This window comes from Caretta caretta, chromosome 3, assembly GCF_965140235.1.
Source record: "Caretta caretta isolate rCarCar2 chromosome 3, rCarCar1.hap1, whole genome shotgun sequence".
In the NCBI taxonomy this organism is placed as follows: domain Eukaryota; kingdom Metazoa; phylum Chordata; order Testudines; family Cheloniidae; genus Caretta; species Caretta caretta.
In genome coordinates, this window is record NC_134208.1 from 66023807 (window position 1) to 66148091 (window position 124285).

The 124285-nt window shown below is 41.4% G+C and overlaps 2 protein-coding genes across 3 annotated transcripts; both read left to right on the forward strand.

Moving 5' to 3' along the window:
• Positions 1 to 8655: 8655 nt before the first annotated feature.
• Positions 8656 to 12265, forward strand: RIPPLY2 (ripply transcriptional repressor 2). The gene is made up of 4 exons (XM_048845126.2): positions 8656 to 9142; positions 9330 to 9405; positions 9767 to 9831; positions 11969 to 12265. Exons 1-4 carry the CDS (start codon positions 9066 to 9068, stop codon positions 12132 to 12134), a joined length of 384 nt encoding a protein of 127 aa, XP_048701083.1. The 5' UTR covers positions 8656 to 9065; the 3' UTR covers positions 12135 to 12265.
• A 2395-nt stretch (positions 12266 to 14660) lies between these two features.
• CYB5R4 (cytochrome b5 reductase 4) lies at positions 14661 to 101525 on the forward strand. Of its 2 annotated transcripts, XM_048845117.2 has the most exons (16): positions 14661 to 14803; positions 21153 to 21306; positions 27806 to 27906; positions 29784 to 29868; positions 35614 to 35655; positions 39946 to 40000; positions 41467 to 41524; positions 41772 to 41865; positions 48742 to 48774; positions 49887 to 50009; positions 69252 to 69392; positions 83299 to 83451; positions 84093 to 84243; positions 89453 to 89539; positions 99641 to 99805; positions 100873 to 101525. In XM_048845117.2, exons 1-16 carry the CDS (start codon positions 14726 to 14728, stop codon positions 100925 to 100927), a joined length of 1575 nt encoding a protein of 524 aa, XP_048701074.2. In that variant the 5' UTR covers positions 14661 to 14725; the 3' UTR covers positions 100928 to 101525. The 2 variants fall into 2 exon arrangements, with proteins under 2 accessions (XP_048701074.2, XP_074982662.1); XM_075126561.1 differs by lacking the exon at positions 35614 to 35655.
• Positions 101526 to 124285: the final 22760 nt, after the last annotated feature.

Sequence of the window (124285 nt, forward strand, 5' to 3'; positions counted from 1 at the left end):
AATCGCTCTGTAGCTATTACTTCGTATTTATTGATGGCGTAGACCTAGAGCCTTAGCACCTCTGTTGTGCAGAATGGGGCTAGTGAATCCATGCAGTATTCGATCTTCAAGTCTACCGATCCTGTGTAATTGCACTCAAGGATCCCCATGGAACTAGGCTCTATGGCATGAAGAGGGTGCAAGGATATGTGGGTTCCTGAAAAATTGCCCCTCTCCTCCACGCAGCAGGGCTACACCAGTTTTGTTTTTTCTGGGACCCTTCACACCAGCCAAGTAGATGGGAGAACATATTTTACCCTTTGAGCAAAAAAAGACAGACTTCAAATAATATTACAGTCTAATTCAAAATCCAGATGGGGCCTTTTACATTGTCTAAGGACTATAACATAGGATTGAGGGGATGCAGGATCAGGCCCTTTGCTATCAAAATACTGTGGTGACAATTTTAAACCAACAGACATCCTATGTAGTAAGAAAACAGCATATCAGGGCCATAATAGTAACACAGTATCTTGTACAAAATGTAAATTTTGTTCATATTTTGCTAAATCTTTTTAAAACTTTGCACTAAGAAGTTGAATTTTAAACCTGTTCATACCCTGTTCTAACTTAAGATAATAATACTTTGTTATTCCTGCCAGTTTACAACTCATAATCTAATCCTATGCTTATGCACTGCCCAGTTTTCAGAAACTATAAATTGTGTTGTGTTTATTGGATTTTTTTGTTTAATTAATGGCCCACCCTTGCTCATACACTAGTAGTCCCAATGGCCTGATACAAAGCCCAGATCAAAAGGCTTTGGTTCAGGCCCTAAATGGGAATCAAAGTATGGCTTACGTCCCATGAACTCCCAATTGATTTTAATAGTGTAGAATCTAGTCCATTGTATTCAGAATTATGTCTTCAAATTTTGTGCCACTCTGTTACTGGGTACTTATAGATGCCAATTGACATAGTAAATAAGCACCTTATAATCTTTGTTTCATTTCTCCTCATAACACCCCTGTGAAGTAGGGAAGTGCTGTTATCCAAATTTTACCCATAAGGAACTGAGGCACAGAGAGACTGAGTGGCTTGCCCAAGCTTACAAAGGAAGTCTGTGGTGGAAGAAGGAATCAAACTAATATTTCCCAAATCCCCGGTTACTGCCCTCACCACTAGACCTTCCTTCCTCTCAAGCACATTAGAAATATACTTTAAAACTGTTAATTTTTTTTTAAAATAAGCATCTTTACCAATGGAAAATCAAAGTAAGGGGACATTCTTGTGCTAGCAGATAATGGAGAAGCACTAGGCTTTCTCAGATGGTCTGTGTTAAAGAAAATGTGTGACGAGGTTTTCTCTAACACTCTGAGGGATAGACTGTGCAACCCTTACACACACACACTTTTGAGTACTGACTCAGACAAATAGTCCCATTAACTTCAGTAGGATTACTTATGTGAGTAAGTGCTTGCAAACATGAGTCAGGTTTCAGAATCTAGCCATGAGAATAAGACTTTTTATTAGATCTCTTTATGAATTACTGCGGGACAAATTGCAAGAGATACTGAGCACTTGCAACTTCCACTGATGTCAATGGGTGTTGACACCACTCACCATTCTACAGAAGGCATACAACTGGCTAATTCATTTAAGTTATTTTATTACGTGTATTGGTCATATTGATGCTGCATAACTAAAGGGTATGTCTTCATTGCAATAAGGGTGTATTCTTAAGTTGCGATAGCTAATGCAGCTTAAAATAACAGTGAAAACACAGCAGCTCAAGGTTTTACTTAGGTTAGCAGCTTGCATTCAAGTCTAGAGGGTTTATCTGGATGATTGCAAAGCATAATGAGATAAAATGAACTCTGACTTATCCTCTGGACTTGAAAAATATCACTAGTTATTTCAAATACATAAAAGTGCATTTCTATTGTTTGTATCAAACAATATGGAAACTATAATGGATTCCTGATGTATCAATATATTCCAACTAACAGTAGCAGGAGTATGGAAACAAGAGGTCTTGACTGATAGAGTTTATGCTACATTAAGTCAAAGGGCATAAACAGATATCTTGAATCAGGAACAAGTGTTGACTTATTGAGGGCACTGTCAAAGTCATAAATTAGTAGGAGAAAATATGACAACAGCAAGAGGGCAAGTAAGCTCCTTACAAGAGGGAAAGCACCAATTTACAGCCATAAGTAACTTGAGTGGATTGATTTGTTGATTGAGTCTTATTCTTTTTTCAAAACCAAAATTACCTTTTAGTTTCATTTATGTATTTAGGCCCAAAACATGATTTCATTGTACTAAGTGATAAAACTTCCACATCATAGGAAATGCTGAGCACTGCCTAGACCTTAGCCCTGTTTTGGATACTTTAATAATATTCTGGAAACTTTTCATCAATACAAAATGCTTGTCAGGGTGGCAGGGTTGGTAACACATTGTGTGCTGTTCTTTGTAAATTCATATCTTGTTTTCAAAGTATATAGGAAAACTGCATTTCTTTCCATATCTGAAAATAAAAAAAAATCTGATGCTATGTTCTTGAAAGACAGTTAGTACCAGATTTTCAGTCAGGCATGTGTAATTGTAATTGCATTTATATGCACCTCATTTGTACATACAAATCCCAGATACGCAAATGAATCAAGAACTTACACGCAGTCATGAGTCATGACCAACCACCTAACTGGCCGAATGTGTAAATAAATGCCTTATTTGTGTACACACATTGGATAGCTGCATGCATAAATTAGGCAGACACCTAACTTTCAAAATATGTCTGTAAAATTTTATCAAAACTGGCAACATGAAGATGGAAGTGGGCTATAAACTACCAATTACTAAGAAAGTGTTTTCCCCTGATATCAGGATTTCCCCAGCTGACACAGTCTCAGCCAATAGAAAACTGACGAGCTAATTATACTGGACCTGATCCTGCATTTCTAAATTTATATAGCACTCTTTCCATAGGTGCTGGAACTAGTGGTGCTGCCGCATACCCTGACTTGAAGTAGTAATAACAACCCAAATACATGGTTTCTACCTTCAGCAACCCCACTATAAAGATTGTCCCAGTACCACTGACTTTGACTACATAAATAAGATCTGTAGCATCAGGCCCATACGTTTCACATGTAAGCTAGTACAGAAGACTTTACATAATGTATTATGTTTTATTAATAACCAAGAGGTATCCATTGCTGTTCACAGAGAGGCTTCTATGAAGCCAGCTGAATGTTTTCAGCCCAGCTATTCCCATGTCCAAGTGTGATTAGCACTGTGTTGTCAGATCTTGCTCTGAGCCATTTGGGAACACGTTCCTTGTTTGTAATAGCAACCTCATCTGCCCAGACCTCTGTGTTTACTCTTCTATGTGTCCTATTAAAAGTATATTACATTACCAGGTATTGAACTGCTAAAAGGTATACAAGTACTCCAAATCAATTTCAGTGAATGAATTACCCTTTGCTCCTGATAAATATTTGCTTGATATGTAGAGCTAAATTGTGTTCTCAGTTGTATTGGTGTGAATCCAGAGTAACTCTGTTTGAGTGACTTGTACTGCCCTTGACATTTTTTAAAATTTAATTTTAATAGTATTTTTTTACAAAAATTGCACTGTGGCTGAATAAGATTGAATCCTGTAAGTTTACATGTGCAACTGCTCTGAATGGGATAGCTATTAATAATAAATAAATCCTTAATGCTGACATATTCTGTATATTAGAGACTTTTGGAAGATGTGACATTTAATATAATCCCTGAGTATGTTTTGTTGTTATTTATGAAAAAAGCAGAAAAGCCTCATTTGTTAGTTTCTGTTCCTTTCTGTTTTTAAAGCAGAATGTATTAGAGCATGACAATTAGAATTACTCTATTAGACTTACCCTGGAGTTACATAAGTGTAATTGAGAGCAACATCTGGTCCAATATTCATATTGTGTATTTTTAAAAAGCTGAGCTACAAATATCTGATGCAGAACTAGTATCTGAGGCATACAAAGAGAAAAACTGTGTTAATTTGATTAAGCAAGAATTAATGAGTGACTCAGCCTCAATCACAAAGATTCTCTTCATATTGCACTCAGAACTATACTAGCATCCACAAAATTTAAAAAATGTTATTTATTAATTGTTTTGTTAATCATACTTGACCACTATTTCTTAAATGGTTGTAGCATGGTTTTAATGTGGATTAGTGTCTAGCATAGACAAGACATTGTCCTATGTATGCATTGCAAGCTAACATTCCTTTGCTGCCTTCTGTGCTAACCAAAGGAGGGAAGCAAAGGGGTCTATGACAGGAAATAAAGCTATTCTTCTATACTGTGTTTAACAATGCCAGTCATACTCAACCTTCTTGCCACTAGGTCAGCCATGGTAAAGTATTGCAAAAATAACTTTATCTTAATAAATGAGACTTCACTACAAAACTGCAAGGCTATGAGTAGTCATGTAGCATGTAAGCACACAGTGGCAACAACAGCTGCTAGTCATTATTTTCTCCTCATCTCTTCAACACCTCTGTGTTTCAGTTTGCTTTATAAGTGGTAAGTCACTCTTTTCTCAAGAGATTTTCTCATACAGGGTAGGTATTAAAAGGAACTCTAAACTCTGGGGTAACTAAGGGTCACCAGCAAAGGAACTCAACTTTGTTTTTTTTCTTTATTTGAACTGTGCATCCTCTCTTCAACCTCTCTGTAGATAAGGTGGCTCACCTTAGTAAATTACAAAATAAATAATGCTGTGGCAATTCATCTTTGCTGTTTTGACAGAGACTCTTTTCTATTTTTTTTCTACAGGCAACCTGGTGTCCACCTCTTTCTTCTGTTCCAAGGCTTGTGTTGATGATTTTCTCAGAACTTAAGTGTGAGCTACAAAAACTGGTTCTCACTTCAGTAATGAAAAAATGTATTCTACCTTCAGACCGTCTTTAGGCATCTGATTTTATGCACTAACTGTAGGTTGTTCCATGCTGACAATTTGGTAACAGAGGAAAAAGAGAGAGAACCTGGCTTATGATCACACACTCAGATAACTGCATAGACTGCTTTATGCCCTCATCTTATCCAATCTCCTGCTTGAGGATACCAGATAGGTATCTACTACAATGTAGTAGGAGCATTTTGTCTAGTTTAGTTTTAAGAACATAAGAATGGCCATAGTGGGTCAGACCAAAGGTCCATCTAGGCCAGTATCCTGTCTTCCAACAGTAGCCCATGCCAGGTGCTTCTGAGGGAATGAACAGAACGGGTAATCATCAAGCGATTCATCCCCTGTCACCCATTCCCAGCTTCTGGCAAACAGAGGCTAGGGACACCATCCATGCCCATTCTGGTTAATAGCTATTGATGAACCTATCCTCCATGAATTTATCTAGTCCTTTTTTGAATCCTATTATAGTCTTGGCCTTCACAACATCCTCTAGCAAAGAGTTCCACAGGTTGATAGTGCATTTTGTGAAATACTTCATTTTGTTTGTTTGTTTGTTTTTGTTTTAAACAAACAAACTTGCTGCCTATTAATTTCATTTGGTGACCCCAAGTTCTTGTGTTATGAGAAGAAGTAAATAACACTTCCTTATTTACTTTCTCCACACCAGTCATGGTTTTATAGACCTCTATCATATCCCACCTCAGTCGTCTCTTTTCCAAGCTGAAAAATCCAAGTTTTACTAATCTCTCCTCATATGGAAGCTGTTCCTTACCCCTAATAATTTTTGTTGCTCTTTTCTGTACCTTTTCCAATTCGAATACATGTTTTTTGAGCTGGGGCGACCAGATCTGCATGCAGTATTCAAGATGTGGGTGTACCATGGATTTATATAGAGGCAATATTATATTTTCTGTCTAATTGTCTAGTCCTTTCCTAATGATTCCCAATATTCTGTTCACTTGACTGACACTGCACATTGGTTGGATGTTTTCAGAGAAACATCCAAAATGATTCCAAGATCTCTTTTTTGAGTGCTAACAGCTAATTTAGATCCCCTCATTTTATATACATTGCTGGGATTATGTTTTCCAATGTGCATTACTTTGCATTTATCAACACTGAATTTCATCTGCCATTTTGTTGCTCAGTCACGCAGTTTTGTGAAATCCCTTTGTAGCTCTTCGCAGTCTGCTTTGGATTTAACTATCTTGAGTAATTTTGTATCATCTGCAAATTTTGCCACCTCACGGTTTATCCCTTTTTCCAGATCATTTATGAATATGTTGAACAGTAATGGTCCAATTATAGACTCCTGGGGAATTTATCTCTTTCCATTCTGAAAACTGACCATTTATTCCTACTCTTTGTTTCCTATCTTGTAACCAGTTACTGATCCTTGAGAGAACCTTCCCTCTTATCCCAGGACAGCTTACTTTGCTTTAGAGCCTTTAATGATGGACCTTGTCAAAGGCTTTCTGAAAATCTAAGTACACTATATCCACTGGATCCCCGTTGTCCGCATGCTTGTTGACTCCCTCAAAGAATTCTAGTAGATTGGTGAGGCATGATTTCCCTTTACAGAAATCACGTTGAATCTTCCCCAATAAATCATGTTAATCTATGTATCTGATAATTCTGTTCTTTACTATAGTTTCAACTAGTTTGCCCAATACTGACGTTAGGCTTACTGGCCTGTAATTGCCTGGATTGCCTTTGGAGTCTTTTTTAAAAATTGGTTATGTCACATTAACTATCCTCCAGTCATCTGGTAGAGAAATGGATTTAAATGATAGGTTACATACCACAGTTAGTAGTTCTGCAATTTCACATTTGAGTTCCTTTAGAACTCTTGGGTGAATACCATCTATTTTAACCACTTCAACTTCATCCACTATAGGAGGGGGAAAAATTTCAAATAACTAATTATGTTGCAGTGTAGCAGAGTTAGTAAGGGAATCTTACACTTTAAATGTTTGATTTCTTATCCTTAATGAAATTGGAAAATTATATAGCCAGTGTTATTCAGAAGGTCAGATTAGATGATCACAGTGGTCCTTTCTGGCTTGGAATCTATGAATGATTCATTGTGCCATTTTTTACACTGAGAGCAACCTTTGCTTCAAAATTTGCTTCCCTCATACCCCTCTTAGAAGCCAATGAACAGCTCCAATCTACAGATGGTGTACACCTAGAGATCCAATACATGAAGGTGATCTGGGCAGAGCACATCACAAATGTGCAGAAGGTTAAATGCATAGATTAGATAATTATTTCTTTTTCACTGTAAGAGCTTTGCCTTCTTCTCTCACTGATTAAATAGCAGAAAGCTGTTAAGTCTGTATCCACATTTCTGACTTGGAGCTCTGGGGGAGGGGGGGAAAGTTATAGACCTAACAAACTGACTACACTTACCTCAGCTAACAATATGGCCATTTTACACATGCTGCTGTGAATTAAATAGTATGAACTGCATTGTGCCCAAACACAAAAGGAAAATGCACAAGAAAATTTCTGCCCATATCTGCTTTTGGGCAGAACTTTGCTTGTAACTAGTACCAGAAAGCCAATAGTCTCCCCCAAACAGTGCAAACATGCCTCCTGGTTGTGTCACTGGGCATATTCCATCATTTTGGGGGCTGTGTGTGCTCTAGTTAGCTGGGCTGACCCAATAGGGAAAGGAATGCATGCTACACCCCTTAAAAGGGAGGCAGAGCTGCTGTTGAAGCATGCACTCCCAGACCCATGAGTTCCTGCTGTTTGAATCCCCCAAAAGTGTTGTTATTTACTGGCTCTTCTGTTATGCTCATTGTTGCAGCATCTGAACATGTAACACACAGTATTGAATACAGCCTCACAATACCCTGTGAAGCAGGGAAATTATGTGGATTGTAGTTTAAAGTCTTGCCATTTAGTACCACATGCTGTTATTGCACAGGGTACATTTTCAAAGTTATTTGTAGTTGTGCATTAGAATAAAGCATCATTGCCATGTGAAAGAGAATGAATCAATGGTCTGGATACATGCAGTGCCTTGGGGATGGTGGTTGGGCAGGATATATCCTATAATTTAAGAAACTCCCATAAATTAACAGAATTGTTGATATCCGATATGGGAATATATAAAGTGCAAAATATTTTCTTTCCCTCGGTTAAGAAGGTAAATATTCACTAATAATAGGTGAAGTGAAGTAGGATTGTACCACAATGCAAAGCCATTCCCACTGGACATGTCACTTTCTCCACTGTCACCATGTGAAGTTCCTTTGTCTGCCTCTCAGCACTGGGGGTGTACTGCCCTAGAAATGGTCAAATGCAATTTTAAAAAGTACATTTTTTTGCAAAGCTACACTGTGGCTAGATAAGATTGCATGCTGGAAGTTTGCATGTGAGAGCTGCTTTGAAAGGGATAACTGTTAATAAAAATAAATTAATAGATAAAGTAAATCAAGTCATGAGGGTTGAAATATTTTCTATATCAGAGACTTGTAGAAGAGATAGCATTTGATATAATTTCTAAGTATGTTTTGTTATTAAGTGAATAAATAAATACAATTTTAAAGGCCTCATTTTTCATTTTATGTTCCTTTATTTCTGCTGAAGCAGAATGGTTTAGATCCTGGGCAGTAAGTAAAGCTCCTAGTCAAGCAGACAAGTATTTTTGCCCCAGAAGTGGTGAGTATTTTATTCCCTTCAGTGGTAGCAGCTAGGATAGTGCTTCAGTCCCTGCCAGCATCAACCCGTATTGCAAAAAGTACACGAAACTGGGAGAGTCACTTTAGTCTTTCCCACACTTGCCATTTCACAGCCCAGAATCGTGGGCTTTTTTTCATGACAGCAGCCGTGTCTGTTCAAGTGTGATTAACACTGACTTGCCAAATCTCTCCCTGGGCCATTTGGGGCTTGCACGCGTCCACGCTCCTTGTTTACACTGATGCGCCTTCACGCGTAGCCTTTTTGTTTATCTGACTAGCAAAGGAAAGGGAGGGGTGGACTCCTAAATAGTCATTAGCCGGGGACTATAAAAGCCCCACAGCCTCGGGCTAGCGGGAGAACTGATCTACTTCAGGATCATCATCGGCAAAGCAGCACCACTCCCTCGTCCGAATCCCGTGCTGCAGCGGCGGAGCATGGAGAGCGCACACATCTGCTGCTGCCCTCCACTTCACGGGTTTAGCTCCCGGGGATGTTCCAAAGGACAACACGGGTATCCGCACTTCCTCCAGCCCAGCGCACGCACCGCGCCTTCCTTCCGACAGATCAATTGCACTTGTGATCACACGCCTGGTTTCCCCATGTCTCTTTCACCCATCGGGCTGTGGAAACTGAGCAGCCAGTCTAGGGTTAGGTGAGTGTTCCTCTCTATTTAACAGGCTGTTTCCTTGATTCCGCAGGGCCGGGGAATTCTGGAGGCCTTGGATCCCCGCCCAAAGCGATGCAGAGAGACGGCTGAGAAGAAATCAAAGCGTGGTAAGTGTCTCAAATCTGCCAATAATACTGCCCTGGCAGGGAGATGGAGAAGACCAAGCAGGTTTTCTTCCATCTGACACGTTCAGGATACCGTGCAGGTCTGTGACTAAACAATAATAATAATTAATAATTAATAAAAAAATTAAAGCCCAAAAGCAACAAACTATCAATCTCCCAAACAAGATCTATTTGGAAAATAATCTGTGCAGCAGTAGTGAAGGGCATTTCTGAGGTTAAATGGCAATGTGTAGTTTAATAAACCAAGAATACTGAATACTGCTGTAAATTAACCTGTACTGTTTGCCATGTTATATTTAACAGAGGAGGAGTAAATTTTGTCTCCTCTTTTTTTTAATCCTAGCTGTATAGTCCATATGGGATGTCAGAAGCCTCAGGAAAACTTACCCAATATACACATCCAGTTAGGTAAGTTCCTATTCAAGGAGTAACAGGCTCTTTAGTGACCCTGGTGATAATTAATTTTACAGCTGTCATGCTTCTGAGGCAGACTTTATGGCCTTTAGTCTCCACCCATAGCACCAAATGTATTTGTGGTTGTATGTACATTAGATGGTCTGAAACCAGTTGAGCAAAGAGGACAGCAACCTTTTCCAGAAATGTGCTGTGCGTTATAGCCCCTGTCTAGCAAAGCACTTAAGTACCTGCTTACTTTTAAACAGTGTTAGTAGTCCTATTGATATCCGTGAAAGTACTCATATGTTTAAAGGTATGCAGGTGCTTAAGTGCTTTGCTGGATTGTGGCCTACCAAAATAAATGTTAAAAACTATCATATCAATGATACCTTGCATTTATAAAGCTGCTATTATTCCAGAGGATCCAAAGGCATTTTACACTTTTCAAACAGAACTCTCCTCACCTATCCCCGAGGTGAAACTTGACAGCTGTTTGATAGCACACACTACTAACCGCTCAGGTCAGGAAGTAAAGAAGATTACTATAGCTGAAACTGTAGAGGATCTATCTGTTGCATGTAATGAGAGCTAGTCATTATGGTATCCAGGTAATTTAAGAAGGCAGAATGTAATTACACAAATTAGTATTTGAGGTAGGACATAAAGTGCTCACAAATTTAGGCCCCGATTCTGTACACACTTGAGTAATTGTATTGACTTAAGTGGGACTACTTACATGCAAACGTGTGAGAGAGTCTCTTCAGAATTGTGGCTTTACACACTAAAAGTGAACAGGAAATGTGATACGGACTACTTGAGTGAAAAAGATATGATGTTCAGAAGATGTAGCCTACTATAATTTGTTATTTACAACTGACTTAGAAAGTATTTTTGAATAAGTAAATAAACCTCCTCTTATATTAATTTGTTTCTGTTATGGATGATATGTAACCAGTGTTTATGAATCATTGCACAGGGAAATATATTAAATGGTGCTGGTGACAAAGTGGTTAGTGTCCATTTATCTTTAGAAACTTACGTTTCATTTTTTTGCTTTTTAAATTCACCTCCCATTTTTGCTTGCAATTTGTTGTGATTAGTTGATAGTGTAAATTATATTAGTTGGCTGTCCCTGCCAATAAGGTAGGAAAAAAGTCTAATTGTCGTCACTGGTGTTTATAATCAGTGGGCACAATATGGGAGATCAGTTTGAAAAACTAAACCCACCGGACAAGAGTTGCATGTAGTCCACAAGTGGGAAGAAAATATAGGTTTTAGTTTCATCCTGAGAAGTTACTCTTGCTCTGAATGCTTTCTTTCAACACCGTTTTACTGTAAATGTGTATAAACCTTGTTATATTGTTAAAAACGAAAAACAGTCCACATACTGTACATACATAATAATGCACTGTAAACAATATAGCATACACAAAGCAAACCAGTATAGCTCTCAACTGACATTTGGATTATATTATTCCCTTTTCTCCATCTTTGAAAACACGTTATATACTCTGGTGTAGATCAGGATCTCTGTAGTCAGTGAAGTCACACAAGCGTAAACCTGGTATGAGAGGCAAATCAGACCTCGTGATTTTTTTTTTCTTTTAGATTAAAACTATTGAGTTCTGTGGTAAAACCCATGGGCCTGATTCTCTTCTTACATCAGATTTACACCTTTGTAACACCCTAACTTCAGTAAAGTTGATCCTGATTTACACGGGTGTGAGAGGAGGATATGGCCCTTAGTAACAAAGCAATGCACATAATTTATGTTAATCTTAAATAGTCTTTGGACCATATTGTAGAACTTCAGTTAATTGGGTAGCATGGAGGCTGAGTTACAGAAGTGGATCTCAGGATTCAGGTTAGTTTTTGATTCTACATTTTGTGTGGTAGTAGATTTGAGGCTTCTATTAGATCTGTATTTTTGACAAATTTTAAATTTCAAAATATCTATCAGATATTCAGATAAAAGAGAAACTTTTATAGTGCTGACTTAGCAAGTGATAGTTGTGTAGGTTGGGGGGGAAGAGTTGGTGTCTGTTAGAAACACAGAAGACTTTTCTGTCCTCGGAGGCTGACAGACAAGAAACACAAAGGATAATATCTAACAATAATAAATACACAAAACATTGTATATTTATTTCAGACTATTTTGGCCCAAGTCAAGGTGCTATGATTACTTATATCAAGAAGCTGAAGCACTTCTGAAAAACTTCCCAGTTCAAGCCACAATTTCCTTTTATGAAGACTCAGATAGTGAAGATGACAATGTTGAACTGGAACAAGATTCAGCAATAGAATCTGATTGCTAACTATATGGAGTGCTAATGCCACCTCTAAAACTTTCTTATTTAAACTTGATGTAAAAATGTATCATAGTATTTTAAAGATAATTTATTTGAATGTAAGTTATTGGTAATAAAAAATTGAAATATTTTGTAAATGTTATAGTATTTTTGTCTTTATCTTTTCTAGTCTAAGGATTGTTTTTGCTTTTAAGGGAGAAAAGGTACAAATCTGAACTTCTTAAAACAGCCGAATAATGTATTATATATTATACGTTGTAGTCCATAACTGACACATTCCCAAATTGCAATTTTAAAATAAGTTGCCTGATTATTCCTTCCTTTACACTAATTTTATGATGATGTGACTCTATTGACTTTACCAGTGTAAAAATGGTGCAACAGTATGGAAAAACAGGCCCAGTACAGTGGCTACACAATGAAAGTTTTCTTTATAGTTTTGGTGGAGCATATCAAGTAATTAATCTGGAACAAATATTCTTAGATCATACACTCACTGATTAAATGAAGTTGCATACATGTGCATGGAAACAAGCAGTTTAGAAAAAGGACAAACAACATGACTTTTTCAGTGTAAACATTAAGAACCAAATTCTGCTGTCAGTCACACCTATGAAACTGGGGACAGAATTTAGGCTTGAGAACTGAATCATGCTCTCAGCTACATGGGCTCATATTGCTGGATATAAAAGGGGTGGCCAACCTGAGCCCGAGAAAGAGCCAGAAGTTACCAATGTACATTGCCAAAGAGCCACAGTAATACATCAGCAGCCCCCCATCAGCTCTTCCCCTCCCAGCGCCTCCTGCCCATCGGCAGCCCAGCTGATCAGCGCCTCCTCCTCCCAATCAGCTGTTTCATGGCATGCAGGAGGCTCTGGGGAGGAGCATGGGCATGACAGGCTCAGGGGAGGGGGCGGGAAGGGGTGGAGAGGGGAAAGGTCCTATGGCAGAGCCAGGGGTTGAGCAGTGAGCACCCCCTGGCACTTTGGAAAGTTGGCACCTATAGCTCCAGCCCCGGAGTCGGTGCCTATACAAGGAGCTGCATTTTAACTTCTGAAGAGCCACATGTGGTTCCGGAGCCACAGGTTGGCCACCCCTAGGATATAGTATAAAAATAGTTACTGATGATGCATGTAAACCAGATGACAGCAAGAACTAAGGAGAAAAATTGTGCTCTAATGGGGTTCCATTGCTACAGCTACAAGTAGAATTTGGCCTGACATACAGTAATAAATGCCTGCAAATGTGGAGACAGCTGTAAATTAATATAATTTATAGCCAAATAATCATTTGGGGTCCAAGTCTGCTACCCACACTCATGAGTAGTAGTACTGTGCTCAGTCAGTGTTCCCCCTGAAATTACTCAGAGTAAGGTACAACACAATGCAATGACAGCAGAATCAGACACTTGATTAAAATGTTTTTTTTACAACCAGTCCATTCTCTCCATTTCAAAACCTTCAACATGTGACCTGGCTGTGACTACCTGAATTTGCAAGAGAGCTTGAAACAATAAATATGAGATCTGAACTACCCTGTTGAGTTCAGTGTGTGCTAATTCAGATGTCAATGATGATACTTTATACCTCAACATTAACAGCTGTACTGTTCATCTAAGCATGAAAGAAAGGAGTATTCTATAAGAGAAGATTGCATAGATCTTCCTGACTGACTGCTCATGTTGGTGCTGAAGTTGGGTGTGATTGGTTTAATTTTCTTTCTTTCAAGAGTTTGGGAAACTGTCCAGCCTATTAGCAGGCACACTGTCCTTTCTATGTTTTATACTGTACCTCAAGGTCACTTGAAAAGTTACAATGCTTAATTGTGGACCTTAAATTTGATTCGGGGCAGAATGTCTTTGCGTCATGCTCAGGTTTTCTCTCTCTTCCAGATCAATGCAAATAGCTCTTTTCTTCTACCTCTTCAAGGGCATATAAGCTTAACTTTCTTGTGACATCTCACTCGTGATATTTTAATAATAATAACAACAATATTTTACACTTATAGGGCACTTCCAATCTGAGAATTTCAAGCACTTTACAGACAGTAACGCATTAAACCTCAAAATACTCTGTGGAGACCATATCCCTGGCCCACTCCAGTGAGGGGTGGCAGGCATGCCAGTCAGACGTCCAAGCGAGGTCTTGGCCACTTTTAGCCGATTCCCGCGGCTGTGTTACGAGAGCCGGGGCCACCTGACTCAGTGGTGTCCCGACAAAAAAAGTAACCCGCGGAAAGGCCCAATGCCAGGGTGAAAGGCGCATCAAGGCACAATCCAATGGGGGGGTGGCGGGGGGCAACGCAGCAACCGCAGCAGGGTGGGACGTGGAAGTTGTTTTGCCCCACGTCACAGCCCGGCGGCGGCGCGGGAGGGGAAGGTCTCGCGGGGTGGGGGCGGGACGCAGCACGTCAGCACCGGCCCCTCTCTGCGGCCGGTTGGCGGCTTTGTTTTGCGCGGCTCCGGAAGGAGGCGGAGTCGCTCCCCCGGCTGCTGGGCGGGCTCCGCCCCCCGCGCCTGCGCAGTCCCGTCGCGGCCCGGCCGAGCGCGGAAGCGGCGCGGGGGGTGAGGGCGGCCGGGGGCCGCGGAGCGGAGCGGGATGCTGAACGTCCCAGCGCAGGCCTTCCCCGCGTCCGGCTCCCAGCAGCGGGCAGCGGCGGCGGGGGGGCGCAGCAAGGTACGGGGCCGGGCTGGCAGGGGGGCTGGCCTCGTCTTTCCCGGCGGTGGCGGGGCGCTGCCTACAGGGGGCGTTGCGCAGACCGGGCTGTGGAGCCTGGGCAGCGCCGCCGGAGGCGTGTGTCGCTCGGCTCTGCCCGGGGCCGGTGAAGCGCCGCGGAGGCCTCACAGCAGCCGGGCAGGGAGCAGCCAAGCGGCGCCGGGGCGCTGTGTGTGCCCTCGAGCCGGGCCCGGAGTAGTGGGCAGGCGGGGGCTGCCCCCGCTCTCCCCGGGGGCCTGGGCTGCCGCCCTGCCTCGTGTTTGGAACCAGCTGTGTCCTCCCATCGGGGCCCTGGGGATCGGGCACCTCTCGCCTGGTCACCCGCTTCACTTCTGTAGAGTGGGGGAAGCCTGCGGGGTGCGGATCAGTTCCTCTAAATGCGAAACGCCAGAGCTGTCGTGCAGCGTTACTGTCAGGGGCTGGCAAGAACAGCTCACGGATTTCCAAAAGGAAAGTAGAAAGAAAAGGAGGACTTGTGGCACCTTAGAGACTAACCAATTTATTTGAGCAGAAGCTCTCGTGAGCTACAGCTCACTTCATCGGATGCATTCAGTGGAAAATACAGTGGGAATGCATCCGATGAAGTGAGCTGTAGCTCACCAGAGCTTCTGCTCAAATAAATTGGTTAGTCTCTAAGGTGCCACAAGTACTCCTTTTCTTTTTGCGAATACAGACTAACACGGCTGCTACTCTGAAACCTGACAAAAGGAAAGTGGCAGTTATGGATGTGCAGCAGGGAAAACCTTTGCTTAATGAAATGTGGTATAATTGGTCTATGGGACTCATTGCCACAAGATATCAATTCCATGAGTATAGCAGGATTTGGCATCTTATACATAATGAAGATAAGGAGTACTTGTGGCACCTTAGAGACTAACCAATTTATTTGAGCATGAGCTTTCGTGAGCTACAGCTCACTTCATCAGATGTTTACCGTGGAAACTGCAGCAGACTTTATATACACACAGAGAATATGAAACAATACCTCCTCCCACCCCACTGTCCTGCTGGTAATAGCTTATCTAAAATGATCAACAGGTGGGCCATTTCCAGCACAAATCCAGGTTTTCTCACCCTCCACCCCCCCACACAAATTCACTCTCCTGCTGGTGCTAGCCCATCCAAAGTGACAACTCTTTACATAATCAAGTCGGGCTATTTCCTGCATAGATCAAGGTTTTCTCACATTCCCCCCACCCCCATACACACACAAACTCACTCTCCTGCTGGTAATAGCTCATCTAAACTGACCACTCTCCAAGTTTAAATCCAAGTTAAACCAGAACATCTGGGGGGGGGGGTAGGAAAAAACCAGAGGAAACAGGCTACCTTGCATAATGACTTAGCCACTCCCAGTCTCTATTTAAGCCTAAATTAATAGTATCCAATTTGCAAATGAATTCCAATTCAGCAGTTTCTCGCTGGAGTCTGGATTTGAAGTTTTTTTGTTTTAAGATAGCGACCTTCATGTCTGTGATTGCGTGACCAGAGAGATTGAAGTGTTCTCCGACTGGTTTATGAATGTTATAATTCTTGACATCTGATTTGTGTCCATTTATTCTTTTACGTAGAGACTGTCCAGTTTGACCAATGTACATGGCAGAGGGGCATTGCTGGCACATGATGGCATATATCACATTGGTGGATGTGCAGGTGAACGAGCCTCTGATAGTGTGGCTGATGTTATTAGGCCCTGTGATGGTGTCCCCTGAATAGATATGTGGGCACAATTGGCAACGGGCTTTGTTGCAAGGAAAAGTTCCTGGGTTAGTGGTTCTGTTGTGTGGTATGTGGTTGTTGGTGAGTATTTGCTTCAGGTTGCGGGGCTGTCTGTAGGCAAGGACTGGCCTGTCTCCCAAGACTTGTGAGAGTGTTGGGTCATCCTTTAGGATAGGTTGTAGATCCTTAATAATGTGTTGGAGGGGTTTTAGTTGGGGGCTGAAGGTGACCGCTAGTGGCGTTCTGTTATTTTCTTTGTTAGGCCTGTCCTGTAGTAGGTAACTTCTGGGAACTCTTCTGGCTCTATCAATCTGTCTCTTTACTTCTGCAGGTGGGTATTGTAGTTGTAAGAAAGCTTGACATAGATCTTGTAGGTGTTTGTCTCTGTCTGAGGGGTTGGAGCAAATGCGGTTGTATCGCAGAGCTTGGCTGTAGACGATGGATCGTGTGGTGTGGTCAGGGTGAAAGCTGGAGGCATGCAGGTAGGAATAGCGGTCAGTAGGTTTCCGGTATAGGGTGGTGTTTATGTGGCCATTGTTTATTAGCACTGTAGTGTCCAGGAAGTGGATCTCTTGTGTGGACTGGACCAGGCTGAGGTTGGTGGTGGGATGGAAATTGTTGAAATCATGGTGGAATTCCTCAAGGGCTTCTTTTCCATGGGTCCAGATGATGAAGATGTCATCAATATAGCGCAAGTAGAGTAAGGGCTTTAGGGGACGAGAGCTGAGGAAGCGTTGTTCTAAATCAGCCATAAAAATGTTGGCATACTGTGGGGCCATGCGGGTACCCATAGCAGTGCCGCTGATCTGAAGGTATACATTGTCCCCAAATGTGAAATAGTTATGGGTAAGGACAAAGTCACAAAGTTCAGCCACCAGGTTAGCCGTGACATTATCGGGGATAGTGTTCTTGACGGCTTGTAGTCCATCTTTGTGTGGAATGTTGGTGTAGAGGGCTTCTACATCCATAGTAGCCAGGATGGTGTTATCAGGAAGATCACCGATGGATTGAAGTTTCCTCAGGAAGTCAGTGGTGTCTCGAAGGTAGCTGGGAGTGCTGGTAGCGTAGGGCCTGAGGAGGGAGTCTACATAGCCAGACAATCCTGCTGTCAGGGTGCCAATGCCTGAGATGATGGGGCGCCCAGGATTTCCAGGTTTATGGATCTTGGGTAGTAGATAGAATATCCCAGGTCGGGGTTCCAGGGGTGTGTCTGTGCGGATTTGATCTTGTGCTTTTTCAGGAAGTTTCTTGAGCAAATGCTGTAGTTGCTTTTGGTAACTCTCAGTGGGATCATAGGGTAATGGCTTGTAGAAACTCGTGTTGGAGAGCTGCCGAGCAGCCTCTTGTTCATATTCCGACCTATTCATGATGACAACAGCACCTCCTTTGTCAGCCTTTTTTATTATGATGTCAGAGTTGTTTCTGAGGCTGTGGATGGCATTGCGTTCCGCATGGCTGAGGTTATGGGGCAAGTGATGCTGCTTTTCCACAATTTCAGCCCGTGCACGTCGGCGGAAGCACTCTATGTAGAAGTCCAGTCTGCTGTTTCGACCTTCAGGAGGAGTCCATCTAGAATCCCTCTTTCTGTAGTGTTGGCAGGGAGACCTCTGTGGATTAGAATGTTGTTCAGAGGTATTTTGGAAATATTCCTTGAGACGGAGACGTCGAAAATAGGATTCTAGGTCACCACAGAACTGTATCATGTTCGTGGGGGTGGAGGGGCAGAAGGAGAGGCCCCGAGATAGAACAGCTGCTTCTGCTGGGCTGAGAGTATAGTTGGATAGGTTAACAATATTGCTAGGTGGGGTGAGGGAACCATTGCTGTGGCCCCTTGTAGCATGTAGTAGTTTAGAAAGTTTAGTGTCTTTTTTCTTTTGTAGAGAAGCAAAGTGTGCGTTGTAAATGGCTTGTCTAGTTTTAGTAAAATCCAGCCACGAGGAAGTTTGTGTGGAAGGTTGGCTCTTTATGAGAGTATCCATTTTTGAGAGCTCATTCTTAATCTTTCCCTGTTTGCTGTAGAGGATCTTGATCAGGTGATTCCGCAGTTTCTTTGAGAGCGTGAGGCACAAGCTGTCAGCATAGTCTGTGTGGTATGTAGATTGTAATGGATTTTTGACCTTCAGTCCTTTTGGTACGATGTCCATCTGTTTGCATTTGGAAAGGAAGATGATGTCTGTCTGTATCTGTACAAGTTTCTTCATGCAGTTGATAGATTTCCACTCCATACGGCTAAATGCAGTGCCTTGCATAATGACAGGTTTCAGAGGAACAGCCGTGTTAGTCTGTATTCGCAAAAAGAAAAGGAGTACTTGTGGCACCTTAGAGACTAACCAATTTATTTGAGCATGAGCTTTCGTGAGCTACAGCTCACTTCATCAGATGTTTACCGTGGAAACTGCAGCAGACTTTATATACACACAGAGAATATGAAACAATACCTCCTCCCACCCCACTGTCCTGCTGGTAATAGCTTATCTAAAATGATCAACAGGTGGGCCATTTCCAGCACAAATTCAGGTTTTCTCACCCTCCACCCCCCCACACAAATTCACTCTCCTGCTGGTGCTAGCCCATCCAAAGTGACAACTCTTTACATAATCAAGTCGGGCTATTTCCTGCATAGATCAAGGTTTTCTCACATCCCCCCCACCCCCATACACACACAAACTCACTCTCCTGCTGGTAATAGCTCATCTAAACTGACCACTCTCCAAGTTTAAATCCAAGTTAAACCAGAACATCGGGGGGGGGGGGTAGGAAAAAACAAGAGGAAGATAGTCCACAATTACACTGTTTTATTTTTAATAATTTTATAAGGTTAAAGGGTTTATGTCCTTGCGTTTCAGGGCTGAAGCTAAGGAGGACACTTGCCCTGTGGGCTGACTATTTTATAATTGCCCATGTGAAGGTTCTTGCACTTTCCTTTGAAGCATCTGGTACTGGTGACTGTCAGAGTGCAGGACTAGATAGATTGCCAGTCTGATGGCAATTCCAGTGTTAACCATAACCTATATGTATTATTTTTTGTTAGTTTTATGTATTAAATCTAAACTTACATGTAGTATTTGTCAAGGTATATGCTATAAAATTATCTTCTGGGATTTCCTGATTTAATTTTTTTACTTTAATGTTGCATGAATGCTTTTTTTCTTCTTTAATTTTATGTAATTTGCAAGTATTGGTGGAACCATTGTGCTGGATGCTGTACAAACATTTGAGAACATGCATTCACTGTCCTTAGGAGCTTATGCTTGCTTGTTGCATTTTTGTTTCAAGTTTGTTACACTCTAATAATAGCAAAGGGGTAGGAAAGACATGGGTGGTAGCAATAAGACCAGATAGCTACATAGGTTAGGTATCTGCACAGCCTTATGGTTCCAGATAACTCATATTTCTCTTTAGAGAAAGAAGACCCTTACCAGTTCCTTGTTAGATTTTCTAGGTTATCTCAGTATTTATAAAGTATAACTCTTCCACTGATGTTAACAGCACATTTTGCAGCTCAAACTCTACATGAGGATGTTTATATCCAGTAAAGCTCTTCTGTTTAGGTTCCTAAATAAGTTGGGCCTGGCTTTCAAAAGCCCTGAGGACACTTGACTCCTGTTGGCTTCAATAGGAGCAGGGTGTGCGCAGCGTTTTTAAAATAAGGCTCAATTTATTTAGGAGCCTAACTTATAGGCATCTGCTGTGTGAAAATTTTGACCATGTCAAATTTTAAATTCTGATTCCTTATGCAATATTCTCCAGTCCTCTCTTTTTCTCCATCTTCTCTTCTGTACCTTCACATGCTTTTTCACCTCTTTTGCCATATGTAGGGCTTGAAAATTAGATCAGTGGTTTAAACCTGCTAGGCACAGATTAGTATTAAAGGTGTTAAAGATCAATGCCCAGGTGAGATGCCATCCGCACCTCCAACTTTTGGGAAAGGGAAGGTCCTGCTAGGATGGTGTCCCTGGATCTTTTGGCTTTCTTTTTGGTCAGTCAATGACCAGTAAACTTGGAGATGTTTTCTCTGGGTGCTTGAATAGAGGAGGAATAGGTGTATCTATCTCTTCTTGAGCCTCTTAGCTGCTATGCAGTTTGGTGGAGATTCTTCTGTCTGATTGATGTGAAGTGTGTGTTTGTAATACTCTCTCTCCCTAAACTGTATTCTTGACTCCCTTCTTTCTGTGAATAGCTCTATTTCTTTTGCTATTCATAGACTTCCCAGCCAGCAGCAGAATGAAGCTGGTGTGACTCTTCACTACTGCAGTGAAGATTTGGTGTCTGAAGTTCAGTTTGTTGTGGACAAATATCTTCCCAGTGGGTGCTCATGTTGGCAGTTGAAGGGCAAGGAGAGAGTGGAGAATGCCACTTGCCTTGAGTGAGTAGGTAGCTGTCCTAAGTAGTTTCTCTTTGGTCCATGGTGTTCCCAATAGCAGCAAAGAAAACAAACAAGAGTGTCTTCACTCTATCCATACCCTCTTTGTAAAACAAAACAAAGTAGTCTTTTGAATGTGCACTTTTCCAATAAAAGGTATTACCTCACCAACTTTGTCTCACTTTTCCTTTAGCATTTTACAATGTTAGCAAACATTTTACTTTTTAGGTCCCTTTGAAACCAGGCAGAAGTCTTATGGATTGGATTCGACTAACTAAAAGTGGAAAAGACTTAACTGGACTGAAAGGACGATTAATTGACGTGACTGAAGAAGAGCTTGCAAAACATAGTAAAAAAGATGATTGCTGGATATGTATAAGAGGTGGGTTATTCATACAAAAAATACATATAAACAGTGTGACAGTATGTGTGTAATTTCTTCTCATTCATAAGGTGGTAGTTTGGACATTGTTTTACAACTTAGGCCAAATCCACTTTTGGCATAAGTGGATATAGCTCTGTTTAAGTTAAAAGTTGAATTGTTTAAGCCAGGAGTGAAATCTGATTTTCAGTGCACAAATTACAGGGATACCCATTTACCTTATTTCCTCTTCTGCCCACTAACACCATTATAGATTTTTCCTAAACAGAAGACATTAAAAAGGGGCCTTCAAAACAAGAACTGCAGCCATGGTAAATTCCCATGTTGTCAACTGTGACTTGCAAATTGGGAACCCTGGAAGTTGCTTCTTATGGAGCTAATGCATGTTGTGTAGCTGAGCTTCTTGGAAGAGGTGTGCAGCTTGAACAGTAGTATCAGAATGCTTTGTGCTTATGAAACTATAAAGCCTCCCTGGCTCTTGACAGGGTGTGTTCAGGTACTCCCTTGCTATAACTTTTTAGTGAGATTTGGTGTGTGCTTGTTTTCAACTCAGCCATTGTGTTGAGGTGAGACCATGTCCCTTCCAAGGTCAGTCTATGCTAGCTGGTCCCTGTTGGAGTGTTTGTCACTATACTTTTGCATACCCCACTTGGTGGGTGTTCCATATGGAAAACTTTTTCTCCACTCTCGCTTCCCTCTAAAGCACGCTCAGAGCTGAGCATATTTTAGTCCTGTCATATATTTGTATATTAAAATGACAGAATGCAGTTTCTTAAATGGGATCAAACTAAAACCAATATGAAACAGCAAGATCAATATAAAAAAGTTGGCAAAAGTATGAAAGTCAAAATGCTGACATGCAGACTATCTTTACCCTGTCAGAGTTCAAAAAACACCAACAGATGAAGGAGCATTAGTAATTTTATTATTTATTTATTAATTTATTAATTAATATTATTGTCTTAGAATATCATGTAAGTTTAAAAAAATTTAAAGGGAGAAGTAAGCATGTGTGTAAGCACATTCGTATCCTTAGGTCTTCAGTTTAATAATGCAAATTACAGTTGTTTACATTTAGCTGTAGCAGATGTCTGTGGCAACAATTTTTTTTTAAATGACTTCTACTGAATCTGAGATCAAACATTCCAGTAAAAGCACCCCATCTTTCTTTGTAGTAATTAAAATAAATGTATTGTGAAAACCAAAGCTCTTGGTATAAGCAGTGTTCTTCTGAATATTTGGTTGCTCGTATGCAGCTCAGTGGTTAGCTGAGAATAACATATTGAGCATGTAGCTGTTTGTATTTCTTTTCCTAACCATTTTTCTCCAAAAATGGCAAAGCATATGTTTGCAGACAGTTTATGAAGATTGAGGTCTATAAAGAATGACTAAACTCATCTAACATAAGTATGATGTGGGGCAGCAGAGCCTTCATAGAAATAGAAATGGGCTAGGAGAGGTTGGAATTGTCCTGGGGTAAAGCACTACTTCCTTGAGAAGAGGAGAAAAAGTGCTTTGTCACAATATCGACTTTTTTTTACTCTTTAAGGAGTATCTTTGATATACTCTGAATGGAGTTTATGCCATTCAGAAGTTTACTGCCACATGCTTGATCTTGGACATACTTGCAAAAGTATAGTCAAAAGAAAGCTTGACTACCACGGTATCTTTTGCATCTCAATCTTCTTCCAGAAGATCCTCTTCCTGTAGTCAATCCAAAACACAGCTGCAAAATCTTTCTTTCCTGCTGTTCTGACAGTCTCTCCCCATTCTGGCTTCCCTTCTCCCAAAACATTCTTTAAGGTTCTCATTTTTACAGAACTCGATCACACTGCTTCTGCATACACCTCTGCCTTTATTTCCTCCTACAATCCCACCCATTCTTTATGCTCTAAGGCTTTTTTTTTAACTAAACATCTCCCTGGCATTTTTCAGACTCTCTCCTCATCCCCAAGCCTAAATACTCTAAGAAACTTTTAAACACCCTTACTGCTTGAAACACTCAGGCTATATTGTCCTGTTTTGTATCAAATGTACTTTTGATAATAAATTCCTCCAGGAATGGTCTTATTACAGTAGAACTTCAGAGTTACGGACACCTTGGGAATGGAGGTTGTTTGTAACTCTGAAGTGCTCCGTAAATCTGAAGAAGAGGTATGAACTTCGGCCACAGGTGGGGAGGGAGGATGTTGGGGCTGCAGCCGCAGGGTGGGGGGCATCGGGGCTTCTGACCCTCAGGGTGGTGGGGCTCCGGGCTGGGGGATCAGGGTTTCTGCTCCGCGGGAGCACTAGGGCTCAGGACTTCAGACCTGGGGGGAGTGCTGAGGCTTGGGGCTTCAGCCCTGCAGCTCCATTCCCAGTTTCAGCCTCACTGACGATGCTGTAGCTCATGGCTTCAGCCCCACAGGGGGCTGCTGAGGTTCGGGGCTTCAGCCTCCCTGCTCCGTTTCAGCCTTGTGGGGGGCACCAGGGCTCCCCATGGCTCTGCTTCCAGTTTCAGCGGGGGATGCTGGGGCTCAGGGCTTTAGCTACAGGGGGAGCGCTGGGATTGAAACCAGGCCCCCGTGTAGCTAAAGCCCTGAGCCCCAGCGCCCCCCGTGGGGCTGAAGCCAGGAACGGAGCTGCGGGGCTGAAGCGCTGAGCCCCAGTGCTCCCCACAGTGCTTCCGAGGATTCAGAAGCCCCAAGGCCTCCCGCTCCCAGTGGCTGAAGCCCTGAGCTCCTGAGGCAGTACATATTTGCTGGGTTGGTGGTTTGGTTTTGTTTGTCTCCACTGCTGCCTGATTGATTACTTCCAGGTCCACATGGCTAAGGCTGCGATTTAGTGCAGAATCTGGTCGGACAGATATGAGATTGAATGGGGGGGGGTCAAACTGGGGGCTGAGCGGTGGCTTTGTGAGTCTGTCAAACTGAATGTAGCAGCAGCATAAGAATGGCCATACTGGGTCAGACCAAAGGTCCATCCAGCCAGTATCCTGTCTGCCGACAGTGGCCAATGCCAGGTGCCCCAGAGGGAGTGAATCTAACAGATAATGATCAAGTGATCTCTCTCCTGCCATCCATCTCCACCCTCTGACAAACAGAGGCTAGGGACACCATTCCTTACCCATCCTGGCTAATAGCCATTAATGGACTTAACCTCCATGAATTTATCCAGTTCTCTTTTAAACCCTGTTATAGTCCTAGCCTTCCCAACCTCCTCAGGCAAGGAGTTCCACAGGTTGACTGTGCGCTGAGTGAAGAAGAACTTCCTTTTATTTGTTTTAAACCTGCTGCTCGTTAATTTCATTGGTGGCCCCTAGTTTTTATATTATGGGAACAAATAAATAACTTTTCCTTATTCACTTTCTCCACACCACTCATGATTTTATTTACCTCTATCATATCTCCTTAGTCTCCTCTTGTTCAAGCTGAAAAGTCCAAGTCTCTTTAATCTCCCCTCATATGGGACCCATTCCAAAACCCAAATCATTTTAGTTGCCCTTTTCTGAACCTTTTCCGATGCCAGTATATCTTTTTTGAGATGAGATGTAAGCAGTATTCAAGATGGGGGCGTACCTTGGATTTATATAAGGGCAATAAGATATTCTCCGTCTTATTATCTATCCCTTTTTTAATGATTCCTAACATCCCGTTTGGTTTTTTGACTGCCGCTGCACTGCGTGGACGTCTTCAGAGAACTATCCATGATAACTCCAAGATCTTTCTCCTGATTAGTTGTAGCTAAATTAGCCCCGGTCATATTGTATGTATAGTTGGGGTTATTTTTTCCAATGTGCATTCCTTTACATTTATCCACATTAAATTTCATTTGCCATTTTGTTGCCCAATCACTTAGTTTTGTGAGATCTTTTTGAAGTTCTTCACAGTCTGCTTTGGTCATAACTATCTTGAGCAGTTTAGTATCATCTGCAAACTTTACCACCTCGCTGTTTACCCCTTTCTCATTTATGAATAAGTTGAATAGGATTGGTCCTAGGACTGGTTAAATAGTAAACTTTTAACCACACACCTAGTTACCCCTCTCCATTCTGAAAGTTTACCATTTATTCCTACCCTTTGTTCCCTGTCTTTTAACCAGTTCTCAATCCATGAAAGGATCTTCCCTCTCATCCCATGACAACTTAATTTACATAAGAGCCATTGGTGAGGGACCTTGTCAAAGGCTTTCTGGAAATCTAAGTACACTATGTCCACTGGATCCCCCTTGTCCACATGTGTGTTGACCCCCTCAAAGAACTATAATAGATTAGTGAGACATGATCTCCCTTTACAGAAACCATGTTGACTTTTGCGCAACAATTTATGTTCTATGTGTCAGACAAATTTATTCTTTACTATTGTTGCAACTAATCTGCCTGGTACTGAGGTTAGACTTACCGGTCTGTAATTGCCAGGATCACCTCTAGAGCCCTTCTTAAATATTGGTTTCAGAGTAACAGCTGTGTTAGTCTGTATCCGCAAAAAGAGCAGGAGTACTTGTGGCACCTTAGAGACTGTTACATTAGCTATCTTCCAGTCATTGGGTACAGTAGCTGATTTGAAGGACAGGTTACAAGCCATAGTTAATAGTTCCGCAATTTCACATTTGAGTTCTTTCAGAACTCTTGGGTGAATGCCATCTGGTCCCGGTGACTTGTTACTGTTAACAATAGCTCACCTTACCTGATTACTCCCGTTACAGTGTGTATGGTAACACCCATTGTTTCATGTTCTCTGTGTATATAAATCTCCCCACTGTATTTTCCACTGAATGCATCCGATGAAGTGAGCTGTAGCTCATGAAAGCTTATGCTCAAATAAATTTGTTAGTCTCTAAGGTGTCACAAGTCCTCCTTTTCTTGTTACTGTTAAGTTTCTCAATTAATTCCAAAACCTCCTCTAGTGACTCTTCAGTCTGTGACAATTCCTCAGATTTGTCACTTACAAAAGATGGCTCAGGTTTGAGAATCTCCCTAACATCCTCAGCTGTGAAGACTGAAGCAAAGAATTCATTTAGTTTCTCTGTGATGACGTTATCGTCTTTAAGTACTCCTTTTGCATCTAGCTCATAATAATAATGTCCTAATAATCTGGGTTTTCACTGACTAAATGTCCTCCTCATATGCAGTATTCACTACTGCACACTAGATGGTGTAGTTAGCAAATCCAGCAGAAAAATCATCTTTTATAATCTTGCAAATATCAAGGTATATGTTCTGCATTTTCATTGTTCACCCATTTCACTTATATCAGTTTTCTTAATCTTATTGAAGTTACAATTTTATCAAACTATCCACAGGCAGCGTTCTGTTTTTCTATATATATTTTAGGCAAGAAGCATCCACAGTCTGCAGACTTCTGGACATATTGTCACTGAAATTGATAGTAAAAACAAAGCAAAGTATAAAATACTAAACACTGTGAATAGTAATATGGTTGGTACTCGAGGGAGGGAGCTTTTTTTCCCCCCTTGACATACACTGATTTGCACACAGCAGAAGAAATGTAATTTAAGTTAGGAACCAGTAATATGGGCATGTGTACTTAATACTTCATAATATTTTGCTTTTATATATAGCAACTGTGGGAGATGTAAAGAAAGAAGCCAGTTTAGAGAGAATCTCTTATTGGTGGGTGGGGGGAGATTTTAAAACAGGGGTTCTCAAACTGGGGGTTGGGACCCCTCAGAAGATCACGAGGTTATTACATGGGGGGTCGCGAGCTATCAGCCTCCACCCCAAACCCCGCTTTGCCTCCAGCATTTATAATGGTGTTCTATTTAAAACTCTTTTTTATATATTTATGTGGGGGGGGGAGGGGAGGTCTCACACTCAGGTTTGCTATGTGAAACGGGTCACCAGTACAAAAGTTTTTGAGAACCACTGATTTAAAAGAAGAAATCCTTTAAAATGGACAGGATGTCATATTGCTGAGGGCATGAAGACGGTCAGTTTGTTTTGTTTTTTTTAAGCTTAGAAAAGTTAAATTCTGAGTAAAGGTATCTTCCTAGCATTCTTCTAAACTAGGCATATTTTTGGCGCAGAACAAATTTAGTCACTTTAAAATCAGTCATCTGTTGTATCTTGATTTTAAAATGTAGGCTTTAATCCTGCCAAGACTTGAGCAGTTGACTAACCTTAAACATGAAAGTAGACCCATTGATTTCACTTGGACAACTCATGCTTAAGTCTTTGCAGGACTGGGATTTTAGGCTGCTTGATAATACTTCATTTAATTAAACAAAATAGCTGTTGTATGACATGTAGGGATATGGAATTTTCTAGTCTGCTTCATTTTAACGTTTTTCTCCTTGTTTATTTTTGCATTACTGAGGATTGACGTATAGTGCAGTATTATTTCATAATATCTTTTATGCCAAGATCTCTCTCTGCTGTTTCCCATGACTGAAGAGCATTGAAATACTAACTTATTTGGAGAAAGCAAATTTTAATTTTAAAGTACACATTTTTAATTAGCGAATTCTTTGCTATGATTTATATCTCCATTCTTTGATGCAGGGCTTGTTTATAACGTCACTTCATATATGGAGTATCACCCTGGTGGTGAGGATGAGCTAATGCGAGCGGCAGGAACAGATGGCACAGATCTCTTTGATCAGGTAAGAATACTGTAACACTTTGTTACAAGGTGTTCTGAAAACTGCACATTTTCTGAGTTTCTTAATGCATTCGGTGCATGGGGAGGGGGAAAAAGTTATTAAAACATGTGCAGATCTTAGAGTTCCAATACAGTAAAGCCTGACCATTCTTCCATTTCCACTTTAGTGTTTTAGACTATAGAGTTTGAGTATTTCTCATAGCTAAAGCTCTGAAGAACTAATGAAAATTAAAAATCCTTAGTTTCTCAAATCCTTTTGTATCAGGAAACTTGCTATTTATCTGGTTTGTAGATCTGACTAATTGTGTTCCCACTTTTTCCACTGCATTTAACTTCTTGTCCTTGATTTCAAAGCCTTAGTGATCTTCTATCATGTTTTGCCCCATTTCCTCTTCTCCACCCACTGTGTTGGTTTTGATGCACTGTTTGTCCCGTTGTCCCACAAAGGTTTCCATGCCTTTTTTTTTGTACTAGTCCTTATCATGGAAACTGTCCCAATTCTGGTCTGATAAATCACTGCCTTTTCTTCATTCATAGGACTACTTAAGATTAACTGCTTCTCTGATGCCCACAACAGTTGAGTCAAATAACCTTGTAATTCAGCTATGATAGTGTATATGTACCTAAACTGTATGATCTTATTGTTCTTCTTCTTTTCTGTTCTTTGTTACTCTTACACATCACCTCTAAACTAGTTTTAGCTCTCTGGGGTGGGGGCAATATTTCCTATTTGTCCTTTAAAATACCTAGCACACTGACTTGGGTCATGTAAACATAATAAAAATTTATAGTAAATAACTATTCAAAGAATCCAAGAGTAACTTTAAAGACTGTTGAATCCAAATACTTGCACAGCATGAAATATAGTGTACAAATTACCGTATCTCCCATTTTCCAAGGGTCCAGGAAAGAAAGATGACCAGTTGTCTTCCAGTACAAAAGACAATGAAGCAAAATGGACATTTAAAAAAATTAAACTCTGATTAATTAAAGGTCCTTAGATACGTACTAATACCTTTGTAGCCCTGATGTTCCTGCCTGTGTTGATGAATGTAGCACAGGGGTGGGCAAACACTTTGGTCTGAGGGCCACATCTGAGTATGGAAATCGTATGGCGGCCCATGAATGCTCACGAAATTGGGGTTGGGGAGTGGGAGGGGGCTCCAACTGGGGGTGCAGGCTCTGGGGTGGGGCTAGGAATGAGGAGTTGAGGGTGTGGGAGGGGGCTCCAGGCTGGGGCAGGGGGTTGGGGTGTGAGTGTGTGTGTGAGGGCTCTGGCTGGGGGTGCGGGCTCTGGGGTGTGGTGGGATAAGGGGCTAGGGGTGCGGAAGGTTGCTCCAGGCTGGGACTGAGGGGTTTGAAAGGTGGGAGGGGGATATGGGCTGGGGCAGGAGGTCAGGGGTGCAGGCTCCGGGCGGCACTTACCTCAAGAAGTTCCCGGAAGCAGCGGCATGTCCCCCCTCCGGCTCCTATGCGGAGGCACGACCAGGTTCCCAGCCAATGGGAGCTGCAGGGGCAGTGCTTGGGGCAGGGGCAGCTTACGGAGCCCCCTGACTACCCCTATACATAGGAGCTGGAGTGGGGACATGCCGCTGCTTCTGGGAGCTGCGCAGAGCCAGGACATGCGTGGAGCAGGGCAAGCCCCAGACCCCACTCCTCGGCAGGAGCTTGAGTGCAGGATTAAAACGTCTGATGGACTGGATGTGGCCCGTGGGCCATAGTTTGGCCGCCATGATGTAACATCTCAAAATTTAACAAGTGTGTTTTGAGTCACCAAAATAAAACTGACCTTCATTTTCTCACCGTATAGTTTCTCACATGCAGTCAAAATTATAAATATTCTTAAGCGTATGAAAACTACTCTTTTCCTCCATGCAGGTTCATCGTTGGGTTAATTATGAATCCATGTTGAAGGAATGCCTTGTTGGAAGAATGGCACTCAAACCTGTTGCTGCTACTACAGGTATATTTTATAAAATGGAATATTTTAAAATCAAATACATTCAAAATTAGATTATTTGAAAGTCTTGGGACACCTGAAATGCTCGGGTGGTTTGAGAGTTGTCCCTCTGAAGTGAGGGAGAATATTTAGTTACCCATTTCAGACTTTCCCAAAACCATCTGGCTAAAGATGGAGCTATATTATAAACATAGATTTCTATACCTTGTATCCCTCTTTTTAGCTCCAGTTTGTCAGTCACTGGGAAGCAGGCAGTTCAGACAGGTCATCTTCTCTTTTTATCACAAGATGCTACTTTTGATTTCCCCACATCCTGTGCCAGCTCTGCTGGGTTACTCCCTTTGCATAATCTAGAGCAGTTTGTAAAGCGTCAACTCATTTTCATATGGTATTTCCATTAGATAATGTTTAAAACCCAAAGTGTCAATTATGGGATCACACTTCCTAACATTAAATTTTATTAAGCAGGTTGAATAAGCTAACTACTCAGGTGGTAGTGCACAAGAAAATGTGTTTCCCTACTTGTGCTTTTTTGAGTTAATTCAAGCTTTGAGGCTTGTTTGGTCTTTATATGGAAAAACATATTGGAGATACTACTATTTGTTCTGCTTAAAAAATGCTTGCTTACAGAAATCCAAAACTGATCATTGCTGGATCACTGGATGAGATAAATAAGTTGTTTTAAAAAGTGCTGGTGTGGATTCACAGAGGCTTCAAAGTCAGTTATATTCCTTTTGCCTTCTAGTAATGATCAAGTGGCTAGTAATAGCCCCCACCCCAAAAAATATTGCTGAGCAGCAGGCACTGTTTTTGAGTAGTAAATATGAGAAAAGTGGTATGGAAACAATGACAGAGTTAATATGTAAAACTGATTTTTTTTGTGACTAATTTTTAAGTGGCATTTAATTTACACTTTAAGCAATGAATCTCTCACTTCTAGCTCCTAGTAAGGAATGCTAACAGGCATTGTGATGAGTCCTTACTAGACCTTACTTAAGTTATATCTGTAGGGCCATATTGTTTAACTGACTGTGCTTTATATCTGCACTTACGGAGGAGAAAGCAGGAGACTGTGTTTCAGTGTTGTATGTAGCTAATTCCACTGTATAATTTTGTACTTAAATGCTGGAATATATGAATGAACCAAAAAAACCCAAAACAAAACCAACTTCCAAGCTAATGGAGTTGAGCTGTGACAGATGAGTTGCTGCCACTTACATGAATAATCTTTCCAGAAGTACCACTTACATTAATAACCTTTTCAGAAGTACATTGACATAATTAAAAATAAACCAACCTCAGTGGAATCTATTGAATCAATTACAATCTAAACTTCCCTGCAGTGGGAGGGATGCAGCTGGAACTGACAAGAATTTCAGCCAGTCAGTGGGTGATATACAAACTTTGTTCATCAACCGCATCATAGCTCGCTGTGTTAAACAGCTGTGGCCACTCATCTGTTTGCTCCAGTGCCATTTCTTTCCTGTGTTTGTTTGGCTTTTCTCCTTGCTTACTCCACCATGGCATGCTGAAAGCTTGTCCTTCTTAGCAATATCTGCAACATAGGACTTCACTTTGCAGTGGGCCAGTAGTATGAAAATGACTAACTTGTCTATTTATTTCTTTGAAAGAATAAAATGTTGAATATTTTACTTTAAAATGGATCAAGGTGTATTTGCTGAATGTTTATTGCTACAAGTAAGTAGCATTAACAGATCTGTTTTCCATAATCCACTGCTGTTTTATAATCATATATTAGGGTCTCTGATAAATACCCTTCAGTCAAGGCTATGTTTGACGTTTGAAATATGACAATATTCTTTTTTAAAAGTGAATATAAAATAAAAGCTTTTCAGAAGGAGCAATTTCCTTCAGGGGAAAAAAATCATTTAATGTAGAATTCCATAGCAAAAGGTTACTTTGCTGTTCTCAGCAATTAATAAATTAGCAAGAATAACTTAGGCTTTAAAGTATCTGAAAGTTAATATTAAGTTGAGAAAATTATCTTGCCCAAAACCTTTTCATTGTGAAGTGGGTGATATTTTTCTAGTCTGTTTATAGTTCAGTTGTGATCACAGTTTGATGAGTAATGAAAGTCCTGCTAGCCCTTGGCAGCAAAGGGCAAATATTAAAGTCTGTCCTGGTTTTATCCCAGTTTTCTAGACAATGATAAAATAGACAGCTATTGTGTGTATTACACAGTTCTGAAGGGGTGTTAGAGTACTCGAAGATGGGATAACGTTTAGCATATTAACGAAGGTTGCTCTTTAAAATTAAACACTTATGAACAAATACAGGCTAATGGATTGCAGTTATTCACTGAAATTACTCGATGAATTTTCATGAATAATTCTTTCTGTGTAGCTTGTTTGTGAGCAATTCATGAGGTATTTGAAATCTGATCTGCTTGATCACCTTGGTCTGATTTTGTTCTCTGGCAGAACATCCATTAGAATCAGCTTTCTATTAAAAATGCTCTTGGAAAGGGAAATTAAATTTGCTGTCCACGAATAGCATAAACTTTAAAATTTGCTATTTCCACAGACACACCTGTCATTAAACATGTTTGCTAAAATATTGCTGGAAAGCAAGAACACAGGGTGGAGAGTTAACTAGATTTAAAATGTGAACTAAAATTAGCAGAACACTTTTGCAGTATTTATCCAGCTCTTGAAATTGCTATATTAGCACTAATTTATTAAATTATACTGTAGAATTAGTAAATTCCTTCACTACTTCTCTCTCTCCCATCTTAAAAAAAAAAAAAAAAAGGAAGTAGTACCTATTTGTAGCATATTCTACATAGCAATACATGTAGTATATGTAGTGGTTGTAGAAGAAAATATAGTGTGGCATCCAAGAAACTTGGCTTTAGTATTGGACAGAGGTGGGCAAACTATGGCCGGTGGGCCACATCCGGCCCGCGGGGCCGTCATGCCTGGCCCTTGAGTTTCGGGCCAGGAGGCTCGCCCCTGGCCCCTCCCCTCCTGTTCCCCCTCCCCCGCAGCCTCAGCTCACTGCGCCACTGGCGCCATGCTCTGGGCTGCGAGCTCCTGGGGTAGCGCAGCTGCAGAGCTGCGGCCTGACTCGGTGCTCTGTGCTGCGCAGCTGCCTGTCCTGGTGCAACCGTGCCAACAGCCACCAGTAAGGGGACAAGGGGGGGCAGGGTTGGATAGAGGGCAGGGGAGTTCAGGGGATGGTCAGGGGCTGGGGGTTTGGATGGGGGTCGGGGCGGTCAGAGGGCGGGGAACGGGGGGTTGAATGGGAGCAGTGGTCTGGGAGGGGCAGTCAGGAAGGAGAGTGGGGGTTGGATGGGGCGGCAGGGGGCAGTCAGGGGTGGGGGTTCTGGGGGCTGTCAGGGAGAAGGGGTGGTTGGATGGGGCAGGGGTCCCAGGGGCTGTCACGATGGAGAGGGGAGGTTGGATGGGGCAGGCAGTCCGGGGGGCTGTCAGGGGGCGAGAAGCAGGGGGGGGTTGGATAGGGGGCGGGGGCTGGGCCATGCCTGGCTGTTTAGGAAGGTACAGCCTCCCCTACCCGGCCCTCCATACAATTTCAGAAACCCGATGCGGCCCTCAGGCCAAAAAGTTTGCCCACTTCAGTCTAGGATCTTCAGATGACATTGTGTGCTGTTTTGATCAGTTTCCTTTTGATGGTGAAAAATGGGTGACAGAGGGTAGAGGGTGAATACTCAGACAATGGCTGAACTAATTTGAAAAAATAAAAAACGACAAGTATATCAAGTATAAAAGACTTTGGAAAATCTTGAGTTCATTTGAAATGTTTTAGAGCAATAATGAAGAATGGTCCTAGAAGACAAATTGACAGACTGAGAAACAGAAACATGAATTCCAAACAGGAGTATACTTGTTTTAAAATTGAGCAGTCTGTCTGATATATTTTTTCAAAAAAGCTAACAAATTACCTGATTAAGCCAATTGTATTACCTGTGCTTAGCTACTGTCATGATCAATAGTCGGTATTTCATTTTTCTGAAAAACCAACTAATGATGCTACTACATAGGCTCTTTGGGGATAGTTTTAATACATTGAATATATTAAAAATGGGACTATCAAATACACTTGCCAGTCATCAGCCTGACCCATTTTTATGTTGTATCTCCTTCCCCACTCCCTTTTCAGTTATTTTTCTTTAGACTGTGAACTCTTCAAGACAGACTATCTAACTATATGATTTTACAGTGCCTAACATTCCTTAACTATTACAATATAATTAACATCACCCTTATCGTTGAATCAGTACTGGAATTCTAGGACCAAATTTGTTTTCCAAATGTAAAGATCACACTTTCTACAGATGTCTACATATACTGTTTTTATAAAAGATGGACTGTCTGTCATGATTCAGCAAATATTTGACCAGAACCTACCTGGACCATTTTGTTTTGTATCCTTCACTTGTAAAGCCATTACATTTTTAATATGTCTCTCAAAAAGAAAAGGAGTACTAGTGGCCTCAGTGTATTTTCAACTGAATGCATCCGATGAAGTGAGCTGTAGCTCACGAAAGCTTATGCTCAAATAAATTGGTTAGTCTCTAAGGTGGCACAAGTCCTCCTTTTCTTTTTGCAAATACAGACTAACATGGCTGCTACTCTGAAACCTGTTAATATGTCTCTGTAGCTGTCATGTAGTGAAAATGTAAATGAATAGGGAAAACAGTTGTCTAAGTTTAGCTCACCTAATATTTTCAGGTGAAAAGAGCATTTTTCTACTTGTGCTCAGCAGTGAAATGCTTGTCTTCTAGCTTGTGATGTTGGAATCATATTTCACCCTTAAAAAGATTTAGAATAAGGACTGTAAATTTGAATGTTTAATCCAAATACGTATCTTTATTATAGGCAGCACTATCAACCTGTACTTAACTTGTCTGACACTTCCCATTATAAGATAGTGTTTTCAGTTGTCTATAACTTTGTCAATCTCTAACTGTTTGGGCTAAAACTTCCAATGCTAGGTGTTTGACTCACACTTACATTTTTGAAAGTTTCAGCACAGTTGTTTCTGAGAATTAGAGGAAAAAATACATTGTCTCACATGATAAAAATAAGTTTTTGCAACTATTTTGTTGAGAAGCTCTAGTGCTGCCATGCTGTGGATCAAGGACTTGAAATTTGGCAGGGGAGTCACTCTTGTGGCAGGGATGTGCCTTTTGCTTTTCCCGTGGAAAAACTGCGTGTATGTCCAAGTTAAAGTCTCAAAAAAAATTTGATTCCGTGCATGTTTAGTAGAGCCTTGTTAGTTTGGCAGCAAAATTCTCTGAAGATTCCATCTGTGCTAAATATGCTCCATCCCAGGGCTTTCCCTGCAATTGCCTATGCAACCATAATTCAGTCCCCTTGTGTATCTGCATTATATAAAGTCTTTAAATACACGATCACATATTTTTTTCCACGGGATCTGTCTCAATCAGTACACTGGCAACCTTAATTCTGACATTTTCTAACTTTTGAGGGATTGACTGTGAAACCTTAATTTTCTTCTAAACATAGTGTTTTGCATGCAATATATAAAATAGCATCATTTCATTTTGGCTGTTTTATTTCTTGATCTTTGAGAAATATCGTTCTGGTTAATCTTTTTGAATACTGTGTTGTAACTTGATTCTTGACTCTTATTTACTTTTCCATGACCAGAGCTTTTTTTAGTCAAACATATTTGAGTACTGTGTCTTAACCATAGTAGCTGTCTAGTATTTTAGTCATTGTTGGCTTTCTTGCGTCCCTGCAGAGACTTGCTGCACTCTACCTGAAGAAAAGAAACTCTTAAATGGTAAGTTTTCAGATGGTAAGAATTTGAAGCTTAAACTAAGGAATAGCCAAAGAAGTTAATAGGAGAAGCAACAACCAGTTCAGGGGTTCTCAAATTGGGGGTCGTGACCCTTCAGGGGGTCACAAGGTGGTTACATGGGGGTCGTGAGCTGTCAGCTCCGTGGGGGTGACAGCCCCTAACCCCCATTAAATTAACACCCCAATTTTTAATTTATAAGTGGGGATCACACTCAGAGGCTTGCTTCTCAAAGGGATCACCAATACAAAAAGTTTGAAAACCATTGCTAGCTGGTGAACTCTGCATTATACATTTCAATCTATGGTGTTGCTGCGGTAGAGACAACTGTGAGAATTACAGTTCACAAAATCCTACGTAGGATTTGTGAATTTAGCACTGAAAGATGTTTCACCCTAGAGAAATCTACTTTTGGGTTCTAAAATTCTGAGTACAGCTATAAAAATATAGTCCTGAACTCATCTTTGATATCTCAATTTATCTGCTCCTGCCCGCTTTGCTGCTTTATTGATGCTCTGTCCTCCTGTTTGTCATCTCTTATCTGCATATTGTCTTATAAAGTGCCTTACAATATTCCAGAATAGTTCAGAGTGATGAGTTTGGTAAGGCAATGACTCTGTAGGCAAATGGAACAGGCAATATGCATTCTGCTGTAATTAGTTTATTCGCAGTCTTTGGAACCTGTTTTATTGAGACACAGAACAGTTGTCTGGATCATAAGGTTTATCAACAACTCTTGTTACAAAGTGCTGTCAGACTTTTAAGTTGGAAGTGGAAAAAGGGAGTAACCTCAGTTTTAGTAATCATGTGAAAAATGTTCCGTTTTTAACAGTTCATCAGACTTTCTGTCCCATTTTGTTCATTGGAGCATCAGGTTTGGGTACAACTATAGCAGGGGTGCGCAAACTTTTTGGCCCGAGGGCCACATCCGGGTTGCAAAACTTTTATGGAGGGCTGGGTAGGGAAGGCTGTGCCTCCCCAAACAGCCTGGACCCTGCCCCCTATACGCCACTTCCCACCCTCTGACTGCCCCCCTCAGAGCCCCTGACCCATCCAACCCCCCCTGCTCCTTGTCCCCGACCGCCCCTCCCAGGACCCCTGCTCCTAACTGCCCCCTGGGACCACACCCCCATCCAACCCCCCCCACTCACTGTTCCCTGACTGCTCCAATACCTGTCTACACCCCCGCCCCCTGTCAGGCCTCCTGGGACTCCCACCCCCTATCCAACACCCCCTGACTGCCCCAACCCCTATCCACACCCCGCATCCACACCCCCCGCCCCTAACCGCCCCCCAGGATCCCACCCCCTATTCAACTCCCCTGTCCTCTGACTGTCCCCTCCGCAGAACCTCCTGTCCCCTGGCTGCCCCTCAGTACCCCCTGCCGCTTATCCAACCCCCCTACCCCCTTACCATGCCACTCAGAGTGGCAGGAGCTCGCAGCCACGCCGCTGCCCTGCCCGACAGGACAGCACGGGCAGTGCAGCGCACTGAGGCTGTGGGGGAAAGGGAACAGCAGGAGAGGGGTCGGGGGCTAGCCTCCCCGGCCAGGAGCCAGGCAGGACGGTCCCACGGGCCATAGTTTGCCCACCTCTGAACTATAGTGATCCAAATTCTCTTCTGCCTGTGCACTACCTTCTGCCAACTGTGAATTGTTGCTTGTTAAAGTCATACCAGACATCTCAAATGACTTCACTAAGGCATTCAGGGGTTCAGCTTTGCTAATACACGACATATATTGCAGTACCCGGATACATGTGGAAAAGTAGCTTATGCCATGAATAGGCCCGTTGAAGACAATGACATTACAATACTTGTGGCGTAGAATACTAGTCAGTGTTAGCAAATGTGGCGTAGTGGGGTTTGATAGAAGTGGATGAATAATTTAGAGCATGTGAAATGCAGAGTTGTCAAGGAAAATTCTATTTTTAAAATAAGTCTCAACTGTAAGATATTTAACTCTTTTGGATAAAAACTGCGTTCCACAAACATAGTTAGAAAGATCAAGATTAACATGGTAATGATTTATTTTTTTAGGTCATCTTCAAAGTTCTATTCTTGCTGTAGCTTCATTTGTAATCCAGACAAATTCATTTTTGTTATATATGCATGGAGTTACAGAACCCACAAATATCACACCAGAATTGTTATCTTGTTTGCTGGTGTGTATATATAATTCTCACCACGATACAATTTCTAAATTTAACTGGAGTTTGATTCTTCTCTCTCCCTCCCCCCTCCCCCGCCTAATTTATAGCTTGTTAAATACAGCGTTTTTAATAATATGGTATCAGTGTTTCCATGAGGAAGCAAGCCTCAGATTTACTGTGTGGTGGCTCTTCTTTTGGAAGAGTGTTCTTTTTTAGCCTTTGGCAGCTGCTGTACCACCTATGGTATATACAAATTTAGGAGCAGTGCATAAGGATTTGCATTTATTTCGCACATGGTGTTCCCTCCTTGGTTAGTCATAGGTTTGTAAGGCCAGAAGAGACAGTTATGATCTAGTACAGAGGTCGGCAGCCTTTCAGAAGTGGAGTGCCGAGTCTTCATTTTTTCACTCTAATTTAAGGTTTTGCGTGCCAGTAATACATTTTAACGTTTTCAGAAGGTCTCTTTCTATAAGTCTTTAATATATAACTAAACTATTGTTGTATGTAAAGTAAATAAGGTTTTTAAAATGTTTAAGAAGTTTGATTTAAAATTAAATTAAAATGCAGAGCTCCCCAGACCAGTGGCCAGGACCCGGGCAGTGTGAGTGCCACTGAAAATCAGCTCGCGTGCCGCCTTTGGCATGCATGCCATAGGTTGCCTACCGCGATCTAGTAGTTTGATCTCCTGCATGACACACACAACTTAATTTCACCCAGCAATTTCTGCATCAAGTCCAAAATATCTGGTTGAACTAGAGAACCTGTCTGATGATGATTGATTTAAATGGGAAAATGAATACACTCCCTAGTTACTTATCCTTGTCCATTATGCATAACCGTCTCTTGTTAACATGGTTTGTTTTTAATGCATCTGAAACTGATTTTGAAATAAAAAAAAATGGGCACTTCTATCTGGAAGGGATGCATGATAGATCAGAACATGCTCTGTTCAAGGTAATCTTTGTTCTTGTCATGAAACTGTCATGTGTAAGACAGTACTGGCTATTCATCAAGCTAATTTTAGGAAAACATCACATTGGTTACTCAGGAGAGTGGTCTTGCCTGACATAAAATCCTTGCTCTTGTTTTGATAATAACCAGCCATCCACAGCAATAACCATTGCTTCCCAACTCTATTTTAACCCTTCTGTCTAGAGTATTCCACCAGAAATCCTGCCCTCCACTTGGTGTCATGGACCACATAACATTTCAGGTTGTTCATTTTTCGCCGTGCCCACAATGACGCAGTTCAGCTTCTTTTTAGCATCAGTGTTTAGGAAGGAGAATTGAAATCACTTTAACCTATGTTCTCATTTCAGATTGTTGCCTGAATATTATTCTCTCTGTCAGCGATCAGTATTGTTGCTCTCCAAGCAAACTGAATAGTGATTGTTCTCACTATTAGTTTCTCAGACTTTGGTCAAGGTCATTGTGATTAAAAAGTAGAAAAACACTAAAATGAAAGCTGTTTATGAAAGCAGCTAGCTGAATACTACAAAGATCTTGAGCAAGATGCTTAGTGTAAAGCAAGATTTAAAATGCCTGAAAGTTTCTGCTCGTCTTACTGATGTTAAAGCTGAATTAGTGTATGACATTAAGTTACATACCTGAAAGTCACATTTTATTTTATTTTTGTTTTTGGAACTCTAAACATGTCTAAGTCTTGTTTGGGTAAGTTATCTGGGTAACTTGGGTAAGCATTCTAATGCTTTGAAAATTAAAGTAAAATATAAGAGACAGTTAAAGAATATGCTTATACATATAGCTACAATTACATACCACTGGTTTCTTAGACCATATTGCACAAACAGATGCTAATTCCGTGGGAAGCTCATACACCAAAGTTTTCTGTGATGTACCAGTTGCATGAAAATCAAGTATATGTGAAGTGGAAATTTTTTGGGGGTTTGGAGTTCATTTCTCGGGGGGCAATTGCTAAAAAGCTTGTGGCTGCCCGATTACCAATGGAAATGCAAACACCAGGTATCGAGGAGCTATAGCTATTGCATGCATTTAATTTTAAAACTTTCTGGATTTCATTCCTACTAGGAATAGATGTTAACACTCTTGGATGCGTGAATATCAATGCAAATGTGTTAATAAATTCTGATGGGTTTTTTTGTAGGCATGCTTCCTAAAAATAAAGTATTGGATACTTCTTCCAAAGATTTAACTCCAAGGTACTGGTCTATATTTTTATAGTACACTTTTTCTACACATTTTGTTAAATAGTGTATACTGTTAGCAAATGCAGAGTACTGTCTAATCCGTAAAGCTCAAAGTGCTTTATGTAGGTGGGTATGTGTCATTATCACATCTTACAGATAGGGAAACTCATGCTCAGTTAACTTTAAATGTTTTACTCGAGGTCCCACAGTGAGTCTGTAGAAATGTGGGAGAATAAAATGTATATTTAGCGACTTTGCACTAGTCTCTGCCCTATGCTGCCTCCTACATAAATATAAAGTTAGTTCTTGATTCAGGATTCCTCCCCATTTGTGTTTTTCTACAGTGCAATAAATATTACTTACTTGAATTTTTCTACATTTGAACAGTATCCAGTATTTATTTTGTTAAAGTATGGAATTTTCTGATATTACATTTTTTAAAGGATAATGGGTAAGGATAATTCACTTTGAACTATACCCACCAGTGTATGATGCTGTGGAGGTTCCCTGTGCAGGAGTACTGATGCAGTTCTGCGGCACGAGGGAAGATTGGCTCCATATACGCTAGTGTAGAATGGGAACAGAATACAATGGAATATACAAGAAGTGGCCAATGAGACTCTGATGACATTGATCTAATTGCTAAAAGCCCAAGGAACAGTGACTGCAGGGGGCTGTTTGCAAGTTGGGGTTGATTCCATTCCCACAACCACTTCATTTTTCTCCTTTTCCTAGTCTACCTCAGGGTTTGTGCAATAAGTTGTGAATCCTATCATTTGGTATGGGGACTGAGGTAAATAGGGAAGAGAAGACAACTCAGACAAACTACAAAAAGAATTAATCTACTTGCAAACACTCTCATTTGCAGTAAGTTTCAGGGCTTTGCTTTCTTGTCCGTTAGTCTAAAAGATGAATACAACAATGTAAGATTAAACTCAAATTCCTGTTGGAACTTAAATACTGTATATCTAATACTTAGACATATTGTATATCGAATACTGAGACATCCATCCTAGAAAAGGGACAGGATCCATGGAAATGAAAATAGGGGTGAGAGTAGTGATATTTATTCTACATGGCCAAAAGAGTCCTCTTAAATGATTTCTGTTCATCCAAAGAATAAACTGCTCACTTTACTCAAATGTCTTTCATCAATAACCAGTTTCTTTAAACCAGTCATGTGCAATTGTATACACATTCATACAGTTAGTACAAAGTTTGTACGCATTCTTGCTTAATCGTACTTTCTAATAATATGATTAACTACTGTATGCTAACTAGTGATGGATAACTAGAGTTCCCGTTTTTTAATGTTTGAATATCCTTTCTTAAAATAATCAGTTTGAGACTTCTCGTCAGGATATAAAAATATATATTGGTATATTATTTCATAGAAAGGTCTGCTTGGAAATTCTTGACATTTAAATGTATTGTTTGCCCACAAGAATAATTCCTTTTTTTTCCTTATTATTTTACAGCTATGATTGGTTCCAAACAGATCATTTGGTCACTGTTGTCATATATACTAAACAAAAGGTAAATGCATTTTATCAAAATAAAAGAACCATGAAATCTTACTGTGAATATGACCAACTGATTTAATTGGGGATTGGTCCTGCTTTGAGCAGAGGGTTGGACTAGATGACCTTCTGAGGTCCCTTCCAACCCTGATATTCTATGATTCTGTGATTCTGTGAACTATGTTCTATGAGTTCTTCAGCATTGTTCTTATGTTCAAAAAGTATTTGAAATTAAATTGAAATAATTTCCTTTTCTGTATAAGGGGATGAATTCAGAAATGGTGATAGTTGACCATCAAGATGGTAGACTGAGAGTAGACAGCATTCTGAGGGATTATTCCTATCTCTTGCATATTGGTAAGTGCTTTAGTTTTGCTTTGGAAAACATTAAAATTGAATTCTATCGAGAGTTTAATTTTACTCCTCCCCTGTCTCCCCCCCTCCCATCTAGTAGTTAGTGCATTTGTGTATTTTTATATCTTATGCTTCTACATTTCCCATCATCATGTTCCTATTACGCCTCTGGCATTTAGGGCAATGACGAAGTTCCTCCACTGCTGTCTGTTTCTGGCAAGTCTTTCAGTGGTTCCCCAGCTTTGCCCCAGGTTTTTCAGTTCAGTTTCCACCAGCGTGGATTTGATTTAAATCAAATTGATTTAAATCACTAGGCAGGAAGACTCGATTAAACATTGATTTCTACATAAAAGTGCATTCTTGTTGGTTGTTATAACCTTAATACATATTCTTCACAACTCAGAGATAGATGTAGGTTTTATTTTTAGAAGGTACACACTATACATTTTTAAGTGATTGATTTTGAAAACTTTTCTGATTAATTTTACAATTATATCAGAAAACGAATGATTGTTTTCTTATTTCATTTACCAAAGGTAATTGAAGCAGATATTTATGAAGTCATTGGGAGGTGAACTATCTCCAATTCAACAGGTTAATCATTAATATTTGGAGGATTTTCTTGCCATGCTGTATTAGGAGGAGAACATCACCAGACAGACATTTAAATTGTTTTATTTAATTAAAACAACAATGCTATGTATTCTGGATTTTTTTCTTCAAAAGCAACATATAACATTTTAACAAAACAAGCATATGAATTTTTGAATTTAAACATTCAAGTTTTTTAAAATAAGGTTTGATTTTGTTAAAATTGTGTTTAACTAAAATAGGTAAATGAAATATTTAAAAAAAACAAAACAACCAAACTTAAATCGACTATGTCAGCCAGGGCAACATGAGAAACTTGAAATGTTGGCTTCCACAGCTAACTCAGTCGTCTTCACCTTCACTTTCCTGTTTGTTCATAATCTGGAAAAGAAAAACAAGCTTTCCTGCTTTTTTGAGTCCCAAATGATTTCTCAATTTGGAATGAATTAGTCCAAAGGAAGAAAATATTCTTTCTACACCGGCAGAAGAACTTACTGCTGTTAAAAGTGAGATTATCACTTCAACAGTCTCTGAATCCAAGTGCTTAGGTGATTTCCACCAGTTCACTGGTGTGACTTTCTTTAAAACATCAGCAGCAAACATATATTTCTTGAATGGTTCACCTTTAGCTCTGAAGTTTATTATAGTTGGCATTATGGAGGGATGATTGCTGGATGTCCATGTCATAGCCAACTTCTCTTCGTCAGCAGTTAAGGTTTGACTCTGGTACCAAGTATTGAGAATATTTGCAAGAAAATGAGCTGGGGATAGTGCTTGTCCCATTCGTTTTTTTTAGTGCTTGTAATTTAATTCTGTCATTGCATATTTCTCTTTTTAGGATCTCACTCGGTTCCTTCCAAATTTCAACAGCGTCAGCAATAAAACAGCTATTTCCCTGCATTTTGTTCAAGGCTACAGAAATAGGCTTCAGGGTACTCAGCATGTGTTCAATATATCTCTTAAGCCCAATGTTGAGAATCCTGGCTGTGACAGTGCCATCCATTTTTTCATGATTTTGTTCACAAACTGTCATCAGATTAGGCCAGTTCTTGATACAATGCTCAAAATAGTCCACTACTGAGTTGCATCCCATGTCTTGTGGGAGGGTTAGCTTGGTTCCTCCCACTTTTTTCAGAGCAGCTGCTGCGAAGTGGTTGTTACGGAAATATATTGTAATTTCAACAATATTAGCCTTTATTTCTGGAACACTGAAGTCTTTGGCTAGGAGGTGCGTCAAATGAGCACTGCAACCGTATGTTGTTAGCTTGGGACTCTCTTCTAAATTTGGTTTCATCTTGGATCCATTTGCATCATTGTCTGTGACCAAGCTGCGTACCAGACATTTGAATTTCTTTTCAGTTTGTTATAGCTTTTACTGCTACTTCTTGTAAGTATTCTGCTGTGTGTGCATTTCTTGATGTATCAATTGTTTCTGCAAGGAAGACATTCCCTTCTTCTGTTGTCACACTCGCATATAAAACAAGATCATTGTGGACATTGTTCCACCCATCAAGACTCAGATTAACGATTTCACCCTCTAGACCTTTTGCACACTGCTCAATTTCTCTTTCATACACTTTATCCAGCAATTTGCCTGCAACATCTGCTTTGTTGGATGGACTGTATCCTGGTCTTAATGACTGAACCATGTTAATGAAGTTAGGGTTCTCAATCATAACGAAAGAAGCATTTGTTGCATAAACAAACTGGGCAATTTTTTCATCAATTACCTCTTTTTGTAATCTGCTGGTTCTTATCACAAGCTTATCTATGGAGGTTTCTGGATGATGGAGCTTTTTTTTTTCTTTTTGCTACAGGAGATATACTGTGGCTATGTGACACACATGATGTGACTGAAACACTACCATTAGCAGATCACTCTGAACGACAGAAAATGACGGTGATCTTGAAGGTGGATAGTCTTCAGAATCCTGCATGTTGAGGATGGATTCTCCTCAACAAAATAAGTCAATTCAGTTATTTAATATTACCATACTGCTCATTTAGTATTATTCATTGCATTCACTGACACTCAGTACTACTTTAAAGGTGAAATTGTAAAAGGAAGATCTTCTTATTTCAGCTCTTTATTTTGTATCACAACTGCATCTAAAATGATAGTACCATGGAGTAACAACTATATTTTTTGCTCAAACATGAGAATTCAAGAAGAGTCCAGAAGGCAGATAGGCAGTCCTTAAGAAAGAAGTATGAAATAAAAAAGTTTACCAACCTGAAGATGCTACACATTCCTTTCATCATCTTTGTCAAGGTTCCTCCCCCACTCTGAACTCTAGGGTACAGATGTGGGGACCTGCATGAAAAACCTCCTAAGCTTATCTTTACCAGCTTAGGTCAAAACTTCCCCAAGGTACAAAATATTCCACCCTTTGTCCTTGGATTGGCCGCTACCACCTCCAAACTAATACTGGTTACTGGGGAAGAGCTGTTTGGACGCGTCTTTCCCCCCAAAATACTTCCCAAAACCTTGCACCCCACTTCCTGGACAAGGTTTGGTAAAAAGCCTCACCAATTTGCCTAGGTGACTACAGACCCAGACCCTTGGATCTTAAGAACAATGAACAATCCTCCCAACACTTGCACCCCCCCTTTCCTGGGAAATGTTGGATAAAAAGCCTCACCAATTTGCATAGGTGACCACAGACCCAAACCCTTGGATCTGAGAACAATGAAAAAGCATTCAGTTTTCTTACAAGAAGACTTTTAATAAAAATAGAAGTAAATAGAAATAAAGAAATCCCCCCTGTAAAATCAGGATGGTAGATATCTTACAGGGTAATTAGATTCAAAAACATAGAGAACCCCTCTAGGCAAAACCTTAAGTTACAAAAAAGATACACAGACAGAAATAGTTATTCTATTCAGCACAATTCTTTTCTCAGCCATTTAAAGAAATCATAATCTAACACGTACCTAGCTAGATTACTTACTAAAAGTTCTAAGACTCCATTCCTGGTCTATCCCGGGCAGAAACCAGCATATAGACAGATACACAGACCCTTTTGTTTCTCTCCCTCCTCCCAGCTTTTGAAAGTATCTTGTCTCCTCATTGGTAATTTTGGTCAGGTGCCAGCAAGGTTACCTTTAGCTTCTTAACCCTTTACAGGTGAGAGGAGCTTTCCCCTGGCCAGGAGGGATTTCAAAGGGGTTTACCCTTCCCTTTATATTTATGACAATCTTCAACGCAGTTTCCTCCTGAGAAGGGACACTTCTCATGATGTTGTTTCATGCGGGCAACCAGGCCTTGCATTTCTTTGTTGCACTGTTTGCATTTTACATGCATGCCTGTCTTACCCACAGGTAGAGGAACTTCATTAAAATATTCCCCAATGGGGTCTCTTTTACGGCCTGCTGCCATTATACATTTTCCTTTCTAGTGAGAAAATGGTATGATGGTAATGTGCAGAAAGACCTCAAGCCTTCTGGAATATGCTGCTCAAACGGTTTCACTTTTGTTTCTACTGCCTGTCGCTCCCTTCTTGCATTTATCTCCAGACGTCTTCTCCTTGTCCCGATCTATTCCACCCCCAACAATCTTCTATTCATTGAACTTTTTGAAACTTTGCACTTCTAGAGAGAGGTAAGGGATTGAGTACAAATTTGCAGAGGGACAATAGGGTTGAGGTCTGTTATTTCTCACCTCTATATGTATGTTTGTTTATTTTAAAACATTTTTGCTGTTAACAAGCATGTTATCTCTGGAGACAAATCCACAGTTTGAGAACTGCAAAACTAAGCAGTATCTTGTAGTATCATCAGTATCTCTGATGGTATCTTCTAGACTGAGCACTGAGTCCCATTGGGTAGATAGATTATTTAGGTTAATCTTTCTATGCAGAAGACCATAAGATTGGGTCCCTAACCCATGAAGTATTGAAACTCATTTACAAAACTTTTCTTAAACATTACATTCATATATTGTTTCATACTATAGAATTAGAATTTATAATCCCTATTCCATGATGAGATATCTTTGAGCTATAATGTATCTTAATTAAAACTATCTTTAGATAGGGTTTTTCCTCAAAAAATCCGATTTAAATAAATATCAATTCCCCTCCCCTCTTCTCCTCCCCCCCCCTTTAAAATCATTGATTTTTATCCAGGCTGGCTTCTACAGCTCTTAGCCATATTGTTTTCAGGCGGTCTCGTTTTCGCTTGCCTTCAGGTGTCTATCTTATTGCTACTCTGGTGATGGAATCAGTTTCCATCCGAAGCGCATGACCAATACATCTCCAACGCCTCCTGGAAATGATGGTGCTCAGATCCTCTTGGCTGCACTGTGTCAATAGATCTTGGTTTGAGATTGTTCTGGGCTAAAAGATATGGAGGATTTTTCTGAGGCAGGTTGTATGGAATGAAGGCTGTATGGACACATACTTTCTCATTCCCCAGCATTCTGCACTATAAAGTAGTGTTGAAAGTACGTAGCTCTGATAAACTTAAGTTTGGTTTTGGTGTTGTATTTTGATGATTTCCAGAGTGTATTTAAGCTCCTGAAGTTGTTCCTGGCTTTATTAATTTTGTTCTGGATGTTCTGGCTACATTTCCCATACAAGATGTTAATTTATATCATGATACTCTGGAGTTTAAGTAAATTGTGACATTTGTTACCTTACAAATATTAATTTACAGTGAATACTTACCTTTTTGCCATCTAAAGTTCTTTGTATTGTTCTAAGCTATATGGAATGAGCTGTAATAACAAAAACTTAAAATGTTTTTTTGAATCACTTCACGGTAAGTGAATAATGCTGTGATTGAGTGCATGGATGGGCCACACTGAGAAGGCCATACTCAGGGCAGACTGCAAGAAATAAGGCAGAAAAGCCCCAGAACTGATGGTTTATTCTAGGTTCATCAAATTAGTAACAAAAGAGTTGTAGTACTACACTAGTTAGCAAGAAGCCAAACACAGTCCCCTTTAGGCATACCAGCCCTTGGCTCCCATCTAGACAACCAAGTCTAATATAGTGAGAGGTTACTGAAAATGCTATTCACTATACTTAAAGTTCTACCAATCCCAAAGGGTCAGACACTTACCCTCAGGTGAATGTGAATCTCAGATCTTGTCCAAAAATCACGCTGTCAGGCAATCCTTAACTAAATCTAAGATTTATTAAAAGGAAAAAGAAAGAGGAGAGTTATAAATGGTTTAAAAGATCAATATGCATACAAATGAGTGTAAAGTCCTTAGGTCAGTTTCATAGCAGAGATGGTAAGGCTGTTGATTTGTAAAAGTCTCTCTGGAATCAATTCAAAGGGTTATAGTCTAATAGGTAGTTAAGGTGTAGAGGCTATTCAACTTTTTTTCCATGAGAATTCCAGGGTAATCCAAGTCTCCCTGGAGATCTCGGTGCTATGGCTTAGACCTTTCCTGTTAAAGTTTAATCAGGCCTGAGATGAAAGGATCAGGCCCGAGGTTTCACTTCTATAGCTCTCTAGCAGGCTGACAAGCCTCCTCACAGCAATCGTCACAGCAGGGCCTCCCCCCACCCCATCCCCAAGGAAGAATAGGCAATGCAGCTTGCCTGTGTACCTTTGCTTTGAAGCTAATCTTCTATTTCTTATGCATACACAAGTAAACTAAGTTTCAGAGTAGCAGCCGTGTTAGTCTGTATCCGGAAAAAGAAAAAGAGTACTTGTGGCACCTTAGAGACTAACCAATTTATTTGAGCCTAAGCTTTCGTGAGCTACAGCTCACTTCATTGAATGCATGCTCAAATAAATTTTGTAAGTCTCTAAGGTGCCACAAGTACTCCTTTTCTTTTTACAAGTAAACTAGTTACACTCATTCTCATAAGGCAGTTAGCCAGCCCTCCATTATAACATAGTTTGTTAAACTGAGGGCAATGTAGATAATGTTCCTGCAGTATCTCACATCTTTGATCTTAAAGTTAACTGAACTATTCACATACATAATGTAAGGCAATTAAGACATGAAAAGCAATGAGTATGTAGAAGCTAATTTGGCTACGTTTACACTTCTAACAGGATATTGGTAAACAGACAAATACACTTAGCATCTACACTGGATTTCTATTACTATAAATTAACAGGTTAGTGATTGCTAGTCTAGTACATCTCTTTGAAATTCACATACAAGGGAATTGACTGGATACAATTGTAATGCCTCTTAAGTTGTTATGGGTCATACACAGGTTGGCTGGTCTGTCAGTGTCACAGATGCTGATAACTGTAGAAGGAGAAGGCAATTTGATTTCCAATTATATCTAAATAAGAGGATATGCATTTTCTTCATTTTAGAGCTGAGTTATGCAGTTCAAGAGGACATTACTGGTAAGGTGTTTCCTTCCTTCCTGTTCTCTACCCCATTAATGTCAAAACATGGAAACTTAAGTCTATCTACTTTGTTCTGCTCTTCTCCACCTGGCTAGCACATATTCAACAGATAAATAATACCTTTGCCTATGAATAATGCTTTGACACAGCATGCTATTTTGAACAGTCAAACAAAACTTAATTTTTTCCAGTATTTTTGTATTTGAAGCCACAGGAATTAATGTATCATTTTCAAGGGATTTTGCATGGCACTAATGTCATGCTAACATTAAGAATATAGTTCTTAATAGATCTGTAGAACAGTATTTCAAAAGAAAGTATAATTATGTCGGGGAAAATCTTGGTGTGCTGGGAGTGAGCCTCCATATTTTTTCTGCATACATGTATCGTTTATAATAAGGGACTCTCCGTAAAATTAGACCAATATTCAGTAAAGTAGTTGGAGAGTGAACATAATGTGTATGGATTTTTAAAAAGTGTTCTATATAAGAGTCGTATAGGGCCAGCTGCCTTCCTGAACTGTCCGCTTTCTTGAGTCATCACAATGGATGCTCAAGTTTTAAAGTGAATACATCTAGATGCCTTGGAAATATTTAAGACAGAATTTCAGCATTATTCTGGTCCCCTGAAGCATCTTTAAAATGTATTTCTTAGTGATTAGAAACATATTCTGCAGTATATTTGCATACAGGACTTTGCATTAGATTGGATTAATCAGTTTTTGAAATTAATCTGCATATTATAATAGTCATAAAATAGAGGGGCTTGTCACTTATGCACTACAGAAAAAGTGGTACTATTTATCAATAATTGGTAACTCTGAAATCGTAAGCATTAACTTTTTGACCAGAAGAGCAAAATGTAGTTACTAAATATACAGTAGATGCTTTATTAGTCATGCGTACTAAGCTATTGTTTTTAATAATACACTGAAACATGTCAAGGAAGTCTGGAAGTACATTTGATTTGACATTTTAGTGTAGCAGAGTAATTTTGTATTTTTTGAGAGATTATTAGATACTAGCCCTTGCTGAACTTAATGACAATGAAACTAAATAAAATAACTTTCTTCAAAATTTCACCAGAATTCTTTCTTTTTTTTTTTTAAGTACACATTGCTGAAAAAGTGGGAAAAGTGGAGATTGTCCTGAAGAAAAAAGATAATATTCCTTGGAGTAAACTGGGACAGCCACTCGAGAGTCATAGTTCATTTATCAAGTGCACAGACAGAGGTAAATAGTCTCATTTGTTATACAGGACAGTGTGTTTCTCTTCTCAACCACATTTGAGGCAAGTACCTTCCAAACATATTTTACCAACTGGTCCAAAACAGGATTCCCAAGGAATGGGGGACAGAAATGTGTTGTCTCCCTTTGTCTTTTATAGTCAAGCCTTCAGCCTAATGTAAAGAGTTTTCTGGTTGAGAGTATTACTCCTAAGGAAATTCTGTGCCAAAAAATAAAAATTATGTGCACAATATTTTAAAATGCTGCCAAATCTGCACATTTTGTTAGTAAATAAATGTGGCTCTAGCATGGCAGAGGGAAGCACAGGTCACTGGCTGCATTGAGCTGGGAGATTACCCTGAAGGTGGGAGCGTCAGGGTAATCTCCCACCTCTCCCGGTACAGTGACTCCGCAGTGAGGCTGCACCCGACTGTGACACAGCTCCAGAAACATCCTGAAGCCCTGCCCTCTGCGCCAGGTGCACCAGGTGTGGGTGGGCTGGCTCAGCCCGGCAGGATCCAAGTGTGGAGGGGCTTAGAATGGGGGGGATCCAGGTGTAGGGTGACAGGTTTCTGTGTGGGGCAGTCTGGGTGCAGGTGACTCAGTAGGAGATCTGGATGCACAAGGGCTCGTTGTGGGTTCCATGTGCAGGGGCAATGGGACTTCGCAGGGGATCCAGGTGAGTGAAGGTGGTTGGGTCTCAGCGGGGGGGGTCTGGGTGTGGGGGGCTCATCAGAGGGGTCCAGGTTTAGTGGGGTAGGGCTTGTCAGGGTGATAGTTCAATGGCCCTGCTTAACAGGGGAGCCCCAGCTGCTGCCAAGGGGATGCCGCATACCTGGCTCCCGCTTCCCACCGCAATTCGCCTATCTCCTTTTCTTCCCCATTTCATCCCACTGCCCCATCCCCGCTCTTCACTTCCACATTCCCCTTCCCCTGCCCTATTCCACCCCTCTTCCTGCCCCACCATGGACACTCACTGTTACACAGAAAACAGGAGGGCTCCCAGCACACACAAGGGGAGCACGACTGGCACTAGGACCCAGGAAGTGGCGTTCAGTTGCAGAGTCAGCAGAGCTGAGATGCAGCCTCCTTCAGCTGGGCAGCTATGCACTTGTCGAAATGAAGCGGGGGGTGGGGGCAGTGGCATGTAGCCCCGTGCCTCTGTTGGGGGGGGGCAATCCCTCCCCCAAAATTGGTCACGTGTCTGTGTCTCCCTCCCCCCCCCGCATGGCTTTCCTTTTTTTCCCTGCCATTTTCTTCAGGGAAGAGCAGGTATTTTCTGCGGGCATGCAGTCCTGCAGAATTCCCCAGGAGTAGAGTATGTAGAAGCTCTGTTAGATGGAGCTCAACTGAAAGACTTCCTTTCCAAGGGAAGAATCAAAGACCTTTCTTATCTGCAGAAAGCACATGGGAGAGCCAGCAGGTAGTAGCTTGGACCATTCTGCAAGTGTTGGATCTCATCATAATACCTCTGTTTCATATCTACTTGAGAATACCTAAGTGGACACTGACATCCCAGTAGAATAAGCAGTGCAGGGAATATTGCATTTGGGTGATGGATGATCTCTGGGCCTCTTGGTTGTAGTGGTAGTCTGATGGTAACTGTCAGCTAAGGAATGGATTTCTAAATGCCTTCAACTCCAAACTGTGGTGACTGCAGATACATCTCTTTTCGGGATAGTGAGATCATGCGGATAGACGCTGTGCCCAGGGAACTGGGTGTTTTGAGGGTGGGGCTCAAATTGCCTTTTTTTCTTGAAATCCGTCTTGCCAATGCTTAAACTGTTTTGTGGTGTGCTGATTGGCCCATATTGACCCCTCTGCATGCCTCTGTTCAAAAGTTACTTGTTTTGAGATCATCTTGTTTCATTTGGCAGAAAAATGGTGGGTTATCATGAATTAAACAAAGGTAGATTAATCTCTTTGAAGCCTCTTTGCCTCGTCATTTACTCTTTGATCCTTCCTATCCCAAAATTAAGAGCCCTGGTGTCCTGGAATATTAATGCGGTCTGACAAAGCCAGTGGAAAGCTACTTTTGAGGTATTCAGTATCTCTGAGCTTATGTTTCTTATGTGAAACCTCATTTTCCTGATGGTAGTGAGTTCAGCTTCAGAATCTGTTGACTGTTCCTCCCTGAGATCAGATTTTATAAATATAAGAGATGGTGCTCATCGCAAGAAAACTTGTCTCAATTTTACAAGTGGAGATAGCTCCGATTAACCAAATTATCCGCTACCTGGAATATAACCTGAGTTGTTAACCTTCCTTTTTAATATTTCTGAACTATACATTATTAAAATAAAATGGAATGTTTAAAAAATGAAGAAATATCCTCACAGACCACTGTCATTTTACAGATGACCCTATGAATGAAACCAGGGGAAGGGATAACTATAGGCTGGTTGCAGAGGTCCCAGTCTGAATCAGAACAATTGCAACAATTTTTGAAGACCTATTCCACAGATGTACTGAGACACAAGTGTTTTTGACTCCAGCATGATATATGTAAAGTCACACAAGGCGCAAGTTGTGATAAATGGGGAGGGGAGGGGAGGGGAATGCATAGCTCCCTTTTATGGACATGCAGCCATCCAGTAGCTATAAAATCCTTCTTGGTAGCTGTTCTCTAATGGCTCTGCCTGGAAAGGGTTAAAAAGTCTCACTGCTATGCATAGGTAAAAGGAAGTGAGTGGGCACCTGGCCAAAAGAGCCAATGGGAAAGCTGATTTCTTTTCTTTTTTTCCCCCTCTGTCTCATCTCTTCCCTGAAGATGGGGTGAAAGGACTTGGGGGTACCCCACAGAAAGGAATTCCCAAGCCTTCCTGGGTTCTCAAAGGGGTTCTGCGCTTGGGTGGTGGCAGCATCTACCCTTCCAAAGCCAAAGAGAAGCTGTAACCTTGGGAGTTAAATACAAGCCTGGAGTGGCCAGTATTAATTTTTAGAATCCTTGCTGGCCCCCAGCTTCTGCACTCGAAGTGCCAGAGTGGGGAATTAGCCCTGACACAAGTATTCCAGGTAGTTTAAAGAAAAGGAGTACTTGTGGCACCTTAGAGACTAACAGATTTATTTGAGCATAAGCTTTTGTGAGCTACATTAGCTCACTTCATTGGATGCATGCCAGGTAGTTTAGTTAATCAGAGCTGTCTGCACTTTAAAATTGTTGTTTTTTTTTCTGTGAGGAGTTTTCTGGTTATTTTGTGGCTTTAAATTGCATTGATTTGAAAGAAGCGTGCTGTGTCTATGGGATTCCCCCATTTCTAGGGTTGGAAGAAAGGAAAGAGAATCTTGAAAACAATTTTAGGAGTCTCAGAATGAACGCTTCTAAACACCTCTGATATAGTTTGCAGAAAAAACCTTCAAGATCTAACCACCTGACTCTCATAACCCTAAAATTTGAGCCCCTTTTTCTTCCCTTGACTTAATCCTAAATAGCCCTTTCAATCTATCTACATGGTGGTAGTAAGTAGTGTCCCTTACTCTGAAATGCCCTGCTTTTGCTACTACCTCTAAATGAGCAAAGTATGATGTTAAAATAACAATGTGGGAAAGTGGTACTTCCTTACAGTGTAAGGAGTTCTGTTCGCCCTTATGAAGGGTAGTCTCCCTGTCTTTGAGTGTAAAATTATCTGTGGGTATGCAAAACCATCTTTCTGAGAGAGAAACAAATTTCCTAGAGAATTGTTGTTTGTACACAAATCTGAATAATCTAGACTTTCAGATTAATTAGTGATCAAGTACATAGACAGTAATGAGCAAACTTTGTGTAAGAGGTTCAGTAGTTCTTTGATGGGAAGATGAAGTTTATTCAAGGCAGGTTATTTCTAATTGGACAGGCTACAGATATCCTCGATCAGAAGTGTAGTAAAGGAGAATCTCTGAATATGATGTAGCCAGTTATATAAATAATGCATCTTTTGATTTAATGGGGCTATGAAAAAGAAACCTTGTGTACTAATAGAAATCTTCAGGTAAAGAGATGGCTTCTTTGATCAGAAATATGGAGCCAGAGACTTAACCCCTAATTCTGCAAAAACATACCCATATGCTTAAAGTTCTGCACTGAGGTGGGTTGTCTGATCTGCGAGGCCACTTTGGGGCATACAACCACCTGCCCTCTTTCCACATATAAGTAGGGGAAATGTTTGGGAGGGGAGTGGGCATGGCCCTTGTGCATCTTTAACTTGCAGTGGAGCCAAGAGGGAAAGGTTCAGGGATCCTCAACTGGCTCCCTTCAGCCATCCCTGTCCACCAAATCTCTGCTTACACTCTTCTCTTTTTGAAAAATTACTTAATTCATATTTAAAACAATGTTTCTTTTCAGATATAACTGTAGGGATAAAAAAAAATCTATGGACAGATTGGGAAACAGTCGTATTGTCTTGAGATATTATATTTCATATTGGATTTCGTTTAAGATTGGCAGAATGCATTTTGATGGTGTTACTGGTGTGTTCCAGTGCAAGGGACCATGTTGCTTCAAATGTTTCCATACTATCATATAACTTGAATGAGAGATCCTGTTTTTGGATGCAAGGTTACTCGGTTAGGTAATGGTCTCTAAACATTGGTAGTGCGGTTTCCGTTTATGCTGTCTCATTTTTTCCCAACTATTGTCTTGCTGTTTTTATGTTTCCTGTTGATTACATCATGTAGTGAGGAGACATTTTCTTTCATAAAAAATGCTTTGGGTTTAATGGGAGAATTTTTCTAGTGCCATATAAATTCTGACTTACATTTCCATATAATATGTAAGAATTGTCTTGCTTTTGGCTTGTTTCTGTAGCATTTACTTGTTTGAATTTTTAAGCAAGCTTCTGCTATGCTTTCAGGGTCTCTATATATAATATATATTTTGTTGATTTAACTGTAGTGGGACTTGAGACTCTTGTTTGCACTTGTCTGGTTTTTTTTCTAGTAGCTATTTACTTGTATGTATATTCATTTTAAATATCTACCTATAAAAAGGGGAACAAGGACAATCCAGGGTATTATAGGCCAGTCAGCTTAACTTCAGCATGTGGAAAGATAATGGAGCAAGTAATCAAGCAATCGGTTTGTTTAGCAACCGATTTGTCAAGAAAAAATGTCAAACCAATATAATATCCTTCTTTGTTAAGTAACAAGCCTTGTGGATAGGGGGAAGTAGAAAATGTGATATATTTTAGTGTAGGGCTTTTTATACTAGCTCACATGACCTTCTCAAACTAGGGAAGTATGTAGCCTAGATGAACTTACTATAAGGTAGGTGCACAATTGGTTGGAAAACCGTACTCAGAAAGTAGTTATCGATGGTTCTTTTTTGAGTGATGTCCTTATGGGTGCTCCATTGTAGGTGCGGCAGCACACCCTGCGCCTGGGATTGGAGATCTTCATCAGTAGTGCGCATTGGAACACACATGTGCACCTATCCCTTCTTGCTGTGAGTGGGACGTATATACAGCACTGTGCAGTCTGACCACCCCCCAGTTGCTTCTCTACCACCTTTGGTCTGGGACAGAATCCACAGTACAGCCTGCTTCTCCCTTTGCCTCCTTTGATAGTGCCTTACCTGTTAGCTTTAATGTAGTTTAGTACTTTCTTCTTTCCTCTATCTTAAAAAAAAAAAAAAAAAAAAAAAAGTGTTTTGTTTTCGCTTTGCCTTAATTGTTACTTCACAATTTAGGTTTTTGTTTCCTCATTTCCTGCCCTTCCCGACCAGGAAGCCTTTTGACCTCATCCATAGACAGGGGACATAGCTACAGAGCCTGTCCGAATATCTCTGGTACTGGAATGAAACAATGGTCTAAAGAGCCTAATTGGGCAGACTTACAGCCCTTGGCACCGTCTCTTGGCTCTGGAGACCAAGAGAGACCAATTTGGGAGCTATGGCAATGACAAAACTGCCGGCACCGACGTCTCTTTCGGCACTAACCAGGACCTCAGCACCCACAAAGCCATTGGCATTGAGCAAGTCCTCTGCATCAAGAAAGTCCTTTGCACTGAGCAAGACTTCAGCTCCACCTGTTGGCTGCTCAGAAGAATGTCTCTCTCCTTGGGCACTGAGTCATGCACCTTCCTCCTCCCCAGGAATTCAGATACCCTAAAGGCCTACTTGTATCTGACATGCCTGAGTCACCATTGCTCAGACACAACTTCTCCCCACTTCCACCCGCCTCTCCGGACACTTGACTTTCTTCCCTTTCTTCTTTGAAGATGGCACCTCCCTTTCCCAGCGATGAGGAGAAGAGGAGTGCTCCATCATGCCCTCTTACTCAAGACAGGCGCAAACAACTTCCTCTGCATGTCCTCACTATTCACAGTCCATACCTGGACCAGAACCCAGGTATGGACCACCATGGATGCAATCCCACATTCCACTCCCTCCACATTGGCCATACTGGGACCCCTGGGCCATGTATAGGGCACAGTTCGGGAAGACTCTCATGGAGCAAAGCTGGAGACCTACACCTTTGCTTTCTCCATCAGTTTCTTGACCACCAGAGACTGAGCCTCCCCCAGTAACAGATGAGGATGAAGAACAGGAAGAGGAAGCTCCACCAACACTATTTCTCCTCTTCCCCTGATAACCTTATCATAACTTCACCTTCTACTGCTGCTGACGACTTCAAACTTCATCCGGATTCTTTTGGAGAAAGTGAAAGATGAGCAACATAAATTACTTGATATCCTGCACACATCTTCCTCATCCAGAATAGCCCTACCTATTAACAAGCCCCCTGCTAAAGTGTTTTGGCAGACCCCAGCATCTATCCCTCCCACCTGAAAACGGGCAGACAAAAAAATATTATGTTCCCGCAAAAGATATGGAATTTCTTCTCTCATCCCACTACAGATTCCTTAGTAGTTAAATGTGGTGCAAGAAAAAGGATGCCAATATCAACCTCAATCCACCCATCAGGACAGAGGCCGGAAACTATTAGATTTATTTGGATGCAAGGCTTATTCATCTGCCATTCTCTAATTCTGCATCTCTAATTACGAGGCTCTTATGGCCAAGTACAACTACCTCAACTACTCTAAGGTAGAGGATCTCTGCCAAGACCTTCCTGATGCCAAGAAAGAACAATTCCAAGCGCTTATATCTGAGGGACACCTTTTGGCCCGTACAGCCTTAAAGTCTCTCTAGACTCTGTGGATACTTCTGCCCCTTCCATCGCGACTGCAGTAGTCATGAGGCTGCTGTCCTGGCTGCACCTCTCTGGTCTTTCTAAGGAGGTACAAACTAGTGTGGAGGGACCTACCCTTTGAGGATCCCAAATTATTCATGGAGCATAAGAGTGATTCACTATACTCCCTTAAAGACTCCTGAGCTACTCTCCGCTCTCACCATTTACACATCCGTTCCAAAGAGACACCTGCAGAAATACCAACTTCCCCCACGATCACGGCCAGTGGCACTATGACATTCAACGCTGGTGACAAAAGCCCCCTACCAAATGCAGACAGGCAACTCCTCAAGGAGCTACTTATCACGCACCTCTAGCCAAACAACAATTTTGAAGGTGTGGTCAAGATACCTTCTCCTGTTCCAGTCACACCAACCATCTTGACATCTCACCAGTTTGTTAACTGATTGGCTCCTTTCTTTCCATCATGGAGGCTAAATACCTCAGACTGGTGGGTTCTAGAGGTCATCAGGGAAGGATACTTCACCCCTTTCCTATCTATCCTGCCCCACCACTATTCCTACCTGTCCCTTTTCAGGAACCCATCTCACTACCCCATTCTATGAGAAGAAATAGATCTTCTGCAACAGGGAGTCATAGAATTGGTCCCTTCCTAATATAGAGGGTTTCTACTCCCATTATTTTCTGATCCAGAAGAAATTGGGTGAGTGCTGACCAATCTTGGACCTTCAAAACCTAAACAAATTAATCAAACTGCAACGCTTCAAGATGGTTATTCTGTCTACCATTATTCCAGCATTGGAACAGGGAGACTGGTTCTCGGCCATTGATGCATCCAAGATGCATGTTTCCATATCACAATACATCTGCCCACAGATGTTTTCTTCAGTTCAGCATGAGCACTGACCATAATCAGTACAAAGTACTGCCTTTCGGACTGTCAACGGCCCATTGTGTATTTTCCAAGATCCTTGCAGTAGTTGCTGCCTACCTCCGCACACAGGATGTCCTCATCTTTCCACACTTAGACGACCATCTCCTCAAGTCTCCATTTGCAACAGACGCTCTTCATTCCATCCATTTGACAATGGACCTTTTCACGAATCTCAGCCTTTGTGTGAACTTGGAGAAATCTATTTTAGTGGTGGTACAATCCCTAGAGTTCATCAGGGCACAGTTAGATGCCATAGAAGCCAGAGCCTTTCTTCCAGCTCACAGATTTTCGACCATTGTATATATGGTACGAGCCTGCCCCCAAATCTCTGCCAGGACATATCTCCAGCTACTCAGCCATATGGCAGCGGCCACGTTCATGGTAAAGTACGCATGGTTACACATGTGATATCTTCAGGCATGGCTATGCACAGTATACATACCTCACAGACACAGCCTGCACAAATTCTTATCCATGCCAAGGACTCACTACCCTGGTGGACACAGCCCAAGGACATCTGTGTCGGGGTTCCTTTCCTTCAACCCATGCTGATCATGATTCTAGTAACTGATGCCTCCTTAATCAGTTGGGGAAGTGCACCTTCACACTCATACAGTGCAGGGCAGATGGTCCTTGACTGAATACACCCTACCCATCAACCTCCTAGAGCTATGAGCGATCGGAATGCCTGCTGACTTTTCTTCCCACTTATTACACATTGCACCATCAGAGTTGGTCCTCCTCTTCATGCTTGGCGGCACTGAAATTATGGAACTGGTGTATCCAACACGACATCACGACCTTGGCCACATACCTCCCTGGAAACCAGAACACTGCTGCGGACTCATTGAGCAAGAGATTATCCCACAAGCACGAGTGGGAACTGGATACATGAATCTGTCAGCTCATCTTCAACTGCTGAGGATTCCCCACTATAGATCTTTTTGCCACACTGCAAAATTCTCGATTTTGCTCGAGAGCAGGACTAGGACATAGATATCTGGGAGATGCATGCCTCCTCTCATGGGATGCGCTACTGCTCTATGCCTTCCCTCCTTTCACTCTTCTGTTTTGAGTACTCCACAAGATACAGGGGGACCAAGCCTGTGTCATCCTTATAACTCCAACATGGCCATGACAGATCTGGTATACTTACCTCCTTTGCATGATGGCATGCCAACCGAGCTCTCTCCATCAACTCCGTGAGTTTTTTCACAGGATGCAGGTTGCATCCTCCACCCTAATCCAGAACTTCTCCACCTGAAACATGGCTCCTCCATGGTTCTGGGATTTGGAAATAACCTGTTTGGAAGCAGATAGACAGATACTCTTGAATAGCAGTTGCAACATGACTAGACGCACTGTACCTCCACCAATGGATTAGATTTCAATGCTGGTGCACCTCCCATCAGGTTGACGCAATAAGCTCTCCACTACCACTTATCCTGGATTATATTTTACACCTTAAACAATCAGGATTATCCACCAGCTCCATTCGTGTGCATTTGGCAGCCATCACAACTTTCCACTGCCACATAGATGCCCACTCCGTCAAACACCCACTCATGAAACATTTCCTGAAGGACTTCAAAATATTTACTCTCACATACAGGATCCAACCCTGACCTGGGACCCTGGCCTCATCCTACGCTCTCTTACTAGACCTCCATTCAAACCAATGGCAACATGCTCCTACGTTCACTTATAGATGAAAATGGCATTTCTTGTTGCTATCATGTCTGCCCGACAGGTTGGCCAAATTGGTGCCCTTACAGCATATTCTCTGTACACACTTCTTCAGAAAGACAAAGTTATGCTACATCCACGTACTAAATTTTTACTCAAGGTACCATCCTCTTTCCATATCAGTCAACCTGTCCACCTTTCCTTGCTTCTTTCCGAAGCATCATGGCAACCAACAGGAGGCAGCACTGCACACCCTGGACGTCAGACGTGTGTTAGCTTTCTACCTGGACAGAAGTAAACCTTTCCAAAAATTGCCACGTTTATTCCCTTCAACGGCCAAAAGATCCAAGGGCGCAACCATTTCTAAAGCAATGCCTTTCCAAGTGGATCTCACAGTGTATACATCTGTCCTGCCAGTTACACAGTTGACAACCTCCTACTGGAATTAGAGCACATTCCACCTGCTCGCTCTCCACTTTCATTGCTTTTCTCAGTAACATCCCTGCTGCTGACATTTGCAAAATGGCCACAAAAGCATCAGCAGACACCTTTGCCCGTCACTACGCTATTACTCACAACATGCAGCAGATACTGTCCTAAGACATACTGTCCTATCATCTGCAGTAAATGCTGCTCCAAAGCCCCAGCCTTCCAGTGAGGGGTATTGCTGTCTAGTCACCTAGAGGGGAGCACCCATTGGGATATCATTCGAAGAAGATAAGGTTAGTTACCCGGTGCGGTAATTGAGGTTCTTTGAGATTTGTCCCCCTCTGGGTGCTCCACTACCCACCCTCCTCCCTTCTGCTTTGGAACTGAAACATAAGCTCTGCAACAGAGAGAGAACTGGGGGGCGGTTGGATGCTTATATAGTCCTGTTCATGGCTCTAGAGGGGGGAGGTGCACATGTGTGGTCAGATGGGCACTGCAGATGATTTCTGATCCCAAGCGCACATCTTTGTTTGCCAAACATCGCCTCCAGCCTTAGCTATCGTTTTGCAAAAACATTTTTATTTAAATGGAAGAATGAATAGGTTTCCCTGTGGCTCACCCATCACTGACTAGATAGCTTGAGAATGCAGCAATGGAAAAATAGTTCTTCTTAATTTAAGGAATTGACTTGTTTGCTGTAGATTTTAGCTGACTTTCTGATTGAAATAGTATGGTAATTTATTTTGGTGCAGTTATGGCCTTCTGTATGTAAATCTAGACAAACAGATATGTGGAAATCCAGACACATATGGAAATGTTATACCAATAAAATAAAAACCAGCAGGACCTTATTAAAGGGAATAAGGCAAAATACCACATTTATTGTGAATACAGAAAGAATCATAGTAAGCAGTTAGTTATAGCTATAACATTCCATTCAGTTTCATATTTATTCACACATTCATTCATACACACACACAGGTTCTGCAAGGTTATCATAGTTACCATCCTTAAAGTTGCTTATGCCAAGCCGCTAGCTAGGTGGTCTGGACAGGAGGAGGGAGCAGGGCCTTGTCAGATGCTCATCTGATGCTCCTGGAAGTTGGTTTGCAGAATCAGACCCCAAAGTTCTCGCTTTCTAGAGTCCATTTTTATAGGCATTTACTCCTATGCCGGTCTATGGGAATTGCTTCATCATGCTGCTGCTGAATCAGCAGATGGCACATTCCTGACGGCTCTGTGCTGCCAGATGTTATCTTGTTTTGTGGTTCTCCCATCCTTGAGGCTGTTGGGTGGATTCCAGTCTGCCCTCTAGGGGACCTCTGGTTGTTTCCACTTGACGCCTTCTTTGGCTGATGGACGCTGGATTCTTAGGCTGGCACCTCCCTGATCATTCATTTATTATCCACACCAAGCATCAATCCACATACATCCTCTATCTCTATTTTAATCACAATTGTTAACAAAGTGAGATAAATACAACAAAACGGCAGGGAGTCTCTGTGTGCTGTTTCTGTTACAGAATATTGCTTTGAGTCTCTCTCTGTGTGAGTAGTTGTTGTTACAAAGTATCGCTTTGAGTCTGTATGTGTGTGTATTTGTTGTTTCAAAGCAATACTTTGAGAACAGACTCTGTCTTAGGATATACTAACACAATTAGCAGCTTGCAAGTTTCACACAGAGGGAGAGAAACAGTAAAAACAAGAGGCCAAAAACCAGGAGACCTCTTAATTAGTAAGACTCTGGAATTTAAACTATGGGGAATCAAACTCATTTGTGATTTTAATACAGAACTTCTTTAATACGATCCAACATAACAGAAATTTAAACAAGTCTGTGACAAACTCTTCAAATTTGCTGCAGAATTTTTTCTTTGTGTGTTGGTAAAACAGAGTGAAGTTAAATAGTTATAGTAATCTAGGAATTATGACAGGTAAACTTCTAAAGGGAACCAATTTACAAAACATTTATTTCAATATTTCCAAGAAAACACACAGTTATACCTCAGGACTGATTGATACAGAGAAACGCTTCAAGAGAAAGCCTTTGAGATTTTAAGACGTTTATTCCACAAGGCTTATTCCTCATTTTTTTTAAAGACCAAGTGCTAGAGAATTTCTTGAGGAATAGTTATTTATAGGTGTTGACAATGCCCTCTCTTTTGTTAGTTTTTGTTCTATGTTGCAATGTAGGTGATATTTGAAGTCAAATGTTGTATGAAAGATATGTTTCAGCAATCATCTGATACTTTAAAGAGAATCAGTTGAATAATTAATTGATTTTAATCTTAACTGTAGTTAAGCATATCTTTCCAGTAAAGTGTAAACAAAAAACTGAGGGCCATGGTACTGGCATTCTGTTAGAACATATATTTGTAGAATAAAGGCAGCATGTACCCATTGAAATACACTTAGTACAGTGGTAGAACATAGCAACTGTTCTATTCTTCCAGTCATTGAGACGTGATTTTCTTGTAGGTGGTTTTCTGGAAAGTGCATGGTATGGAAATCTACCCATCAGGAGATAGGTTGAGATCATCACAACATATTCATACTGCTGTGCCAGGCGGGAATCGAACTCAGGCCCCAGAGGTGACAGGCAAGCACTTTAATACTATGCTGCTGACACCAACTTTATATAAGAGACTCTTTAAAGAAACACTATTAGGCAAAAATCATACTTCGTAAAATATTTTTGTTACTTATTACTTAAATAATCCATATTAAACCATTTAAGTAACTTTTAAACTTTAATGCTTTTTGTTTACTATTTGTACTTCATTTAGTTTGGACAACGAAATTAGATTTTCTGGCTTATTTTCCTGGTTCCCATACATGAGCACAGTGATGCAACTTTTGTGGAAAATGCTGCAAAAAGCATTTAATTCCGTTTTTTTAAAAGTGTGAAACATTATGGCTGATTAATGATGAAGTGAACTGTAGCTCACGAAAACTTATGATCAAATAAATTGGTTAGTCTCTAAGGTGCCACAAGTACTCCTTTTCTTTTTGCGAATACAGACTAACACGGCTACTATGAAACCTGTCATTATGGCTGATCACCATTTCAAAACTGGTGAGTGTAAATTCATCTAGGGGGACGCACACGCGCGCGCACACACACACACACGTTGGAAGTTACCATACAAACTGTGAGAGGCTAATTAGTTGAGATGAGCTATTATCAGCAGGAGAGAAAAAAAACACACTTTTGTTGTGATAATCAAGATGGCCCATTTAGACAGTTGACAAGAAAGCGTGAGGATACTTAACTTTAGGGAAATAGATTCAATATGTGTAATGATCCAGCCCCTCCCAATTTCTGTTCAAACCCAGGTTAATGGTATCTAGTTTGCATATTAATTCAAGCTCAGCAGTTTGTCCTTGGAGTCTGTCTTCGAAGCTTTTCTGTTGCAAAATTGCCAACCTTAAATCTTTTACTGTGTGGCCGTAGAGGTTGAAGTGTTCTCCTACCGGTTTTTGAATGTTATGATTCCTGATGTCAGATTTGTGTCCATTTATTCTTTTGCATAGAGACTGACCGCTATACTTACCTACATGCCTCCAGCTTCCATCAAGGACACGCCACACGATCCATTGTCTACAGCCAAGCTCTAAGGTACAACAGCATTTGTTCCAATCCCTCAGACAGAGACAAACACATACAAGAGCTCTATCAAGCATTCTTAAAACTACAGTACCCACCTGCTGAAGTGAAAAAACAGATTTGACAGAGCCAGAAGAGTACCCAGAAGTCACCTACTACAGGACAGGCCCAACAAAGAAAATAACAGAACACCACTAGCTGTCACCTTCAGACCCCAACTAAAACCTCTCCAGTGCATCATCAGAGATTTAAAACCTATCCTAAAAAATGATCCCTCACTCTCACAGATCTTGGGAGACAGACCAGTCCTCGTTTACAGACAGCCCCCCAACCTGAAGCAAATACTCACCAGCAACCACACAACAAAAACACTGACCCAGAAACCTATCCTTGCAACAAAGCCCGATGCCAACTCTGTCCACATATTTATTCAAGTGACACCATCATAGGACCTAATCACATTAGCCACGCCATCAGGGGCTCGTTCACCTGCACATCTACCAATGTGAGATATGCCATCATGTGCCAGCAATGCCCCTCTGCCATGTACATTGGCCAAACCGGACAGTCTCTACACAAAAGAATAAATGGGCACAACATAATATTCAAGTTTCAGAGTAACAGCCGTGTTAGTCTGTATTCGCAAAAAGAAAAGGAGTACTTGTGGCACCTTAGAGACTAACCAATTTATTTGAGCATGAGCTTTCGTGAGCTACAGCTCACGTCATCACTTCATGAAGTGAGCTGTAGCTCACGAAAGCTCATGCTCAAATAAATTGGTTAGTCTCTAAGGTGCCACAAGTATTCATAAGATTCAAGGAATCATAACATTCAAAAACCAGTAGGAGAACACTTCAACCTCTGTGGCCACTCAGTAAAAGATTTAAGGGATGGCAATTTTGCAACAGAAAAGCTTCAAAAACAGACTCCAAGGAAAAACTGCTGAGCTTGAATTAATATGCAAACTAGATACCATTAACCTGGGTTTGTATAGAGACTGGGAGTGGCTGGATCATTACACATATTGAATCTATTTCTTTAAGTACCCTCATACCTTCTTGTCAACTGTCTAAATGGGCCATCTTGATTATCACTACAAGTGTTTTTGTTTTTGTTTTCCTCTCCTGCTGATAATAGCTCATCTTAACTAATTAGCCTCTCACAGTTTGTATGGTAACTTCCAACTTCTGTGTGTGTGTGTGTGTGTGTGTATATATATATATATACACACACATATCTTACTATATGTTCCATTCTATGCATCCGATGAAGTGAGCTGTAGCTCCTGAAAGCTTATGCTCTGATAAATTTGTTTAGTCTCTAAGGTGCCACAAGTATTCCTATTCTTTTTGCAGATACAGACTAACATGGCTGCTTCTCTGAAAACTGATACAGGAGTGAATCCATAAAGGATTGAGGGTTGGCAAGGTGGACTTCCCAAAGGGAGAGCAGTGAAAAGTAGTCAATACTGGTGTAAAGAATGGAGTGGAGATGATCATCAATGTAACAGCATTGGTGAGACCAATACTGGAATATTGCTTACAGTTCTGGTGCCCACGTTTTAAGAAGGATTTTTGAAAAATTGCAGATGGCGCAGAAAAGGGCCATAAAAATGATTCCAGGATTAGAGAAAATGCCTTATAGTGAGAGACTTTTAGAGATCAATCTTTAGTTTAACAAAAGGAAGATTGAGAGGTGAACTGACTAGTGTCCAAGTACCTTCATGGGGAGAAAATACCGGGTAGTAAGAGGGCTCTTTAATGTAGTGGAAAAGGGCATCACAAGAACTAATGGCTGGAAACTGAAGCCAGACACTTTCAAATTAGAAATTAGGCACCCATTTTTAACAGTGAGAATGAATAACCAGTGGAACAAACTGGCAAGGGAAGTGGGGGATTCTCCATCTTTTAGAGTAGGGGTGGACAAACTTTTTGGCCCGAGGGCCACATCTGGGTATGGAAATTGTATGGTGGGCCATGAATGCTCATGAAATTGGGGGTTGGGGTGCAGAAGGGTGTGAGAGCTCCAGCTGGGGATGCGGGCTCTGGAGTGGGGCTGGAGTTGAGGATTTGGGGGGTGCAGGAGGGTTCTCTGGGCTGGGACCGAGGGGTTCGGAGGGTGGGAAGGGAATCAGGTCTGGGGCAGGGGGTTGGGGGCATGGGAGGGGGTCAGGGGGGCAAGCTCTGGGCAGCGCTTACCTGAAGCAGCTCCCAGAAACAGTGGCATGTGCCTCCTCTGGCTCCTATGTGGAGGCGCGGCCAGGCAGTTCTGCGCGCTGCTCTGTGTGCAGGCACCACCCCTGCAGATCCCATTGGCTGCGGTTCCCAGTCAATGGAAGCTGTGGTGGTGGCGATTGGGGTGGGGGCAGCGTGTGGAGCCCCCTGGCTGCCCCTACATGTAGGAACCGGAGTGGGGACATGCCGCTGCTTCCAGGAGCCATGCAGAGTGGGGCAAGACCCTGACTCTGCTCCCCGGCTGGAGTGCTGGAACAGGGCAAGCCCCAAACCCTGCTTCCTGGAGATAGCTCCAGGGCTGGATTAAAACGTCTGGAGGACCGGATGTGGCCCCCGGGCCGTAGTTTGCCTACCTCTGTTTTAGAGGTTTTCAAATCAAGACTTGGGCACATTTCTGGAAATTTTTTTTTTAGCCAAGCACAAATTACAGTGGTAGATAGCTGGGTGAAGTATAATGATCTGTCTAGTGCAAGAGGTCAGACTAGATGATTGAGGCCTTTTGGCCTTTAAAATTTATTAACACAGACTTGGTGAGAGAGGAAGGTCCAACAACAGTGTAGTCTAGTAGTGCATAGGGTGCTGGATTGGGACTCATGTGACCTGGGTTCTTTTCCTGGCTCTATCACTGACCCGCTGTGTAGTCTTCTGTGCCATCCATTTTCTATCTTGTTTTAGATGGTAAGAATTTAGAGTAGAAAGTGTCTCAATATGGTCCAGAGCTCAGTTGAGGTCTTTAGGTGCTACTGTAAAATGAATAATAATCTTGGGATCAAATGCTGGATTTGGACCAAGATCTATGATCAGTTCCTGGTTTTGCCACAGGCTTTATGTGACCTGAGGCATGAGCCACTGAGGGTATGTCTATGCTGCAATTAGACACTTGTGGCTGGCTTGTGCCAGCTTACTTGGGCTCACAAGGCTCAGGCTAAGGGGCTGTTTAATTGTGATGTAGACATTTGGACTCAGTCTGCACCCTGAGCTCTGGGACCCTCCCACTTCATAGGATCCTCGAACCGAGTCTCCAGTTTGAGCCCAAACATCTACTCTGCAGTTAAACTGCCCCTTAGCCCCAGCCTCATGAGATTGACTCAGCTGGCACAGGCCAGCTGTGGGTGTCAAATTGCAGACATACCCTTAGTCTGTTCCTGAGTTCCCAGTTTCAACACTGAGGTAATACTGCTTTACCTCACAGGTCTGTTGTGAGAATAATATCATAAATGTTTGTGAGGAACTAAGATTCTGTGGCAAAAAGAGAGCTATTTAGCTATTTGAATACATGAGGGGAAATGTCTTCAGGTTTTGAAATTGAAGCAGCAGTGTGAGCTTTCAGATAAGATTTAGCAAGCAGGTCATGCTCCCTTCAGATAATTAGGAATTCTGTGGCACAGTACTGTATTTAAAACTTGGCTGAAAACCATGTGATAAATGTAAATTTGTTTGTTCCAGATATTAATCTTTGAGGTTATGTTAACTAATCAGGTAACTAATGCGTGTAAATGAGTGCATTAGAAGTGTTTTGCAGTAAATTCCATGAAAATTAACTGAGAGGAAGTAAATAAATTTGGCCTCTATAATGTCACACTCAAATAAACTATTGCATTTTTGGGATTTATTATCTTAATGCAGAGCTTTCCAGATGCTTCTTATGAAAATCTATGAAATTCTTGGCATATATTGATGTCTTTCAGTGAACATAGTGATTTATTGTGTCTCCAGGAAAATATGGAGGCACTGACTGTATCTCCATAGTTAACGTTGTAATGGGGCGTAAATTCGTGTTTTTCTTTATATATAAAGTTAGTGTGGAAACGTCACTTGTGAGTTTTTGTACAACTTGAATTTTTGTGTGTGTTTTAGTTTCTCTTCATATGCTTTTAATAGGAAGTATTCAAAATTGATCTCGTACTGCAATTTGTGGAAGTTTCACTTTTTGTTGTATCGCTAAAACAAAATTGTGTAACTGCACAAAAATTGATAGCTGAATCTTGAGTAGATCCTGATAAAGGACAGTTTTTGAAAATGTTTAGCATTACAAGTCACTTTTTGTCATTTTTTCCTAATGATTGAAAATGTATACACAAAGGGTAGCCAATGTATAAAATCTTTTCCATTGTGTACATAAAATCTTGTCCATCAGATAAAATTCTTCTCCATCAGCCGCTACACCTTTCTAGAAGATTTTTATCCTACAAAAGAGTTTATATGCAGTACTGACTGAGAAGGTTTTATGTGCTGGAATATAGCTGCTGCTATCTTGCTGAACCTTGAAATGATCATTTCAGAATATGAAACTTCTTTATTGCCTTTTCAAATAAAATGATGTAGGAATCCTGCTCATACACCCAAAGCATAACATCTGGAGTTTTCTTTTCACTCATCCAAAGCAAGCTCTTATAGGATATATTAGACAGAAACCATGAAAAAATGTTTATGAAAAATATGTTCAATATCTCAAACATATTACATTTTTAAGCAGTTTTCTAGAGTGATGATCTCCATATTAATTGCTATATGTTAACGTAACTCAGTGCAATAATATATGCAGCAAAACACCATAGAAAATGATGACATGTTTCAATAACAGTAATATGTAACTAGCAAATTAGACTCTAAATTAGCCAAATTACAAACTTTGAAAATTGCAGAGCAAACTGGATGGACAGTATCCTGCACATACGCTTGCAGGTATAATAGTATGGTCAGATGTTCTTGGCTCTTTTACACATATTTGATGCTCCTTGAAAATAAAGCATTTGGGGACATATGTACAGACACAGCTCAGCTGGAACAGTTTGTTTTAAACGCTTTTACTTTAATCCAATAAAAATGTCCTTTTGCTATAAAAACCCTTTTTCTGTTTAGAAGCTCTTGCTTTTACTACTTTTCCGTGAAATTTTCCGAGACCCAGAAAAGTATAGGCTTTTATCATTAGTGATCTGGATGACCTGTTCTGTAAGGAGGAAAAGTGCTATATACTGTAATGGTAAAGTGCTTAGATTTAATGGCACCAAGAGCTATATGAGGAGTTTTTTGGTGCTTGAAGGTTACATATAATTTTTGCGTGTATTTACTTATTTTTAAATGAAAACTGAACATAAGTTTTGTATCTGTAGAAACCCCATAAAAATATAGTTGTTTTCTGAATACTTTTGCACGTCAGAGCCTAACTTGGATGCTTTACCAGGCATATTAAAAAACAAAAACAAAAAAACTCTCAATCCTTCTCTTTTAGGGCTGTGCTACAGAAGGTGCAAACTGGTTTCTAAGACAGAAGTCACCCATGACACCAAACTTTTCTGCTTAATGTTGCCACAGAGTACTCATCTCCAGGTTCCTGTTGGGCACCACGTTTACCTCAAACAAATTATTGCAGGTAAGAATAGCTGAATCTATCCACTAACATTACTTAATAAAAGTGCTTTTTTTGGATCATTAGCAGTGTGACAGACATCTTGACAATTTCTTGCAATATCCTTAATGAACTTTATTGAATTAAGGTAAACCTTATTGAGGTTCATTGTATTAAACATGCAGTTGTGTATGTGTTATTGTGGAATTATATGAATGTAACTTCTCTAGGAGAGTGACTAATGCAGTCTCTGGCAGGTATTAGAAACTTCAAAGGGGTTTTTAGATTAATATGTAGGAAGTGGATTTCCTAGGGGGATACCTGGGGATAAAGGGAATGCAAATGACCCACTTCGAATCCACTCTTTTGAAACTACTGTCTGAGGAGGAAAACTAATTACCTGCCCTGGAAACTCCAGATCAAAGACCCCTAAACTGTATAAAGCAGTAATTCTCAATGTTTTATATTGGTGACCCCTTTCACACAGCAAGTCTCTGAGTGTGATCCCCCCCTTTATAATTTTTATTTTTAATATTTAACACTATTATAAATGCTGGAGCTGAAGCGGGGCTTGGGGGTGGAGGCTGACAGCTCACAACCCCCCACATAAACTTGTGACTCCGTGAGGGATCAGGACTCCCAGTTTGAGAACCCCTGGTATAAAAGGTGGACAAAACTTGTTATGAATGTGCTTATTCTGAGCTGATGCAGTGACGCACCACAAAAATAAACCCCTTGGGTGAGGTATGGAAGGACTGCTCCAGCCAGAGTCCATGTCAAGGTTGGAGTGATCTCTGATAAGCTTATTAGCATTTGTGTAGGTTCTTTTATTGTTTTTAATGTGCTTTCTTTGTAGTGCTTTTACCTTAAGAATAGAATAGGCTTGCGTAGAAAGAACTGTGAGGTAACTTATAATTGTTGACAGAGAAAGCAAGCTGCCTGTCTCTGCTAGGAATAACACAATGAAGCAGGGAAACTGTGCAGCCTGGAAATGCCCCTTCAGAAGTGTCCCCATCCTAGAAAAGAAATTGGCTGGGGAGCTGGAAGCCTGAGGCAGGGGTGCCCTTGCTGGATGGCTGCGGGAAAACACATATGCAGGTGTCCTGAACTGTGACCAACAGAACTCAAATCCAGTTTTATTAATAAAATAAACCAGCCTGTTAAATACCTGCAAAAAGTCAAGGGAGTCAGTTACTCTGTTCTTTTGTATGAACTCTTACCTTAACCGTACCATTTAGTTACTGTTTGTCTGTTCCCATTGTCAGATATCCAGCATTCCAGTTAAGTAATCTACAAGTATCTCCATTCTAGAGAGGGTTTGGCATTGAGTGCTTATGTAACTTTCCTGAACTAAGAGGTATACAGTTCTTTTATTTAATGGATGAAAATAAATGACTCCTTTAATTGGAAGAGTTGCAGTAGGGAGCGCAGAACAGCAGCTGCTGGTGGCCCTATGATCTCTGCCCAGCAGCACCCATCTTTCTCACCATGGAGGCATATGTTCATTACTAATGAAAGGTACATATTGGGGGGGTAGACAGCTTCTATCTTCAAGTGCCACTAGCAGCAGCTGTGGGTTATTTCATTCTACCTGTGGGGCAGCTACTTTAAAAAATCAGACCTGAAGGAGAGGTACCAAAGCAACTAATATAGCTGTAACAGCAGCTGAAAGAATATGAGGCTCAGAGCCTGTATCATCTTTTCCTTTCCCCTTTCAGTGTCTGCTTGCAATAGCAGAATCTGGAAGTCACAGCCTTTCCCCTACTCAAAAGGGGGAAAGGAAGATAAAAAAGCAAAAAGCTCCAAGTGGCCTGTTGGTACTTTGTAGCCAATTAGGCAACCAAAGTAAAGGGGCCAGCCTATTCTTGAAACACCTGATGTCCTGTGCGCCTTATGTTAAAAACTGCACCTGTAATACTGAAGCGAACCATGGGTAAAAGTATCCAGAAAACACAAAACAACTAGTTACAATAGAAAGTAGTTTTTTATTCCAGCCCTAGATGCTTATTCTCAGATTGGCACAAAGATGTGGAAGATGGAGCCCTTAACCCTTTCTGATCATCTTTCAGGGTGTTAAGAGATGGACAAACCTCTTAGATCGAGTGGGTTGTCTGGCAAATGTAAATAAAAAAAGTAAATTTTAAAAAATAGATACAGTCATGCATTGTTTACGAAGTTTGTGAAGCTAACATCACTTATGGGGCTATACTGAGCCTTCATGATGTCAAAGATGGACAATCGGATACATCCTGCAGATCTAATATATGGGCTATCTGGATTCTGAAGCAGGCAAAGGGAAACAGCAGGATTACTTTCATCTGCTATCCATTACAAGGCCTCTTACAAGGATTAAAAAGGATTAAAATCTTGCAAAGTCAAGTGGTGTTAAGTTAGGAAGTGCCAGAATGAATGTTGTGTGCATGGAGTCTTAATTTGACCACCTTGTGTGTCTGTGTTATGACACAGGCCTGGTCTACGCTAGAAAATTAGGTCGACATAATGTGTCTCTCAGGAGTGTGAAAAGTCCACACTCTTAAGAGACGTAATTGAGTCAATTTAAGTCCCCATGTAGACAGTGCTAGTATCCCTCCCATCAGCGTAGGTGGTGTCTACACTAAAGCACTGCAGTGTTTTAAGTGTAGACAAGCCCACAGTCTTCACATACTTTTTTTTTTTTAACCCAGGATCCATGGTTGATTGAGTGCACAGGGTGGAGTTGCTCTAGGGATGAATCAAGGTTTCAAAGTGAAGACTGTTGTCTGTAATACCGCTGTTGCATTTGTTACAGAAGTTGGAATTGTCAGGCAAGAGTTAAAATTTAGCTAACAGCTAAAACAGAAACCGCAGATCAAGCAGAAATGATTCAGTAGCCCAAGGACACTAACAGCTGTAAACACTAGATAAACTTATATGGTCAAATGTCCGCCCAGTAACTCAGCTCTTAGAACAGAACAAACCTTCCCTTCACAGCCCAATGGATATCTGTAAGCACTCATCCCGACCCCTCCCTCCCCCCTCCGCCCCACATCTTTCCCCTGCAAGATAGCCATAAATACTTATTGTAATCAGGACAACTGCTATACGTACCTACTGTTCCTTTTTCTGTCTTTGTTCAAAGTTCTCTTAACTTGTAACAGTGTCTGTCTCTGTATGTACAAATAAATGCAAATAAATTAATTTAAAAAGTATATAACTGGCCACTATGGCACCATATTTTTAAAGCTGTTTTTCAGTCTTCCCTGTACTACCCCTTCAGTAGTGTGTGTGCCTGCCTAATTCTTGCGGAGGGGGAATCTTTTTGCCTAACAGAAGACTTGTACTGAATGAGGCAGGGGACTGCAAGAAGAGAAAGGGAAGTTGAATGCCACCCTGAAGACTTGGATTTTATCCCTGCCTCTGCCACAGAGTTGTCGTGATGCTCAGCAAGTAAAGTACACCTAACTTTTCATAGGTAGTCAATCTGTGTGCAAGTAGAGGCTGCATCATAATGCATAAGCATCGGGGCCAAATTAAGACTGCAAAGACAATGTTCGCTATGGCATTTCCTAACTTTAGTGCTTGACTTTGTTCTCCTTATTAAATCCTTAACTTTGTATTTCCTACTTTTTATGTATTTGTTGGCAAAGAGGAACTTTAAGTAATGTTAATGAAATATTTTGTGAATTTCTTTACATTTTAAGAGAGAATCTTTTATATATGTGCTATTTAAATAATAAAGCACTTACTTGTTTTAGAGCTTCTATTTTGGAGAGTTCATTAATAACAGGTTTTGAGTCCCATGGGGATTTCCAAAAATCTGGGCTTTTAGGGACTTTCAGTTTATACTGGAAAGAGAGTAATCTCTTTGCAGTATTCCTTAGTTTTTGTGTTGTACTGGTTGTGGTACTTTGGGGGTTCACCCAGACAGTAAGGGGTTGTCACCACCTACTCTGTAACCTTGGGTGCTTCTGTGCTGTGCAGTTTTGTCTCAGAGCAGTCTGGTTACCGTACAATGACCAGCCTGGTTAATCCTTGTAGCGTGACACCAACAATCCTGACTCTATCCAATACTATCTCCTTTGCAGTGCTCAGTTCCTCTCACTGTAGCACTCACAAAACTGTATCAAGTTCCCTGTGCCTCTAAAGAGACACTCCACAGCACCAACCGGCTAGTTTGGCTGTGGATTTTAAAACTCTTGAGTTTGAAACACTGTGTGGCGACTATTGTGTGATAAAACAATACATTTTTTAACAAAGACAGCTGTTTAAGTGATACCAAGTAGAAAGAATGGGGATAGAAATGGTTACAAACAAACAACAGTAAAAATGCGTTTCTAAGACTAAAATTTAACAAACTAGAGTCTTTTGTTCAAAGTAGTTTTCTTCCATGATTATTCTTGCAGCATGCCTGGGCAGTTCTTAGCCAGGTTCTAACATAGAGCTCAGAGTGCTAGGTTTCTTTGTCTCTTCAGATGAAGGATGCCAAAATGTTTTTTCTCTCTGCTTATATCTTTAAGGTTTTATCTGTGGTTATGCCTACACTACGCAGCTTTTAGCAACATGGCTGTACAGCTATGCCGCTAAAAGTCACGCAGTGTGTAGCCACTGTTTGAGCAGTCCTGCCAACAAAAAACTTCCATCCCCAACAAGCAGCATTAGTGTTGTCGGCAGGAGAGCGGTCCTGCCGACACAGTGCTAGTCATACTGGCACTTGTCATTGGCAAAACTTTTGTCTTCTGGGGGTGTGGGTGTGTGCGTGTTTTTTAACACCTCTGAATGACAAAAGTTTTGTCTTTCACTTGCCTATGTAGACAAAACCCCAGTTTTCAAAGCCCACAATACAAAAAAAGGGAATTTTTTATCCAATAAACACTGAAAAAACACCAGGAATGGTTACATGTAATAAGGGGTTGTCTACACCAGGGATTGGCAACCTTTGGCACGCAGCCTGTCAGGGAAATCTGCTGGTGGGCCGGGGCGGTTTGTTTACCTGCAGCGTCTGCAGGCTCGGCTGATAGCAACTCCCACTGGCTGCGGTTCGCCGTTCCAGGCCAATGGGAGCTGCGGGAAGCGGCGTGGGCCAGTGGACGTGCTGGCCGACGCTTCCCACAGCTTCCATTGGCCTGGAACGGCAAACCGCAGCCAGTGGGAGCTGCGATCAGCCGAACCTGCAGATGCTGCAGGTAAATAAATTGTCCCGGTCTGCCAGCGGATTTCCCTGACAGGCTGTGTGCCAAAGGTTGTTGATCCCTGGTCTACACAAAGCACAGGGGTGTGATTTCTAAAGTGTGCTAATGTCTTGCACATTAATTGGTCCACGTAGCCCCTGTTGGTTCACACTGAAGGTTCCCAGGAGCACTTTCTTGTAGTGCTGTGACCCTGAGAGCACCCATATGCCAGAGGACAAGGGGCACCCCAGCATGTAGTAGTTAGTCAGCTGGCCTGACCAACTCATTGTTGTCATAATCTGCATCTCAAAGATGTCATGTAAGGTATCATATGTGAACTGGTAACATGCTGATCATTAGCATCACTGCGTGATGTACGTAGGGGTGATATATGAAAAGTTTTAATGTATTTGGCAGACAGAGCTTACATCACCCCACCCTAGACAAAGAAATGTGGTCCATCTGCTTGAATGTGTACTCTCTCCAGTGTAAACTGAGACAAACAATGAAAGCACATTTACATAAAAGTAAACAAAGCAATCAAATGATTGAGAGCCACTTAATTATCTCAAGGGGGAGGAGAATGCAAAAATTAACATGGCATCAGCTCCATCATGGACACAGGAAGCTGAGCCTCCAGAAAGTATTCTTTTGGTGTTTACTAGTTAAAACCTAAAATCAGAAGGCCTAAATGGTGGTTGTCTTAAATGTGTGTTTTATTGTCATTGTCATCTTTGAAGTTCTGTATTTCACCACTCAGTGCCATATTGACCAATATATTGCAAGTAATTAAGTTGTTTGCAAACAAAACATGTTTTTAATGCAATGTCGATGTTACTGCAGCTTCTAAATGACAGACTTTGTAACTGGGTAACTGTTTGAGTAGGGACTCATGTCTATAATTTCCCATTCTCTAAAAAGGTAAATGTTCAAAACCATAACCTCCAATTTGTAAGAAGCATAACTAATAGATGGAAAGGAGCTGTAGTTTTGTTGCTTATTTTCACGTAACCCTTCTTGAGAACAAGTAAGAATTACCATTTGAAAAGGGAAGGAGTACTTGTGGCACCTTAGAGACTAACAAATTTATTTGAGCATAAGCTTTCGTGAGCTACAGCTCACTTCATCGGATGCATGCAGTGGAAAATACAGTGGGGAGATTTATATACACAGAGAACATGAAACAATGGGTGTTACCATACACACTGTAACCAGAGTGATCAAGTAAGGTGAGCTGTTACCAGTGGGGGAGGGGGGAAACCTTTTGTAGTGATAATCAAGGTGGGCCATTTCCAGCAGTTGGCAAGACGTGTGAGGAACAGTGGTGGTGGGGGGGGAATAAACATGGGGAAATAGTTTTAAGCAGTTGGAGAGCACTTCAGTCTCTTTGGTCACTCGATTACAGACCTAAAAATAAAAGGAGTACTTGTGGCACCTTAGAGACTAACCAATTTATTTGAGCATGAGCTTTCGTGAGCTACAGCTCACTTCATCAGATGTTTTCCACGGTAAACATCTGATGAAGTGAGCTGTAGCTCACGAAAGCTCATGCTCAAATAAATTGGTTAGTATCATCTGAGACCTAAAAATAGCAATTCTTCAACAAAAAAAGTCAAAAACAGACTCAGAGAAACTGCTGAATTGGAATTAATTTGCTAACTGGATACAATTAACTTAGGCTTGAATAAAGACTGGGAGTGGATATGTCATTACACAAAGAAAAACTATTTCGCCATGTTTATTCTCCTCCTCTTCCTCCTCTCCCCCCCCACCCCCCCTTCCTCACAGGTTCTTGTCAACTGCTGGAAATGGCCACCTTAATTATCACTACAAAAGGTTTCCCCCCTCCCCCGCTCTCCCGCTGGTAACAGCTCACCTTACTTGATCACTCTGGTTACAGTGTGTATGGTAACACCCATTGTTTCATGTTCTCTGTGTATATAAATCTCCCCACTGTATTTTCCACGGCATACATCTGATAAAGTGAGCTGTAGCTCACGAAAGCTTATGCTCAGATAAATTTGTTAGTCTCTAAGGTGCCACAAGTACTCCTTTTCTTTTTGCAAATACAGACTAATGTGGCTGCTACTCTGAAACCTGTTGTTTGAAAAGTAGTGTAATTTACAGTTCAGACTCAGAGTACAGTAGGAGCTTATCTGAACCCACTCTGTTTTGATTACTGTTCTTTGTGGGCCCCTTCTCTGCAGAAATGCTAGTCTTCTGAGGCAAATCAGTCATCAAAGGTAGCCATGACAACCAGGGCAAATAGTGATTCTTCCCAAGTATGCCAATTAACTGGAGTGATTGAGGGGCTGAGTAGCTCTGATGTCACAATGTTACTGCATAGCGGACAGAAGTTCACATTTTGGGGGAAAATCAACATACAAACACAAAATATATATTGGAGATAAAATGTTAGTTAGTGTCTGAAATTTGGTTCAAATTCCCCATTGCATATTTACTAAAAAGGGTTCTGAAAAAGGTGAGACACTGATGTAAATATTCTGTAAAAGAGAAAATTTTGATGCTTCCTTAACTATGGAAGACCATAATGAAAGGCAAGGTGGCGATAGGAATATTTTAGGTACAGTAATGGGAAGAGAATTACTGAAAACTTTACTTCAGTCACTCCTTGTAATACTGAGTTGCTTAAAAAAATAAAATGCATCATGCCAAAAAAGTGCTTCTATTTTAAACAAGAACAAACACACACGTTTTTTTTCTTCTCTTCAGCATTTAGTTTAGCTTTGTCATTCACTGATCAGTTTTATGATTGGGGGACCTGTGTCAATGTTGTTGTTTGGAGTGATGAAGAAAGCCTTCCAGTCTCCCCCCCATAATAAATCTTTCATTTAAAGATGAAGGGGAAGTTGATGATTCCCAAATGTATTGCTTTGAAGTAGGAAAAAACCCTCAAATTGCTGTATGTTGATGTCTCCTAGTTCTTGCAACCTCTTAGATTTTACATAAACAATAAGGAAGTGATGACCATTAAAACAGCATCACAGGGAAATGGATCATTTGTTCCTAGATAAAAAATGAAGTTATGATACTTAAGTTAAATGCCAAGAAGCATTGAGATTTTCGCATTCATTGTGAATTAGTCTTTATTTCTTTCTGACTTTATTTCTGCTATGCTATGTGATTCATTTACTAGAGTTGTCACTGAAGACTGTCTGTTATTCAACTAGTAACTGAGGATTGGCATTATGACTCACTGAGAGAATAAAGTGTGGAGCTGGTGCTCAGGGCTGGGGCAGCACGCGGAACCCTGTGGCCCCTTGCCTAGAAGCCGGACCCACTGCTGGGGTGCAGCCCAGTGTCAGAACAGGTAGGCACTAGCCTGCCTTAGCTGGGCAGCACCGCCAACGGGATTTTTAACAGCCTGGTCGGCTGTGCTGCCCAGAGCAACCCAGTGCCGTACATGCCGTGACCCAGTACTGGGTCGCGACCCGAACTTTGAAAAACGCTGATCTATGCAACAGTTTTGATTGGCTGGTTGAGGGCTTGATTCCTTTTATTCCTCTGATTTTTATAGTTGCACCCTTTTGCCCACTTCCCTCCATTTGGGGACCACCTTGTCCATTTCCGCCAGACTTGGGAGTGGATCACTATGGACTAGTGGATCTTGGAGATCATAACATTGGACTGCACCATCCAGTTTTTGACTCTTTCCCCACCTCTCTTCAGGCCTGCCTTTCACGAACTTCTACTAAAACAGGAGGTGGACTCTCTTCTGCAGCTAGGAGCGATAGAGCCAGTTCCTTCTCCTTACGATGGCAGGGGATTCTATACAATATACTTCCTAGTACCAAAATAGGACCGAGGTTGGAGGCTGCTCTGAGGTAGCTGAACAAGTTCATGAAGCCTCAAAAGTTCAGGTTGGTGAATCTAGCAGCTATAATTCCTACACTAGAGGAAGAGGATTGGTTTTCGTTCCTTGACCTACAAGACACTTATTTCCATACAGCCACACACTGATCACACAGCAAATACCTGCGATTCGCTGTGGGCCAAGATAATTTCCAGTACGGAGTGTTCCTCTTCAGTTCCAAGGGTGTTCTTGAAGTTTCTAGCCATAGTGGTGGCTTATCTTCATTTTCCCATAGCTCAACGATTCGCTTCTCAAAGGCTGCTCTTTCGAGACAGTGTTGTCATCCAATCAGAAGGCTCTTGCTTTTTTCTGAGAGTTGGACCTACAGCTGAACATAAAGAAATCCACGTAAGTACCAATGCAAGGAATTCAGTTTATTGTACTCAGTGACAGCTAGAGCATACCTTTCTTTAGACAAATTTTATGACTGTCAGGACTGGAGGGATGATTCAGGGAAGCTCTCAGACATCAATAAGGAACTATCTTCAACTCCTCATGGCATATGGCAGCATGTACCTTTGTTAACAATCATACAAGGTTACACCTCTGCTGCTTCAAAGATTGGTTGAGAACTGCCTATTCTCTGACCAGGGACGTCTTGGACACCCCCTTGCACATAAAGAATTCCCTGAACTTTGAACAAAGCAACTCCACATCTGCAAGGCTGTCCCTTTCCACCTTCCAGACCTGACAGTGACTCTAACAACTGAAATATCCCTGTTAGGTTGTGGAGCCCACCTTGGTACCATGGTAGTTCAAGGCAGATGGAAGGCCCACAAACTAGTCTCCTCATCAACCTGTTGGAGCTCAGGGCAGTCAGAAACGCTTGCCTTCATTTCCTGCCCTTGATCAGGCAAGATCTCCCTCCTTGTGCGTCAGAGCTGTAAAATTCTGGAACTGGTGCATAGCCAACCACATCTAAATTTCAGGAGCCTACGTTCCAGGCATCTGGAACACCACTGTAGAGGCCCTCAGCAGACACTTTTTTCCCATGACTATGAATAGGAGCTGGACGTGCAGGTCTTCAAAGACATATTCCAGAGATGGGGATGGCCAGAGATAGATCTTTTCATCATTTCTGAAAACAGGAAGTGTCGTCTTTTCTGTACAAGGGGGCATTTGGGTCAGCTCTGCCTGAGGATGCCTCTTTTCTACCTTGGAAGAAGTCTGTTTTGTGTCTTTCCCCTGACACCTCTAATTCTAAGGGTGATAAGATCAGGCAGGTCAAGGCTGGAGTTTTTCTCATAGTACCTACCTGGCTGAGATAAGCTTGGCACCCTTTCCTGATTCAGCTGTGTGTCTAACTGCCAGTCAAGCTCCTGACCTTTCCTCATCCCCTGTCTCGGACATGCAGTGTGCTTTACCACAACGTGGCAGCTCTCCATCTCAGAGCATGACTCCTGGATGGTTCTTAGTAATAGTAATGCATCCGATGAAGTGAGCTGTAGCTCACGAAAGCTTATGCTCAAATAAATTTGTTAGTCTCTAAGGTGCCACAAGTACTCTTTTTCTTTTTGCGAATACAGACTAACACGGCTGTTACTCTGAAACCTTAGCAATAGAGGTTTTCTGCTTCATGGAGGTTTAGCACGTGTTCTATTACACAGTAGGAAAACATCAACCTGCGAACTTGCAGAATTTGAAAAGATTTGCTGACTGGTGTGGTCGTCAGTACCTCCTACCTGAATTGGGTCCCCTTTCCCTTATCCTGAATTATGCCCTGGATTTGAAGACATCCATGTTATCCATCGGATCAGTCAAGGTACACTTGGCTGCCATCCTCCAGTTGAGGGGATGCTCCATTTTTGGTCACCCGGTGTTGTACAGATTTATGAAGGGTCTGAGTAACCTATTTTCCCACTTTAGACACCCACTCCATCCTGGGACCTCAGTCCAGTCCTCAACGAGCTGACGAGACATTTGTTTGAACCAGTGGCTACCTGCTCCCTCCTTCTTTTGTCTATGAAGACTGCCTTCCTAGTTGCTGTCATGTTGGCCTGTAGAGTCAAGGAAATCTGAGCTCAGATGGCAGATTCCTCTTTCACCATGTTCTTTGGGTAGAAGGTTTCTTTAGGTCCACATCCTAAGTTTCCATCCACGATTGCGTCGGATTTTCATCTTAACCAGTCTATCCATCTACTGATATTCTTTCCAAAAATCTCACAATTCTCAGCCAGAATCCTACTTTCATACCCTGCATTTTAGAAGGGCCTTAGCCTTCTACTTGAATACAACTAAGTAGTTGAGGAGATTGCCTAGGTTCTTCATATCTTTTGTGGATAGTTCTAAGGGTATTTCTATTCAAAGACTTTCGAGATGGGTATCAAGTTATATCTATATCTGTTACAAGTCTACAGGTGCTCAGCCTGCCCCAGGGGGGTGAGAATGCACTCAAGTGACATCTACTGCATTTTTGAAGAATATCCCAGTTTCTGAGATATGTAGAGCTGCTACCTGGGCCTCAATCCATATGTTTTCAAAGCATTACGCCCCGCTCCATGCTGTCAAATCTGAAGTGGCCCTTGGCTCTGCAGAGCCATCTTCAGTTGTGGATCCTGTTTTGAAGCTCCCTCCTCCTGGGGATTCTGCTCAGAAATCACCTGAAATTGATCACTCATAGGGGTCACCTTTGTCCAGCTTGTCCTTGTCCGTCCCTCCATGAATGCAAGTTGATGCCACACCATTTTCTTTTGTTGCGAGGGAGTTCTTTCCATTTATGGCCATAGAATTTTGTCATGGGATCGGCCCAGCGCATTTTTGGTCTGTCCAGTGATCGCATGTGGTCTCTGGGGATCCAGTCACTAATGCAGATTGTCCACCTATTGTCTTGCCTGCGGACTACATGACCTGCCCATCTTTGCTTTGCGTCGTACATTGCCTACGCTACTCGGTTACCTTTCTACACCTTCTGATCTCCTCATTCGGTATATGATATCGGAGCGATATCTTACACATTCGCCTTTCCATTGCTCGCTGGGTGACAGGGAATTTTTCTTCCTCTGCTTTCATCATTGACCAGCTTTCTGCTCCATACATCATTGCTGGTAGAACAGTGGAGTTAAACAGTTCTTTCCTTTTCTTCATGGGCAGCTCATCATCTGTTAGAGAAGTCTTTATTTTGTTGAAACTTGCCAACCCTACCTTTCGCCTTCTGCATTCTCCTTCGAATGAGTTGTCTCTGCTCAGCTGCTGACCCAGGTAAATATATTTGTCAACCTCCTCGATTTCTTTTCCGTTTACAGTGATGATTCCTTCTGCACAATGCTCATTCCGCATCCACTTCATCTTCAATGTGTTCACTTCCAACTTGATATCATGCGAAAGTGTTTGCAGTTGCTGGAATTTGTTCTGCTGTGTCCTTTGCCAGTAGTACACAATCATCAGCGAAGAGAAGATGTGTTAACTGTTCTCCATCAATTCTGATTCCTTCTTCCCAGTTCAATTTCTTGAACAGAAACTCCTGTGCTGCTGCAAACAGCTTTGGTGAGATTGTGTCACCTTGACTGATTTCTCTGAGATAGTAATAATGCAGGGGACATTGAATAATGTTATCTCTGTCGAGAAATTGTGGTTAATTTGTTCCAGGAGGTCGAAGTACCTCGGGTCATTTCCAATTTCACTGAGTGCGTTGAGCACAGCCTTAATCTCCACAAGTCGAATGCCTTTTTGTAGTCAACAAATTCAATACACAATGGTACTTTATATTCCTAGCATTTTTCAATGAGCTGCCGAACTGAGTGGATGTGATCAATTGTCGAATACCCTGAGCAGAAACCAGCTTGTTCTCTGTTTTCATGCATTTCAAGATCCTTCTTAATCTGATTGAGTAGGACGCGGATGAAGACTTTACACACTTGTGAGAGGAGTGTGATCAGACAATAGTTGCTCAGTTCTTCTGGATTGCCTTTTTTCATCAATAGTATTGTTTTTGATTTCTTCCATGCACCTCGAACACGCTTTCTGTTGATGTAAAGATGGTGAACTGTTGCGCCAATGCTTTGAAGAGAGTATCTTCCCCTGCTTTGAGATACTCTGACCAAACATCGTCCACTCCCAGACTCTTCTCTCTCTCTTTATGTTACGAACTGCGTATTCAGTTTCTTCCCACATAACGTTGGGAACTTCATCTGTAACCTGCTGCCTTGATGGTGTATGCTGGTGTACAGTGTACTCATAGGGATGCTACTCAAAAAGGAGGAAACATTGCCTTGTGCAGTAACTGTAGTTCTTCAAGATGTATGTCCCTACGGATGCTCCACTATTGCCGTCCTTTCCCTCTGCTTTGGTTGTTCCTTAGAGGATTTTCTTACTTAGTAGAGAAAAACTAAGGGAGGTTTGCGAGCACACCCATGTATAGCCTCGGTGTCTGCCATGAGGAGGCGTGGGGCATGTGTGAAGGCTGAACAGGCAGTGCTAGCTAGAAATCTCCATTCAAGGGCACGAGAGGCAAATGTGCATCTGAGGTGAAGCACCCATAGAGGGAGACATCTCAAAGGGTACGTGTGTGTGTGTGGTGCTATGTATTAAGAGAAACTTTCTTTTCAGTGTAAAGTAATTGTTTGAAATAGGTTGGAAAGGCTCTGGGTGGGGATGCGGCTACATTGACACATTTTACCCTGAATAGTAGGCTTAGTCCTTGAGCTAGCTGGAATTAGTAAATTAGCTGAGACTTGTTTTATAATTTCGTATAAATCTGAAATAGCACTTGGCTACATTTACTTTTCTTTGTTTGTGTTTAATGCTAAAACCTGTTTTATAAAAAAAAAAAAACTTGAAAATTTGGAACAGCTGCTGAGAAATTATAGGAGTAGACAGGCTGCTTGATGGATATGATCACATTAAAATCATTTGGTATGAGTCTTCTTTTGTGCTATAAGTTTCATTTTGCCCTTTTCTTCTGTTTGCATAGGAACTGAGATAGTGAAGCCATATACACCTGTATCTTGTTCTTTGAAATCAGATTTCAAAGAACCATCTCACCATGATAGTACACACCTAATTTTAATGATCAAAATTTATCCCAATGGACTTTTTACACCAGAACTTGACCACCTGCAAATTGGTAAGTGTTTTCTTGCACTAAATCATTTATATGTATCATTCCCACTACAGACTGTTCAAATTGGTACCCACTTACATATGTGTGTTTTCTCCTTTGTGCCCTTGTTACATTTAGTATTTGAAACCTTATTCCTTTAGCCATATCCTATCTAGTTTTGTAAGGAACTGTGTGCTGTAAAATATTCACATTGGGGTCTACTCTTCCAGAGTTTTCCCTAAATAATTATAGCTAGCTTATTGTAAAGTTTCTTTCTATGTACATTATTTACAGTTTCTCTGATACTTGGGGAAAAAAACCTAGGTTTATTTTTGTGTGATTGATGTTAGCACAAACCTCAATGCCTACTGCTCCAAGTGCAAGACACACTTTTGACTTTGTCATCACTAATCTAAACCATGGCTGTGTATTTGTACAAAAAACAAAAACAAACCCAAACACCCTACCAAAACATTACATTGCACATCCAGTTTTTCGTTGGTGACAGAATGAGAGAATGAACCATATGTGACAGATTAGTCATGTCAGTGCTGTTCTTGAAAATACTACAGTGATGAGGGCAGCATAAGAGCTTGTATAGAATAGATCATCAGTATTCTGACTTCCACTTCAGTAACATATACTGTTCTGTTTTTGTTATATAGGAGACTATATTTCCGTGAGCAATTCTGAAGGTAGCTTCAAGAAGTCACAAGTTCAAACTTTAGAAGATCTCTTTTTATTGGCAGCAGGCACAGGCTTCACACCAATGGTTAAACTACTGAACTATGTTCTGACTAATGTTTGTAGTCTGAGGTTAGTATACTCCTTATGGCTTAGGCACCAAACCAGATTAATCTTTAATGAGGAAGTAGAGGGTAAATGACTGAAATCAGTTCTACAGGAATAATAGAAAATGGATTAGGAAGTGTTGTACCTTGGTATACTGTAAAGCCTGGTCTGTTTCAGGGAAATTTTTCCCTCATCTGTAAACTTCGGGAGCTCAAGCGTAGATGGTGACTGGATGCTGCAGGTGTTTCTCATTGGTAGCAGATGGTATATAACTGTCTCTTGCCTTGTGGAACCTGAAAAATCAGCTTCTTAGTTAACTGGAAGAACATTTGGATAGTACTGCTAGTTAGGTGTGTTGGGGATGCCTTATCCTTAATTCTGAGAAAACAAGGCCTTGTTGGAGGGTAAAGGTGGTTATGGAGGTGCTATCATTCTTTTGCATTCCCTGCTTATTCACTACTGCTCAGCAAGTCCACTGACAGTGAAGCATCTTGGCATTAATTTTGATCTTATCCTTTCCATAGAAGACCATTATTTCATACATAGTATAGCATGCATAGGCTCTTCTCTTATTTATCCTATGAACTTGCTGAAGGAATCCAGAGTCGCTTATTGTGGTGTTCTCAACAGGGTTTCTATCACCTTGTTCAGAGTGCAGCAACATGTTTTCTCACTGGTTTGAGTGACTGATTATTTTCTGCTTGTCTTCTGGCTTTTATAAGGAATACCTATAAAATGTTGGATTGACTTTAAGTTGGTACCATTGGTATTTAAATTGGTGGTGGGCCATGTGTATTTCAAACAAACTACTTAAACTTGGTTCTGACCACAATTGGCTCCTTATTACCTGTCCTTCGTATTTCTTGAAACGCCACTTTCTTTTCTAAAAGTTGCAAGAGGAGTGCTTTTAATTTTTATATTTTTTTTATTGTTTGGACTGTGAAGGTGGATTTATGATATAAAACCAAATTACATTCATAACTCATTTTTTCCACTGTATTGTGTTCTAAAAATGTCCATGTTAAATTACCCCATCTTTGGTCCCCAGATTTTCTTATGTTCAGACATCTTTCTTTTAATAGTGAAAAATACCTTTAGATCTGACAGTTTAGCTATACAACATACTGTAAAGTATTTGACAATGATACAACTGATGTATGAATCGCCAAAAAAGGCTTTGTAGAATTGTGGCTGTTAGATTGGAAGGAATTTGCAGATTTAATTATTTAATGCTGATTTCTGTGTATGACTGGGTGAGTAAAAAAGACTGACTACTTTTTTAGGAAGAGAGGAGGTGGTAGAAAATCAGAAACTTGCAGTAAAACTAAAAATGCTTTATCTTTCCAAGTGAATATTATCACAGTCTTAAAGGTTGTATTCTAGAAATACACTTCGGACCTCATTAAGAGTCTGGCAACTTCAATTTTTATTTTGTCCTGTGACCCCAGAGTATTTTGCAGTTTGACTACCAGTAAGACCACTACATGCTCCACGGATTATTTTTAGAAATAACATCACTGGTGAATGGTGCCTCTAGGACAGGTTAGCTAGTTTTTTATATTCTTCCCAGAATTGAATCATAGCATGTTATACCATTTGCAATCACTTAAAAGTACTGAGCTGTAGTGTGGCAGGAGTTAGCATCCCCTGTGCCTTACCAGCAAGGGAGCCCAATAACATTTGTTCCCAACCCCCTTTCTCTACCAGATGCCCTCATTCTCCAGGAGGGTTTTCAGTAATTACTGGCCAAAGTAGCAGATGCTGAAGTGGGACACAGCGTCAACGTGTTTGACAGTGCTTAATTGTTGTAACAAACTTAATTTTCTTCATTTCCAAGGAAATTGAGATCTAAGGTTTTATATTGAACCTAGTTTGTTGTGTGCCAACCACTCAACTAGCATAAAAATTATTTCTAAAATCTCTTTATTGGCCCCTACCTGACTATTTCCCAAAACCCTATATACCATTGAAACTCTCTTTTGAATTGTGTGAATTTCTTGGAACTCTTCCCTTCTCCATTTTTTAACTCCAGTGATGAAGTAGATGTGACACAAGAACTGTTTCCTTTTTTTCCAGAAGCAGAAAATGAACTTGCTTTTGATAGCAGATCGTTCTCTGCTTAAGTTATGTTTGGCTTCAGTCAGTATTGGAAAGAGAGGTTTCCCAGAAATGGGAAGTATGCCCTAACTGCAACAGAGAATATGAAATATTGCACAATGCAGCATCTTCAAGGCTGCATATATGCAAAGCAAACAATAAAGATTCCATGACTCTCTTTCTTAAGGGCTTGTCTACATGGGGAAATTAACTGGCATAGCTGTTCTGGAATAACTCCCCCTTTGGACACACTTTTATCCTGGAATAACTCTAGCACTTTAAATTCACACCCTACCCTGTTCTGAAGTAATTTCCCTATGTAGACAAGCCCTAAGAATACCTGTGATAAGGGGGGGAGGGTAGCTTCCTTTTATGAACACCCAGCCAGCCAGTTAGCTATAAAATCCCTCTTGGTAGCTGTTCTCTACTTTACCTGTAAAGGGTTAAAAAGTCTGACTGCATGCATATGTAAAAGGAAGTGACTGGGCACATGGCCAAAAGAGCCAGTGGAAAGGCTAGAACTTTTTAAAATTGAAACAAGACTCCCCTTTTGTCTGTCTTATTCTCCAGAGAGAGGAGACGCAGAGCAGGCTGTAGGAAGCTTTAAGCCAGGTATGAAAAATCATACCTAGGAATTGCTTATCTGAAACCTCGGGTATGAAAGTAAATCAGGGAATGTCTAGGAAGACACAATTAGGGTTATTTCTTTTATTTCTTATTGGCTTGTGGACTCCTCTGTGATAACCCTCAAATGCTTTTGTTTTGCTTGTAACCTTTAAGCTGAACCTCGAGAGCTAACTTGATGCTTAATTTTTGTAATTGTTTTTCTTAAGATCTAGTAAAAAGCTTAAATTCCAGATGAATTTTCTTTCTTTTTGTTTTTAATAAAATTTACCTTTTTTAAGAACAGGATTATTTTTTGGTGTCCTAAAAGGTTTGTGCATATGTTGTGTAATTAGCTGGTGGCAGCAGCTGATTTCCTTTGTTTTCTTTCTCAGCTCTTCCCCAGGGGTGTGTGTGAAAGGGCTTGAGGGTACCCCAAAGGAAGAAATTCCGAAGTGCTCCTTCCTGTGATCTCAAAAGTGGTGGGGGGGGGCAGGGGGGGAGGCAGGGGGGGAGTTTGCACTTGTGTGGTGGCAGCATCTTCTCATCCAAAGTCAGAGAGACGCTGTAATCTTGGGAGTTTAATACAAGCCTGGAGTTGCCAGTATTAATTTTTAGAATCCTTGCGGGCCCCCACCTTCTTCACTCAAAGTGCCAGAGTGGGGAATCAGCCTTGACAGTACCTTTGGCCCAGATTGCCCATTTTCTCCTGTCTTCGTTGTTTTTTTTTTAATGTGCTGCCTGGTGTTAATTCTACGTAGTAAGGATTAGGATCAAGACTCTGAAGATGCAGTTTCATAGCCATATAAATTGCCACTGAATTGTAGATTGTTTTGAAACTTCCACGTAATTGTGCTCCAGAGTGTAAGCGTTTAATTTTTTTAGAAATAGTCTCTAGACCTTAAAAGATAAGTGTATAAATGTGAACCTAATGTAAATACTCATGTCTGCCTGATCTTGCAGGCTACCTAATACAGTAGGACTGAGATAGGTATGAACTGCCTCATTCATGTCAATGGGATGTTAAATCTGGAGTATGATAACTTAAATGTCTACATTAACTCTTTAACTGCAAGCTAATATGATTACTTGTTGTTGTTAGGTAGAAGGAATTCAAACCTGCATCCCTCCATCAGATACAAACTTTTGTCTATGTATGTTTGCATCAGTTTAGTTAAACCTGTTAAGTAAAATGCAATTGCCAAGAACTATGGAATGTGAGCGGATTTAATAGATTTATTACCTACATACTGGACTAGTAATTTATTTTAGTTTTTTTTAGTTTTAAACCTGTTCCTAATTGTTTTATGCTAAATTGAAATAAGCCTGTGGTAGACTGAAGTGTTGACAGAGCCTTTTGTACCATTTTAACTGAAGTGTCTTAAAATTGCATCTTAATTTAAATGGGTGCAATTCTGCATGTAGGCAAACTCTTAGTCATTCTGCGCTTGCCCCCAAGGAAGGGAAAGAGGAGGTGCAGCCTTCCCAGTGTCAGAAACTTCACCTGCTTCTTGAATACTTATCTGCCCCAAACTAAAACCATCTTTTGCCCTTTTCTGGTTGCCAAAAGCCTCTGCCCCTTACTCAGCTCCCGTCACCTCCAGCTTCCTCAAATAGCTTTTGTGTTGCAGTTACTTATCAATAGAAAAATCTGTAATATGTTAAAATTTGAGGGCCAAGTAAAATTTCATGTAAAAATAAATGACGCTTAAAAACACTGTATTGATTAACCTAAACTGGAGTGCTGTGAGAGGAGGCAGTGCAGCATCATATAGGTCTAATCTACCACAAGGACATGGGGAGCCTTGATCAGTGTCGTCGTCTTGTTGCAGCAAGTCACCCAGAAGGTTAGCTGCATTTCAGTGGTAGATGAAGTGACTCGTGTCTCTGCTTTTTCTATAATGCCCATCAAAATGATATCTGACCACTCTGTATACCTGTAGTTTGTAAATTGTTCTGGGGTCATTTGGGATGGTGGATGTTATATAAACTGTAATTTAAAATTAAGGGCATAATGCATTGGTACTGGGTCCAGTGAGAAGTCATTGTTGGACTATTGTGTTAGTGTCTCATCAGCACCAGTTTTCACCTAAATATCTTCAAAACCAGATTACTTTAAGACTAGGTAATGTACTGTAATTTATAAAGCTAATGGCAAATGATGAAACCAGAATCCATCATCACCACTTTGAAACTCAAAGTTTATCTGTACAACATGGAGTGTATAATGTTCAAATTATTTAGAGGTGTGCAGGGTTTTACTTTCATAACGTTTATTAAAATAGCGTAGCACAGTAACACTTAGATACTATTGAGACACTTTTAGGTAGGTATATAGTCCTGTTACTAAAGCCTGTGGAATTCCTAAAAAATGTGCCATTCTTGTCCTTAAGAGAATATAGGTCTTAAATTGCTTCATAATTAAATGTGTTCTGGAGATGTGCAGTATTTTCTTTCTATTTAATAGTTGCTACACATTCATACGTCGTTAAAAGCTTGATATTGAAGTTGTGTGGTTTTTTTTTGTTTTAAGGACAGTGAAGTTGATGTTCTTCAACAAAACGGAAGATGATATACTTTGGAGAAACCAGCTGGAGCAGTTAGCCCTGAAAGATAAAAGGTATTAAATAGTTTTATAGAATTTCATTTATAAATTATTTATTATTTGTATTATTGTAGTACCTAGGTGCCCTAGTCAGAGTCCAGGACTCCATGATGCTAGGAGCTGTACAAAAACAAAACAAAGATGGTCCCTGCCCTCAAAAGCTTACAATCGATGAATACTAACAGACAGGGGAGTACAAAGAAACAATGAGACAGTATTGTCCAGTATGATAGACAGTGGTCTCTGATCACCAGCAGTTTAACCATTGTGAAGGTTCTTTTGTGAGAATTGTGGAAAAGGAGAGTTTCATGGAAGACTTTGGAGGATGATATGCTAGTTTTTGCAGATGTTTATGGGGAGCTCCTCCCAAGCACGAAGGACAGCATGGGAGAAAGCGCAAAGGTGTTTGTTTGAAAATGTAACAAGTAGGTGATGGAGACTGGCATGATGGACCAGTTGGAGGTGGAAGCTGACATCTTGATAGTGTGTGAGAGATCATAGGGTGGGGATATGCCTGGAAAGTGAAGACAAGTAGTGTGTGTTTGATGGAATGGAGAAAAGGGAGCCAGTGGAAGAATGCAAAAAGAAGGGGTTGACATTGTCAAACTAACAGGCTAGGGAAATGATCTTTGCAGAAGTATTTTGAATTATAAAGCAATTATAAATTCTACCATATTTACCACTTATCTGGAGAGTGTAACTCTTTTTTAAATGGGTAAGTAATATAGTGGACATCATCAGTTTACCACCACCACAGTAAGGGTAGAAGGGATGGGTTTTAAGCTTTCACTGGTAAATTTTCATCTTAATTTAGCTGTTTATAACATGAGCTGTTTAAAATGCTTATGTGCCTTTCTCAGTAGGGATAGACTTAAGCATATGCGCAAATACTTAGCTGAATTTGGGCTTTTGAACAGTTGAAAATCAGTAGATAGCACCATGTGATCAGCCAGCTAGGCATGAACCATTAATAAGTTGTCCACCAAACACTGCTGTTCCATGAACCATGTTTCAAGAATAGCTTTTATAATTATGTCTGTACACTACTCCATTTTAAACTAGATGTTCAGGTGATGTTTCTAGGACTTGAAAAGTGAATCTGCATCTTGGGAATGTAAGGTGGGAAACTGAGTGTACCCACTTTAGGCTTAATCAATTTTCACCTTTATTCATAAAATTTCAGACAGAATTATTGTCACAGTGTCTGAACATATATTTATGCCAGACGATAAACATATAAGATGGATTTGATTGGGGTCCCTGATACTGCATTCTGGAGCACTGGGAAGTTCTCCTGTACATCAGGATAGTCATCGCCTCCTCTGATCCCTAGTCTGGTTCTTCAGGCCAGTTCCTTCGCTTTCTGGCGTGGTATTCCTCCATCTTGGGCCCTCCTTCCCTTATATTCTCAAACATGTCCACATTACCTATTCCTTAACTTTTCTCCAATCAGCATTAAGCATTTGTCTTATGTAACCCATACAATACGCATACACAAACTTTAATTTAGGAATCTATAGTTGTGTCTAGACTTTTCATGTCATTACATTTCCATGTCACCCTGCTCCTGGGTTTTCCCAGAAAAAGGGAACTTTTGTCATTACAGGTTTGTGTGTTTATTATACTAATTAACTTCCCTTTTACCTAAAATCTTCCAACATAACATCACCTTTGTCCTGTCAAAGTTACATTATTTTAATCAAATCAGCCAATCTATGTAAGAGGCGAAGAACTGGCAAAACCACATGCATTGCCAAGCAAATTTAGGCTGAGGGCTTGGCCTAAATGTTACCTCATCTAAACTCATTCACTATCCATAATTATAAATTATTAAAGTATACCTAAAGGCCCTTAATCTTACCATTTAGCAATTCTTCATTTTAAATTAGTGTGTATATATATCATAACCCCTCTACTTGGGGGCAGGGTAGTGTTAAAGAGCACTTTGACCCCAAAATGTCAATATTTTCTTTGTATGCACTTTTGTGGTAATTGTGTCTGTCCCAGGATATTAAAGATCCATGGTGAGTGAGGTAATATCTTTTATTGGACCAACTTCTACTTGTGAGAGACACAGGCTTTCGAGCTTACACAGAGCGTTTCTGCTGACCAACCATTTTCACGTCATTCAGCACTTTGCCTCAGTCTGCTGTCTCAGCCATCCACAACAGTTCAGATATGCCTGAGGCTCTTGGGCCACATGTCCACTTGCATGTAAGTGGTCCAGTTTGTAAGGTTGCACCTTCACTCCTTCCAGATGTGGCTCAGGACAGCTTAGTGTCAATGGGAGCTGCGGGACGTGCTCTCCGCCGCTTCCCGCAGCTCCCATTGGCCAGGAATGGCAAACCGTGGCTACTGGGTGCTGTGGGGGGCCATGTCTGCAGACGATTAACATAAACAAAATGTCTCGCAGCCCACCAGCAGATTACCCTGATGGGCGGGCCGCATGCTAAAGGTTGCCGACCCCTGTCCTAACTAGACAGAGTGTATATTTGTGGGGTGGGGGCTGGAGAACTAGGTAAAGGTCAAGGGTAGTATTTCTTCCAGACAGACTGAGAGGGGTTATCAAGGATACATGCTCTCCCACAGAGGCTATAAAAATACCAGAGTTCAGTAAACCTAAAGTTCATTCTGGCAAGAAGATTAGATAACTTAAGTTGGATAGCGGTGTCTTTGTGTGACAGTAGCTGACATCCACATTTACAAAATGACAAAGCTTAATTCCTGCTCCCCAGTCTACTGTAAATAACATCCTGGTATTATAACCAGGTTTGGCTAATGTGGGAGAGTAGGAAGCCAAAGACTGCTTCCTAATCTGAATATCCCACATGATAAAGCATATTGATGGAGATGTAAAGTTATCCTCTGTCCCACCCCCACAATCCAATACTTTTAATTCTAAAGAAAATAACAGCCCCACTGAGGTAACTCAGAAATGATTTTGTTTAATTAAAGACAAATTTTCTGGTTTTGGGTGAATAACTTTTCATTTAACCTCAGTGAAGGGAGAGAGCAATTACCTCAAGTACACTCCAGAACCAGTATATAACTTGCTCGGATGAGCAGAAAGCTTGTGTGCTGTGAAAGTCAACATCAATCAATCAAACAAAAAAAAATCGCTGTAGTTATTTGGGTTCATATATCAAAATTTCTGACTGGACTGAGAAATGGTGTAGCCTTTTGTGTGTTTTTTATATTCCTTATTGGTCATGAAGTTTGGTGTGGGAGGAGACGTGGCACCTATTTTTCAGCCAAATCTATGTGATAGTTATACAATTTTGGAAGAATTTAAAAAAAAAAACACAAAACCTTCCACCTTCCAGCAAAATTATGCATAGAATCTGGAACATCTGAACTCATCCAAGTGCTCATGAAGTTGTTAAGATGCATTGCTGCTTGGTGCTGTCTGCCTGCAAAGGGTGATGTGATCTGGCTAGAGTTTCTCTGTGGTTCTGCTAACAGCTGTTCGTGCTTAATTGTTCTCTGGCATTTTACAGTACACTTCAGAAACAGCCAAAATATCTTAAAATTTTAAACACAGACAAAAAGGCCTTTTGGATAAGATCTCAAATAGTAAAATAGAACCCAGAGTTAAAGGAGATGGATATCGATATCTGTTTGAAAATTTGGTTGCTGATTTTTTTTTAAATTTGGGATTATAAAATATAGAAATAGCAACAGAATGGCTTAAAAGCTCTTAGAAATGACATTATTCTATGTGCCATCCGTCTGAAAAAATTATAGAAACTGAGAGAGCTTCAGAATATTAAGATCCTTAAGTGGAAAGTAATGTTAATATTTTAATTATATGTAATATTTTTTCCTCAGATAACGAATGCCATCAGACTGCCCACCACAAAGAATAAAAAATCAATGAGATTTTTCAAATTTACAGAAAATGCACAGTTGAGGATTAGGGCAAATTCTTTGAAATTAATGTGATCTTTATCAATAATGTTCATTAAAGTTACTGAGCAAACAGATGTAAAGGCTGATTATTGGAGAACAATTTATTTTAGGGGCAGTCAATAGGGGGACCACGGGCCAAATCTCGACTGACAGACACTATTGAGTGGACCACAAAAATCTTTTTATTTACTTATTATAGTAAAAGCTGTTTTATCTGGCATGATGGGAGAGTGCAAGTTAGAGAAAAATGTCAGTTAACTAAGAGGGAGGGAGTTTGGGTGCGGGGCTGGGGGTGGAAGAGGGGGTGCGGAGCGCAGGCTCTGGTATGGAGTTTGGGTGTGGGAGGGGGCTTAGTGTGCAGGAGGGGGTGCCAGTTGCCGGATCCGGGGGCCGCTTACCTTGGCCGGCTCCCTACAAGCGGCGACCTGTCCCAGCTGCTCCTAGGCAGAGGCACGGCAGGTGGCTCTATGCCCTGCCTCCGTCCCGTCCTGCCCCGCCCAAACACTGACTCTGCAGCTCCCATTGGCTGGGAATGGGAGCTGTGGGGGCGGTATGTGCTGGCGGAGGCAATGCGCAGAGCAGCCGGGACAGGTTGCCGCTTGTGGGAATCCGCATGAGGTGAGTGGCCCCTGGATCTGGCACCCCAGCCCCGTGCCAGAATGAAGATCAGAAATGCCAGTTTATAGAGCTTCCCGGTTGGTGAAGTGTCTGATAAAACAGGTTTTGCGTTGTGAAAAATGTTCCTCTGGAGTCTCGATGTTGGCTTGACGAAGAAATTTTCACCTTGACAAAAAATAGACTACCCCTAATTTTTTTTTTTTATTAAACAGGGAATGTGTAAAATAAGACAAAAAACGTCAGGGATGTGTTTCTTTAAACTTTTAAAGTGGGGGATGAGATTTAATGTAGCAGAAAAATGTGTTTAACACTAACAACTGCAGGGGGTTACTTCGCTCCAATGTTCTCTTAATTAATTAGGACTAGAACATTCTGGGGTCTAGAGAATGTTATGCTCTTGCCGGTACGCCATACTGGACCGGACCAGCTTACTTTCACCTCTGCCATCAGCCCTTCTGGTCCTGAGCCTCCTCATATCCATCCTTTCTGGGTTCTTAATTACCAGACACTTGGACTTTCCCCCTCTGGTTTGTCGCCCCAAAGATGTGAAACCAGTCCCCCAGTTATCAGTTCACTTGGGCCCCCACGCTCCACATAGCTTGCATAACAAACCCTGCTTGGGGTAAAAATAAACAAAAGGTTTATTTAATAGAAAAAGATTCAAAGATGAAATAAGGGACAGCAAACATACAAGTTATACAGTAAATAAACGGACAAAACTTCAGGCTTTATACTTCTGTATTAGACAAAATCCCTTTTCTAGTACAAGTTGCCTGTTGCCTTTGAACAGTTTCCCAGCTTACACCCTAGCCATGGGGAGGATCCAGTATTCACAGACAGCCTGCCATCTTTGAGACTGTCCCTCAAGTTCTGGAAGAAAACTCCAGTTTTAAGCCACCTGTTTAAAAGGCTCTTTTCCCTTTCTCCTGGCATGGAGACTCATGGTTTTGGGCAAACACCTGGCTTGGTAGGTGCCACTCCCTGTCTGATAACTCACTGACCTACTGTGAGGTGGAGCCAAAGTTTAAGCCCAGATCTCTCTCTCTATAAATTCATCATGGTAGCCTTTATACATATCCCATAATGATTATTAAGTTTAGAACATTACAAGCTTTCATAAGACCCTAGTCAACATTTGTCTAACACAATAATATTATATACAATCAGTTAATTCAGCTGCTTATTCTGTAGTGTCCAAACACCTGTTCTCCCCTTGGGGTGTCTGGACCCTGACTGTCACAGTCACTTCCTCCATGACTTGTCAATTATGTCTTGTAGCTTAATACACAAATCCAATTTTCTTCTTTTCCTACTACATGTATCAAATTGCTCTGCATACCAGTGCAAATTTAAAACTGAATTGAATAGGATGATCAGGCAATGTAGTGCCTATTTTACAAAAGGAGACTAAGAGCTTGGCATATTTAGCATCGCAAAATGAAGGCTGAGATGAGGGGTTATGATTTCTCTCTATAAAAGACAAATACATTTGGGGTAAACACCAGGGAGAGAGAGGAGTTATTTAACGTCATGGTCAATGTTGACACAAGAACTGGCCATGGGTACATTTAGGTTGGAAATTTAGAATGTTTCTTACCATCAGAGGAGTAAGCTTCTGGAACAACCTCCCAATAGGAGTAGTGGGGGCAAAAAACATAACTGGTTTTAAGATGCAGCTTGGTAAGTTTATGAAAGGGGCTATGATAGGGTTGCCTACAATAACAGGAGACTGGACTTGATGATCCAGGAGGTCCCTTCCCATCCTATGTTGTTGTCAGGTAGTGACTGTCTTGGCAGTCAGCCTTTAGCGGAGGAAGAGGTCAGTCAGTATGTCATAGAAATCGTTAGCTCTAAGATGAATCAGAGCAGATTTATTTTAAATCAGTGGTTTATATCACCAATTTTAACCATGATTTAAATCAGCAAGTATGACATCTTGATTTAATTAATCAATTTTAATCTTGTTTTGCATCTTGCACTTTTAGTTATTTTCCAAAAGAAAGGTTGATTCTCATTGGTTGGTAACCATCTAAACAGATTGAATTGCAACTAAATGTGGTGCTTCTTTTTGCTAACCAGGAGGATACATTATATTTATATACATTTTGTGTTTCAGTTTTCATCAAAAAGTTTAGTAGCAATTGGACATCTAACTTAATGAATGCCAGTGAAAATGAGGTAGGATCAGAGGCTAAAACAGGGAAAGAACAAGTTAAAAATTACTCAGACAAGTTAGATGTTTTCAAGTTCCCAAGGTCTGATGAAATACAGCCTAGAATACTCAAGGAACTGACTGAGGAGTTATCTGAGCCATTAGCGGTTATCTTTGAAAAGTCATGTAAGATAGGTGAGATTCCAGAGGACTGGAAAAGGGAAAATATAGTGCCATCTATAAAAAGGGAAATAAGAACAACCCGGGGAATTACAGACCAGTCAGCTTAACTTCTGTACCTGGAAAGATAATGGAGCAAATAATTAAGCAATCAGTTTGCAGACACCTAGAAGATAATAAGATAAGTCACGTTCAAAATGGATTTGTCAAGAACAAATCATGTCAAACCAACCTAATAGTTTTCTTTGACAGGGTAACAAGCCTTGTGAATAGGGGGGAAGCGGTAGATGTGGTATATCTTGACTTCAGTAAAGCTTTTGATACGATCTCACATAACCTTCTCATAAACAAACTAGGGAAATACAGCCTAGATGGAGCTACTGTAAGGTGGGTGCATAACTGGTTGGAAAACTGTCCCCATAAAGTAGTTAGTGGTTCACAGTAAAGTTGGAAGGACATATCGGGTGGGGTCCTGCAGGGATCAGTTCTGGGTCCAGTTCTGTTCAGTGTCTTCTTCAATGATTTTAGATAATGGCATAGAGAGTACACTTACAAAGTTTGCTGACGGTACCAAGCTGGGAGGGGTTGGAAGTGTTTTGGAGGATAGGATTGAAATTCAAAATGATCTGAACAAACTGGAGAGGAGGTCTGAAGTAAATAGGATGAAATTCAATAAGGACAAATGCAAAGTACTCCACTTAGGAAGGAACAGTCAGTTGCACACATACAAAATGGGAGATGACTGCCTACGACGGAGTACTGTGGGAAGGATCTGGGGATCATAGTGGATCACAAGCTAAATATGAGTAACAGCGTAATACTGTTGCAAAAAAAAAAAAAAAGCAAACATCATTCTGGGATGTATTAGCAGGAGTGTTGTAAGCAAGACACGAGAAGGAATTCTTCCGCTCTACTCCGCGCGGATTAGGCCTCAACTGGAGTACAGGCAGTCCTCGACTTTACAACATTTGACTTACGTCGTCAGTGCTGTTCATTGTTTATGAATTCACACCCTGATTTGACTTACGACAATTGGTTTCGACTTTACGACACTTGGTCCTGCAATGGAGTGGATTGCGGTTCTAAGTTACAACGTTTCGACTTACGACGCAATTTTCAGGAACGAATTGTGTCATAAATCCGAGGACTGCCTGTATTGTGTCCAGCTCTGAGTGCCATATTTTGGAAAAAGTCCAGTGAAGAACAATAAAAATGATTAAAGGTCTAGAAAACATGACCTATGAGGGAAGATTGAAAAAAAAAATAGGTTTGTTTAGTCTGGAGAAGAGAAGACTGAGCAGGGACATAACAGTTTTTAAGTACATAACAGGTTGTTACAAGGAGGGAGAAAAATTGTTCTCTTCAACCTCTGAGGATAGGACAAGAAACAATGGGCTTAAATTGCAGCAAAGGCAGTTTAGGTTGGACATTAGGAAAAGCTTCTGTCATAAATATAAAGGGAAGGGTAAACCCCTTTGAAATCCCTCCTGGCCAGGGGAAAGCTCCTCTCACCTGTAAAGGGTTAAGAAGCTAAAGGTAACCTCGCTGGCACCTGACCAAAATGACCAATGAGGAGACAAGATACTTTCAAAAGCTGGGAGGAGGGAGAGAAACAAAGGGTCTGTGTGTCTGTCTAGTCTGTCTTTGTCGGGGATAGACCAGGAATGGAGTCTTAAAACTTTTAGTAAGTAATCTAGCTAGGTACGTGTTAGATTATGATTTCCTTAAATGGCTGAGAAGAGAACTGTGCTGAATAGAATAACTATTTCTGTCTGAGTATCTTTTTTGTAACTTAAGGTTTTGCCTAGAGGGGTTCTCTATGTTTTGAATCTAATTACCCTGTAAGGTATCTACCATCCTGATTTTACAGGGGGGATTTCTTTATTTCTATTTACTTCTATTTTTATTAAAAGTCTTCTTGTAAGAAAACTGAATGCTTTTTCATTGTTCTCAGATCCAAGGGTTTGGGTCTGTGGTCACCTATGCAAATTGGTGAGGCTTTTTATCCAACATTTCCCAGGAAAGGGGGGGTGCAAGTGTTGGGAGGATTGTTCATTGTTCTTAAGATCCAAGGGTCTGGGTCTGTAGTCACCTAGGCAAATTGGTGAGGCTTTTTACCAAACCTTGTCCAGGAAGTGGGGTGCAAGGTTTTGGGAAGTATTTTGGGGGGAAAGACGCGTCCAAACAGCTCTTCCCCAGTAACCAGTATTAGTTTGGTGGTGGTAGCGGCCAATCCAAGGACAAAGGGTGGAATATTTTGTACCTTGGGGAAGTTTTGACCTAAGCTGGTAAAGATAAGCTTAGGAGGTTTTTCATGCAGGTCCCCACATCTGTACCCTAGAGTTCAGAGTAGGGGAGGAACCTTGACAGCTTCCTAACTGTCAGGATAGTTAAGCACTGGAATAAATTGCCATGGGGGGGGGGGTTGTGGAATCTCTGTGCTCTAAGAATTTTAAGAGCAGGTTAGACAAACACATGTCAGGAATGGTCTACATAATACCGAGTCCTGCCATGAGTGCAGGAGACTGGACTAGAAGACCTTTCGAGGTCCCTTCCAATCCTACGATTCTATGATTTATTTAAACAATTACATAGTTTAACTTACATTTATTCATATTCTTAATTTTTATGTTAGACAATGGTGAATGATGCATTTCTTACGAGGTGATTAATTTTTTACTTGAGCTTTGTGTCAAGCTCTATTTGGATGGAAATTCAAAGTCAATTTAAAAATGGACAAAAACAGCATTGTAAAATTGTGTTTATTCATTAAAATATGCTGGATACATAAGAAAAAAGAGTTTATCAATGTTTCAAAACAAGTTTTAGATGTAAAACTAACTGATTTATGAAAGAAAATAATTATGGAACCGATTTTTTCTGGCCACTGTGTCCTTCAAGATTTTAGAACAAATAAAGCTCAGCTACGAATAAAAAATGTGTAGAGGAAGTGGAAAACATCTTTTTCAACTCCCAGTTGATTTCTTAACTTTGAATGAACTAGTCATTCAACTGAACTAGTTGAATAAAGTGAAATGAAGAAAATATTCTTTCTATACCTGCAGGAGATTACTGCCGTCAAAAGATGGTTTAGCACTTCAGCAAACTCTGGTTCCAGGTGCGAAGCCAGTACATTTCACCAGTTCAGTGGTTTGGCAGCAAACATATCTATGATTTTTATCTACCCTGAGATTCATTGATAGTGCTAAAGATGTCTGTATGGAAGCAATATTTTTACATTTCCTCCTGTTTTGCAGGTTTGAGGTTCAATTTATTCTCTCAGAGCCAAAAAAAGAAGGGACCGGCAAACAGAGAAAAATTTCTTCATCTCTCCTTTCTGAGTTTGTGAAAAGAAGCAAAAAAGATTCCAAAATACTTATTTGTGTCTGCGGTCCAGCACCTTTCACAGAGCAAGGAATACAGTGAGTGTAAAAATAATTATTCCTGTGCCTGAGGTGAACTGTATAATTTTACCCCCTTTTAGAATTTCTAAAAGGTACTTTGAATTTTCCTTATATGCAAGTTAAAACCATTTTTGTAAATGTTTGTGTTTATTAAGCAGTAGATAGTTACAAAAGGATAGAATACAATCATAGGGAAAATCTTGTTTTTTAAACTAATGTTCCATACTACTATGTGCCGTTCTTTTTATGTCATATAGGTTACTAAAATTTTAGGACCACGTTAGCTTAAAACGTATAGAAACATCCATTCATGCAAATATTAACTACAGCCCAAGTTTCATCAAGTTGTTAAAGATTTTACTCTTAGCAAAATATCACTTTCCAGTTATTTTTTGTAGCTACGTCACACGTTTTGGTAGATCTAAGTGCTGTTTAAGAATTTTGAAATTTACCACTTTCTCCAAATGGGATTATGTCTCTGATATACAGGAATTACTGAAAAGAGCTGTCTGAGTGGTGCCTGTTTCTGACAGTGCCAGCTGAGTCAGAATTGAATTTGAAGGTGTTGTTCTGTTAAAATCTTGTGGAGACATTAAAGCTTTCAGTGTATTTATATTCATTTTATTGCCGTACTAAAAACACATGGAATATAAAAAAGAAAAGATGCAAGTTTAAACAAGCACATCCATCCTCCAGACATTGGGCCAAATATCAATGCTGGTTACATCTCCTGAAGTCAGAGCAGTTTCATAGATCTAACAAAATATTGAATCTGACCAATATATTTTGTCTCTGAAATCTTTAAACAAAAACAAACACCACAAAACAGTGGGAACTAAATCTGAAATACTTCAAAAATGTTACACATTCTTTGGTTTTTTAGAACTGGATACTGCACAAAAATACTAAAATGATGCTATATGTATGAATTTCTGTATGGACATGTCGTTTGTTCTTAATGTATTTGCATAGCCAGAGTGATTTCAGCATGTCATCTTTTGGAAAAAGAGAGAGACTGTTGCTGAACTGTAAACTGTTTAGCTTTCCCTACATGTGAAGTAACAAATTTGATTACTGATTTTCAGGTTTCTGCAGGATCTCGGATATTCCAAAGAAGAGGTCCATAGTTTTACTGCATAAAGCAACATTGAGGATATGACAGTTTAATTCATCAATCTTCATTATTTACATTCATAAATAAGTTTAAATTCTTAAAAAGAAAAATATTTTGTATGCATTAAAATTTGACTCTTGGTATGAAAATATTTCTTGAATGGCATGTGCATTTGAGGTAAAGGAATTTTATACTGTTTTCTTGCTTTTGTATTTTTGCTAATACTTACAATTCAGCTAGGATATTAATTTATTGCAGAGGCAAGTAAATATGTACAGTCCATATTAGATATTTAATTTTGTTAGCCTAGAACTTTTTCCTTCTAGATCTGATTTATTACCATTCTAAGTACTGATTATATAGATTTTTACTTGAAACACTTTTCTTTACTGTAAAATGTCTTAGCAATACTGTCTGAATTTATGTATTGCACTGTTAACTCAGGTAAATGATCACTTACACTATGTTCTTATTGATATTCTAAAACCGTATTTGACTTTTAAGTGATCAAAACATGTTGTTGTTCTTGTACATAATATTGATAAATAAGGTGCTCCATATGTATGGCAAACTGAGTAAAGATGCACTAAGTAATAAAAAGGTAAATAATGGATTCTTGTTACACATGATGAGTGGAGTATCACTGTCATATATGGTAAAGTGAAAGGCAGATGGGAAGGATGGTCCAGTGGGCAGGGCACTAGCCTAGGACTTGAGAGTCCTGGATTCAAGTTCACCCTGCACCACAGACTTCCTGGGTTCATGTTCATGCTGCACCACAGACTTACTAGCAGAATGCTTCAGACGTTTTCTAATTATAGTAATTAATGGTCCCTCGACTGGTTTAACAGTTGTTCTGTTTGGCTTGAGAGCTGGTGTTTGAACCAGAGTATACTTGTTAGAAAGACCTCCAATTTTGATTTAGGCCTGGTCTACATGGAAAAGTTTCATTGGCATAGCTACATTGGTCAGGGGGTGTGAAAAAGCCCCACCCCCACCTCTGTCTGAGAGGTTGGAGCAAATGTGGTGTATCTTAGAGCTTGTATACATGTAGGCATAGTTATACTTACCTACGTGCCTCCAGTTTTCATCCAGACCACACTACACAATCCATTGTCTACAGCCAAGCTCTAAGATACAACCTCATTTGCTCCAACCCCTCAGACAGAGGTGGGGGTGGGGCTTTTTCACATCTCCTGACCAATGTAGCTATGCCGATGACACTTTTCCATGTAGACCAGGCCTAAATCAAAATTGGAGGTCTTTCTAACAAGTATACTCTGGTTCAAACACCAGCTATCAAGCCAAATAGAGCAACTGTTAAACCAGTTGAGGGACCATTAATTACCTTCAGCCCCCAACTAAAACCTCTCCAACGCATCATCAAGGATCTACAACCTATCCTGAAGGATGACCCATCACTCTCACAGGTCTTGGGAGACAGGCCAGTCCTTGCTTACAGACAGCCCTCCAACCTGAAGCAAATACTCACCAGCAACCACACAACAGAACCACTAACCCAGGAACCTATCCTTGCAACAAAGCCCGTTGCCAACTGTGTCCACATATCTATTCAGGGGACACCATCATAGGGCCTAATCACATCAGCTGCACTATCAGAGGCTCATTCACCTGCTCATCTACCAATGTGATATATGCCATCATGTGCCAGCAATGCCCTTCTGCCATGTACATTGGCCAAACTGGACAGTCTCTACGTAAAAGAATAAATGGACAAAAATCAGAAGTCAAGAATTAGAACATTCATAAACCAGTCGGAGAACACTTCAATCTCTCTGGTCCCTTGATTACAGACCTAAAAGTTGCAATTCTTCAGCAAAAAAACTTCAAAAACAGACTCCAACGAGAGACTGCTGAATTGTAATTAATTTGCAAACTGGATACCATTAAATTAGGCTTGAATAAAGACTGGGAGTGGATGTGTCATTACACAAAGTAAAACTATTTCCCCATGTTTATTTCCCCCCACCTACTGTTCCTCAGACGTTCTTGTCAACTGCTGGAAATGGCCCACCTTGAATATCACTACAAAAGGTTTTTTTTCTCTCCTGCTGGTAATAGCTCACCTTACTTGATCACTCTCGTTACAGTGTGTATGTTAACATCCATTGTTTCATGTTCTCTGTGTAATACAGTTCTCCCCACTGTATTTTCCATTGAATGCATCTGATGAAGTGAGTTGTAGCTCACGAAAGCTTATGCTCAAAAAAATTTGTTAGTCTCTAAGGTGCCACAAGTACTCCTTTTCTTTTTGAACTAGATGGATCGTTGGTCTGACCCTGTATGGTTGTTCTTATGTGCTCTAGTTTAGTGTAGCTAACCTAATTTCAGGTCCTTCTATTGTGGGTAATCTGATTATTTGTGTCTTACTTTATCCCATATTATCCAGAATTTGCATCCATAAATGTCTTTGGTATGTCTACAGTGCAGCTGGAAGTGTGCTTCCCAGTGCATGTAAACACGCATCCTAGATCTGCTTGAGCTAGCATGCTAAAAATAGCAGTGTGGCCACAGCAGCACGGGTGTTTTGCTTGGGCTAGCCACCTGAGTATGTACTTTTGGGATGAGGTGTGACTGAACTCAAGTACTTGAGTTTTTGCTGGCTGTCTCAAATATTTTTTTTCTGAATTTGCAAAATTCTGTAAAACTGCTTCTTACCAATATACACTGAGGACTGTAAATGATTTTCAGCGAGAGAGAGAGTAGTATTAATGGTAACGCATGGTTACTGATCTCAAGAGTCATAACCCTGGGACTTGATCGAGGAAGGAGCTGTGCACACTTGTGAAGTTCAAAGCACCCTTGACTGCTGTTGAAGTCAGTTGAAAGTGATGGTGCTCATTGCACAGGAATGCCCACACTGTGCACCCCAGAGTGAAAAGGAGGGGTCTTACTGTGTTAGGTGGAGCCCAGCCTATGGATTTCATCACCACATTTTGCCACCTTTGGCAGGAAGGGGAGTTGCCCCTAACCCAGATGAATTTCTGGGCTGTAGGTACATGGCCACTGCTATCTTGAATTATGCCAGCATGTACGTATGAAATTCTGTGTGTGCCTTCAAATCTTCCACTATACCTTTGCTTTGTTTTTTGAGGCAACAATAATTTATCTCCATTTTACATATGGAGAAATGGAGCTATTGACTTGTCCAAGATCACACAATACATCTGTGGAGAGCCAAGGGTAGAAAACAAATTGAAAACAAATTGACCCCCTCCCCTTCACCACCACCTGTCATTTAACTTCTTGACCATGCTGCCTCAGTGTCTAGTTTCCATGTCTAGTTGATCACTGAAAACCCTTTTAGAGCACAAACATAGAGGCACCCTAGTACATGCCATCAATGTTTCAGTATCCTAGCTGAAGTCCAAATCTGATCAATCCTTTAGTCAGAGCTACTATTCCCAGTTCTTTCCTCCAGGGCACTACAAGTATTTTTAATATAATTTCTCCTCCTACTACTCCCCCTCCTCCCCCCATTTCCTTCTTCCTAGCACAATTTCGGGTTTAGCAAGCTCAAGTTTCAACACAAGCGTAGGTGTTTGGTTCCCATGGAGCCAGTTTACTGTCATCCCACACAAACTGGAAGCTGGGTTGCTGTGGCAACATAGATAAGAACTTCATTTAGGACCATTAGAACTGTCAAATCAATGCTGAACAATGGCCCATCTTGTCCTGTGTCTTGTCTCCATCAGGGGGCCAAGGGTGGCTGCTTCAGAGGAAGGTGTAGAGGTGTCCATAGCGCAAATAACTGCAGTATGTTAAAATTGCAGAAAATTTTAGTTTACGTATTAAAGCAGAAGTGATGATAGCCTGTAAAACTTAATTTTATCTCTTTCCTCCATATTTTGTCGTCTTTTGTTGTTCCCTATGAGAAGTCTACGCATGTTTATGGTGAGTGCTGACAGTCTACCAAGTGCTATACTAGAGACAGAAGGCATGGTCCTGCCTCTGAGATATTTACAGCCTAACTAAAGAAACTCTTTGAAGTGTACTGGAAGACCAGAGATCAGTTTAGTCACAGTGAATTAAAATAAAGGTTTGTTTGTAGTGGGGAACACACCCACACTGCTCTGGGATGAGAAGGGGTTAAGGTACTCCACTGATTACAGCTAAGAGGAAACAGCCTCACCCTGCATAAATTGCCTGGGCTGTCAAACTTGAAAGGGAGGCTCTCCAATAACAACTACTTAAGAACTGGAAATAAAAGGAAGGGTATGGTTAGAACAGGAGAATTACAGAAACAGTTCCCATATGGGAGTAGCAGAAACCTTGGGCTGATCCCCTGAGTTCCAATATCTAATATCTTTTACTAAAAGACCATCCTTGCTGTCTTGGGGACTCCCCATAGAGCAACATCTTATAACTACTGTGAAAGTGCAGCTTGTCAAGAGCACACCAACTCACTTAAAGTGGTGTTCAGCCTGTTACACCCGTGTTCATTGATCTTTACTGAGTGACGTTTAAGGTGTTCATTTCAACCTGTCAGGCCTAAATGGCTTGGATCTGGCTACTTCAGAAGGAGAGTTTAGTGAGTGGGAGAGCATGGTGCGGGAATGTGATTTTAGGAGAGATTGGAAGGTCCTGTTTTCAGGTATTGGCCCAATTAAGGGAGAGTATAAAGGAAGCATTTGTTTTGGGTGGGTCCAATACATAAGGCTTTGTTTTAACAGACTGCATACATAGACACCTTTTCTGCATTCTGGGCCCTTTAAAGAAATCTGATTAAGTAATGCATATATGATAGGACAATAAAGCATGGGTTTCCGCATCAAGTTAGTTAGGCAAAAGAAAGCAAAGGTCAAACAGTGAGTGTATGAGAACAGAATAAAGCACAGAATGAACAGTTTTCTGAAGAAACTCTCATCTCCAGTGAATGATGAAGATATCACTTGAATAAGGACACATAATTATAAATAAGGACAAATAGTTATCTTTATGTGAAGATAAATTGTTCTTTATAGAGGCTTAAGCTGTTCTTATGAAAACACTAAAAACTAGACTCATTCTAATGCTGATGTCAATCGCAAGGATGCAGAAGAACTTCTTCATCTGGCCAGACATACTGAGTTACCAAGCAAAAAATGGAAATGAAGGTCAGATGGGATGCCCTGGTTATAAAAAATATTCATGGCTTAAGCAATTAAACGAAAGATAAAATGTTGCAATTATTAATGTAATTGCATGGTTCTGAGGGATTTTAGCTCTTATCTCCCTTTCTGGGCGTGTTAACTGAAAGGGTTAGATTCTTAACTTGTGTAAATTCTCATAGCTCTATTGAATTCAGTGGAGGGAGTTATACCAATTTGCACCAGCTGATGACCTGGGGTAATACATTTTATCCTTTATCTTGGCTTTGGAGACCGGCTCAGGACACTTGTATCATAAAAAGCTGCAGGAAGCATATTGTTAAGGGGTTTCTGCTGACTATTGTGTAACCTATGCAAAGGGTAGGTAAGTCAATCTGCTTATCAATTCTATGCTACAGAGTTCCTCTCTCTGACTTAAACTATTTGCACAGACCATGAATTCCTATCCTTGCAAGAGTCTACAGCGGGATGTTCTATAGGAACCTTTCCAAATACTAGAAGTGGAAATTACAATAGGATTCACTTTCCTTCTCTTCTTAGGAATCACCGGTACCAGTCTTCACCATAAAATAGTTACACTCACATACAATTAATAATTTCACATTTCTTTTTATGAGTAATGCACCAAAGGTAAACCATTACAGCACAGCAGTTACCGTGCACCCTAACTGGACTAACATCACTCACTAGAGATATGTTATTTTTCCTTTAAAATGGAGATTATAACACAGAACCTAAGGCTGCAAAATATATATTTATTTATAATATTTTACAAAATCAATATAGGGATTAAGTTGGGACTCCTGACAATCAGAGATCATCTGCTTTCACATATGCTCACCCTGGATATTACTGTTGACATTTAAGTAAAACATTCAGTTGTACTACTTAACCCATTGTTTCAGCATCCACATTACTGAGCAAATTCAAAACTTCAAATAAAGAAAAAAACACTTAATTACTGCAGCTGTTAAGCTCTCTCACACTCTCTGGTTCAATGACATAGTACACCTCCTGAAGATATTAGGATACCAGTTTGCAATTGTTCCTTTATGGTATTTTCCAGGTTTTAATCCCACTGTCTCTGTAAAATTATAGGAAACTGTATTGAGATCCAACCCACAGATCAGTCTGGGTTACCCTGGACAGCTTTCTCTTCTCCCTGCAGGACTGGATTTGATCTGAGCAGTACTCAACATGGCTCCCAATTTTGTACTGCTGACAGAACTCTCTACTGACTGGCCAGAAGCTGCCAGCCTCTAACTAAGGAGGTATGTGTGTGTATATGCAGGAATGTTTGTCCTTAATGAAGCCTTCCACACCAGGTTAAAAATAGCTATTGAGTAGGGTTAACAACTTCCTGCACACCCTCTAGTATTCAAAGAAGTAGTTGCTATTTCAGCAGTCACTCAAGGCTGCCATCTTGTCTGAGAGCAAGTAGAAACAGCTGTAATTACAGCAATAAATCCAGGTCTACACTATAAACTTACATCTGTTAAACTATGTTGCTCGGGGGTCTGAAAAATCCATACCCTGAGCAAAGCAGTTATACTGACCTAACCCCCGCCATAGACAGTGCTATGCTGATGGGACAGCTTCTCCTGTTGACGTAGCTACCGCCTCTTGCAGAGGTGGATTAACTACGCTGATGGGGAAGCTCTCCTCTTGGTGTAGTAGCATTTTCACTACAGTGGCTCTGCTGCACCAATATAGCTGTCACGCTTTTTAAGTATAGACCTGCCCTAAGTGTTTTTGGATGATACCATGGGGCACAACAATCACCACTGGACTGGCTCCTCCTCCTGGTCTCTCTGGGGATTAGCTCAAGGATGACACCCTCTGTCTGCAACTTGCACCCCCTAACTCTGTCTCCGCTTCTGCTGGCAGTCTCTCCAGGAACTGCCACTTCCTCTTCATGACTCAGCCCTCTGGCTGTGTCACCTTCTGTGTTTTTCCCCTTTCCTGGGGTCAGTATCTCATAGTCCATTCATCCAGCCACTTCCCTAAGATGCCCTCCCATCTGTGGTTTGCACCCTGTCACTCTGCTACTCAGTCATAACAGCCAGCTAGGAGCTTCCTCTCGCTCCCCCGCTCCCTGCCAACAACTGCTCTGTCCATGGTGCTAGCACCTCTTTCACCTGCTAGGAACCCAGTCCCTACCCCTGGAGCCCCAGGCCGCAACTGCTTGACTCTGGCCCTGCAGCTCCTTTTACATGAGCCCTGCTGAGCCCAAATTGATTGCTCACTGCAACTTCTCTCTATGTCTACACTACGAAATTAGGTCGAATTTATAGAAGTTGGTTTTGTAGAAAACATTTTTATACAGTCGATTGTGTGTCCCCCCACACAAATGCTCTAAGTGCATGTAGTCGGCGGAGTGTGTCCACTGTACTGAGGCAACCATCAACTTCTGGAGCATTGCACTATGGGTGGCTATCCCACAGTGTTGGATCATATTAAAGAAGTTCTGTATTAAAATCACAAATGAGTTTGATTCCCCATAGTTTAAATTCCAGGGTATTACTAATTAAGAGGTCTCTTGGTTTTTGGTACCATTTCTCTCCATGTGTGAAACTTGAAAGCTGCTAATTGCGTTAGTACATTCTAAGACAGAGTCTGTTCTCAAAGCAATTCACACAGAGAGAGACTCAAAGCAATATTCTGTAACAACAGAAACAGCACCCAGAGACTCCCCGCCCTTTTGTTGTATTAAGAATTGTGATTAAAATAGAGATAGAGGATGTATGTGGATGGATGCTTGGTGTGGATAATAACCGAATGATCAGGGAGGTGCCAGCCTAAGAATCCAGTGTCCATCGGCTGAAGAAGGCGTCAAGTGAAAATAACCAGAGGACCCCCGGAGGGCAGACTGGAATCCACCCAACAGCCTCAAGAATGGGAGAACTAAAGAACAAGATAACATCTAGCAGCACGGAGCCATCAGGAATGTGCTATCTGCTGATTGATTCAGCAACAGCACGATGAAGCAATTCCCATAGCCTGGCATAGGAAGAAACTCCTATAAAAATGGACTCTAGAAAGTGAGAAGTTTGGGGTCTGATTCTGCAAAACAACTTCCAGGAGCATCAGATGAGCAAGGCCCTGCTCCCTCCTCGTGTCCAGGACACCTGGCCAGTGTCTTGGCATGAGCAACTCTAAGGCTGGTAACTGTGATAACAACCTTGCAGAACCTGTGTGTGTGTGTGTGTGTGTGTGTGTGTGTGTGTGTCATAGTGGATGGTTGGCTGCAATCATAGAATCATAGAATATCAGGGTTGGAAGGGACCTGAGGAGGTCATCTAGTCCAACCCCCTGCTCAAAAGCAGGACCCAATGGGATTCCCTAGCTGTGGTGGGGCCATAGACGGAACCCATATCCCTGTCTTGGCACCGGAGCACCAAGCCGGCGAGTACATAAACCGCAAGGGGTACTTTTCAATAGTGCTGCAAGCACTGGTGGATCACAAGGGACATTTCACCAACATCAACGTGGGATGGCCGGAAAAGGCACATGACGCTCACATCTTCAGGAACTCTGGTCTGTTTCAAAAGCTGCAGGAAGGGACTTTATTCCCAGACCAGAAAATAACCATTGGGGATGTTGAAATGCCTATAGTTATCCTTGGGGACCCAGCCTACCCCTTAATGCCATGGCTCAGGAAGCCATACACAGGCAGCCTGGACAGTAGTCAGAAGCTGTTCAACTACAGGCTGAGCAAGTGCAGAATGGTGGTAGAATGTGCATTTGGACGTTCAAAAGCGCGCTGGCGCAGTTTACTGACTCGCTTTACTGACTCAGAGAAACCAATATTCCCACTGTTATTACTGCTTGCTGTGCGCTCCACAATATCTGTGAGAGTAAGGGGGAGACGTTTATGGCGGGGTGGGAGGTTGAGGCAAATCGCCTGGCTGCTGGTTACGCACAGCCAGACACCAGGGCGGTTAGAAGAGCACAGGAGGGAGTGGTGTGCATCAGAGAAGCTTTGAAAACCAGTTTCATGACTGGCCAGGCTATGGTGTGAAAGTTCTGTTTGTTTCTCCTTGATGAAACCTCCCGCACTTTGGTTCACTCTACTTCCCTGTAAGCTAACCACCCTCCCCTCCTCCCTTTGATCACCACTTGCAGAGGCAATAAAATCATTGTTGCTTCACATTCATGCATTCTTTATTAATTCATCACACAAATAGGGGGATAACTACCAAGGTAGCCCAGGAGGGGTGGTGGAGGAGGGAAGGACAAGGCCACACAGCACTTTAAAAGTTTAAAACTTATTGAATGCCAGCCTTCTGTTGCTTGGGCAATCCTCTGGGGTGGAGTGGCCGGAGGCCCTCCAACAGCGTTCTTGGGCATCTGGGTGAGGAGGCTATGGAACTTGGGGAGGAGGGCAGTTGGTTACACAGGGGCTGTAGTGGCGGTCTGTGCTCCTGCTGCCTTTTCTGCAGCTCAACCATACGCTGGAGCATATTAGTTTGATCCTCCAGCAGCATCAGCATTGAATCCTACTTCCTCTCATCATGCTGCCGCCACCTTTCAGCTTCAGCCTGCCACGTACTCTCTTCAGCCCACCACCTCTCCTCCCAGTCATTTTGTGCTTTTCTGCACTCTGACATTGTCTGCCTCCATGCATTCGTCTGTGCTCTGTCAGTGTGGGAGGACAGCATGAGCTCAGAGAACATTTCATCACAAGTGCGTTTTTTTCGCCTTCTAATCTTCGCTAGCCTCTGGCAAGAAGAAGATCCTGTGATCCTTGAAACACATGCAGCTGGTGGAGAGAAAAAAAGGGACAGTGGTATTTAAAAAGACACATTTTATAGAACAATGGGTACACTCTTTCATGGTAAACCTTGCAGTTAACATTACATGCTGTGACAAAGTTCCTGGTCTACCTTGGTGGGTCTTGCGCTTATTGGCGGATTTGCTTGCCTTGGAGCTTCATGGCAGCCCTCAGCTTGGCCGTTTTTCTGAATTCACAATCCAGGTCGACGACTCCTGTGTCTGACCAGGAGTTGGGAGGATTTGGGGGGAACCCAGGCCCGCCCTCTACTCCGGGTTCCAGCCCAGGGCCCTGTGGAATGCAGCTGTCTAGAGTGCCTCCTGGAACAGCTGTGCGACAGCTACAACTCCCTAGGCTACGTCCCCATGGCCTCCTCCCAACACCTTCTTTATCCTCACCACAGGACCTTCCTCCTGGTGTCTGATAATGCTTGTATACCTCAGTCCTCCAACAGTCCATGTTCTCACTCTCAGCTCCAAGTGCCTCTTGCTCCCAGCTTCTCACACGCACACCACAAACTGATGTGAGCTCCTTTTTAAAGCCCAGGTGCCCTGAATAGCCTGCCTTAATTGATTCTCGCAGCTTCTTGATTGGCTGCAGGTGTTCTAATCAGCCTGTCTTAATTGTCTCCAGAAGGTTCCTGATTGTTCTGGAACCTTCCCTGTTACCGTACCCAGGGAAAAGGGATCTACTTCGCCTGGGGCTGATATATCTGCCTTCTATTACACTCCTATAGCCATCTGGACCGACCCTGTCACAATACATAGCACATGTGCTTTCGTTCCGAGGTCGCATTTTGCCTCCCCACACCGCATGGCTAGCCCCTCATCCCTCCCCTGCTTCAGCCATAGGCAAACAGCCCAGCAGGAATGGGCACCTCTGAATGTCCCCTTAAGAAAAGCACCCTATTTCAATCAGGTGACCATGAATGATATCACTCTCCTGAGGATAACACAGGGAGATAAAGAACAGATGTTGTTTGAATGCCAGCAAACATACACTGCAATGCTTTGTTCTACAATGATTCCCTAGTACGTGCTACTGGCCTGGGTGGTAAAGTGTCCTACCATGGTGGACGGAATAAGGCTGCCCTCCCCAGAAACCTTTTGCAAAGGCTTTGAGAGTACATCCAGGAGAGCCGCAAATGCCAGGGCAAATTAATCATTAAACATGCTTGCTTTTAAATCATGCATAGTATTTTAAAAGGTACACTCACCAGAGGTCCCTTCTCCACCTGGCAGGTCCGGGAGGCAGCCTTGGGTGGGTTTGGGGGGTACTGGCTCCAGATACAGGGTGAGAAACAGTTCCTGGCTGTCGGGAAAACCAGTTTCTCCGCTTGCTTGCTGTGAGCTATCTACAAGCTCATCATCATCTTCCTCATCCCCAAAACTTGATTCCGTGTTGCCTCCATCTCCATTGAAGGAGTCAAACAACATGGCTGGGGTAGTAGTGGCTAAATCCCCTAAAATGGCATGTAGCTCATCATAGAAGCTGCATGTTTTGGGCTCTGAGCTGGAGCGGCCGTTCGCCTCTCTGGTTTTCTGGTAGGCTTGCCTCCTTAAGTTTCATGCGGCACTGCTTCGGGTCCCTGTTATGGCCTCTGTCCTTCATGCCCTGAGAGATTTTGACAAATGTTTTGGCATTTTGAAAACTGGAACGGAGTTCTGATAGCACGGATTCCTCTCCCCATACAGCGATCAGATCCCGTACCTCCCGTTCAGTCCATGCTGGAGCTCTTTTGCTATTCTGGGACTCCATCATGGTCACCTCTGCTGATGAGCTCTGCATGGTCACCTGCAGCTTGCCACGCTGGCCAAAGAGGAAATTGAAATTCAAAAGTTCGCAGGCCTTTTCCTGTCTACCTGGCCAGTGCATCTGAGTTGAGAGTGCTGTCTAGAGCGGTCACAATGGAGCACTCTGGGATAGCTCCCAGAGGCCAATACTGTCTAATTGTGTCCACAGTACCCCAAATTAGACCCAGCAAGGCCGATTTAAGCGCTAATCCCCTTGTCAGGGGTGGAGTAAGGAAATCGATTTTAAGAGCTCTTTAAGTCAAAAAAGGGCTTCATCGTGTGGACGGGTGCAGGGTTAAATTGATTTAATGCTGCTAAATTCAACCTCAACTCCTAGTGTAGACCAGGGCTCTGATTGGTTGTGGCCCACACAGCTGCTTTAGGCTACTCGGAGGACTCATCTCCACTGCTCCCTCCTGGGGTTAATCCCTTCCATGCTGGTGTGGGGTAGACACTCCATCAGAGCTGAACACCAAGAAATAATAAAAAGAAAGGGGGCTTACAATTGCATGGAAGCCACTTGTGCTATTTTGGTAGGCTTGTCCTGTTGAGAGATCATTTATCCAATAGCAGTTTAAAGGCATTCATTAATACAGGTGAAGATTATGCTGAAAATGGGCCCTATTTGATCATATCAATTATTTGTCCCATATCTTTCAAATGAAAGCTTCATATATTTTCTCCTTTATATCTTTTCTGTTGTATACTGGTATGTATATTGTATATTTCTGCTTCTTATGGCAGTTCCTACACATTTACAGAAAAGAAGCACATTTTTGCGAGTAATAAATAACATTTTGTTGAAAATAAATACTTTATACTTATTTCAGTATCAACTGTAACATAAAATCCACAAATTACAGAACATATATCTATAAAATACCTTGTCTTTGAGATATTGGAGATTTTTATATTAATAAATGTATCCTATTTCTACTGAAATTGTAATATGTAGGAAATTGCGTAGAGGACAAATGAAACTCTAGTTTTGTCCTAACTTTCATTAGCTATTTGAAGATCATGTGTTGACTCATTTACGCTGATAAAACATTGATTGGTTTTCTTTAGAAAAGTATCCATGTATAATGTACACATTCAGCTATAACAAGCTGTCTAATGCTAACATTGTCCTCAAGTATTTTAAATGATTTGGTGGGTAGAAACCCAAGTGTTGATGTTACTTTTCCAGTTATATAATCTGGACTACGCTTCTCTGTCTCACCTGTTATGTACCTCATGCTGGGATTTTCTCTTCTACTTCTCTTCTGAGTATTTTCTCTTCTACTTTTGAGAAAAGGGGGAGGCAAAACCATCAGAATCTGGCCCCTGACCCAAGATGGGACAAAAATGAATGAGTGCATGCTTTACAGCTGGCACTCTCAATTTGAGTTCTGTGTAGTCAAGTACCCATAGGTTTCTCAAGGACAGGTAGGGAAGGGCAAAACAGCTGAACTCTGCAGCATTCTCCCCTGCTGACCCTGAAATATCAGATTCCGTATTAATGCTGCTTGAAGCAGCATCGTTACTGATGTAATGTTGCTACTCAAAAGTTAGGGAATGAGTTGGTCAGTGACGCCATAGCTCCTTCAGGAGGCATGCTACCAGGGGAGGTCAGGCTGCTGGGGCAGAGGTACAGGCCCTCCAAGGATTTTCCTGAGTTTTATGTGGTCCTTGGACCATCTGCTGCTCTGGGGAGAGGGACAAGTTCCCTGCTCATTCTGCATCATGGTTTTTTGATTATGCCTTATATAACAGAAAAGTACATTTTAAAGTATTTAAGATAATTTTTTTTTAATTAGGACCATTTTCTAGTTTTCCAAACCTTGTTAGTGCCAAAAGCCCAGTCAAGCAAACCTCTGAGAGAGAGAGAGTGAATACATAGTTCAAAAAACCAAAACCGCTGTCCAAGATTTGAATAAAGCAAGGAGCCTGAAGTTAGGCCTCTACAAGGGTTATTTTTCAAAGGCACAAATGGCAGTCAGTGAAAATCATGGGAGTTAATCTCCAGGCAGCCATTTGTACCTTTGACATTCTCTCCAACATCTGTATTTGGGCTCCTATCGGAGGGTCTGATATTCAAACATGTCCAGTAACTCCCATATGTCAGAACTGTTTCCAGCCCCTCAGACGTTGAGAATTTCAAGGTCAGTCTTCCTTCCTTCCTTCCTTCCATCATCCTTAGCTTTATCCTCTTAACATGAGTTGACATCACAAAAACATATATTTAATAGTCCAAAAAGTGCAGATATAACCCATGTAGATATAAATTTCAATCCAGCAATGATTCTATGTCTCATCCCTTGGAGGAAGAATAGGTGTATTGACCCAAAAACCCTTCTGAAGTAAACATTCTTAATGAAGAATTTTGTTTTCTGTGTAGAAAACCAGAGAAATCTTTCAACAGAAAATATTGCATGATAATTTTTTTATCCATAGGTTTCTTGAGAAATAAGCTTTTAGTCTGGGGGAATTGTATACAGGAACCCCTCTGCACTTCCTGAATCTCTCAAAAAGCAACCATAGCAAGCTTAATAATTCATAAATTCCCCCAGTACTCTTTTCACAAAATGTAGATTTGCCAGCACAGCTTGAGAGTTTCCTGGGGAAACTCTTGTTCTGTCGTCTTTGTAAGAAATGGCGGGCGGGACGGTCTTACTAGTCAGCATGAAACTTACAGCCTGCAAATTATGCAATTCCTTCATGACTACTAAGAGCCTCTCATTATTCTTACGGTGTAAGATCTGCAAACATTGTAAGGTTAGACAATGCCTTCAGACATTGTAAATTCTATAAGGACGGACCTTAAAAAAGCTGCAGGATGGTGTTTGAATGTTGTAGACTTCAGGCGACACCTATGAACACTTTTGAAACAAAAAGTACAGAACTTCCAAAGCCCACAATCCATATGAGAAAATAACAAGCTGTGGACTAGCTTTAGTTGGAAACCAATTTGGAAAGCAAATATGAAGCCTTAGACCCAAGATGAGTCTGATTTGTTTAGATATAAAGCACTAAGTTTTCAGAAAGAGGAAAACTGGGTTTTTTTCAAAACCGTATAAGTTAAATTGTTCAATAAACCTTAAACTTAAAAACACTAATCTTGTCAAGTAAAATTTGAATCTGAAAGCACTTAATTTAGCAAATTACGTGAGAATAAACATCATATCTATAGCAGATATTGTTTTATTGAGTTGTTACCTTGGCTTTGTAATCAAATAATGAGTCAGCTTTCATTTCTGTACCATTTTTCTATGCAGTGTTCTCTGTGATTCTAATTGGATCAAAAATTACAATTTCTAGAACCTTACATAGTGGGCTCAGCTTGCTCTGAGTTCTAGTCACTCTCTTGACTGAGATCATGAGCTGTTACTAAAGCCTTGTCTACACTACAGATTTAAGTCGACTTAAGTTACATTGATGACCATATGCCGCTTTAATTACATTGGTTGTGCACATCCACACAACGCTCCTTGTGTTGGCAGAACGTATCCACAGTTGGTGTCCTTGCATCGACAGAGCGTTGCATCATGGGTAGCTATCCCACTCTACAACTTGCCACCCTCTGCCGCTGGGAGATCTGGGAACGGATCACAGTGCATCATGGGGGGCATGCTTACCATACCATGATGCAGTTTTTTCCAGCCCATCATTCCATGGGCTTCTGATTTCATTTCATGCTGTTTTTCAACAGCCCCTGTTAACTGTGCACCTGTCATCTCTTCCTCAAAACAGGATCCTGAGCTGCTGACCAGACTGGTGATGAGCATTATGACCACAATGCAGCTGGTCCTACAGTATTTCATGAGCTGGGAAACAGAAAGTGAATCTGTGGTGTCTGCCCTGCTGTCTACAATGGAAAGAAACAATTCAAGATTGCTGCTGGCATTCACAGAGCAGCTCCACATGGTGGACTGTCGGTACTGGGCTCGGGAAACAAGTACTAAGTGGTGGGATTACATCATGATGCATGTATGGGATGATGAACAGTGGCTGCAGAACTTTCGGATGTGCAAAGCCACCTTTCTGGAACTGTGCACAGAGCTCGACCTTGCCTTGTGGCGCAAGGGCACCAGAATGAGAACTGTCCTAATAGTGGAAATGTGAGTGGTAATTAATTGCTGTGTGGAAATGGCTTATCCAGACTGCTACAGGTCAGTCATGAATCAGTTTGGAGTTGGAAAGTCCACTGTGGGGGTTGCCGTGATGCAAGTGTGCAGGGCCATTAATCGCCTCCTGCTATGAAGGACTCTGACGCTGGGTAATGTGCAGAAATAATTGATGGTTTGTAACAATGGGATTCCCGAATTGTGGCAGGGTATAGATGCCATGCATATCCCAATTTTGGCCCCAGACCATCTTGTGACAGAGTACATAAACCAAAAGGGCTACTTCTCCATGGTTTTGCAGGGCCCAGTGTCACTGGGGCAGTTACACTGACATCAGTGCGGGTTGGTCAGGGAAAGTTCATGATGCACGCATCTTTAGGAACACTGGACTGTACAGAAAGCTTCAAGCAGGGACTTTCTTTCTGGACCAGAAGATTCCAATGTGGGATGTGCAATTGTCCATAGCTATCCTGGGAGACCCCGCCTACCCCTTGCTACCATAGCTCATGAAACCTTACACCAGGAACCTAGACAACAGCAAGGAGCTCTTGAACAACTGGCTCAGCAGGTGCCAAATGACTATTAAATGTGTCTTTTGCAACAAGTCGCTGGTGTTGCCTTTTTGGCAGGTTAGACCTCAATGAGGAAAATACGATGATGGACATAGCAGCCTGCTATACTCTGCATGACATTTGCAAAGCGACGCAGGGAAAGTTTCCCCAGAGGTGGAGCGCTGAGTTGGATCGTCTGACTGCTGATTTTAGCAGCCAGATACCAGGGCAATTAGAGGGGATCAGCGTAGGGCTATTAGATTCAGGGAGGTTCTGAAGGAGCATTTGGACAATGAGCACCAGTAGTGTGTCTTTATGTGATGCATTCAGTTAGGCAATGTTTACTTGCCACCTGAAATGACCCCTATAATGCTTACTTCCTGAGCTTTAATTTTAGTGAGCAAATGTTCCTGTCTATAGACACTGTTTGAATTTTAGCAGCAACTCCCATGTGTATGACACAAATAAATACTAATTTTGTTTCAAATACTAGACTTTCATTAAAGGATAACACACTTTTTTTGCAACCGGGGAACATGGCAATCAGGGAGCAGTCTCTCAGTTCAGGCTCTTTCAGCTGTGTATAACTCCAGCTTTCATCATTAAATCAGTCTCTAGGGGTGGATTGCAAGGGGTGTTGTAACGGAATGGGAACATGTGAGAAATGAGTTGGGGGAGGGCATGGAATGGCATTCTCTATTGGCTGCAGGGGGAATCATGCGTGCATGCGCTCACACTGCAGTGCTATGAGGGACATGAATATCTTTCTGTTCCTCTAGTAGCTTTATCATCCACTCCTGTCCATGTCTCCTTTTCAGGCAAACCAGCCTGAGTTTTTCATTAATTCTCTCCCTCTCCACACACTTGTTTCGCTATGTGCAGCATCTGTTGACTGCAGCACTTCTCTAAACATATCCTCCTTACTCCTCCTCGTTCGCCTCCTAATCTGTTGAAGGTCTCCACCACTGGGTAGGGGTTGGTCCTCAAGGGCACATCTGCAGAAGTCAAAGAAACAATCAACAGAGACACTATTGAGAGTGCCCACAAAGCCATGAATCACAAGTCACATACACCTTTTTCTCACTATTCCTTTGGTAGCACACAGCTCAGTGAGAGTCTCAGATATAGTGAGGTTGGGGGTGGGGTGGGAAGGAAGAATGAGCAAGAATGGGCAAAGTTTGGGTGATTTGCAAAGAGGGTCACTACACACATGTAGGGAAAGTATTCTGAATATTGGCATCCTTTTCCACAGGCTAGGGTAATAGAACCCAATATCTCAGTCCTGAGGATAACCCGGAATGCCAGGGTGCATCTCCTGCATGCATGCAGCTTCAGACCTGGTCCGTATGCAGCTTGCCTGTGTGCAGCTTTGGTCCCTGCAGAAATAATTGCCAGTTGGCTCAGCAAAGTTTCCTACAATGGGGGCAGAAACAAGGCAGCTTTGCCTAGGAACCTTTGGCAGAGGATTGCTGAATATCTACTGGAAAGTTTCCGAGAGATCTCTATGGAGGATTCCTGGGACATTCCAGTGTACATTAACAACTTTTCTGCCAGGCCCTCACAGGATAGCTGCATAGGCTCTGTTGTTAATTCCTGTCCTATATCCCTCCTCTACCATATAACAAAGTAAATGAGACTTCAGTCTTCTATCACTGTATATTATCAATGCAAGATGCAGGCTTACTAGAGCTCGCATCCCCAGCTTCATGAGCACCGGAGCCAAAGTGCTGGGATTGGCTAGACCCCTACAGAGTCAAAAATAGGTCCTGGCTTGCCACGCCACCAGAAGACCCCTGTCACATATCCCATATCTTCCTCCAACTCCCCTTCCTCATCCACCACTTCTTCAGGGTTGACTCCCTTGGCCGCTCCCTCCAGTCCCCCCCAAGTATCCATGGGGCTCATGGTGGTGGGGTCAGCACCAAGGAAGTCATGCAGCAACTTGTAGAAGTGGCATATCTTCCGTACTGCACCAGAGCGACGGTTGGCCTCCCTTGCCTTCAGGTACGTTTGCCTCAGCTCTTTGATCTTAGCATGGCACTTGCTGCATGTCCCTTTTGGGTCCCTTCTCCTACATGCCACTAGCAGTCAGCCCGTAGATATCAAAGTTCCTACAGCTTGAGCAAAGCTGTGGCTGCATAGCCTCCTCTTCCCACAGATCCAACAGTTCTGGCGTGCTCCATGTGGGAGCGCATCTGTTGTGGAAAGCCGGCGTGGTCAGCTGGGAAGATGCTGGGTGAACGGTCTAGGGGAGTTAAGTCAGCAGAAGGAGCATTGTGTGTACACCTCCACTGTTTTGTTCAGGAAAGCTGACTTTTGTTGGCAAAACTGCAGTGTAGACAAGGCCTTAGGCTTCATCTTGTCTTGAATTCAGATGTTTTAAATGACCATCTACAGGGCTAATTGAAAGCCTTTTGAACGTATGCCTCAGATTCCCCCAAGTATAATAGATAGAAAGGATTCTTTCACAACTATAATTGTTTATCTAACTAAGGGCATGGCTACACTGGAAACTTCAAAGCGCTGTTGTGGGAGTGCTCCGACGTGCGAATGTGGTCCTGCGCGAGTCCTGGGAGAGAGCTCTCCCAGCATTCCTGGTACTCCACCTCCACGAGGGGATTAGCTCCGAGCGCTGGGAGCGCTCCCAGCATGCTCGGAGCCTGTTTACACTAGTGCTTTAACGTGCTCTGACTAGCTGCGCTCAGGGGGGTGATTTTTCACACACCTGAGCCAGCAAGTTAGAGCACTATAAAATGTAAGTGTAGCCAAGCCCTTCGAGTTACAAAAGCTAGGGAATTGACTGGAGAGCCTAGTGCTGTCCTTACTGAACACAGAACTGAATCCTCTCATCTGCATAATAGCCAGGTAAATAAGCTTTGCTCAGGAGTTCTGTGACTTGGTAGGGGATGAAGGAGAGGCAGAATCCGCGGTATGTATTGTCTTCTGCACAGAGGGGCTAGTGTATCCACATATTCATATCAACCAGTCTTGCCTCAGCCTCACAGTTCCCCTCTACAGTGGTATAGCCAAAGTAGTTTATCTGCATCCTTTTCTCTCTGTACCCCTACACACAACATTCATAGAATTTAAGCCCTTCTCTGGGACTTAACTTGGGTTGACAGATGTGGCTTACAGTCATTAAAACAAAGCACTTCATCATGTGTTAAGGATGTGAGAGCCTTCACCTTGTGTACACTAGCAAGTGTTCACCAGTGCAGCTACATTCTGCAATATCAGCAAAAGTTATTTTACCGCCATAGCTATGACAGTTAGGCTTGTGATTTTTTTTTTAACCAACATACCTATACCAGCAAAATATTAAGTGTTAACTTTTAGGGATAATGTTGTTGAATCTCTGACACAAGTATCTCAAGGTGATTGCAAAGGAAATAAAAATTAAGCACGTGTCCGTCTCCCCCATCCCCTCTTCCTCTATTTTATGATAAAGAAGGCGTGGAAGGGGTTTTCTCTACCCTGAAGAATTCTATGGATTCCAGTGAAATACTTGCGTCACAGGACACTGAAAAATGAGTAAAAATGAATGAGTAAAAATGTTTAAAATGCTTAGTTTTTTGTTATCACCTATTTAAATCTAATGCCTAATGAACATTACAGAAAAATGATGCCTCTTATAGTAATTACCCATTTATTGAAGGTGTGAGAATTTGTAATACACATACCATGAGACCCCCAAGAGGTTCTCCAGCAAAATCAGAGAAGACCAATCTTAACATTCCTGATATTTCTCATGAGCTGCCCCCTGCTGGTTGATGGTATAACAGGTCAAGGGAAATGTAGCTGTAAAAGGAGGTTGTGTTCAGAGAGAGGGGCTCACATGAAGGACTTTGTTTATATCAGGACAGTGACCTTGAACTGAACTCTGAGAAAGAGTCAGTGTCCTTTGTTGCTAGGTAGATTGGCGGCTGTATTTTGTACAAACTGGAGCTGTCTTCGGAGTATGGGGCTTCATTCCTAGCTATGAGTTGCTGTAGTCCAACATGAACAGCATGAATATGTGGAACACTGTGGCCAGGGTCTTTGTCTGATAGATTTTTAAGGCCAGAAGGAACCATTGTGATCATCTAGTATGTGCTCCTATGTAGCACAGGCCATAGAACATCCTCAAAATAATTCCTAGAGCATATCAAAACATCCTGTCTTCATTTAAAAATGGTCAGTGATGGGGAATCCACCCCTTGGTAGATATATTTCTAAGATGTGGGTTATTGCTTGGAGGGACAGCCAGCCTCCTAAAAATAAATGTATTTTTTCTCTCACATTGACCTGTCAGCTACACTGTATTTTCAAATTAATTTTGTGCACTCAGGAGAGAGAGTGTAAGGCTCGGAATTTATGTCCTTTAAAACTGCATACTGTGCAACACAGACTGGAAAATGCTAGTAAAAATGCATAATTTATGGACTGCAGTAGAAGTTTCCCTTGGTGGATCCATTCTACCCTGATTCTGAGCATGACAAAAATGCTTTAGGAAAAGTGTGTGGAGGCTGAGCTCTTTGGAGCCAAATGTGATTGAGATCAGAACCCTGTCAAGAGAGGGCTGTTCTTTGAGTATATGTCAGAGTGGATCCCCTGGTACATGCACATGTTCCTCATCTGCATGAGATCAGAGTCTTTTGACTAACTGTTTTTGTTGGGGGCTGCACATGCACCCTGTACCTCCTTGTGCTCCTGTGTGAGGGCATAAAGGCTGGAGCAACCACGACCTTCCCTCAGTTTCCTTTTTGCCATCTATGGCAGCCTGATGGAACCTGGCCTGTCTCTAACCCGCTACTCCTTTAAGATTTCAGAATTGGTTTCCAACTACTTTTAGTAAAGAAATCTTCTACAGTCACACTCCCACTTCCTGAAATGTAGACATTCCAAAGAGACAGAAAAAGAAAAAAGAGGGCAAGACACTTTATGTCAATCACCAATCACCACACCTCCTGGTGGACACCAGACTACTGGGGTTCAAACCCTGCTTGCCTTGTGATCGACTCATTTCCCTTCAAGGTTGGTTGGAGTTGATGCCTCTTCTGCATGGGAGAGATACGCATCCCGAATAGGTGCTCTGTGTGAAAGTCCTTTTCTGCCATATATAGAGATACTCATTTCAAGCAACACCTGCTGAAGCAGTCCAGACAGGTTGCTTCAGACCCAGAGGTGATGGTAACGATGAAAGGCTGGATAAGTTCACATTGGCTAGTGCTCCCTCTAGCACACATTGTACCCTGGGATCAGGAAGAGAAGAGGTGAAGTGGATGCCAACAGGGGCAGCACCGGTCACTTGGACACTGACCATCTCAGCATCAGCAAAATCTTTGGCACTGAAAATATCAGCAAAGGCAGCCTCGGTGCCCAACTTGTCCACTACCCACCACTTTTCCCATCCCTCAAGTGACCCTTCTGTTGAGAATCAAACAGAAATGCCCTAATTGCTTTGCCCAAGAGTCATATAAGAGGGAGAGAAACTTCTACTGTCATCCTTCCACTTATTCTGAGAAGAAAGGGGGTCTTCATCCTATGCTAGACATGAGGAAAGTGAACAGATTCAGGATGGTAATGCTTGTCCCTATTATCCCATCTCTTCAGGCTTAAGACTGGTTTGAAACTCTCAACTTAAAGGATGGGTGCATCCACATAGACATCCACTCAGCCTACAAGAAACACTGAAGCTTCATAGTGGGGCCCAGCCATTAACAATGTATTTTCCCTAGTCTCGTTCTCAGCAATAGCTGCACTATTTTGACACATATTCAGCCTGAGGCAGACACCTGGCATGAAAAATTTTAACTCAAATAGTTAATCTGGTAAAATTATAAACAACTGAAAATAGGATCTTATAATAGGAAGTGTTTGGCAACCTTAATGGGTGGTGCTACCAGACCCCTCTAATACATAAAAAGGCCTTTAAATAAGTAGTGGAATAGAATGTACATTTCTAATATCAGTTTTTTTAACAAAAGTGAAGTTCCCTGCATGTTTTATTTAACAATGAGTTAATAGACAATAATCTACTTTACTAAACAATAACTGTGCTGTCCTTTTTCTCGTACTAGAAATTGCTAACTGCTTGACTCCTCCTGGTGATTATCTTGGTTACTACTTATTTATTTTTAATTGGGCTATGTGGATACTGGAACCCTTTTTCCAAACTAAAGCTGGTTCAAAAATGAGAAAAAATTAGGAGGTGTGTTTGTTTGTTTTCCCCCAACAAAATTCAAAATTTCAGTGAAGCACTTAGTTTGAAAGTTTTGCTTACTACTGCTACTCCAAACACCTCCAAGCTTTGGTGGTTTGCCTAAAATAGAAACTGGATCCGAGCTACCCTGGGTTTTTAGTATTGATAAATTAAAATCTGACTGAGGTCATGCAAAACTGAGATAAAAATGTGATTTCTTTGACCAGTCTCTTATTCAGCTGTAACCACACTTGTCCAAACACAATTCTGATATCTGAATGTTACATGTCATTATTTCTTTTATTTTATTACAGCTGCACACAGAGGCCCCAGTTAGCATCAGGGTCCCCGTGCACTGAGTGCTGTATAAACACACACTACGAGACAACACAGTTAACCTGTGGAACTCTTTGCCAGAGGATGTTGTGAAGGCCAAGACGATAACCGGGTTCAAAAAAGAACTAGATACATTCACGGAGGATAGGTCCATCAATGGCTATTAGTCAGGATGGGCAGACATGGTGTCCCTAGCCTCTGTTTGCCAGAAGCTGAGAATGGGCAACAGGGGATGGATCACTTGATGATTACCTGTTCTGTTTATTCCCTTTGAAGCACCTGACATTGGCTGCTGTCAGAAGCAGGATACTGGGCTAGATGGACCTTTGGTCTGACCCAATATGGCCAGTCTTATGTCCCCACTCTGAAGAGATAGGGGCTTTTGAAAATGTTACCTTGTAAACAACTTAGGAGCCCAAGCTCCATTTTCAAAAGTGACTTAGATGCTTTTGAAAATTTTATCCACAGTCTAGTATAGTGTTTTAGGACAGTATGTGTGTCAAAAAAAAAAAAAACCCCAAACAAACAAAAA

What these genes read in the sequence shown, in the direction of transcription:
- RIPPLY2 (XM_048845126.2), top strand. Translation starts at nt 9,066, where the DNA reads ATGGAGAGCGCACACATCTGCTGCTGCCCTCCACTTCACGGGTTTAGC. An exon ending in TGTTCCAAAGGACAACACGG is followed by an intron (nt 9,143 to 9,329) that starts GTATCCGCACTT and finishes TTGATTCCGCAG; the next exon opens with GGCCGGGGAATTCTGGAGGC. An exon ending in CAATATACACATCCAGTTAG is followed by an intron (nt 9,832 to 11,968) that starts GTAAGTTCCTAT and finishes TATTTATTTCAG; the next exon opens with ACTATTTTGGCCCAAGTCAA.
- CYB5R4 (XM_048845117.2), top strand. Translation starts at nt 14,726, where the DNA reads ATGCTGAACGTCCCAGCGCAGGCCTTCCCCGCGTCCGGCTCCCAGCAG. An exon ending in ACCTGTTGCTGCTACTACAG is followed by an intron (nt 29,869 to 35,613) that starts GTATATTTTATA and finishes GCGTCCCTGCAG; the next exon opens with AGACTTGCTGCACTCTACCT. An exon ending in TTCACAGAGCAAGGAATACA is followed by an intron (nt 99,806 to 100,872) that starts GTGAGTGTAAAA and finishes ACTGATTTTCAG; the next exon opens with GTTTCTGCAGGATCTCGGAT.